We start from the raw sequence: 144,179 nt of genomic DNA, 5'->3' as shown, positions 1-144,179 counted from the left end.
GCAGCTGAAGGAACAGGACATTAAAACACGAGCTACAGAGGGGAATGCAAGTGAAGGGAGAAAGTCTAGACCCTTCTCCTTAGACAACAGTTCAAGAGAGGTGGGTTACTGTACCAACCCATGTTTAGAATCAGGAAAGTTGCTTCAACTCTGCATTTTTCCTTTTCCTTTCTAGAAGTTGCCTGTTATAATTGCCCAGATGGCCAGTTCTTCACGGAAAGGACACATTCCCAACATGTTCTCAAATGAGCCCTCAAGGATGCTCAGGACTTTTCATACTATTGCAATACAACAGACCAATTTGCATGTTGTTTAAACACCTTCAGGCCCGAATACCTGTTACATGCAAACACACACAGACACGCACAGAGGACAAAATACTGGCTGGAAAAGTTTCTGCACCACTTCAGCAAGTAGTACCTCACATAAATGTCATCACACACACTATGCTGTGCAGAACAGGTATTTTCTTCTGGATGCCGACTTGTTCTTCTCTCCACTTAGACAGAGAAACCATCTGCAAGAGCCTGCTCACATTTTATATATAGCTGGATTTAAGTGTCCATTACTCCAAACTATAGATCACTTGCAAATGTGAGTCACAAATTTATATTACTGAAGTTTATAAATCTAACCAAAACATGTTATTATTTCAACATGCAAGAAGCTAATACACTTATTCATTACTCTGTTTGGATGTGAAAAGTAATTAACAAACTAATTCAAATTAACCAAATACGAAATAGAGAACCTTGAACTTTCACACTGTCACTGCAAAAGGAATGTCAGACAAATAATATTCGCCAGCCACTTTTCCTATGACTCACTTGAGTGGTACTAGGGAATAAGGACAATTACACTCCTGTAAGCAAAAGCATTAAGTTATATCCATTGTCTCATAAGCTCAGACCATTTTGACCAGGGAAGGTGTCCTTGCCTAGACAATAGCACAGAAAAACATAAACTCACTGAGTAAACAAGAAAGGGAAAATACCTCCTCTTTAATCTAGAACAGCTGCAGACAGTAGAACAGTACCCAGATGCTTTCTGGAAAGATGCCTTTACATTAATGAAATCTCTATCCTTTCTACCCAAGATTTACCATTCACTTTTAGTAACTGGATACCAGTAATTCATTCTATGATATCAAGGTGTGACACTTCTCAGTTGTAAGCAACTACAGTAACAGCCTATATTTTATTTGCCTAGGAATACTTCTATTTCCTCAGAATATAACATGCTCTAAATTCTCATTTCTCTTCAACTAATGCTCTAGCTATTACATGTGCTGTAGGAAATGCTTTTATTTGTAAGTATGGTCTTTTGTGTTAAGAAAGATAAATGTCAGACTCATTAATTATGTATCTATAATTAGATACTGCTGAAAACGAGCTGAAACTTGTTTTGACATCTCCTTTGAAGAATGTATTTGTACATTGCATGTAACATTGCATATATGCATTTGCAAAACCTGAACTAGCTGAATGGCAGCTATGTACAAAAGCCAGCAAGCTTTGACAGGGTAAACAAAATCAAAGCACAGCTGAAGCACCGACTTACAGGAGGGAAATTCACATGAGACAGCTTGCTCAGAAAAAGCTAAATGGCCATCAAGACGAAAAGAAGTCTCTGACCAGGAACACATGATGAAAGCTGTACTTTGTTGATTGCAGAAAGTTTTCTTTTAAATACACCCTTCTAAGTGTTTAACTAATTTCCAAGAGGCTTGATTGTACTTCACTCAACTCCAGGGTTTTTTTCCTACTAATTTGGAGATAGATTGTACCTCAAGGCAGAGCCAGGAACATGGGGCGTGTGCTTAAGCGGCAGGAACCCAAGAGTAAGCGTGGGAGGCATTGTGCTTCAGCAACAAAACCTATCCCTTCCCCCACAGAGGCAAAGGAGACAATCAACCCTACTGTTAACTGTGAATTTAAGTATGAAAACCAGCAGTGTGCAGAACATAGAGCAGGATGGAAGCAAACTCTCTTCTGCCTTTTACACAATCCAGGAATTTAAAGAAGTAATGCCAGCAACCTTTCTATATGAGTGGTCCCATGTATGAGGAAACCACATGTGAACTAATAAGAGGAGTATTAATGAAGACTCAAAGAACTGTCTAGGTTATTGTAGGATAACGATAAATGGTTTGGCAATGCTGTTTCTGGGACTGAATTCAGCCTTACCACAGCTGTTGGACTTTAACATCCAGCATTTAAGTGCTGTTATAATCAGAAAAGCAACTCCGTAAAAATAGTACCTTCTTACTCAAAAGAGCTGCTTCTTCTATATTTTCTTAGTAATTTCTGATACCTTTACTGACAAAACAAGTCATTACCACTGATAATGGTAATGGCAGTGCTAATCCAGCTCTAGGAGGGAAGGCTGGATCCCAGTTTGTCTCACCATGATGCAGGGCTGACTGGCTCATAGCCCAGACCTCTGCTAGAGATGCACGCAGAAAAAAATTCCCAAATACCTGAGAGTAGGCATAGTCACTACATTTCTCTTGAGAACAAGCACATTAGCCACCAAACACCCTTGTTGAAACAGGGACAAGCAGAGGCATTTGCCCTGAAGGCACTTTCCATGCCACTGTATGTGTTCTGCAAGTCCATGGCACTGCAGCAGACAGTCACTGCAACTAACCTATCCCTGTGACACCCTTTCCAGACCAAGAGTTAAGACAAAGACAGTTTCTAAAGCAGAGGGGAGTACTAGTCATCGCCCTATTTTTGCACATTTCAGAAACAAAGTGACCTTCAGTTGGGATAAATCAGCACAGCCACACTGATTGCTTTGACTGATGTCAATAACTTTACTCATTACTTCACACCTGATAAAGTGTTTCAAAAAGGAGTAATTCCCTTGTTGTTGATCACAAAACTTACTAGGGAACAGCTTGGCAGCTCCTCGCAAGCACAGTGTTGCGGGTTCTTGCCAGTTTATCCCTATGCTGCCTCACATTCTCCATAGGTAAAAAGCCATTACATCATCGGCGTGCAAAGAAGGCAAATGGCTTGCAAATATAAAATGGCAGTGGGACTTCTCCCATAGCAGGTGTAGGTTAAAATGAAAAGTTATTATAAAACTGAGAAAGGTAAACACCTGGTTTTTGGTGTTCATTTTAGAGTCCCTTCAAAATAGAAAAGAAATGGGAGAGTTACACCCCTTATTTCTAAGGCTCTGGAAAATAAGAAATTTGAGTGAACATAAGAAAATATGAAATTAAAACACTTCTAACCTTAGACAATTTCAGTATCTCCACAATCTGCAAGACACCACTCTCTAACAGTTCTGTTTCATGCCAATAGTATTCACTTCAAAGGATATAATCACCAGAAAGGCAAGTTTGTCTTCTGTAAAGATTTCCCCACGTGCCATTAGCGCAGCAGTGCTTTCAAACCCTCTCACTGAATTCAAAACAACTTGAAACACCGTGGTGGACACTGCACTCTATCTTGTGCAAATCAGGGAAGGGAAGAAGCTTATTTACTGATTAGCAATTCCTCAGTGATAGTGGTGGGGAGGGAGAACCTGCCTACAAAAATGTTAGCTGTTTGGAAATATCAGCCTGTCTATAAACAGATGGCTACTCCTCACGGGATACTGTCCTCTCCAGGAATGCTGCACTAAATTCTGAACCTCTTCCAATGCATCCCTGAGCAGGCTGTGTTCCTAGCAAAGGTGAGGAAAGTTAGAAATGGAATGAAGCCAATCTGTACATATAAAAGCTCTAAATTCATTACTCTCAATTAAAATGAATGAGGATAAGGACCGCTTCCAAGTACATCAATCAAAGAAAGTATTTGCTGCAGGAAAACAGAAGACACTGGTGTATACACGAAGGAATTTATTCCCATATTAACAAAATGTGTGCAGGCAAATGTACACAAAACTGGCAGTTTATTTTTCACTCAAGAAGTTGCAACTATCTAGGAATGATGGGTTAAATATCCAGAGTTATCTATTTTTATCTTTTTTAAAGCCTGTTTCTTAAAGAATACTCGTATGCCTGCACACCTGATTTTGCAAAAAAATAAGAAGGTAACTCAAACCAGAATATTTCGTGCCATATAAATAGGTATATGATGCTTAGTAAACAAATATAGATTTGCCTCCAGATTAATTTGTTCTGTTAACTGTTCTATTAACTTCGGGGCATGGGAACTGCCATTAACTCTTTCTGAAATCAACAGCCTGAGAAACTGCTGAGCACTGCAGAATTAGCTCTTAAAAGGAAAAAAAAAAAACCATTAAACAAAAACTAATGCTTCTTATTGTTGACAAAAATACAGTCCTTTACCACAGTGGTGTGTTTCTCACTGTGGTTTTGCTTTGGGTTTTGGTGTTTGGTTTTTTTCTCCATTGGCTGCAGTATGAACAAAGCTGAGGTTTGCAGCAACAGAAATAGCTATAAACTGAGTAAGAGTAGGGTGGTTAATTTATTTTTTTTTGTGGCTGTTAGATGCTCGTTTTTGAAGACATACCATCAACATGTGGGTTCTGCATCTACTCTAAAGAATCTATTCAGTCTAAATCACTTACAAATGTACCTTTGCCTGCAACTTTTGCAAGTTTATCTCCGTGAGAGTCTGAGAATGCTGAGATAGCCCAGTACCTACCATACACTAAAAATGTTGCAACCTATTATCACAGCAGTAGAACTTCAGAAATTAGGAGATCAAGGAGAATTGAAGAGGGAATGCTAAAGATGGACTATGGACTTGAAGCACTTGTGTAGGAATTTGGAAAAGAAGGACATAAGCCACTTGGTTTCTGTCTCAGTTTAGCTTATGGTCCACTTCAAAAGCAGTATTGAGAATCCATGTTCATTATTTGTAAGCGAGTAACTGATGTTTCTTTACGCAAGAGGAATACAGAATCAAGACTTCCATTAATGCAGATATGTCAGGAGCTTCATTTTTAAGGCTATAATTTCATCAACCTATACCACAAAGCTCAGTTCATTTCATTAGGTGTGGCAAAAAGGGACAACCTACATGCCTGCAATTGGGCTTATAGAAAAAAATCTGAAGAAGTAGCTGTGATGCATCAAAATAAACCAAGAGCCTTTCTCAACCCTGAACAATGCATGTAATCCTACTCTGGATGAAAACCTCTTAGTGCTCGTAAGGGATGATTATCAGCTTTAGAGAAGTTAGAACTTGACCTGCATCTCAGCACAAGGATTTTAGATTCTCCCAGGATGACTTTCAGTATAGGCTCTATTTTTAGGGTCAAATAAGTAGCCACCTTTGGCAGGTCATAATGCTGTCAGAAACTAAGAATGCATGACATTTTCTCACACTAACATCCTCACAGGATAGCTCTTGTTGGACAGGGCTGGCACAAGATTTGTGGAACAGAATGAACAAAACTGAAAATAATCTATGGCCACGGTAGCGAAGGGCTGAGAAGGAAGTATGGGCGATAACAACATTGTACCTAAGCTAATTAGGGCCAGGGAAGCTGGAGCTAAAGGTGACGTGTCTCCCACCTTCACAAGTTTGTTGACTGTTTCAGGAAAACTGTACCTCCAGCTGCTGACATCCACACTGTATAAGCACAGCCCATTTGCAGACTGGAAGCCCCAGCTGCCCTTGTATTTGTACTTCCAAGCTTTTTTCACGAGGGCAGGCAGGATATGTCATGAGCATCCATCCCATTCACTCTGTAGAACGCTTACAGCTATGCTATGCAGGTCTCATTTTTCTGTCTGGCACTCCACTGGATTTGTGATGGGAAATTTATTGGTGGGAGCCATAAACATATACACAGACAACTGAAATGAGCAGTTGTACACTGACTGCACTGAGCATCAGAGCAGGAAGAGCTGCTTCTTCAAACTGTGGTGTAAGCCTTTCTTATCTACAGGAATTGACAGGACTCCAAAAGTCATCACACAACTATGACCAAAAATCTCACAAAAAGAGAGTTAACTCTCAGCGGTATCCCTGCTAGGATGGATACCAGTGTACCAAGAGAAACTGATTCTATCAGAAAAAAAAGGAAAATTAAAAATGAGGAGAGCAAAGGAAAAGAGAAGATGCAAAAGTATAAGAGAAGGCCATTACAGAAACGCTCCCTGTGATAGGAAACAATATTCCTTAAAAAACCTCAGGAATTTCAACAATATAAACTCATTTTATTATCTATATACCATCTAAGCTCTTCTCAAAATTCAGTCCTGTAATAAAATACAATAAAAACCTAGACAGAAGTCATAAAGAGATTTATAAGAAAAAGAGGCGGTACATGAGATCTTTAATGTAGCAACAGAAGCTATCTCCCCTATGGCCATTTTTAGCATAAATGTAACTATATATATTTCTTGTAGTACCACAGGTCTCATTAACAGCTGTTCAGGTAGAGCTGTGAATTGAGCCATACGGAGCATATACCAGAGGGTAGAGTTTAAAGATAAAGACTTCCAGAACTGTGAATAATTTAAGACATAATGCTATGCGCCAAACTCCCCAAATTCAATTTGTCAGGGAACATACAACTCACTAAAACATCTTTGAGGCAGTACTGAGATTTGTATGATAGTTTGGGTCTGACACAGTAATTAAAACTAAAAAGGGTCTGCACCGGCTTTTGCATTTGATTTAAGGCTTGGATCCAGGAGATTAATTTCAGTTCCTAAACACAAGCTTCTTTTGTCATAGGAATAAGCTACTGCATCACTTTCTATCCAGGTCTACATCAGTAATAGGAAACTATATTTATATCCTTCCTCCTCCCACATTAGAAGCAACTGGTGACAGCTCAAACAAGCACCAAGATTCATTAGCAATACCCTCAGTCTCCTGCACTCCTACCTCACACCTCACACTACAGAGCTCAAGTCTTCACTGGGACTGTTAAGTGCTACAGAGATATAAATAGCATCTTACAATAGCACCATAATTAAAACACATATGTTTATGAACAAGCATACTTCCTGAAACTGGGGACTGAAAGAGTCCTTCATTAACTCATTTACAGTTTTTTCCTATCCACCAAAAAAATTCACCAGTTAGTCCCGGTGGACTTTTCAAAGTTGATTTAATGGCAGAGCCCTCTTGGGAACTCTTAAGAGAATTCACTTATTCACTCATGGAATATTTACTTTGATAAGTACCAGTACTTCATACATACATCCTCCATAATATATTTTCTCATAAAACTCTCAAACATATAACCCATTCATGTCCTTGGCCACATTATCTTGAATTAGGATATGCACATATACACTGCTCTGTATGAAATTACTGTTTCACCATGACTGGACATACCTAGTAATACCGACATTAAATGAACTTTTCTGTTCCAAATAAACATAAGCATCTTGGCAACATTGCTTAAGCAAAATAAAGAGGGGATGGAAGCTGCAAGACAATTCCCACAATGTGACTGTATTTGATGCCATAAAGGTACAGGAACACTAGATGGCAATAACTACTGCGCATGTATCTTTAAATAGAAATTTACTTTTATTCCTGTTACAATATCATCTATTGTGCACCTTCTAAGACAATATTACTTAGAGGACATCACTAAAAAACCCACAAACAAACAAACAAACAAAAAACCCCTCCCACTCCCCCCCAAAAATACAGCTGTGGGTTAGGGTTTTGGTTTCTTTTTTTTTTTTTTAAACCAAGCCAGACTTCCTCAAAGAATTAGTCTTCAATTCATGTTTCTACATTATTTTACAGTAAACTCTACTTCAGTTTGGATCAAGTTGGTGTCTTTGTTATAAGATGCAAAAGTTACCATACTACAACTGACAAAAAGTGAAATATTTCTAAAGAATTCTCATTCCTAATTGAATATTTATTTTAGCTTTTGCCACATCAAGTAAATGCATAGAATACACAAACATCACAAAATAATCATACTTGATCATTAGGACAATACCCTGTAAAGGCATTAATAATAATAAAAAACAAACAAACAAAAAACAACACAAACCTTTGCGATCTTTTTATTCATCATCAGGATATCCAATAGACTTCCTGAGTATCAGGTAATTAAGTTGATTTAGGAATCTGTACTAAAAGTTTGGATAATTCAAAATCCCATGGCAAACTACTCAAAGAACTATGATTAAACTACCACTGTCACGAAAACCAGAAAACTCTCCAAGTTGGCTTGTAACATAGAAACAGTAAAATGCAGAAACTCTTATCACTGTAGTGAGAAATGTCTCCCCAAGTCAGATAACTGCTATTTGCACACTGACAGTATTTAGGAAGCCTGGCCATGGATTAGGGTCATGCAGGAAGCTCTGTCCAGCCACCAAAGGAGAAGCCTCTGCCCAACAGACCTTACAACCTACCACTAAGGTTAATGTTTATCTTGCTTGGCTTCAGCTGTTTCAAGTGATCAGTTAGAGCTGTTCACTTGTCTAGTCCAAGTTGTTCCAGCTCTTTCTGAAGAGGACTAGAGCATTTCCAGAGAGTGATTTCACTCAGTGCCTGGAAGAGCCAGGTCAAGGTTACCTATTTTCCCCACAAAGGAAATTCAGATAAAGTTAAGGGTCTAAAGACTGCATACCTAGGCATGCATCTCACTCTATAGTTTTTCCTGGAATATCCTCCAAGACCACAGTGACCAACTTTATAGTAAAACAGAGCTGGAAGGGCCAGTGTAAGGCACTGGCGCTGGTTCTCCAGGGACACCGGCCATGGCACAACCAGACCCCTTACAAACCACTCGGTCCGCGAGACAGTGCTCTCCATAACCGGGAAAGAACGGGACTCCGGAACCTAAAGGAATAAAGAACTGAGTAGCAAAGCAATCTGCGATACCATAGCCAAGGGTGCAGCGCCGGTGCCCGCCCGCCTCCAGCCATCGCAGTTCCAGGATTTCAGCAGGATCAGGATGGCTCCGCTCCCAACTGCTGCCTTACGGCGGCACCTGCCGGGCACAGCGGGCAGTGCACCGGGAGCGGCGGGCACGGACGCCCCACACACACACACATGCTGCGGAAGATGTTACCACGGCTTTCAGAACAGAATGTGTCAGCCCAGAAATCACTCCTGAAGTTTTCGGCTTCTGAAAAATTAGATTAATTTGAAACTTGCAGAATTTCCTGAGAAAATACAGATGATACTCTACTTTCTACGCTGGTCTACCTCAAATCAGGTAGTTTTCTTGCCTGCCTTAACAATGAAGAACATGTTAAAGACTGCAGCCATTCCCTAGCCCCTACAAAGCAAAGGCTAGGATAATCATGGAACTTATGATTAAGGAAAACTCTGTCAGATACAGTGATTAAACATGTATGTAACACCCCTATTGAAAAAAATGATCAGTTTAAATATAAGGCTATGTGTTTTCTAGCCACCTATAGCTGTGTGCATTAATGTTTATAGCCAGTTACCTCAGAATTTAATAAACTCAGGAGCTCAGCTCAACAAGGCCTGATGAACTTTCTGAGCTCAGAATCTCCAAGCAGACATTTCCACTGTCACCTGATTTCTGCAGGAACTCTCCTGTCTCCCTGATGCACCACAACATACTTTCTCACGTACAACCCTGAGCACAAACCTTCCCATGTGATGTGACAGGGAAGGGAAGTTCAAGCTAACCTTACCCTTTCAGGAAAACATTAAGCTCATAAGGTGTGATTTTGTTTTTCCAGACAGTAAATTATAAGAACCCATTAAAACTCATCACTTTCAGTTGATGCTCTTCTCTTCTAAGAGAGCCGGCAAAAACAAACATAGAAGAAAACAAACAAACAAACAAACAAGAGAGAGGAAAAAAAACTTCACTGGTCTGTTTGTCAAACCATTTTTTCAATCATGGAAAAATTCTGTTCATTTCCTCACACAACTCAAAAGCACCCCAACCAGGTCTATATTAGACAAAAAACAGACATCTAGATTGCAGTCTATAAAACAAAGTTTCACAGTTGGTCAATAACTCAAAAAGAGGAGATTAGCACAAATATTATATTACTGTTTTGACAAAATTTTTGTCTGCCTGCCAGTAATACAGACCTAGAAAAAGATTACAAGAAAATAAATAAGCACTACAGAAATAAAGATATACTTGAGTAAACACATGCAAAAATGTATTGTACATTTGTTACATATGTTGCGTGCAGATGTTAGAACCCCAACAAGTCTAATTTGAGAAGTCTGTTGCTGAGTTCACACACAGGACAGAGACCTCATCAGACATAAGATCCTTCACAATGGGATGAGGGTTTGGGGCTTTCCTGGTGCCTCAGTGCCTGGCTGGCAGAGAATGAACTGTTCAGATCAATTAAGGACTGTGGCAATGGCACTGACAGTTTGCTCCTTTCTGTGTCTTTGTATTCAGATCCAAACCTACCTTTTACAAGGAAAATATTTTTCTGCTAACTCAGTCTAGGTCTGAAAGTCTGCTGGGATTGCCACCACCACAGTGAAAGTGAGGTTAACAATCCTTATATTATCAGTAGGGGAAACTAGCTCTCCTTCAGTACCTATAGATTTTGCAGTCTGAAAGAAATTATAAAGCAATATATTTAAGTACATGGACAGAGGAAAATAGGTGGTTATCAGAATACAAGTGTGGAACTTTCTTGACCTAAATTTGCTATCTCACAAGGATTACAGAAACAAACAACAGGGAAAATATTTTTTATCTCTGTATTTCCTTATATGTGACATCAGTAACAGTGATCTGTTAAACAGATCACAACAAACAAACAGATAAAATAAGAAATGTGACAGCAAGAATAACTGTAAATTCCAGAGCTCCAATATTGCTCACATCTGCAGAAGGAACTCTAATGAAGCATTTGCCATTGACTTTGCTCACAAAAGAACTTTACATCACTATTCTTACTTTCAAAATTTTCTCTCCAGAAAATGATGTTGCTCAGAGAAAGCAAACAATTTTTCTAATGATCAGAGACAGAAATTCTCCCACTAAATCACCATGAAAGGCATCTCTCCTCAGAACTTCATCTTGTAAATTGTCAAATCAGGTGAGACAAGATGGTGGAGGAAAGGTATGAAATGAATCTGGAAACACAGAATGATACTGCCATTCACAGACAAACCAAATCCTTTTCAGCTGAGGGGAGAGAATCTTAAAATAAAGATATTCCAGAAGGGGAAGGTTGGCTTTATATCTCTCTCTCCTAGGTCTTCACTGTGTTGTCAGAAGGGGCAAAGACACCTCTGGGAAAAACTGCTAGGACAAAGCTTGACAGTTTAACCTTTTCCCTGTATTTTTGATTTCTTGGTTTACCTATAGCATGTCTGTATTTACAGTAATAGCGCCACTTTACAGGCACTGGCTTAGGTAGCATGTCTCAGTATTTCCTAAGCACAGAAAATGTCTCCAAATTAAAGCCTCTCTCAATCAGGAAGCAGTTAAAATCCTCTGCAAGTAAAGCATCGCTGAGCAGCAGGCAGTGCTGGCGAGCACAATGGAACCGAGACCAGAGCATGCACCTCACTATCTGTCAACTACCCTTTCTAGCATCAGACTAAAGAGACCCACTGAAGTCAATGAAAAGGTTTCCATGGAAATCAATGAGGTCTCAGTAAGGCTGTAAAGATGCATCATTAATTTTTTCAGCCTCGCTTTCACACACATCCATTCCCTCTCTAATATCAGTTCTTATACTATTTATATAACTCAGGATCTAATCAAGACGTGTACTCCTACTTGCTGGGAGCTGAAAAGATCATGCTGATTTGTTACTTCTCTTTTAATATTTAGGAGGTACCCAGTTACACGGGGGACATAGGCTCCATGAAAGCCTGTACAGCGATGTTGAGAAGTACCTCGGACATCAGTACACAAGAACTTTTACATCTAAAGACCTATTACATAGTTGTGAAAGCAAAAATTACTTAAAACCTAGCTGAGAAGTATTTAAATATTGCAAGCACTGTATTATTAATGCCCAGAGTGAGACCTAATTTTTTGTTGGCTAACATAAATCTCATTGACAAACAAAAAAGAATTATCTGTCTTTAGATATCCATCTAAGCATTATATAATTTAAAATCTATTTAAAATCTCTTCTCTTTTCAACTTACAATACTGTTTTGATAAAAAAAAGTTTCTCAGACAAATGTCCTTAAAGCTGTTGGTTTATTGCTTCAGCTTCTTTTTTTAATTCACAGTTGCTAGTCTATATAAAATAGAGTTGAAAAGCATGGAAATTAGTAACTGCAGAAGCTGTGAGATACTAATGACATTGTATTTCATAAGACTAAAATGTGGGCAACAGAGACTATATTAGTATTGCAAAGCACAGCACAAAGTACAAGAAAAGATTTTAAATTATTTACCTTTCTACTTCAGCACAAATGTCCTATAGCCAATTATCATGAGATATTGCCTAGAAATTAACCAGTCATCTTGTGTTTCTATCTCCAGATTTACAATTAGTAATGCTATTAATGTGGATCCTGTACTTAGCATCACTAATTACATTGCTATGAACTAATGGTGTTAAAAATAGCAATAGCCATCAACTACCAATTAATGCTTAATGAGAGCGTATAAACCCTGGCATTGTAATGAATTTCCAAATTATTGTTTCTTGTGTGTCTCTTGAAATCATACCAAAATGTGTGCAACCTATGGAGGCAGGCAGTGACTGAAACCACATTTATCACGACATTTTGAACAGGAACAATAGGAAAATATATAAGGATTAGTCTACACCTTTCAGGCAAGTAAATAGTTAAATACAGATACACTTTTAAAGGTAACCTTTCACCTTCACAAAGGTGAAAAATATGGTGGCCATTGAGTTGTTTGACTGTTGGCACAGCAGGGCAAGAACCTAAAATGCTGCTAGGTTGTGAATACTGTAAATAGCATTAATAAACTGTGTGCGTGTTGAGCTGTTGTAGTACAGAGTAACACCCACTTTTTCCACATCCAAACAAGTTTCATTCTTTGAAAGATTATGGTAGGCAAGACAGAAAAGAATTCCCACCGCCTGCATCACAAAATATAGCAGGTGCTGTTTACTTCAGCAACTTTCAGAAGCACAAGGTAGGATCCACTTTGAGTCATAAAACCTGGATCTGTTGTGCCTTGGTGGAAGGAAACAAAGGTCCACCACATATCTGGTCTTTGGGACTCAATATAAGACCTGGATGCATAGAGGGTTGAAAGGTAAAGGCAGAGAAAACAAAGGAAAACAGTAGGCAGGAACAAGAAGAAAGAATATTGAAAACAAATGAGAAATTCTGATTAGCTGGGAGAGTCAAAAGAGATCCTTGTTTAGCAGTGCAAACTAAACCAGATAACACTGAGACAGTGTTTGACATAACCTTAAAATTGTGGATTTACTGCTGTTCCCTAAAAACAGACCCTCAGTGTAACTGGCATACTAACTGCAGTTAAAATGAAGCATTGCAAGCAACAACAGCTAAGAAAACACATACTGCTAAAACAGGAAAGGTTTTCTTTCTGGGAAGGAGCCAGCTGGATAAAACCACTAGAATGAAAGACAACCCTGGGGACCAAATACCTGCAACAAGGGGATCACCTTTAATGCAAACTTAATCCTTAATATCATCCCTAATGGAAACTTTAAGAGCCTGGAGAGATGAAATGAGTGCCAGAGCAGTGACTGCAGTGAAGGGCAGAGGGAGCACAAAATTAAACTGCTTTCCTGACCCAAAAATGTAAGAACAAGCATAGGATAAAGGAGGGAAAGAACAAATGCACTGCAGTCATCGCCAACCTGACCAGCCCTAGACTGTCACCAAGGAGCACAACAGATCCCTCCCTGCTAAGATACGAGGGCAAAGGAACCTGGGGAGCACATGGCTTGAGTTTTCCTGTGCTCTGCGCAGCAAATGCAGCCTGGGGACACCAAAAGCAGTTCTTCCCTTCATGAAGCAGTGTAGTGGGGAGATCCCATCTCACAGCTCCACGTGGTGAGTGCACCCAGTGAGGAGAGCAGTCCAGGCAGCATTCTCCATCAGCACGAGCTTTCCCGGAGGATACTCTTCCAAGCATTTTATTGTTCACCAGACAGTGTAATTTTTCTCATCTTTGCTCAGTAAGCTCTGTGCACAGCTTTGATCAGAAATAAATCCCAGAAATTCCAGATATCTCCCAAGCTGTGCTATATCACGAACACATGCTGGGACAACTGTAAAAAGACGGCAGTTACCACTGGGAAGAAGCCCCATGTTTCCAGTTTTGTTTTGCATGTCTCTACAAGGAAGAGGAGATACACAATTCCATACAAGGAATGCCTTACCTGTTGCTTACATTCCTGGTTTACTTATGTCATAAAATTAAGTAGTGGAAAACATTCTAAGCAGAGGTGCATGGGAAGAATATTTTTGTCCACTAGATTTCACTTTTTTTCTCAAAATATTTTCTTCCTCCATACTGGGTCTTCACAGTGCTTTTCCCCCGAAGAAACAGATTTACCACCAGAGCAAAGCAGGGTGGGAGACAAGAAGACAAAATTAGAGGAGGCATTCCCCAGGGAGGCTGCGGGTCAGCACACTCAATGCTCCCTCCTCCTGTGAACAGAAAATGAATCCCCATCTCCTACATGGAACAGAAATGCTGTAGCCACCTTGCTACACTCCCATTCAGACTCTGACCATCTTAGATCTGCGAAACATTTTAAAAAGGAAACTTGAGATAGGTTTAGCGAATGAAATTTTTTTTTTGTCCTTCAGTGAATATCTATATGCTCTAGTTGGAAAAGTTCATCTTCCATTTGCACTATTCACATTTCTCATACTGGAAAGAACTGCTGCTGCTGAATGTCAGGAAACATAAAACAGCATTATAATTTATTTGTTTCTTGGGAGAAAAAATCTTTATTTCAATGCATATACACATAAATATATGTATAAATATATGTATAAATATAGGGGTTTATGGTTTGGATTTTCTTTTACTTTTAAGTCTGAGGCAGTAGAGCTTTGTTCAATCTTTTTTACTAGACACACTTATACAGTGGCCTCTTGTAGTATTCAAAGCTAATCAGCTTTTAACTACATCTCTTCTAGTTTCCCTACTAACAGAATACTGTCTCAGTATCCTTACAAACATCTGAACATTACATAATTATGGTCAGATTTTTCTGTCACTCAGCATTTAGCTGTAAGCAGGTCTTAAGAATAAGAGAGATCCTCTATACCAAGATTATTCTTGTAATTTCTCATCTTTCTCTGTCAACAATATCAAACTCCAAAGCACTAGAGGTACTCTAGCACTGAAACAAACAATAAAAGTTTGGGGTTTTTTAATGGAAACCAACTACTTTTGATCTAAAATTATTATAAAATATTGGAATTTAAATGTTTTCTTTTACCATGATCCTTCACAAGTTTTTGACCTAAACCAATCTTACTAATTCAATTCCACTCACTTCAATTACTTCTCTGAAAATAGACATCTATGGACGTTCAAATGCACTTTTCTGAAGTGATGTTTTGTATAAGACACTTAAATTTACTGCACTTTTAAAGATGCAGCCCTGATATCTTCAAGTCAGGCCCCAGAACTAAGAACTCTCATTCAAACCTGCAGCATCTCCATCTCTTTTCGCCAAAAGCATCAATCTACTGTGCCTCCATGGTGGGAAAACACGCTCTATCTGATGTATTACAAAGGATTCAGAGCAGAACTGATAGTATACAGCTGGGATATTCTGGGAACACATGCTGGGATTCTGGGAACAGCAGGGAACACACATGTAGACTGACAACCACTGTGGTTAGTTTATATGGTTCAGGGCAAATACTCAAAGCAAGAGTTGCGTAACTATACACAGATCCAGACCCTGTATGCACACAGTACTCACTGCTGGGCACCATGTTATAGATCATGCCTCCACTTCTGAGATCAAATAGTTAATTTTGAAGCTTTGTAGCTCTTTTCAAGTATTTGAAAAGTATGTTAGAGCTTAAATATCTACATCCCTAGCATAGTTCTTGAAAATAGAAGATTTGTGTGTTTTTCATTCACATTATATATATTTGTTTTCCTGATAGTGGAATATTTTTAATGCAAATGCATTAAAATGCTCTTTGCTTTTTTCAGTTCTTTTCTTCAGTCTTATTTTCCATGTTTTCTGTTTTCCAACTTACAATCTAATTTCAGTTCAGAGTCAGATATATGTGTTCAAACCTAGAAATGCAGAGATTTATTTTTTTGTTTTCCACTGGCTCCATCATAGGGTGACCCTTTTCTTCAGACTCATTTCCTTGTTGGAAGAGCTAAGTTCCTTAGAAAGAAGTTCCTAATCAGAAGACGGGTCCATTTGTAAAAGGGCTTCACAAAAAGTGAAGATTATCCATACAAAATGAGAATGTTGTGGTAAAGGTCACATAGTAAATTGTAAAAGAAGTTGCTGAAATGTTCATCATCACACACGCAGACACCCCCTAAAAAAACCCCTGGTCCTGATAGTTTGGCTGTGAGAATATTCTGCTTAACAAAAAAAATTAAATATAATCAATTTATCTCTGTATAAAAGAAAATAAACGAGATCTCGAACTCTTCCCTGTCTTGTTCACAACAAGTATAAAGGAAATGAAGCCTAAATAACAATGCAAAAGCATCAACTGCATTCAGATTGATTAACTGAAGATTGGTAAATAAGATGAAATGTTTCCATGGTCAAGCAACTAGGTCAAGAAACTCCTAAGTTTACATTCTCATGCATATCACCTTTATTCAATGCCTCAACAAAATATTTCTGAGAACACTTCCCTAGCTTGTTCAAAAAAAATCAGGTAATATGCAATATATCTGCATTATTCCTGTGTCAGTAGAGATAAACTTTTTTTCTTGTTTGATTAGCTGGGGTTTTTTTTTGGTAATAAAGAATAAATTAGAACTATGAAAGCCAGGTTGTTTGTTTAGAGGTTTTTTTCTTCAATCAAGTTAAACACATCAGAAATCTCCATTTTAAAAGATTATTTAGAAGATTCTGAAATGCAATTCCTAGCTGCTTAGCTTTTGACTTCAATGCCACAAAATTGCCTCCTATTTATTTTTCTCAACATCACTGAAAATGACTGCAGAAGAACTCAACATAGAACCTATATTTACTGATACATTTAAAACTTTTCTTTGATGCAAAACAACCTTGTCTGCTTACATTATCATTCAGAGTTACACAACCAGAAACTTATTTATACACTAAGTAAAGGAATATGTCAAATTATCCCACCCTTATGAGAATATATATAATCAAATATTTAGAAGTTTTACTTTTCAGAAACAAAAAAATCATAATATACGTTAACTGCAAACAGTTAATCTACAAAATAGGTTCTCCCAGCATATACTACCTGAACCATAAATCAACAAAAGATAAAAAAAGAAAGTTTCAGTAGAAATTTATGGTAAAATAATCTCAAACAAGTATTTGTGGCTATGAAGAGATAATGGTCCTAATTACTAAGGATAGATTCAAGACAAGTTCTGCATATCTAGTTTGATGAAGACATTGGCAAAGCACTTAGACCCTGGGGGATATTACTCTGTGTGTATATGCAGCAAACAGTCTCACAGCAAAATAGCCCTCCTCATTACTGCTTACGAGAGACATACATGCATTTTGTTACCTCTCAAAACAGGTACTGCAGGTACTCTAATTTTATTTAGTCAAAAAGCTTTTCTGAAGAGCATCGGATGTCATGAACTCGAATTTTGTATAAGAGTCTGAATTTTGTATAAGAATCTCCACACAGAGCAAACCCTGTCATGAACTCTGTCGTCTGCTGACACGTCCATTCTGACCATCACGCCATCTATCCAGCTCTTAACCGCTACACTTTCAACTTTTTTCTTTCTTGGCTTTCTACAGCACAAGCACAAAAGCACTACATGAAGAAAAAGTAGTACATGTTTTTTCTTCAATTCATCTGTACGAGGCAACGTCCACATACGGCGATACAAGGTGTAGTGACTTATTAACACCAGGTGGTGCTCTCTTCTTAGTAAACAGCTTTAAGTCTGGTTTACAAGCTGAAAGTAAAAGCTGACAATTTTCAAGAGCTCCAACGATTTTTCAGAGGCTTTTTTTTGCTTAAAGATGTTTTGCTGAATGAAATGAAACTTCTTATTGTATTTATCAATTTATCAATTCTGTCATAGCTCGCTCTCATCCAGCTGGATGTCACCAGGACTAAGGCTTTAAGCTTGAAAGGAGATACACAAGCTCTTTTCTCAGAGACTGTTGAAAAAACAAATATATCTATTTCTTAGCTTTGTATCAAGCGGTAACAGAGGATCCCACAGAGGCAGTTTATGAACAAGATTTCCTCAGCACACTCAGTTTCCACCAATGAGAATCTAAACATTAGATTAACTCCAACCCAGATACCATATTAAGTATCCAAATGTGGTTTGTTTCATTTTGGTGTTGCTACAATTGTGTCAGCATTGCAGTTTTTCCATTTCCCTCCTATGAAAACACTGGTAGGTCCTCATTGCCAGAACTTCCAAATCAACTCCAAAAATATCAATTATACCACTGTCCATCAAAACCAATTCATGTGCAGCGCTTCCAAATATAAGACAGAACAAAACAAAGTAATCCCATTTACTGGTTAAAGAAGGTTTTCTTTCAGATGAAAAGAAATATTCAGAGCTATTTCAACTTCTCTCAAGTTTTGAATTTTCTAAAGGTTATATATTTGTACAGCAGGAACAAAATCACCACACCAGTGGCAGAGGTCAGTCACATATAGCACTCTGACAGATCTTTGGGTTTCAGTGTTGTTCAGATACATGGAAATCTTGGCACTGCCTTGGAGCACTCGCATTCCTTTAGCTCAGTACACACAAAATCATGGGTGAAAAACTTGTCCCCACTCTCTCACAGGTCATTCTAACTTTCTTGTAAATACTGGCAACCTATGGGAACCCTCTCAGAACTGCATGCTACAGACCACAGAGGTACACCTTGTTAACTGTATGAGAATCAGTGCATTTAATCCCTTGAGCAGACACCAGTGGTGGAAATTTCCTACTAAAAATTGGATCCTTGCCTTGAGCAGAAGTATATGCTATGAAGTGGCTGACTAACTTTTCAGTCACCTCCATAAATTCCATGACAAACTAGAGACAGTGCAAATCCCAAAGCATATAACGAGCAAGATAAACGCTTTCTCATCTCTTCTTTAGAAGTAAAGTGCACCACAAGAATAGTAAGCATATGGGAAATTAGTTAGTTTATAAAGACCTGTGTTACATAAACATCTTTTAAATCAGATTACTCTGGTGCCACGGGATTGTGCTATGCTTTATTTCCTCAAAGGACACGCTGTTCGGTTACTATAGCATTTCTATATCTGGATTAATTAGAAACGGAAATGTGGATACAATTTAGTTTGAAATTAAACATTCTGTGTAGGAGGGAAGATAATCAATGTTTTAGAATGATCTGGCTGCTCCAATCTGTGAAGTATCAAGCTATTCTCTCAATTAATTGGAACAGTACTGTGTGTTCTTGGAGCCAGCTAACTGTGGCATTGTGTACAGATTACCTGTGGACATATCGCCTCTCTGACCTACTATTTGACCTGCATTATTCGATGATGATAATAACAATACTTAATGTCCTTACACAATTCTTGATGTCAAGCATAGTACCTGCACTTATAAATTACTTTGGTCTATTCCACCCCTTCTTCTGGCTGTCCCCAATTCACACATCCCACTGTGTTGTTCATCAGCACATCCTGAACAAGGAAACTGAAGTATCACCGAATTCAAGCAAAGTTCTCCTCTGTGAGACACAGCAGATTTTATTATCAATTTTGATTTCCATGAGATGTTATCTCAAAATAGGAAAAAGACAAGTCCTCTTGCCCAATCCTGCCCCATGTTGAAAAAGAATTAATGTGCAAAAAGTGACCGAAGTTCAAGAACACAGGGAGTAGTAGGTTGGTAATGATGTAATTCTGTGTGCACTCATATCAATTCATTTCTCAACAGAAAGACAGCAGTGTAAACTTTATGCTTTGTCTTAAAAGGAAGATGCACAGTGTTTTTAGGGCTGCAGTACTCAGAATTCATTACAACTCAGGAGGTCCCTCAACAATACACACAGATCTCATGATCCCTTTCCTGTGATCCAATAAGTAGGCCAGGAAGGCATAGAACTTCCGACTCTGTGGAAGGTCTTAAAATTCATTATCTAAATGCTTGCTCCCCTTTACCTTCTGGCCAGCAATGACGGTAGGGAACTTATATTCTCCCTGTCTCCAAGTACAGTGGAAAAGAACAGATACATAGGGTTGAGAGAGCACACTAAGACATGGACTAGGTACAGACCACATAGTCTTCAGATTTATGGCAGTATGACAAAGCCTTTCCTTCCTGATAATACTGGTGGAGATACTCAGACTAAAGCACACAAGGAAAGTAGGGGTTCTCCACATGAACTGTGCAAGTAACAGATCATTGGGAAATTCAGAACCATCAGAGCAAAGAGCATTTCTTCCTGTGCATAGATGGAGATCAGCTCTGTTCCAAAGGCTGAGAACCTGTATGTGCGTTATAATTGAAATACCAAAGCAGGGGAGGGCAAAAAAAGGGAGAATGAAGAACACAAACAAAATTTACATAAGCTCTCCATAGAGAGGTTTCATGTAGAATTATACCTCAAAGTTTAAATCTGATTTTGACATTTGAGAGCATCTACTGTGAGTAAAACAAACAAATAATAAAAGACAATGGAAAATTATCCAAACTGCATAATTAGAACACCATGATCTTCTTATTGCCAAGCCCTTGGCTTTAACTACTGGACTACATGGCTCACACTCTAATTAATGGATAAATTCAATGTTATAAAAATTTCCAAATCTTCTTTTCTTTTTTTTAAACCTGAGCTGGAGATTTCCAGTGTCAAGCAATTAGAAGTGTCTTAATCCACTCGGATACCTTCTACAAAGCTTAGCGTGTGGCAAGTACATTTCCGAGTCTTCTTGTTTGGCTTATTGCTCTTATTTTCATTTATTTCTTACTTTGTAATATTAAGTTTTTCACATTTTGTAATCTTAGTCACATGTCAGCTTCACTGAGGATGAGAAAGGACTGTTGTCTCCTACAAAACTATGGTGTAAGTAAAGCAGAGATTCTATTACAAGCCTAAAACACCTATGTTTCAGTGGAGGGGTTTATTCGTCAAGTATGTAAACCATCTTGGAAACCTGCAGAATGAGAAATTCTGTGCCAGGAGACTGTAGCATGTTCCCCACAAGGTGTTTAATAGTTATTTGTAAACATAAGAATGGCAGGAATAATAATGATAGACAAAGAGGATTTAAGCGTCACCATGGAAATATTTAAAAAATACAACAGAAGGAGGAAAAAAAGCTTCAGTGTGTGTTTGTCAGAAAATTCTAAACTGATATTCTCATGTGCAAGTGTTTTTAGAACACAGAAGAGGAACAAAGTAGAACAAGCTCCTAAAAGTGTAAAGTCTATTATGAAATCTGTGGAACTGTGAAGAGTCTGTAAGTCATAGAACAGTTTTTCCTTTTTAATCCTGGCATCCGTTTGCAAGCCTCGGCTTTGTTACAAACTTTTCCAGCACATCAGAAGACTCCCACATGTGGCCATTAATCCCCACAGAGCATTTTTCTTTTAAAGTTTGAGGGTGATTAGGCAACCTGCATTTCTTTAAACAGAAAAAAACCTTAGCCCAATATGGCCTTACAGTTGCCAACTCTAAACAAGCACAGATTTTAAGACTAATTAAAAGTCTTTCTTAAACAAAACTTATCACGCCCCCAAAAATGCAAGGGCATAGTATTTCCTTATGCGATGAGTTCCTGGAGAAACTTGGTGGATATTATCAGAAAATTAAATGTGACTATGGGTCTTCTAAAAGAACTGAAACATACCCATGTGGTGACAAGACCAGTGCTGTTTATAGTAGGCCCACGTACTTCACACACAACACTTTTCCTATAAAGACCAAAAAACATTTACACCTAGTTTTCCCCAAGGGTTCACTATAATACTTGAGGAAAATCACTTTTCCAAATGGAAAAATGCAAATTTCCCAAATAAAAAATGTCCAAGGAATTAATAATCCTAACTCTCTATGATGTCTTTGACATTGCTGCTGCCTGTGTTTCTGCTTTCCTGCCTCTGAAATAATACCATAGTCAACACAGAAATACTGGCTGAAGGTGGTTATAGTTCTTCCAGAAAATCCATGCTTACCTTTTCCCAAGTTCACCAATGAATTATAGCAGATGCTCTAAGAACAGCTCCTACTTTGGACACCAAAACTCTGCAAACAGTTTTCAGGACAACAATGAGAAAAAAGCAGGAATCTTTAACCCAGAGATCTTTTAACCTGAAGTCCTATTTGAAGTTAAGCAGTTGCCTTCCTGAATATGGCACAATTGGTTCTGTAATCATTTTGATATCTAGCCTCTCCATTACTGTCATGATACATAAACCACATCACTAATCCATTCTGAAGATGTGGGACTTGGAGTGGCTCTACTGTTTGCTACTATCATCTTGGTTTTGGATAAAAACAGGAAATTTGTTCTATAACATGATTCTCATGATCAGAAGAGAGCAGACAAACAGATCCACTCACACAGGGCTGAGAAACAAAGGAACATTTCAGATCTAAAGCACAGCAGGCACTATTTTCCTTCTGACCTTTTCCTTGCAGCAAAGCAATGGCGCTGGTGAAATAAATGACCAATCTAGTCTTTTTTGTTAAACTGATTTTTGCCATTTGGGGGCTCCAGACCTGTCCCTTTCTCTCTGGGAAGGTCTGTCCCTGCTGTGAGTAGCTCTCTTGGTCAACAGCAGGAGGTAAGGCTGGGAGCAGCTGCCTGAAGAGAGAATACAGCAACCTATTACTGCTTCATACAAAAACAGCAGCCACCTCCGATTGTGTGAAGAAAGAGAAGGAACACTTGTTTCACCCTTAGCAATCTCTCCTATTTCATCCCTACCTATAAAAGGTATTCACACAGCTCCTACTGAGCTGTGCAATCTCCAGTGTCCTTACAACACTTCTGCATTACAGAAAAGCACACTGTATCTTCGTGCACATCAAAAACTGAGGCATAGAAAAATAAAGTTTCTCAAGATAACAAAAACATTGGAGTCCAGAAGAGACACTCTACATCTGGAGAAAAACCCTTAAAAAAAAAAAATCTTATTGTTTATATAAACTCCTCAGAAAATTGCCAGTAGCAGCAAAGTCGATCAGCCCATAAAATAACCCATTTGCTACACCTATCTTTCTCCAAACACTGTACTTAGAAGAACATCATCTATGCCTTCATCTTAAAACATTTGTAAAGCCAAACTGAGGAATCAGTCAGCCATCTTGCAATAGACCAGACAGGTAGCAAGGGTGAACTTTATGACTGAGCTTGCTATATGAAAATCCCTGGACAAGAGTCTTCTACAGCTGCAACCTGTTCCATGGTGGGAAATACCAGCCTGTAGAGTACTTTCTGCAGATACAAATCTGTGAATGCATCAGTATCTCAGTGTGGAGGAGGAAGACAGGATGGAGCGAGAAGTCAGACATGTTTGTGCCAAATAAACAAAAGTGAAGCTTTTTTTGGCTTTTTTGTTATCAGCTTCCTGGTAATAATCTTTAGAGAGATTATTTTGTTAAATGCAGAATCTCTTATTTAAAGTTATATTTAGTGCAAAAAAAGCTGAATCACACTTGTTCAACTACTGTATATACTGATATTACACACCCTAATTTCATGCTTTTGGTCATGCTAGCATAAGTAGTTGTAATTACACATTTAAGGCATGTAATCATGTAATAAGATGCACAATTAATTATATAATTAAGGTATGCAAATACATGTGACATTGATTTTAAGTAGACTACCCCGCTAATGTTGAGCAGAGTTCCACTTAAAACTCATTACACAATATAGCTTGCAAAGAACTATACTGACAGAAAAATCATAGACCCATTGACACACTTCTTTGGATATCTGCATAAAATGTAAAATAAAAATAAATATTGGTTCTGCGTTCCAACAACAACAAAAACCAAAGCATACTCAAGCCATACACACACAAATATGATGAATTCTCAAAACTGACTAGAATATTTGCACGCTTATTTTGCAGGCCAGAATTGGATACACTGCACAGCATGGTCTGTGTGCTTCTCAGTCACTGGAAGATGGTGTCAGCTACTTTAAAACAGTCCACCGTGATTTGGTAAGAGGAAGACAGACTTGTACCTGCTTTAAAATCTGACGTCAAGATGTATTCAATTAAGATGTCATGTCTCATGTCAAGTGTAAAAGGAGAAACGAAGTAGTACAATAGAATTTAACAGCTCATAAGAGTGTTTCTGCCTGATTTGCTCTAATTACACAGATTGTACAGGCTCAGTGCTATAGGCAACCATTAATTACCTGTTCTATAACCCAAAAGCATATTTTTCCAGAGTTTGAAAGCTAAGGCCCAGATTCTTATCAGGAAAGAATTGCACATAGAAGTTCAAGTAATCTAGTAACTTTCTTTCCATACCCAAAAACTTTACTTTTCATTTAGTGCAGAGATTTAATTTCACTGCCAGCATACTTCAAGGTAACTGAATTACTCCTGAGAGAAATACCAAGTGCAATTCCAAATTCATATCAGAGCATTTGCCAAGCATATATTTTCAACCATATAGTAAGTTGTTTCATGGCATGACTGATGTTTTCCACATTGATTAGTAGATATTCTTGCTTATATTAAATCATTCAAGGGTAGAAAGCATCATGATAAGAATTTGATTTCACAAAGTTTGACTCACTACTTTTTGTAGTCTTTGTGAAAATCATATGTAATATAGTTAACATTATTCATCCTTTTTCTCTATTTCCCTCCACATCTCTAAATTTTGAAAAGGAATTGAAATGAATGTAAATGAACTGTTTCTTATTACCTATTTGTGACAACCATTTCATCGCTAGAGCACATAACTACTTTTCACTGAAAGTGATTTTGGCAGAAGTAGCGGGCTTGTGGATTGGTCCTAAGAAAATGTGAATTCCCATTATGTTTATTGGGCTCTGATGAATACAATGCTACTTAAAACAAGACTATGCAAAGTCCTTTAAAGGGAAGGAACATTTTAGACATCTTTTACTCAACAGAGTACTTGTGCTAGAGAACCATGAATAATTATTGTTAGACAGCAGGAATAATGCCACATAAAACAGTTTTGAAAGTGTTCTTACAAAAATGTACACATTCTTTTGCTAAGAGCAAAGAGCCAACTGTAAAAGCAAATAAACAACATCCCTGTTAATGGAGAATTTGGCTTTGAAATAATTTCATTATTTAGCTTAAAGTCTTCTCCTACTTATATAGGAAATTAAATCCCTGAAGAAGGCAGGCTACATACAGTCCCTTAAAGTAAATGGCTGAGGTCACTTCACAAGGCTGGATTTGAGTCTAAGGAATTGTCTTTCAAAACATTGTGACGTGCCAAGACTAAAAGTATTCACAATCTATCAACATTGTAGCCTGAAGTTAAAAAACCATAGGTGAACACAAAAATAAAAAACAAAACAAAAAAAACCCCACACCGAAACCAAAAAACAAAACCACCTCCAAGACCAGCACATACAGCACACAGTATGATGTTACTAAAGTGATAACTAAATGTAAAATGAGCCTACCAATAACACCAGCGCAAAGCTACTGAGACAAGGAGTCTACACTGAGAATTACAATTGAACATATTTTATTTACAGAAATTATGTGCTTGCTTGCAATTCTGATGTAGGCATATTCCAGTTACAACAGCTCAGGAGCTCTCCTGAAGCTATTTGTTTTTAAAATCCCCAGTGTGAGCCTTATATTTTTTGTCTCCTCTTGTTGTTCTAGTTATTACATGCTGAAGCCATTTCATGTTGTGGGAGATGGGAAAAAGTGAAATGAGAGAAACAGTGAGTCAAGCAACAGGAACTCCTAACCACTTATCTCAGGGCAAGTACACCTTTTTCAGCCTCTCAAATCAAGGGTTTAAGGTAGGTTACAAGGCTTTTATCATATAACAGATAATTCAGATACAGTTTGATAATCTGTATCTTTAGCTATCATCATCATCAAAACAACTGCACACCAAGAGAAGTAACATGTGGAAAATGAAAAAGAGATTATTTTAACCAAACCTTCTTTCCTCCTGTGAAAGTAAAAAAACCCTTGATGGCTTCTCATCTTTCCCCATTTGTCCTCATAGGAGATGAAAGCACCTTTGAGGTTTTTATCCTCCTACAGCACTTGATTTTGCTGTGGAAATTAATAGTTTTCCCTCCTTAACACAAAACAGACATTAGACTTGGCAGCTTCTGCAGAAGGATTTTGTTTCTACTCTGACAATTCACTGCAAACATGATGTTGTGCATTGCTGCCACAGGTTCCATTACTACTTATATCTGTCCCTCTCCCAAATCTGGCCTCTTCAGCTGAAGTCTGAGCTCCTCAGCATTTCTTAACTACACTATGGTTTTAACACACTGCATATTCTTGTAGATTAAGTGAAATAATTGAAAAGGGAAGGAAATAGTTTACTCAAAGTTCTCTTCAAAAATATAAACCATACTTACGTTTATATAAAGTCCAATTCTCTAGTTCTTAAGCACTTCCAATGTTTGCTCTTTCATTTTTCCCCTTATCTCACTAGCATCGTTCATCTTTAAAAACTAATGATTGTCCTCTTGTAAGTTTTTCCTTAGTAACCTTCAACAAGTACAAAGTCACTCCATTTCCACATAAAATCACTTAGGATTGGAGTTTCTTTTTAAAAAGGAGTGAAACAGCATCTCCCTGCTTCTTTCTCAGTAATGTCACCTGACAGAAAAAAAACATTCCCAAACTCACATCTTAATTTCTTCATACAGGCTTACCTTTCTTTTGCAATGAAAGAGCCATGCCACTACACACTTGGACAAAAACTTAAATGCCTTTTTGAAGTCCCTCTTGGGTTTGGGGTAACCTTACAGATAGAGGTTTTCCATCTAAGACTGAAAACACAATGTTCCCTTCCAAATAGCCTACTCTCTTCTACCTAATTGCCAGGGTACATCTGTACCTCTTACAAGGACATCTACTCTATAAATACAGAGGTAAAAGCTGTGATCCACAGGTGATGGAAGCTATCTGCTCCCTAGGGAGATACTTCCTACAAGTCACTAACTGCTTATTCTTAGTAACATACAGTAACAAATTCTCATCAATCTTCTCAGGCAATGAGGCCCCCAAAGGCTCTCTGTGACACTGTGCATCTTATCCTGTTTTCCTGCTCCAGATCTTTATGTTGCTGGTGCTCTAGGCAATATACACTGTCTGAAGACACAGAGCAAGAGGCACCATTCTCACTGCTTGCTGGTTTCTACAAAAACTGCTGTGTTCTCTTGTTTGTTTCAGATAGGAACCTCTTCCTTTATTCTCAGTTGAATGTTTCAGAATCCATCTTCCAAACATTTCTCTGAATTTCTTGTGTGATTTAGAGAGTCTTTTAATGTTGCTTTTATCTTTCTATGAAAAATTCATTGCTTTTCACCATTGTCCTTTAAAAAATTTGGATTGACTCTGTAGCCCTCAACACAATAACATTTCTCCAGCCCACAAATCCTTTTAGCTTTTCTGCAGATATTGTCCAGTTCTTCATCTTTTGAAGGTGTTGACTCTAGAAACATTCAGTATCCTAGCATTTATTAACTCCTTGAATCCCACTTCTTGAAAATAATTTTCTATTTGTTCCAAAAAAGTATAAAGGCAACACAACCACTTGTACCCCACCTAACGCATCATCTTCCACAAAGTTTACTTAAAAATCACAAGGCTTAATGCTTATTCTGTCAGCCTCTTGTACAAAAGTATCAATTCACAATGCACTCTGCCTTCTAACCCAATTTATACATGGGATGTTTATTCTTCCCTTTCATCACATGAAAACTTCAGTTAAGCTGGATATAATTGTCTATGGCATTGCAGAACCTGGTTCTATTGTATAAAGCTACAGGCTATAGCAATCATCTATTATCACAGTGCAATTAAATAACTACTTCATCTACATCCAAATAACACAGTGCATTCCATTTTTCTAGCACAGCAGAGTCCAGTAATCCCTGACATGTTTGAGTGTACTTCATTAAAAAAAAAAACAACCAAACAAAAAGACATGAACTTCAATGACATTAATAATTACAAATAAAAAGATATTTCCATTGTTCCACTTGCTTACAGAGGCAAAATATTACATTGGAAGAGCTAAATAAAGAAAAACATTGAAATATGCTTCCACATGTCAAGCACTCAAAGATTCAATCTTGTTAATATTAAACACAGAATTTTTCAAAACCACTGTTCTTGAAATTCAGATTGAAACATGATAGCTAATTTTTCCTGTTTTACTCTTTCTACTTGTCTTGCCTAATTCATGTAAGTATTGGATAAATCTGAATTACAGTCTTGGCAGAGAGATGCTGTCTTCCCAGAACATCAGTGATGACCACATAAATTTTGAAACAAGGACTATTTAACGTCAGTAGGACCAACAAGGGCTATTTAAATACCAAACAGGCTCAACTTATGTAGTCAGTCCTGTCCAAATTTCTGCCTGACTTTCCTAATAATAATGATAATGAATAAAAATGCAGCTTCTTCATTAATGCTTATATCTGATTACATACAGTCATTATTTAGTCAGGCCTTTTGTTAACATTTTTCTTCGATGGAAATCACCTGAAATTATGCCACTCTGTTAATAATGGCAAATTTTTAAGTGGTACCCTGTCTTAGCTGCACATTGTGAGGCAACAGTTTCATTGCTTGGTTTGATAATGAACCCTCTAAACCAGATAGACAGAAGTTGGCAGTCACCATACACCAGCCACGCTCTTACTTTTTTTGACAAAGCCTCCTCTCCTGACCACAGAAGCAGCACATCAGAACTAGACTGACAGTGATACTATATGGTCACTTTTATGCACTTAAAAAAATTAAGTGGTTCAAATAATGTCATAAATTGATCACATTTTACACAAACTACTTTTAATACTGGACTGCTACACTGACATTTGGAAATGTGAGATAGATAGGCATAGGAAATTTATTATTTTGTTTTTCAAGTCACAAATATTATTTCAAAAGAAGGCAAGTTATAAGATTAATGACAGCCAGTCATAGTGACTTGTATAACTTCAGGATGACAACACTGAGAGATGTGTCTCCTGAGCATTTGTGGAGGAGCACATGTGGGTGAGTCATTTAACTCATGGATATCCTTGTTTCAAGAAGGCAGATTTTCTAACAATTCATGTTCATTTTCACCTAATCCAATTAAGAGAATGCAATACAATCTCTCTTACCCGACAATCTATCTTTCCTGTATCAAGTACCCATTTGAAAAATGCTCAGTTATGGCTGCTACACAACAAACTTCAGGAGGAACACTTCGGTGTTATGTATCATTAACAGGAAAAGGGTAAGTCTAGACTCTACAAAATGTGTGTCCAAAGTTCATCCAAGAGGGTCCTGTTTGCAGTGTAGTACTAAGAAACTACGATACTTTGTTAGCATTAAATCAGAGAGTGTCACCCTAACAGAAACCACGGCTATAGTACAGAGAGAAAACATTTACCCCAGCAGATGTGATTACTTTCAGTCTTTGGTAATATCTGTTTTTTTAATACAAAGTTATTAAAATAAAATAAAATTTATTAAAATAAATTATGCTATCAATCAGTTAGATAAAAGTGTTACAGTATGTGATGAACTCAGCTCCAGACCTAAAGGAAACAATGAAAATAAAATGGTAACCTAATTATTTCATCTGAATTATAACAGTGCTATAAGATATAATACATGCTTTCAACAAAAAAAGACTTGTTCAAGACCAAAGTTCTTCTTTGTGTTATAAATTACTTTTCAGAAGACTATGGGTACATCACACTAGAGAATAAAAATCTGGTAAGTGCAGACATGCAATCTCAAAATGGTCCTCTAGACCAGAACAAGACATTCACACAAAGACAAAAGTCCCATAAATTTACCAGCCATTGCCTGGGACCCTGGAGGCATAACAGATTCCACAACTCAAAGGATAAGAGACAACTTCAGGCAACATTCAACTATAGTAATGATCAGAGGCTAAGAATAACAAAGAACATTGCATCTCTCAACAGCAATAAAATCTGCCCATCCCAGTGTCTGTGACTGGGGCCAGCACTGCTCCCACTGAAGTCATCGAGACTTCCATCGGTGAAGTTGGCACTCATATGTTCTCATTTACATGATCAGTAAGAATCACAACATAGAAATCATTAATAAGAACAAACTGCTCAACTAATAATCAGCATCAGACAGAGGAAAAAAGTATCAGGAACTGTTTTGAGAAGAACTCGTTTAAGCAATCTACATGTCATGAAGTTACCAAAATAGTTTCTCTGTCAAAATAACAGAACTTTGTCTTCAGACCACAATCTAAATTTTATTCACTGAAAAAAAAGAAAAAAAAAATATCAAAACCGATGACCTTTCCTTCATGGCCTATTTTCCCCAATACCTTTAAATCCTTGCAGTTTGGGCCCAGTGTGAAAATATTAGCATTATTTTACTCTGCCAAGTCATAGTACACAACTTCATGCACAAAACATGGCTAAAGACTTCTGAGCTAGTACAGATCCTTGTATAGCTCCCCTAACCCCCAGTCTTGGGGGTTTTTTTAAGTGCTGGATGCAGCTCAGCACACACCAACCCATCACAGATGGGCCATCTTCCAACTACAAGCATCTGTGTGAAGTTGTGGGGAGGCTGCACACTCCAGTTGTGCAGAGCCCTGGGTGTCTGATGTGCTCCATCATTTAGCCTTCGCAGCAGCAAATCAAATAAAGATGTAATTTTGCTTCTTTTCACAGCTGATTGGCATTTTAATTAGTCTACAGTTAGAAGTGTTAATCGAGCTACGAAGTGAGGCGATAATTCACAGCTAGTAAAATTTCCCACAATGGTTTTACAAGCACCAATACACAGTTTATCTCATTAGCTGGTTTTTGTTTTTCATTTTTCTTTTAATAAAAAAATAAATGCACTCACAGTGGTATAAACTCTCTTTTCAAAGAAGACCAGCTTCCAGGAATGCATTCCTAACAGAGGATCCTATTTTCCTTTTATAAGATAGTCTAAATCCCTAATGAGTTATTTCAAAGGACTCAGATATAGTCCTTTCATTTTGATATATTTATAAGTATATACTTTCATTTTGATATATTTATAAGTATATATGTATAATATTCATAATAAAGATATATCCATAATACCCCTCCTTCCCCTAAGCTTCCTTCCTTCACCTCACAGAAGAAAAAAGTTTTGTCCTTTTATTTTTCAAGTATTTTACAGATTAAAAGATTTTCACTGCAGCACATTTTCAGAAAGGAAAGATGTGCTTGCTATTAAAAACATAGAGCAAAAACATGTTGAATGATACATATAAGCATCTGAAATGAAGTAGTGGTAAATATACGGTCACCATGTATTTGTTTAAAAACTTAAGCCCTTCACAACAAATATTTTTCAATTAATAATTCATTTGCTCATTTATTTAGGGAGTGCATGTCCGCAAGATGATTTATCTCCTACAAAGCTAAGCCATCTGACTGTTGTGAAAGCCTAAAAAAAAATAACAAAAACAAATGGCAAAGAAATTTCTTTATTTTTCTAAGGAATATTATGGGTGTGGTGGGGCTATTCTGGCAGTGAGTATGTGCATGGGTCCAACAAAGGATGGCTATAACATAGCATCATGTACTGGATAAACAAAGCTTTTCACTTCAGTTATTGGATGCAATAATCCTAAGATATACTCAACACTTACTCCAATGTTTTCAGAGAACAGAGACAGGAAAAGGTAATATTTGAGAAGCTGAAAGTGCCTCTGTACACAAATACATCTCCAATTCTGATAAGTACATTTAATAAAAATGCACAGATGCAGAGATTAAGATGAACTTCATTCTGTCATAATAAAAGGTGTACAAAAAGCTCTTTAAGCTACATTATATTCACCCAAAACTATGAATGTTCGCATGGTGTTTCTTTGAAAATTTTTTGATTTTTAAGTCTAAAGGAAGAGAAGGAATGCCAAATTTTTTCCTTTCTTTTTACTTCTATAAAAGGCTCAACAGGTTCCTACATCAATCAGCTATGCCTGTGAATCAGCTTAGCACAAGGTTAACATGCCATCATCTGCAACACTGCCAAATTTTCTGTTGTCATGCTTAATTCCTGACTCTGCAGATGAACCAAACCACAGTAAAATAAAGACATGCTTACTCATGCAGTAGTGTGGATTTAGAGGGGAAATTGGCCATATCATTTCAAAGTCAAACTAGATATAGAAAATTTCTCTTTTTTTGGTTTCCTGTTGAATGCTGACCCTCAAGTCAGCAAGAACACTTAAGCAATTTGTCAGCAATTTGTGCATGCAATGATATCTTAAGATCTTACCACACTCCTTGCGATTCTTATACATCTTTATCTTTCACTGAATATACATATCACTATGAAATGCACAAAAACACAAGTAAGTTGATGTTCAAACCACACATTGTAGAACAGACAATTACATAGTAAAGCTAACTTCACATAAACAAGGGCAAGCAGGAAATCAGTTTCAAAACATCACTTTCACACACATCATTAAAACTTATAAGTAAGAAATGGGGCAAAGGTAGCTACAGATCAGGTCCATATGATATTCCGTTTTCCATGTGAAATATGTAACTTGGCTCCATAAGGATGCCTTGGAGCCAGAACTGAGGGAGGGAGGAGGAAAAGGGGATTATTTTCAGGCCAGAAAGAACTGGGTGTTATCATGGGTATGTGACCGGACAGAGACTCCCCTCCTCGCCCCTTTTTGTATACATTTTATTTATTTAAAAACAACAGAAAAACACCAAATAACAAGAACAAAAACAAATCACCAAAAGAAAAACCCAACCAAGATGGCACTTTGGACTACCAAATTCCTATATTAATTCTTCCTCAATCAAGGGTGTAAATTCCATGCACACACCTTTGACTTGCAGCTGGCGCAAAACTGTGGGATGGAATACACGTAATGTTCATAGCATTTAGTTTCTATTTCATACCAGGAACAACTAGAAATCTCATGTCCTTTCAGATTAATTGAGACTTTTTTTTTTTTTTTACTCAGTGAGGTTCGTAAATTATCTAAAAAAAAAAAACCCACACAAAACTACCTGAGCAAAATCTTGTCCTGTTTTAGTAGTGCTAAAAGTAGTTTCCTTTTACTGAGACATCTTCTCAGTGTTTTTAGAACAGGACTAGTCAATCAAGTAGCAAAATAAAAATACATGTAAGTCATTTATGTATTTTGGCAAACACATCATACATGAACATTCGGTTCAAATTCTCTCAGAATCAATTACCAATGTATTATAGTAATGTACCCAGGAAGGATACAGATCTAGCCTTTGGCATTGTAATAGCAGAGACTGCAGGTCTCACACTTGTATATATCACACAGACTATAGCCAAACATGAAAAGCAATAAGTTATGAAAAAATTGAATATTTCATTTATTTGGCTTTATTTGAACAAGATCATTAATATTCAGTGTGAAAGGGCTTGCTGGTGTTACCAAAAATACTCAAAGAAGAAAAAGAATCCATATCTGAGAATCAATCTTGCAACCACAGTGAAGATTGATCTTCAAATCAAGTAAAAATTTTCAAGCAGATTGTATATTTCATATATTTTTTTTAAATCTGGTTTAAAAATCAAGTCTAGGTTTAGATGCAGTAGAACAAAAACAGCTCAATACATAAATAATAATTTTTCAGTTAAATACATAGCATGTTCTCAAAACTAGGACCTCCATTAGCATTTACAAACGAACATAGTTGGCCGTTTTGCCATTTTCCAAACATCATAACTCCTAGTAATACGTAGAGATGTCATGTTCAGAGTTTTTACTAGATCATAAAGCTTCCCTTGTATACCCAAAGGTTACTGAACTTTTCACAGTTGACTGAGATTTACAAGCCAAATGAGAAAGCTGCTTATACGAGTCAGGCTTTGTAACTAAGCAAGTAGAGGTTAGTTCTAACCATGGAAATAAAGTACATTATTCAAATAACTCCAGTAAATAAGGCATGATGGGACAGCAACAGTACAAAGGCAAAATACCATGGAAAAAACAAGTCATAGGACCTACAGACTAATAAACTAATAAATAACACGTCTGCATCTGAAACAGACTGTCCTTGATTTAAAATTATTTTTATTTTAAAATAACATACATGAATGTAACACACAGTTTATGCTACTCCACAGTCATTGTTTATTTAAAATTCACCTAATTAATGAGACAAAAAAAAGCACTGCAGTTAGTTTCTGTAAGGTGACTCTGTAGGAGGAAATTACTATTATGAGTAAATCTGAATGTATACTTTAAAATTCTTTTCCCTAAAGGCATTTTTTTTTTCGTTATTCAAAACAGCCCATAAGCATATAGTGGAATTCTAATAACTAAGTTGAAAAATTCCAGCAATAATTCAAATAATCAATCGTAACAATGCAAATAATTCATTTCATATATATAGAAACTGGAACATGCATTACTTTATCTGATTGGCAAAGCCAATGTATTTATCTTCTCTAGTTGAATACTTCTGTAAGTAAAACAAGGAAAATTCTGAATTCTGAGTTTTACAGTAAAGCACACACACACACAGAAAAAAACCTCTGATAATTAAATAATTTATAGATAGAAAATTCACTCAAGTGCTTTTAAATTAGTGTTAAGGATAAGCTGACAAAACCAACTGAGCTTCCATGGCCCTGCCAAGCTTTTAATATATCTTTCCCATTTTTCCCAGAGTTACATTTTCTATCTGGATCAGACAGAATCAGTTCCCTGATCAGCCCTGTCCTTACCATTGAGAACTGACTTAACTAACAATCACCTCCACAGCCTATCACACACAGATCCATCTCACACAACACAGAGAAACACCAGAGCTGGAAGAGAACACAGACTGTGTGGGAACAACTGCTCTTACAATATTACAAAGCCAATTACCCAACTTCTAGTAAAGAAAAGAGACTGAAATGGGGGTATGCTGTTAATATGATCATTCTAAAGTCAAGCAAGTCAATGACAACAAGAAAGAGGGATGCATGTAATTCCATGCAGCAAGCAGTACAGGACCCATCCTCTGCTCCAGCTTGCTTTTCCCAAGAGGAATTGCAAGACCTAGATTTTATCTCAGTGTAAGTGGTCATACATTGATCACTTTTGTTTTCTTTCATGTCTGTTACAATCCTCAAAATTTGTATTAAGCTCTACCACATGCAACTCCTAAAACTGCTATTCGAGAACACAAAGGTTCAGTTTTCTTCATACCTCAACCATTTAACATTCAGCCTAAGAGCAATTACAGTTATTTCAAACCCTGAAAATCAGTCAGAGCTAATATCCAAAATAACTGTGCCAAGTACAGTTTACATTTCTTCAACCAACACTGGAGTTCTTTAAGCAAGCAGACAAGGACTGAGTTCAGTGCCTGTAATGTTAGGGAGCTCACGCTGTGCTGTTCTCAGCACAGGATGAAAAAGATGGATCAAGTTGATTTTTCTTGTTCTCCTGCCACAAGAGAGAGCCCATTCCATGGGACTCTTCAACAGCATTAGAGTACACAACTGAGGTACAAACTATCCCAATTTTAAATCAGCTGAAAAAGTTAAAGGAAAAAAAACCAACTTAAATCACTTCTCTAATCTTCAACAACTAATGTAAAATATTATTTTTATGACAGAGTGTAACAATCCTGATTTAATCCAGGTGATGATCCAACACAGAGTCACTTTTGTTTTTGCAAAACAAAAATCTCAGTGAAAAAGGCAGCTGTCATCCAGCATCATCCTCCCAGCTATCTGCTCTCCAGAGGGTTCCCACCATTCCACAAATTACTCTGGTTGGACTCTGCAGAAAACAACTTTGCTTCCATGGAGGTTCACATGATTCATGACAGCACTTATGAATCTATTATGGGATGTACTTTTACCACAAAAAAAAAAAAGGCAACAAAACTTGTCTGATAGTACAGATCTTTTTATTCACAGAATTATTAACATTGTACATTCTATGAAGAATATTTGCCTTCTAAGTCTAAAAACATGTGCTTTTTTCCTTTATCCTCAAATCTGAACGCTTGTTCCATTTGGGAAAGCTTACAACTCAAACAGCTTTTTCTGACAAAGAGGTTTACAGAAGTGGTCTTGAACTACTTTTGAAAACTATTATCCTATTTTTCCATTAATTTCTCCCTTGAGTGTAACTAAATGAGCGTGTTTTGTTTGCATTCATACATTTTTTCTCTTTGGTTGTGTTTCCTCTATTCAACTTCTTAAATAGAAAACTTTCCTTCCCCTCCAGTTTTTATTTACAAGTCCTATAGAACTGTGTTCAGGAGTGCACAGAAGGCAGCAGCACATTTCTCAGCACGTGGGGTTCCATATGCAAGATATTTACACATGTCCATATATTGGATGTACTAAAAGTGCTCCAACTGCAAAAAACTGAACTGCTGCCAGTCACTACAGCAGTAGTGAATAAAAGAAGTGTGAACCTTCTTCCAACAACCACATTAAAGCCTATTTGGTGGTTCTTCAAGTACTGCAAATAGAGAAGTAAAAACCGGCTCAGAAAAATATTATACTGTCTAAATACAAAAAATAACTGAAAGATCCAGATACATCTTAAAGTTATTTCTCCACGGAGTCTATTTGATTCACAGTTAATGCCATGAAAAATAATGTCTCAGTAGTTTAAAAAAAAAAAAAGAGGAGGACTGTATGAAAACTGTAAGTACAGCACTGGTTGTAAATATGGCAATCAGAGCTACACTACATGACTTTGCTGATGGAATTACTGCTCCAGGTTTGCTCATTGAATTGTGAAGAGTTGTCTGTTCATGGTCTTCTGTCAGGTGCTACCTGATGACAGGAAGATCATCCCAGCACATTACAGCAACTGAGTGTCTTGAAAAACGTCCTGCAAAACTGGGATATTGTATCTCAGCAGTATGCAATGGAGTTTTGCCAAATGTCTAACAGCCCTATTATTTCTCCCTGACAGGCTGTTTTACAGAGGTTATTATTTTCTGATTACACTAAATTAAAGTATGGGTTGCTGGACAGAACAGAAGGGTATTTACATTGGACCTCTGGCATCATTATAATGAGATGAATGGCAAATACAAGCCAGAAATGCTTCTCTTAGACTGACATGGCAACTTAAACTTTATATTTACAAAAGAAGAAGATAAAGTAATTTAATCCTTATTTTCAAGTCTTAGCAAAAAATGTCTATTATGCTCACAGTGATTAACCCTCAAGAGTCAATAACATATATACTTCTAAATTGTGAGACAAATGTATGCCTTAACAAGCACAAAAAGTACTTTGATACCAAGAACCTCCTTGATTTTAAATAAACTTCAGATTGAGCTTTTCCTACAACTGTTTTACTTTGAGGAGATTTGCCTTCTGTTGTCATTTATCTCACTTCTTAGCCACATAGCACTAATTTGGCAGTATTGAAGTCCTATGAAAAATAACACCCACGGAGATACAAGCTATCAAATTTTGTCTAACAATTTCTTTTCCTCTCTGTACCATTCAAATGTGCATGGAATATGGTATGAAATGGGCAGAGTCAGCTCTGTGGTCCCATTAGTGTATCATCCAACAAAGATGAGGATGCATCTAAGAGGAAATAATAGTACAGCAAAGAGAACTATTTCTTTTCAACACCAAAATAGCAGGATATTGTTTTTCTGCTTTGCATGTCTTCTGTAGGAGACACAAGTTACCTGTGTTCAGTACACAGCACACTCTATTCAAATGTTGATATGCACAGCAAATAACTATATATTGTTTTCTAATTTCAAAAAGATCAACCTAATTGTAAATGGTAATTAGGGCATAATTTTTCTAGTCCCACATGCATTACCATAAATATTAAATCTTCATGATATTTGTAGTTTCCAACAATACAGTAAAATAATACTGCATAGAAAAGAAACGGGGATTACATCTGTTATATTAACCATGGGAAAAGAAGAATGGCACATATGTTAAAGATTAATCCTGATCAAATTACATAGAAATCTGGGCTCATAGTAATGGCAAAGAAGAGGAAACTGAAAAACCTATCAAGGGTCATATCTGAAATCTAAGAATCAGAATATAAGAACATTTCCATGTCAGTGTGCAATGCATTACTGCTGGTAGGGATCAGCACTGTGGTACGAGAAACAGAACACAATATTTTTGGTTCTTCCTGTTTAGGTTCTAATGGTTATAAAATTTATTTTATACTGGCAAAGATATTTCTGATCTGCACTAGAATAACACCTTGACAGCTGTAGTTATGTCAGTTGCTAGCATTGCCCTTTCTGATGGTCAGGTGCTACTACCCAAAGCACAGACAATAAAACTGATCATTACAATACAAGTTGTATTGATCTGGGACTTTCCCTATATGGTTTCACAAACAGAAAGTGATCTTAACATGTCAAGGAAAAATTAAAAAACCTTCAAAATGTTTTCTGCATGCTGATGATTAGTTTTGTGATTAAAATCTCATTTTAAAATTCTACATGTACATTCCATGTCACATTCTTTTGTTAAAGAAAAGATTTCTATAAAGAAGGTTGCACAAAGACCCTGCTAATGATACATGTAATGTGATGCATAGGGCACTGTGCATTTACCCCTCTCAATTTTGAAAGTGTTTTGAATTTCACAAGCTAGTGAAGGTTGCTCAGCAGCAAATTGATGGAAAGCAAAAGGCAGAAAATACCCTCTTTTCAAGTCTGAATTAACATTTTGTTTCCCTTTTTCTCCTAGACCCTAGTCCTAGTAGTCATGCAAACCTGGATGGTAATGTGCCAAAAATATTAGGAAGGTTGACCACAACTGGCATGTTCTGAAAAGGGGAACTGTTTTTGTCAAATTGTACTGAATTAAGTCATTCGTTTCTCCACATATACTACTTAAGCCTAAAAATAAAATCTTAACTACAGCAATACAGGGTTTCAAAATAGCAACTGAGTCCATAGAGGCAGCTGGATCAGAGAATCTGCAATTGGTCTGGCGTTCACATAAAAGGAGTGATACAGCTGAGGTGAGGAACTCCTCAGAAATCAAAAGCTGCAATTATATCTATCAGGATGACATATTTGCTTGAATACTTTTAAATATTTATTTCAGCATGGCTGAGCAAGTTACTTTTCCCTTCCCAAAACATTTTGTACAGCACTGTTAAGGATCAGGTAAATGAATTGTCTTGGGCCATCAATCTGGAGCCAAAGCCTCAACCTACAAAAGGTGTTCAAGCAACTGCCACTTCAAAAGCACTGACACACTGTCTACCAACTACTGGGAATTTGGGAATAGACCTAGAAAATCATTACTCTCTTGTTGTCTCAAAAGTACAACTTTCCATCTGAAGGGAAAAGGATTACACTTAAAATTGACAACCACATTTCAATTTCTCCTTCTGATTTAAAAAAAAAAAAATTTAAAAAAATTAACTAAGTAGGCAATTCCAAAACTTTCATGTTGTCATAACTGAAAATTTTTTTAAAATATAACTAGTTGTAAGTTTATGCAATGCTATTTAGTACCATTTGTAGGTTAAGTACAAAAAACCTCTTCTTCCTGATTATAAGCAGCCACAACATCCTCTTCAGCTTTTTTTTCGTGACATTGAACGAGTCGTGTGTTTCCACCTCCTCTTGTACAGGGAGTGCTCTGTTTCTCTGATGAATCCTGGCTGGACTTTCCAGTTTGGATCCACATCTTTTGATCAAGAGTGACAAGAATTGCTCACAACATACTCAGAGAGGTCCCTCAAGTGTCTGAACATGACTATCAGTACTCACCCTTTGGGACACCTTGTTGGATGTACATTTCATTTTTTCCATGGCCATGTCACACTGATGGCTCAATACTCTTCCAATATAGGAAGAAGACGCAATCAATGCACCCAGATCCTCTTACTCTGTGACCACTTCCAGCTGTTAGCCCCTGGAAGAGATGCTTTAATTCCCAAGTGCTCAGCCCAAGGGTTTGTGTTATTGATTTTTTACTACTTCCATCTCCAAGCTTGTCCAGTTCTTTCTTTTAAAATGTAAAATAACCATCTTTATAGTTCCTCCTAAATTTTTGTTATCAATAGATTTCATCAGCATAATCCCATTGTTTATGCCATTAATAAAAAACACTGAAAAAAGTTATTATCTCCAAGTCAATCCTTGAGGAAATAAGAAGTAACCTCCATCCAATGTTTTCCATAATGATTCACTGTTGACATATTTTAAACAGTTCCTTATGTGCTGTGTACATTTTCTAGCACTTATCATCATAACTAATAATTTTTCATTATTTCCCCCAGCCCCTAACTAATAGTTTCCCAGCATTAGATTTAAATTGCATAGACTCAGGAGAAAAGAATAAAGTATTTAAAATTACTCTGTAAATTCCTGTATTGAAACTATTCACTCTCTTGTTCAGCCCATGGGAGATGAATTTTGTCTTTTCCCTCATGCACAAATAGATGTGGATCCCAGTTGCAGTGAGACTTTGGAGGTAAAGAGCAGACATAACCACAGAAATAGAAGTCGCAAGAATATTCAAAATATCCACCAAGTTAAACAGAAACCCAAAGAGCTCCTACAACATGGAGGTAAAGATTTCTCAAGGAGAATTACCTTCTCTAAATCAAAAACGATTTTGTATTTCAAATTTCTTAAAAGTAACTCCTTTAGATGCCAGTGTGTCTGAAAAGGGTTCTCAATGAATCCTTACTATGGCCAGTTCTGTTCATAAATTGTCAGTTGTATTTTTGAACTTTTATCAACATATATGCAGTCTGCACATATTTATCCCAGGCTTCTTTCAAAGAACATGATCTCCTTCCCTAAGGGAAAAAACCCTTCCTTATAGCTTTTCCTTGGGAATCCAATCCTGTTCAGGAATGACTGGGCTTCATTGTTTGCTTTCTCACATCTTTCTTCCAAAACTACCTTAGCTCTCCCATCACCAGGAAACACATTCTGTTACACTTCCAAAGCCTATGACTCCCATCTTCTCTTTCAATGACCTTCTAAAATTACTTTTTATAATTTCTCTTGCTATTAATAAGACTTCCCACAACTCCAAACATCACTGTTTCACTATTTAAAAAAATAGTGGCAATCTGTTGCTTGAGCTTCTGTTATCCAGCTTTCTAGAACAAAGTCTACACATGGCAGGCTTTCACTAAAAATAAAATTTCATTAAAATTTAACACACTCATTAAATAACAAAATCTAATCAACTCATGATGAAAATATAACAGACATTCTTTGGTCATTTGTGTATTCTTACACTCATGACTAATTCTATGTTTCCTTTCCTCATCTGTAGCACTGGAGCAGGACCTTATTTCTCCTGTTCTCTGCAGGCCCAAATCCTGCAATATGGTGTTTTTCCTGAGGAGCTCTACAGTATCTTTTTCCAAATATATATTTACAGTATCTTGCAGAAAAGGATTTCAATGTTGGATAAATTATTTCAGTACTATTTTAATATAAATACTGGTGCAAAAATGTAACCAAAAGAAAGTTTAAGCACTTAATAAATAAAGTACTGTAAGTTAAATGATTTCTTGTATATCCCCTGGGAACCCAGCCACAAATACCAGAAAAACAGTTCAAAAAATTACATCAGAAATAGAAAGCTGGATATTAGATTAAAAATAACTCAGGGAAAATGAAGAGCAATCTTATTTAAACTTAGGTTTAAGAATAAGATGGGTTTATTCTGTAGTATTAAGCAGATTAGTCAGATCTCACCATGATAAGAAAAAGCATCAGTAGCACCCAAAGCTATTAGGATAAACACCAGTGATCAGTTTTCCATGGAAACTGAAAAAAGAAAATAAAAGGTGCAGAAGCAAAAGTTTCTGTAGGGAAAGAAATTTATGACAGTGTATTAAAATGGATGTTACTTGTTGATATTTGTCATTATAATATTGTGGGAATTTGCCACTATAAGCTTTCTATTAATCAAGGAACAGGTGCTTAACAGGGCCATTAGCTAAATTGAAAGTTGGCACTTTGATGAAAACAAAGATATGTAAAGGTGAACAGCAGGGCAAGGAATCAATTAATCATAAATTTTAGCCACAGAATTACAGCACAGTAACCTAAATCATAGATTGGCAAGGATGAGTATATCTACCAGAAAGGTAACATTATTACATAAAATTGGACCTGCCATATTGGACCAAAGCTGTAACAGAACAACACAAACATACTCCCTCTGACAGTGATTTCAAATAGTTCTCCAGAGTCAACCGTATTCCTCAGAATTTACAAGTACAGATTACTCTGCCCATAGGCATTTTTACTTAGATCCCAATGGTTATATTTTCACCACCACCTAAGATGTGCCTCAAGAACATTTTCAGCACTGGACTGAAATATGAACTCCATCCATATTGTTAACACAAAAGGTAAGAGAGCCATGAGAGGAGGCTTTGGCCCCTACTTCATTATGTGATGTAGGAAGGGGTCTGAGTGGGCTCAGTAGTTTGCTCTGGCGACTCATAGTTTGTGTATCATAGGTGCAGCAAAGAAGAAAATAGTTCCTGAGTAGGTACCAACTGAGCAGAAGGACACCACCTTAGCAGGATCTCAAAGACAGCTTCTACTCATATCTGGACCACCCAAGCACCAATACTGCTTGCCCAGTCACCAGCTGACCCTTTAATACAATGACGAAGATTTAAGCACATCATATGCAACCCATGTGAAGTATCTTCACCTCTTGTCAGTGTCCCTGTTAAAGTGACCTGGGTAAATAATATCAACCATTCCATTGCACTGTCAGGCTCAGATTCAACTTTTTATTTTCTTTCCTTGAGAGCAGACAGCTTCCCAGGAGGTGGGAATTGGCCTGATTAAGACCAATCCCAGTAAAACTGAACTCCAGAATACTCCTACTCATCACCAAAAGCCTGTACACATTTAAAAAATCCTTCCCTGTAACCAGAGGTGTGGGTGTCTTGTGGAAAAGCCCTTAATCCCATTCTAAACAAATAGGGCAGCAGACCAGGGCAACCAACAGAAAAGTGAGAAAGCCGAAGACATTAGGATGCATCCAAAGTCAGCATGGACTGAGCCAGATCTTCAGCTAATACAAACCAGCACTAACGTCATCAACTTCTTTGGCTCAGAACCATCTTCCAGACTTACAGCACACTGGCTGCACGTGACTTCCTCCATCAAATTTTTCACAAGCCAAATCTCAGCCTCACCCACCCCCTTCTCCCACAGCCCCTCGGTTGTATCCCTTTCCAACACAGCTGGGCTTCATTACTGCACCCTCTGCAGCCCTGCGAAAGCACGTCCTGCACAAAGCTCCTTTGCTTCCCTCTTCGTGCTGCAGAAGCGTGAAAGCACCACCTCATGGCACAAGTAACATTCCAAATATTAACTTCTTACACCATTTCTACAGGATCATTAGGAGATACGGGTTCATATAAGTAATTTTAGTGGCTGCTTTCCATAGAATGCAAGGTACAAAAGTGGAAAATATTTTTTCCCACATAAATGAAAAGGCATTGCCTTTTACCAAGCCATATTTATACAAAGGCATATCTTTCTATATTTAATGTCAGAGTTCACAGATATCCTCAATTTGTAAAGTGGCTTAAATATGGAGTTCATTAGTGCAGTGACCACAATTCTGCGTCTGGATTTAAAAGCGAACTGAGTGAACTGTACTGGAGAGAAATAAACAAGAACATTTCTACTGTTAACTGCACGTGAAAGAAAAAAAAATGTGCTGCACAAGATATTCAGGATATTTTAAGAGCTCAGCTGTAGGCTGCCTAATATCATTAGTACTTACTAAAGAGAAATTGGAACAATGGGAAGCTGTGTGATTGCTTACTTTATACAGAGTTTACCACTTGGCTACTGTGATGTTCTCAGCTACTTTCAAGAGTACAAATTGTAGCAAGTCAAATGAAACGAAAAACTGTGATTTCATTCACAATACTTTGGAGTGGATTTTGGCAGGACACTACAGATTGCTGTGGTCAACCCTTGACTCTGAAGTAATCTGCCTGTTACTTTATTCAGTCCTGAGCAGAACACATAAACACCCCTCTTGCCTCCATTCACTCCATAAGCAGCCAGAACAGGAGTTACTGGTCTGTGTATGTCTATTTGCATCCTTTATATTTTAGTCTCCAAATATGCAGGCAAGTGGCACATTATGACTAATAGAACTTGTATTGCTCCAGCACCATCTGGTATTTTTATCTTTATAAAGAGAATTTACACAAGATGAACAGATAATATTCTATTGCTAACTAATAAGAATTCTATCTTCTGATCTATAGATTGTTCCTTTTATGCAAAAATCATCATATTACTATTTCTGCAGGTAGAGAAATCAAGAAATGAAAATATTAAAATATATAACCACATTTCACAGCAGGTCAGTAGCAGATCTAGCAACAAAGTACAGTATCCCAACCCCTTTCCAAAACTCTATTCACTCGACTGTATCTAAAGCATGTCATGTAACTACTTTAAGCAAAGCAATAGGATAGCTAGACATCATCTTCCCCACTTCCAAATCTCTTTCAGATGAAAATCTAGAAATATTGGCAATGCCATTCTTCTAATACCATTCTTCAATCTGACTTTATTAAAAGAAAAAAAAAAATTCAATTTCCTCTCTGAAAGTGAATACATTTAATGCAGGTTTCCAGCACTCTGCAGGAACATGAGTTGCCTACATGCATTAGAGGTTGGAAATATCACATGTAAGTAAAAATGTCAAGAGAATAAAAGCCACAAAAGAGAATGTTTTCTTTTTCTTCAAAAGTATCAACATTAAAAATGAGGATGTTGGAACAATTTTATTATTTACAAGAACTTTCTTCAGAGCACCCAGTAGGCTATGGACTTTAAATACCAAATGCATGACAACCAAGTATTCAGATGTCACATAGCCTCCCCAGACACAAAGGAACAACAGTGGTTATTCTCCCTTAAAAAGTATTCAAAAGTGAATCAAAACATGAACATACCTGTACAATATTTAATGTCATTTATTCTTAACCATTGAGATACTACTATTGTCTCTAGATAGGATTTTTTTTTTCACTTAATTCTTACAAATCTCTTATTCTGATCCCTGTTTTAATTTCCATTTGATTCTGCTGAAATATTTGTCTTTGACAAGTGGCTACCAAATAAAGTTTTATTTACCCACTTTGAAATAAGCTGGTACTGAAGCTGTTTCCATACGAGCTTACAACAGACTGCATCTGTAAATCCTTATTGCTTAGTACCTACATTGGAGCTTCTCTGTACAGCTTTATTGTCATACTTTTCCCATGTGAAGATCTGTTTTGTACAAGATCCACTTCTCTTTGGAACCTCAGGGATTTCACTAAGACCAGATCCAATGCAGTCTGAAGTTTAAGTAGGGCTTTGGAGTTTACAATGACATATGTTTCTATTTGACTCCTCCATACTATGTGTTAGTTTCATGTTTGTTTTTGTTATAATTTTTATCCTGATTACACAGAAGAAATACTAACTAAATGAATAGAGAACCAATTTGAGCCTGGGATCATTCATGAACAATCAACAATGAAGGAAAAGAGAGAAATCCCTTTCTTACAGATTATATTTTTACAACATATTTTGACTTTCCTAAAAGATTGCCTGTTGCCTGTTATGCTGAGTATATACACTAAACCACAACAGTATTTAGCATACTGAGAACTACTTATTTATCTTGTATTTAAAATGCTTGATGTGTTTATGTTTAAATCAGATAACACAGATGGCTTCCACAACCGTATAATAAATCTAAATGGTAACTCCCCATTTATTTTTACTGTTTTGACAAGACTCCTTTGAAATTGCTATGTATTTTACTTAAAGGATTTTTTCAATTTTCCCACATTAAAAGAGATCCCCTGGGAGGGGGAAAAAAGGCACTTTCAAAACCAAGGAGTTATATTAATAGAAAAATATTTTAAAATAGCAAGAAGGGAGCAGATTAAGAACTTACTGATTTTTGTCTACAAATTGAGCCTAAAGGTTTGGGTTTGGTTTGGGGTATTTTTTTCTGGATTTTTATCCTTTTATTTAATAGAAATTGAGTTTGTCAGAGAAAATTTTTGCTTGGGTTTTATAGAATGCATTGTAACTGAAGAATGAGGTGCCATTGAATATTCCAGCCTGTTTTGATTTCAGCTCTACCACTTCAACTGATGGTATGAGTATAAAGAGGCTTAGAAGGTAGAGGACTGGAAATTGGAAAATCCGTGTTCTACTTTTGTTTCTGGCACTGTCTTTGCTCCATCCCAGTTTCTCTAAAATTCATTGGCATTATAGAAGGAACAACATACTAGATTTTGTCTGTTCAAGTTTCACAATAAAACACAAATATACAAATTATTCAAAGCAGAACAAGCCAAATTAGTAAGACAAAGCCCTCAGTTCCATTCATGGAGTATATCAGATCTCCATACAACACATAAGGGTGCTAAAAAATACAGCATAATTAGTAGATGATCAAGAATTCTATATAAATAAAACTAGGATAAACAATACAATATGCAAATGTAAAATTGTGAGGAAAGTGTAAAAATACATAGGTATAGAGTTGAAAATACAAAACCCCCAAAACTATGTTCAATTCATAATAAACGTGTTTTGTCACTCTGCAATTGCTCTCACTAGGAGGGTGACCAGATATCCTTTTACACTTCTATTTCTTGCTTTCAGAGCTCAAAGAAGTTTTCAAATCCAGTCAAGTTATAACTAGGTTCTGTTTACAGATATGGCAGTCAAAGAGCAAAAAATGAATGTTCATGTAACAAGCCACTAGAAGAACCAGGTATTAGACATTAGACATTAGTTATCATGCCACTAAAAGTCTCAGTTAAACTGTTCTCAAAACATCTGTGCACTGCAGCATCAAAGAGCACTTGGTCATTTTGCTTGACCCTCCATGTACCTGACAGCACTAACACCATAAGTGTATTTCTCCACGGCAGTTTCACTTAAAGCAAACACAAGTTGAAAACCAGAAAGTGAGAAGGATGCTATAATGAAGACAGGCAGACCAGAAAGAGTGTCAAGGCCTCCATGAAGAAGAGTTTGGCAGACAAAGATGGAAAAAACTCTTCTGAGCAGTCTTCCATTAAGCAATTCTTACAGGATCATGTTAGTACATTACACTAACTTTAGAACACACCGCCCAACTTCAACCAAATTTGACAGAGGATTATAAGCCTCAGACAAGAATGTTCTAGAGCAATGCCCAGAGGCATTGTGCAGCCCCATGCTGCCTGTAAAGCCACTTATTTCATGTGCAGCAGCCAAGTCAGGGCTTCCCACAGACTTTGTAAGCCATAAAGAGAAGTAGCAAGCTTGAGAGAAATTGGCAGGTCAGTCTTCACAAGCACAGCTATTGTGTGTCCTCCTGTCTGTAGGCAGGAGAAATGTAGTACCACACAGGATAACATCAGCAAGCCAAGCTTCATCACTCAGAAAGTGCTTATATTCAGAAGAGAATCCACAAAGGAGACAGACATTGTAGAATTTTTTTATTGTTTGTATTGCTGAAGGGCAGGATGACTGATGGTAAACAATTTCTTTTCCTTTAAAGTATTTACTCAATTCTTACAACATTGAAAATGGGCATTGCATTAGAAAGTGTCCCAGTGTCTACATAGGCACATGCACCTGCCACCCTTCATATTTCCATGTTGCCAGGAACCAAGAAGACTGGCAATGCTGATATTTTTTCCATATTAAACTTTCTCCCTTGTGAATTGATGCTTACAATTTCATTTTAGCCAACCTTGAGGTGGGGGGTAAGAGAAGAGAAGCAGCACCTGATCTGTAAAAAGTCTGAATTATTCTAAACATAGAATAATTTTAGTTTAAAAGAAATCTGGATTTTAGTTTAAAAGAAATCTGCATGTTTGCTAAATGACCAAAGTTTAGAGCATCGGCATAGATATCACAGTCTTCTAATGTTCTTACTCCTAAAGTAACCAGCACACACTCGCCCTTATTAGTGAGGATGGTGAAGCTTTCCAGCATAAGAACCAAGGTTTACTTAACTTCACTAAAGATCTTTAAAAAAAAAAAAAAAAGCAGTTCTGGAACACTAAAGCATTCTGACTGAATTCAAGTAAGGAACAAAGTTATTAACTCTTTAGGTGTCTCCAGTTTTTTGAAGTATCAAGGGAACCTTTCTATTATTTCAAAGGAAGCCAGACTTAACTCTCACATAGAGAGTTTGGGTAAAGGCTGGGCACTAAAATCTCCAAATACACATAGAAGAGAGTGTCTTGTGTTTATAGTAAATTCACTCTATAGAAACCACTCAGTGATGGCAAATTACAACATTAGACACTGGACACACGCATACGGAAAAACAAATAAAGAAAAAAAACCCCAAACAAACAAAACAAAAACAAACAAAGAAAACCAACAAAACCTTTTCATAGGAAGTGAAACTAAATCATTATTTTGATTCTAGTTTGGTAAATTTCATCCAACAGTAATTTTTTAAAATATCATATGTCAAAACAGTTCATGGACCAACATTTCAATACATTAACAAATTTGGGTTTACAAATGATGTCTTAGAAGACAACAATGCCTTTGCAAGTATTATATCATCTGTAACCATGCAGCCAAAAAAGGATTTGTATCTCGTTCTTGTTTTGAACTCAAGCTTCAAGCTCAAGTCTCTCATCTTGTGATTCAAGACTGTCCTAATTACTGCCCTGGGATATTCCTGGGTGGGCATGACCTCTTCCATGAAAACAGATCATCTAAATGACAAAACCTGTAGAAACTGCCCAGAGAGGAAAAAAAAAAATGTTTATCTGAGAAAAATACCAGCGATAACACAAAGCCACCATTAACTCCATATAAAAAGAGAAATACTGGCTATACTTATTCAGAGAATGTAGCTCACCAAGAATGCCTTCTCTAAATAACTAAAAGTAAGATACTTCTTGGCCAAGAAGAAAAACACATTATTTCAAAGTTGTCCAGGTCAAGAAATACAGGTTTGGAAAAATATCAACTGTGTAGGAATAATGAAATCTTTGCATCCCCTTTTTATACTTTATTATATTTAACTATGTTAAGCCAAGTTTACCATACAAAAAAAAACCCTGTTCAGGTATTTTCTGGGCCATTTCTATTGGCTGCCTTTCTACCTTTTTTTTTTATTCTTAAAAAGTTTACGTCCCTTCCTCCCTTCAAGTGTTCCAAAAGTTAGATGGTTCTTCACATTTAAAGGTTCCTGTTCCAAATAACTTGACATACTTCTGGAAGAAGCACTTGAAGAGGCCCAAGCAATTCAGTACCAAACCTCCTCCTGCTGCCATGCTCAGTGGAGGAGCTGGCTGGACACATCAAGATTACAACCACAAAACATGACTTCATAAGAGCTCCATCTTGAACACCCTTTTAGGATTACTGTGCATTACTCCATCAGTCTGCAAAGCAGGCTGTTCTTAAATGAAAGACTGGGATGGTTATGACATTCTCTTCATGAATATCATAAACTCTTTATGACACTTCCATGGATACCTCTTAGGTTATTTTATAGTTCTGTCACTAAAAGCAAAACTTACACAAATAGATTTAGGTTGGTAATACAAGACAGTAAAGCACAAAGCCTAAGAGAACCAGATGCAATTTCATTTTTATAACGTTTCAGTTGACTTTATGGATTTTAGAATTTACTACCTGATTTTACTGCACAGCAACAAGGACAACATGAGAAGAAAAACCATTTCATAAAAGGCCAAATATACCCTGTGATACCATTTCTACATTACCTTTAATCTAGAACAGTTTAGTAAAAAAGGCAGATCACTATATGAAGACATATCATGGCAAGTAGCTCTAATGATTCAGTACTGATAAAATCAGATATCTATGTTCAAAGGCCTCTCCACACTTATGATCTGTTTAAAACTTTGTAGAAACTACTTTAGCTCATGCAAACACCCTTTAAAAAGTCTCCTTGTCAGGAAATTATGTTGGCTGTACGCTATTGAGTACAGAACTGCAGAACAGAGCTGTTTATGGGTCTCATCTTTCCAGGGCTGGTATATAATTTTCACATATGTAAACCACTTCACCTTCCAAATAAGAGTACAATTAGGGCTCTCCTTTAGTTACATGGATTTTGGCCAATGTAATGTTTACAGAACCAGGCATCTGAGAAGTTTTATTTCTGCATATATTTCCAGAAAGGGTAGAAACTTCAAACCATGCCTTATGCTAGAGCAGAAGTGAAGCTAAAACACCTAACTGTTCCAGACATTTATTAGTCTGGTTTTACAAAACCAGGCCAAAGAACAGATAAAAGTGGTTGGACCCACTTTTTTAACAACATTTTTGTTAGCAACAGCTTTTCACAATGATTTTTTCACAGACAATCCATCAACTAACAAAATTATTTTATCAGCAGCAGCAGCTTTCAGACATATGCATAAGTAGGAGAAAAATCATTTCATGCATCACAGACCAGGGAACACAAAATTTGCAGATCTACACAGAAACTTGCAGATCCACACAGAAATCCCTACCACTCACACTGCTGACTGATGGCTGCAACACCCCCAGCCTCCCTGCTCTCCTCACAAAGCATCAGACTACATGGTCCCTGCCTTCAGGCCTGCCACAAATGCAAGGTGTCAGGCACGAGGAGTTAGGAAAGTAGAAGTGGCTTTTTCTTTTTTCTGCAAAACAGCATATTTAAAAAGTGACTATGTTTCATGCAGAAAGTTCCTGCTCCAAAGCATAGGGCCTCTAATATAAAAGTCCACTGAAATATGTCTTGCTTTTAAAAAAAAATAAAAATATGAAAACACATTCTTTCAAAATTCAATACAAATTTCTGACTGAAATGTTCCAAGATATTTTCAATTTCAGACAGGTAAACAGAATGGAGAACAGCAGTACACCAAAATATGACAATGTTGCAACCACCATAAAAGAGTCACAGGAAACAAACATCCAGGTCCTGATCGGTACTGCAGAACACTCAAGAACAGCCCACAGCTCCAGCCCTCTAATAATTCATTTGGTAATTAGCATCAACTCAACCAAATTCTTAATCCTATTCAAGTCAGTGGCATAACCCCCAAGTTGCTGTTCTTCCATAGTTCTCTTTCCCCAGTTAAGCTTTGGGACATTTGTTTAAAAAAGGTTTGAATGTTTCAAATGTGCCTATTACTATTCACCAGTAGGATAAATTCATATTTTCCTAAATGCCACATCTGGTATTAATCACATAAAATAAGAACAATTTACCCCACATATCCATTCAGGAGTTAAATGGTTTTCCCTGGAAACACCAGCTTTATTGTGTTGTGGGGTAGAGAAGGCAGCCTTAAAACTTCAACTTCTGAATTGAATCTGGACACTTTCTGAAATAAAATCTCATCTCCCTTACTGAATTTAGTAATTGTTCCAAATGCTTTTCTTGAAAGCTATTTTTCTTCTGCCCCAGACAGACATGAGTCCTGAATCATCCATTCATTTCTTCATTTTTCACACATTTAAACTTAAATCTCATAATAGCTTAGCTCTGACGCCACAGGGAAATGACCACACAAGTCTGATTGATTGTCAAAGAAAAAAACATTACTTTAGCTTTACAGTGTTTACTGAGACCAAAATCTTTCCTTCAAAGGCTTTTAAAAAGGCTATAAGTTTCATTTAGAAATAAGATAAACATATTAAATTAAAACTCTTAATTAAATAATGACACCGTTTCCACTAATAATACAAGAAAAAAAATCCTATCAGGCTGTCTTCAGTGTACAAATCAACAGCTCCCTCTCAGTGAATCAAAGTACCCTGACAGCAACCAAGAAGAAAAGATCAGGAAATGCACTGGGGTTTTTGGGTGGGATGGGACACATACTGAAAAAATACTTTGCTTTACTATACAAGTACAAAAATAAATTAGTTTCTTACTCAAATTAAAATATTCAGCCACAGTGTAGCTCAAGTAAATAATACTACTGGAAACAAGAGTGTAGAGTTTGGAGAAGATTAACTATTGTGTGATTCTATCAACACATTATGTGCACAAGGCAGCCCTTGGTGCAGACACACCAGCTGCAGGGCATCGCCAGCCACAGCGGGGATTCCACCCCTTCGTATGGGACATCACGAGGTCTTTAAATTGATTAAATCTCTGTGACTTCCAAATAACAAGAAAATTGCGCTTCCAAAGGTTTTCTTTCACTCTTAAAATCTTGTGTCCCCTATGCCACTGTTCTGAGCAATTACACAACACAAATAGAACTCCACTAACTGGTGCCCATGCATGGGTAGAAGCTCTACCATGCTTATGGTACTATAGGTACAACAAGAAATTCAAAGAATTTTAATTGCCCTGTTACTAATAATAAATATGCTTTGTACCTCTTTTAAAAGCAGTCTCAGCAGACAATTTACACTATTCTTTTAGTGCCACTGGCCCCATGACTCAATCTTTATCTGCATCACTACTCTCAAACATATTACTGACATTTAATACTTTTGGGAGAGGGAGAAGCCACGACCTCTTCCATCAGGAAGTTGTTCATCACTGGATTTTGTCCAAGGGGAATGTTAATGATGATACAGAAAAGTGGTTAACCATTTTTCTTAAATATAAAAAGCAGCTCCAGTTAAGGATATGTTTCCGGTTTACTGTGGGAAATACACTAAGAGGCAACATATTAACCTTGGTTTGTTTGTGTGAACTTTATCTTCATATATGGACAAAACAGCTCCAAAAGTATTCTACCTGACAGCTGAGGGATTACTCTAATTTGTCTACTCAAGATTTAAACTGATTATGTGGAGAATGGGACCAGGCCCCTGTGCACACATTGCACTGTGCAAACAGACTCCACATGGCAGCACTGAGAGAAACTACTGGGAAGAGCACATAAGCACATTCCCTACAGTCCCCCTTTCCTGAGTTTAAACTGCCAGCTTCAAGTCCAAAAATCATGCAGGTCGTTCCCTCCATGATGCATTACCTGCACTGTTCATACTGAAGCTGATCTGCTGCCTTTTTGTTCACTCACACAGTCATGTAGAGTTCCCTCCCTATGTCCTCTAAGAGTCAGTCAAGGCACTGTTCTCCAACACAGATAGGTTAAGAAATATCTGGTAACTGAATGGTAAAAATGGATAAAAGGAAAATCCAAAAGGTTGTTCTGGATAAAACAGAGGATTTTTCAGAGTGATCATAGGCAATTTTGTTTTCTTATTGGATTGATAAATTAGCAATTTAGATTAAACAGTTATTCCCTTCACACAGTAAGTGACTGGGACTTGCAGCTGAAGGAATAAATTAGGTTTGCTATGTCTAGAAGACTTCAAAACCATAAAAATCACTTATTTCTTTCCTCCTATGAAATTTCAGGAATGACATGGTGGCACTAGTCTAGAAAGGGCAAGACAAGCCATCTATTACTATTATCATACTCTATTTGGCTAGTGTTGGAAAAAGTACAGGTCCCTTTTGCAAACCTCATGGGGTTCTGCTAATAAAAAGAACACTGCACCAGCTCTAGAGCAGCTGACACTGAGTACTGACTTTGGCTACACTTGGGCTGCACCAGTAAACTCAGGCAGCAGTTCATACATGCCACAATACAGCCCAAGCAGGGTCACATACAGGTCCCATGATATAGCTCCCCAGAAACAATAAACAAAGCACAAAGAAGGTGACCCACAGTGTATGAGATCTGGCAGCCTTTTATAGCTCCAACTCTGCAGCAGCTGGGCAGTAGGAAATGCAGAGCCACACTGCCAGTGGGAACAGCCAGCAGAGCTGCAGGGGGGGTTTACTCATGAAGGAAGGATTCCTCTCATCTGCTGCTCTCAAGACAGTGAACCTGCTCTCTCACACCCACCATGCTGAAAAACAGCAGAGCCACAAAGGACACTCAATAGAATTTTACAAGAAAGTTAGTTGGATGCATTTTGGAGCTCTCTTGGTCTCTCCAGCGCTTTCCTTTTGCTATCCAACTCTGTGTTTTGGTTCATTTTTTTATTAAAAATGATTCAAAGAGCAACTTCCTAATAATTAATCTCCTCCTTTACCATACTGGAAATGAATTAATTTTGCTCAGCTTCAAAGCAATAAGCAACTTTATGGGTGCTAAATGAAGTTAAGTCCTTGTTTACCAATAGAGCTGTTTACACAAATGAAGGCAGATTACACAATAAAAATGTCCAGTTATATCCCTAAATAATGTCCAATAAAGTTTTGCTGTTTGGGACCTATTTTGCAGAATGTTTAATACTGTTGTATTACAATATATTTAACATCTTTCACTTTCAATATATTTCACATCTCTCACTTTCTGAAGCATTACTGGTACAGTGTCTCCTGTATTTCAGAATTGAATTATTCAGCAATTCATTAAATAAATCAGACAAATCAGATTCTAGCACAGCATGTAGTAGAATGGACTACACTCACTGGTATTTATGATGCTTTGCAATTGAAAGTAAACGGGATTTTCACAATTACGTTTATGATCTTTTATCATTTTTAATTTCATTTATATATCTAGCAGCTGTTTATACAAATAGTAGCTGTCAGGTCACATTAGAAGTCAATGTGTCAAAGGTGGATATAACAAGAATATTTTTTTATATAGGTCTGCATAAAAATATACACAATGCACCTAAACATTTGCATTAGCAGCTTTTTTCAGCAGATTGTCATGAAGTACAAATCCTTATTAATTTATTATTAAGTCGTTAGTGTAGCATAAAGCCAGTTTTATCAGCCTTCTCAAATATACCAGATTATTGTATTACTAATGTAAATCATTCACACTGTGAGTCGCTCTGCAAATCTCCTTTCCCTGCAAATGAAAATATGATTAGACACAGCACCACGTAATACTTTGGAGGCGAGAACAAATGTGTGAAGTGTGAAATAAATGTAACAGAACACGAATCTCACATTCCTAACAGCTGTTTGGCCGTACAATGTGTGTATGTGACAGCAATGACAACACTCTGTCCTCAGAGGTAATGAGACTCATTTCTAGAGGAGCACAAGAGATGCGTCATAGTTCCAGTGAGCCCCAGGACAGATATCTTGCTGCACAAGATGCATCACTTTGGGTTACAGGAGACCAGGGAGCAGGCAATTCCTACAAGTGATTTCCCTACCCAGGTGGAGGAGTAGTATTGATTTATTGTATCACTACCAGAGTGACATGGTTAATTGTTTGAGCTGATGTAATAATAAATTATTCCTTGCTGGTTTTAGGTCCTGAAATGAAGGTCTAAGGCCCTTTCTTGTCTCCTTTAGAGCAACAGTATATTTGATTCTATTTCAGCAAGTAAAGAAAAAAAAATTAAAAATAGAGTGTTTTTCTTTTACCAGCTAGAAGCTGCTGTCATTGCTGACAAGGGAATAGAGCAATACAACAAAGCTGGGATGACTACAGCACAGAAACCACCAAGACTTCTAGTGGAGCATGAGAGAACAAGACATACACATAAAACCTACTGCCAGAAAGCCCAGAAGACACATCCCATATAGAAGGGAAGCAAATGTCAAGTTAACTTTTCATACTTTGTATTATCCCTTCTCTCTGATGAGCTTTTTCTGCAAACAATCCAAGTCACAAATTTATAGACAAATCCAAATCCAATCCAAATCCAAATTTATAGACACTGTACAGAAATACTTATCCACAGAAGTAACCAAGCTCCTTTGGGAGGAACTATGCTTTCCTCCAGACAGACTTTGCATTCATTCCCTCTGTGTGGGAACCAAGACCTCAGGTGACAGGATAGGCACAGCTACCCAGTTCATCACACAAGGACACATCTTGGTACATAGCAGTGGATCTGCTGCCTTGCTCAGCTTCAGTATGAGCCTTCGCATGGACCTTCTCTCAGTGTGCAGCATCACTGGGACTGCTCAGTGAAGGGGCAGGGTCTTTTTCTGAAGGGCTCCTTACCTCAGGTACCACCCAGTCCTTTCTACTGTCAGAAGGGATACGATGCACAAGGTGCCAGAGATACAGCACAAGGTGCCAGAGATACAGCACAAGATGCAAGGCTCATCAAAATGCATCTGATTCACACTGCCTGGCAAAATCACTGGGGAGCTGTGTGACTCCTCAAGTAGAGAGCAGTTGGTTACAGCCCTGTATCATCACCTATTCTTTAATTTAAAGTATTACATAACTTGAAGGAAAGCATCAATAATAACAGGCTTTGGGTTTGAAACAGAAAATGGTGTTTGTCTGCATAACTCAAGGGAGGGTTTTTGTCAGCCCACAAGAGATTACTTTCTGTTGGAAGCACATACACACACACAAAAAAAAAAAAAAAGAATTATGCACACTTATCAACAGACAAACAACCTGGAAGTTTTTGAAGAGTCAACATTGCCAAAATGTTATTAGGCATATATATATTCTGAAATTCATGCAAAGGTAACATTTGATTACACACAGGCCAGTCCCATAGTCCTCACTCATATCAGCAGTCAATTAAACCCTTAAATTATTCTACTAGTATAAATGTCATGCAGTCTTCAATAGTAACACAAGTAAACTCTGCAGAAAAAACAACTGTGCCTTTACCCAGACAATGCTAAGTGGCAGACAGAAGTAATTTATATATTTCTTAAAGTTCTGCTCCCTTCTCTACTTTCCAAGAACAGTTTTCAGGACACAACATGATGATTTTTGACACCTAGGGATATCATAAGTCTTTATAGTATTCAGACACTTCTGACTTTTCATGAACATCAGAATAGTTGTTAAGAATCATGCTTTAAAATTTTGGACACACTACTCTTTAGCTAGGAATCTTCTGTTTTATTAAATAAAAATAATAATAAACTGCCAGTCACCCCTTTTATTTCAGAGGAACTATGGATTCTTACAAAAGAAACAGATATTAGTGACAAAGGAAGCAAGTTCTTTCCAGTACATGCTCTTGAGAGTGTGCATGGGAAGAAGGGAAGATCCAGAGACTGTTAAATGGGTAATTGTTTTATGAGGGGTTTTTTTAAAATATTTTTTAAAGGAGATATAATCTTATAAACAATTTTCCCAGAATACAGCCTGATTCACTTTGGAGTCAAAGTGCCATATTTTAAACATTATAAAGTTAATATCTACTAAACCTAGTATTTATCAACACTACTTACATATGCACTGTGTCATATTTGGATCATTTATTCTTCAGGGCAACTATCCTTCAGTCAATGCAGACAAATGAGCATTGGTTAATAAAAACCCAAAATATTACAGAGCACAGAGGATGTGGCAAGATTCAGTCAGGAAGGCACTTGTTATTTTTCTAGAAACTGACATAACACACTGATTTTCTGAGAGCTAATTACTAATAGCAAGTATGGCTAAAGGAAATCAAGTGGTTTTTTCAGGTCAGGATCCTCTCCATGTAGAACAGTAAACACTGCACAGTGCTAGCCTAGAGATACAACAGTATTTCACAATGCAAACAGAAACAGTAAGAAGCAGATTCAAAAAGCACCAAAGCACCACAGAGGAAAAATGAAATTTAGATAAAATCTCTTCAATGTATATTTCTGTGATTTCTGGATGTAAGAAAATCTAATGCACCAAGTAAAACTGACTAAAAGGTCAAAGTCAAAGAGATTTGAAGCGGGAACATCTGTGTTATGCAGCTCTGTCAGAAACCAAGCCTGAACATTTTCCTGCAGCCACCTTGATGCTAAACTGAATGGCAAATTCTGCCTTGAACTCCAAGGCATGCAAGGCTGCCTAGGCCATGCCAGCTCAGGCAAAGCCAGGACTCACAATGGTCAGGTTGTGCTTTGTTTGTCTATTTTTGAACCACGACGAGTTAAAGATCCACTGGCAGGAGGGTGTACAGGATGAGATTGCATCGCTACTGAAGGAGGAAGACCGTGGTCAGGTGTGAAGACACATGCTTATGAGACAAGGTAGGACAGAGAGAGAATTAACCAAAGGAGTCATGCAACACAGACTGCAGCTGGAGAGCAGGAAGGAGTCCAGAGAGAGGGAGAGAGCTTCAATGAAACATTGAAAGTAACTGCAAATTTCAGAAGAACTCAGGTGACCTGGAGTGAAGGCTTTACAGTTTACAAGGCAACACAGACGTTTGCTAACACAATGTACTGAGCCCTATATTTTAAAAACATTTTGTCTTTAATTCACAGAAAACATTATCAAAAACAATAACCCATCAGACAAGAATGATCATCACAGCAACTACAAAAGGGACAGGATTAAAAAAATACAGATGTATGTATCCAAAGTTAACACCCATGCATGGTAACTAACACAAAATAACATTCACAAATTGCAAGATGTTCTCTGTGCAAGGGGCTGCAGAATAACTGAATATTGAGAAATTCCATATGGAACAGATTTTTGGGAGAACACTGTAAAAGGTGCATCTTCCAAAAATTTGTTCCAGGAGGGTTACTATTGCCTAAAACTGATTTCATCATTCCATTAGGACTCAGGATCAGAAAATTTAGCAATAGGCTGTGACATGCTCCCTTACACAGAAGTGACTGAGTTTCACAGCACATCCAAATCCACATTCTGCACAGGAGACACATTCACTGAAAAGAATCACATTCATTTTCAGTTGCTGAGGTTGAGTGTTAATTTTCTGAGGCTGAAGAACAGAACACAGGAAATGCTGTTTGTGCATTTCTAATCTTTAGATTCTAATATTTAGTTATCATTTATCAGTATTACTCCCTCTGAATTTGGCAGTATTTCTAAAAGTGTATCCCACCCCACTGGATCTCTCATTTTGCCCTTGACTCTTGCTGGTGCTGCCAGTGACCACCTTGGCAAGCACATCTGATAGTGTGGCTATGACCACTGCACTATGTTAACACAGTAAAAGAACATGATAAGAGAATAATGCAACATATGTTTTGACAAAACAGTTGTGAATAAGAGGAATCTGCCACATATTGCCCAATAAACACCATAATTAAAACCATACATATGCGTGTCCTTTACCCATTTTAATTGGCAAACTAAGAAATACGCAGGAGATCAGAAACAAGAAAGACATTGACAGGGAGTTTTTTTATCACTTGCTGTAAAATAAGCAAATGTGCACATTTCCACATATAAAAATTTTTTTCACATACAAGACATAGCAAGGCTGTACTCCAACCTGTCTCAAAAGCATCTCTTCAAAGTCTTAAGTAAAACAGATTTTGTTGATACTGAGTTAGGATAGGAAGTTTACCTTGACCAAAACACCAACAACTGATCACTAGGCAACGTGGGACAAGATTTTAATTAAACATCCCACATTTGCAACACTTCAGAATTTACCAAAAGGATGAACTAGTTATGGGGTCTGTGCTTTCACCATTCAGTAAAATAACCTCTCCCTCTCCTGCATGATACCATACCTTGTTCACGTAATTTCAAAGTTATAACAAAAAGTGACATGAAGTACCAGACCTTGTGCTTCATTTTGTTCACAGGCCATTTACAAACATGCTTTGGAAGAGAGGGCCATATGGGCATCTGCAGGTCTGTTTTCAATTTTTACAGTCCTCACTGATGAGCAATATTAGACAAAAAGCTGCTCACCCAAAGTCAACTGTGTGCCAGCAACAGAGAAAGAACTTTAAGGTGTTAGACAAGTGACATTTCTATTAGAAATGTCACTTTCTATTAATGGAAGGTACCTTTTTGCATTATCTAATCTGAAACTTTAATTTTGGGAGGAACAGCTCAAGCCAGTAACTTCAATAACTGGCTGTTTATCTAAAGTCATTACAGGAATACAGACTTTTCACCAGGCAAAGAAAAAAACTCTCAAAACTTTAACTTACATTTCAATAGGATTTTTCTATTAATATGTAACACTGTTGAGAAAAAAGCATCATCTCTCTATTAGGCACATGAAGGCTTCAAGGGCTGGTGGTCCATCCATATATCTGACTCAGCACTGTTAACTACTTTGAATTTTCAGATTAAAACCTTCAAATTTTACTTTAGAATAGAAGAAAAGCAATTTCACTTTGTATCTTTTCATGGGTGCAAATAAGTGTGCAACAATAAGAAATTAATTGCTTTATTTCATGTCAAAGTTAGCTACTCTCTCTGTAAAATCAACAATGCCTACTCCAGGAGGCAGCAGTGAGGTGAGGTCCTCAAGCAGAACATTAGATATTCTACAGCTTGCTACCACATGGCTCCTAACCCCAAAGCACACAAAAGAGCCAAATCTCTCCAAAGAGCCAGAAGACTTACACAAATCCAACATCAAAGTTAGAAACAACCCCCTTCCCTTTAAAGTCTTACTTAGTTTTTGTAGCTTTTCCTCCTGAGAGGCTTTTAGTAATAATATGTATTTTTACACATCATTCATTTCACATGGATTTAGAATTTTGCTAGTCTAGGTAAAGGAAAGTAGGGCTTTCTAGTAACATTGCACACTCTAAGAATGCTTGGAAAGAAAATTAAAAGGACAATAAATAAAAACAAGGCTGAAATATCTATGATCTATACATGCTCAGCTATCCAGATCTTATATAGTCCAAGTTTCACAATCTATAAAGGTGTAAGAGAAAATACGTATTCTGAGAAAGAGTTCCCAAGTTCTCTAGCCACTTTCAGACAAAGAATAATTAAAAATGACATCTCATCTTCACAGATGAGCCAAATCAAATTATAAAAATACAAATTAAAAAACCACAATGTCTATTTCCTCACTAAAAAGCATACAAACAATACACAGTTCTCTGGTAGAAACTGCATTTAAGAAGAAGATTTATGTGCCCAACATGATCTCCTTCAAATCCATTTTTATAAATGGTTAAAACGCTACCTTTCATTTTATTTCTGCTCTCTTATTTTCCTACTCTTCCTGCCAGTGGTAGACAATGTTTTATCTCTTATTTGCCAACATTGAGCTAAGTGTGAGCTCCCTAAAGCAAGGCTAATTCCAGGAGCCCACTTCACCTTACCAAGGAAGGGCAGAGCCCCTCCTCTGCAGTTTTAAAGGTCGTGAACAACAGGTTGTCAGTGAGAGGCTTCTGGCCAGAGGTAGCAAGGACTGTGAAGCAATCTCAACAAAGACAAATCCATAGTAGTTGATCAATACCGACACTTCTGACAGCTGCTTTAATTTCAGTGTTCCCAGTACTACGTAATCCAGCTCCACCTGCAATACCCAGACAGCCCAGCTGCGAGGTGCTCAACACCAGACCTGCACCCAGTCCCATTTATGACCTCTTAGGTCACAGGGAGCCAAAAGACACTAAATCCAAATGAAGCACTACACTAGGAAAGAGACCAACCTAACGGGGTTGTCTCACTTCTTCCCACTTAAACTTCCACCTCCAGTGCTTGGCATTTTCCACAGGCAGGGCAGCAGAAGCTCACAGCACTCATAGCACCTCATTAACTCCTGTGGGCTGTCATTACTTAAAAGCTGTTTCCAATATTCTAGTATTTTTAATCATCTGTTATCCCCATCAATCACAATCACTGTGAGTGCCTCAAAGCCCTTTTCAAACTGATAATTCCTTTTCAAGATCAATCTCTAACCTAAGTTAGAGCAAATGTGCAAAAGCTAGTCAAACATAGCACTAATAACCCAAATCTGGGGAAAGAAGATAGTTATGCTGTTGAAAATGCAAACATGGGCTAGCCAACTTGATGCAAAATTAATCCAGCTCTACATTCATATATGCTTTATGGGAACATATTAACCTTGAATAACACTGTATGCTATGATCTCTCTAAGGCAGATAAGGCTTGTAAAGCTATGAAAAGATTGATTAGAATAACAAAATATATTTAAGTACCAGTTTCCACCCTTGTGGGCTCTATAATAAGACAACTGGCGGAAGCAAGTTACACATCTTAAACTGAAGGCATAAAAATTAATTATTTTACACCAAAGCTTGCCTCAAAAGGGACCACTGTAATTAGGATAATAAGCATTAGTGTACATCATGAAATTTATGTGGATTGGGTTTTTTTAAGTTTATAAATCCCTTTTGTACATAATTGTTTTGTTATTGCTATTTGAAATAAAAACACAAACCAGAAATTTAAAGTCTTATTAAAATGTATGCAGTTAAACACTGACTAAAATGTATATAATCCTCCCACAATTTCACACTTTATGGACAATATCTATCATTCTAAGTCCTTAAGTATATTAATTGCATGAATTTTAAGTACCATTAACATTCAAACAATACCATTATTCCAGAAAGCTTCCAGCAAGGATTAGGGCCTTTTGGAAACAAAATGTAATTTGCAGGGAAGATAATCAGAACATTTTAATCTATCTCAATGTATTAAAAATGAAAGGGGAAAAAAATCAGCTAATATTGGTTTTGAACACTGGAGTCCTGGCCCACGGCTCACAGAAACTAAAACAAATGCCTCTATCAATGGCAGAGCACAGACCAGGCTATAAGTGAACTGGGGCCCCACTTGGGGTAGTTCAGTGTGTACTGCACATTTACTGCTGCATGGGAGGTGTGAGCTGCTGCACCTTTTCATACTCTCACCACCTCATCTGCAGCCCCAACGAGAACGAACAGATGCTGAGGTGAAAGCAGACGGTGCATTGATTGCTTCTTTTAGGATTAGCATTAAAGTGTGCCATGTATAACATTTAACCCTCACCAAACACCCTCTGCTCCCGCACTTCCCAATCAGTCACCAGCACACCGCACAATGAGAGAAAAGAAGGATTTTGCCTTAAGCAAACAGAGCATTTGACTTTGTAGGAACAGCACAGATTAATCTTGCTCCTGTTTTTGAATGTGGCAGTTGTTTGCTTTCAAAAGTGCTACAAGGCAGCATTAGATTGCTGTTGCCAGATACCGTATTTATAATTACATCTCAGACTCTATTTATAAAACAATTTGTTAACATATCAAAACTGTTGCTGGTAAGAGGAAAATTTTTGAAGGGCAGTTCTGCATATAATCATTACTAAATTCATGGTACTTTCTCTGAAATTTAGGTTTGTTAGCTCCAGGCTCCAAGCAATTCTTTCCGATTAATTACTGTTTTCCTTCCTAATTTTCTCAAAAATTTTGACCATCACAATATGTGTGATTTCCTCCTTCAGATTATTTCATAGCATCACAATTAACATTAAAACAGCTATTGTTTTTCCACTCAGAACTTCTCATGTTTTTGAAGCAAGCAAAATGATTTTTTCCTAATAAAGTACTCCAATATCTTAGATACAGAAAAAGTATATAGGAGGAAAAGAGTTGTTATCGGTTGTGAAGAATGGGAGGGGGGGTCTTTTACCAATTTCTTTCCACTATTCCCTTTTAATAGAAATATTATATGGCATAAAATTTGACAAAAAGAATCACAATTTTTTTGCTAAGAGCTGTGACATATGTTCATTGAAACAAACCCTTTAGAGAGGGGACAAATACTCTGCAAGTGCTGCCTGAAAGAAGAAAGGAAAATTCCACTGAGAATTTAATCTGCCACTTACCATTGCTGAAATAATGGCTGATAACACAGATCACACTAACTAATCACACTGTTAACATCTCTTTTCACGTTAGTTTACATGATTTCTGTGAGCTATTGCTGTATCCATCTTCATTGTTTATGCTACCTTTCAGGACACAAGGATTTATGTGATCAAAGCTAAAGGAACCTTTTTTGTTAATGTCAGTGGACTTTGGGTAAGACCTCACACAAAATAGTGTCTGGCTTAAGGCAAGCCTCATCATAAATGCTTCAGCTAAATGTCTGCTAACAGTCCTGGCTTATATTCAGGACTTTCCAGTAACCATTACAGAGCAAATTTGCTTAGAAGCAAAGTGTAATGTACTAGCTTCGGTTTACTTTAGAATCTGTTTGTACATAAGGGATCCAGACATACCAAAGACTAGTTGAATGCTGCAATCCATGCTCTCATACCTACTTGAATGGGGATGACTACCATTACCACAAAGGGAAAAGCAAATTCAAAAACATGTGAGAAGCTTAAAAAGAGGAGGCAACTCCTGGACCTGTCCAAATTGTTGTTAAATTTTAGGAGTCAGAAAGAGACAGCAGCTGAAGGAACAGTGACCCTGCTATAGAAGTAATGCTTACATTTTGTTCCAAACAGGCAGTGACCAACTTCAGTGCACAGAGAGTACAGTATTCATTGTAACTTTATACAGCTCCTTAATTCAGAGACTACAAGTCTACAAACACTGACCAAGGCCTCCCTTCTAAACTAAATACAAAACAGAGGTAGTATTGTTGTAGGGAAGAAGGATGCCTTATACCACTTTTTAAAGTACTAAAACAGGTTGCCTAGAGAAGCTGTGGCCACTCCAGCCCTGGCAGTGTTCAAGGCCAGGTTGGATGGAGGTCTGAGCAACCTGGTCCAGTTGAAGGTTTCTCTGCCCGTGGCAGGGGAGTTGAAACGATGATTTTTAAGGTCCTTTCCAAACCATTCTATGACTCTATGAAAGCATTTTACGACACAAATCATCAATACAACAACTCCTCCAGGCCTGTACAAATGAATACAATTGCTTTGTGTAAAAAAGTAAACAATCTAGATGCCTCCAGTAGCAGGGTCTGGACTTGATAGCAAGTTATACTTCCTATGCTTCCACATCCCAAGGCCTCAGTCACTTGGTTAACACAACACAGGTAAAGCACAAGATGCTTCAAGAGGCTGTTAGAAGTGCATTTTCCTACCACCTACCTACTGCATTCTCAGGGCTCCTGACAAGTTACCAGTCCTTTTCCTGACATCGCTATCTTTGAAATGCAGATTAGTTTGCTACCTATCCTAGAAAATTTGCTTTTTCCACTGTTTTTATGCTACCTTTAGGAAACACAACTGCAATTTATATTTTTAATCACTAGCCATATTTTAAGTTTCCAGGCACATAAAGGTTCTAAAACAATTACTTCCAAAAACACCACAGTAGTGACCACGCCACCTTTCATTAATTCTCACATTTCTTTTCTGGACCACCACACCCATTTTTTCTCCAACTGCTTGTGCACCATCTAAGTGCTTTTCTTCTATTGACTGGACTTAAGGAAAGAGTTTCATTACATTTCTGCAGGTCAGCCCCAAAACATAACAGCTCTATGCCTTACTGAGGGAGTGGTTTTTCACATGTCCTAGAGCAGTAGTGACTCTTTTTGAAGTCAGATACACATTTACATTGCCACCAGCCACCTACCTTTTTAATTTATTTATTCCCCCACTCTTGAACTGGCATTTTATATCCTTACCTCTTATAAAGGCTGTTTCTTTTCAGTTGCCTGACCCGTCATTCCTTCTCTCTATCACCCAAGTTCTGCAGATGTACCTCCTAATCAACCAGCTGGAGTTCAGCCCATTCAAGCCTCTCACGAGCTGGAGAATTTAACCCTGAAGTGGTCCTCCCATTTTTCCACAGCTGACAACAGTTACTCTCTCTAATAAATCCTAGTTATGACTGATTTCTACTTCCTCTTGCTTTCAGTATCAGAATAGGCCCACAGCAAGTTCCTCTCTTGTTTTCCTTTCCATCTAATTTCTCCTAAAGTGAGGCATGTGGTGCCTTGGCGAGCTTATTTCAATTTATCTCCTTCTCCCATCTTTCCACAGCTACATCAGCTACTTCACTGGGGTTCTATCATTTACATTCCTAATTCAACAAAATAACATGAACCAATTCACTCTGCTGTATTTTAAGCTTCCAGAACACACACTTTTTTATCCCTTTCAAAAGAAATTCATCCATCCAGACATTCCAGCTGAGACACCTCATGCAGAGTGACAGGGGTCACCAAACCTCACGTACACTCCAGTCTCTGCTAACTAATGACAGAACTTGTGCATTCAGCTCCCCCAATGAGACTTTCAGTAGCACATTCAAAAGCTGGAGAAGTCCTACCCATGACTCTTGAAAACTGTTGGCTTTTGTTCATCTACTTTCGTAGTCAAGGGGTTGTAAGAGCGAGCCTACTCTCTCCAGGGTGTTGATTCCCTCCAGGTAACACCTTGCAAACCCCTCCTGTAACCCTTCATGCCTTTCAAATACTTTTGTTTCCCAGTTGCCATCTCTGTGTTCCCTCATGATATTTGAGCAAAACTCTAGATTTGTAATGGTTTTTTTAGCTTGTGAACAGCTTCAAACAAAAGCTGCAACGTGAATTGCCTTTTGGATGTGGCAATAGAGCCACGCTCACACACTTGTTCACGCTTACCCCATGTTGCTCCAGCATGATTTATCTCTAATCCAAGTAGTTGTCAGCAAACTGGAAACTGAGAGAGGTTAAGAATACTACAGGAACCTCCCTCATTCTCCATAAAACAGTGTGAAAAATGAAGAAAAACAAACAAAAACATCAGTAAGCTCTGGTCAGTAAATACAGGCATCTCAGAGAAAATACAGAACAGCATGTAGTGGTTCACAGCTTTTTTCCATACAGTCATGCCATAAGAAAAAGGAACATGGGCCTTTCCATTTAAAGACATGAGAATTACACATTGATAGAATTTGGATGTCTGACCAGGCAGATATCCTTTCCAGAAATTTTCTGGTTTTATGATGACTTCTTTTTCCATTTATATTTTATTCTTGACCAATTTCAGCACTTTTTTAATAAAATAACATTTTAAATAAAATCCTGTTGCTATTTGTTTCTGTTAATTTTGTTCCAGTAAATTCAGTTTGGCTTGCAACAGCACTTCAATTCTGACTTATAGCTTTTGGTGGTAAGGCCAATTAACTCTCATACCACTTTCCCTTAACTAAACAGAATTAAGGGCTTCCCTCAAAGCAGATTGGTTTATTCCAAGCCATATTTTAGGTGATACAGGAGTTTAATAAAAAAACCAAAACCAAGACTGTTTCTCCAAGAAGGGACATTTCCACCAAACTAAAACAATCCAAGCCATTTTCTTTTCATTTATCCTAATTTAATAAATCTGGAGGCAATGCAAAGATACCCGACACTGGTATTTGGGTGCCAATTTTCAACCTGAACCACCCTATATTGGACTTTGGGATTCAGCTGTGTGCTTTACTCAGCAAGAATATAGAAGGAAATTATGAGCTCTTAGAAAAGTAAAGTAAAAGTCACAGACCTTAATGCTGCTTTAAGATAATGGGGTACTATAATAATAAAAGAAAAACAAGAGGCTTTTTAAATTGAGAATGCAAAGAATGAGGCAAAATATCTGCTTGTCAATTGCTGTTTTTCCTTCTCCTTCATTTCCTGATTATTGTAGGCTTTTCAGCAATGCTAATGCTCTTTCCAAATAGCTCCTAAAAACAAACTCTAAGCTTTTACTTTACATGGAGTACACAAACAGGAGATACCAAAACAATAGAAAAAAGTAGACAAATTCTGCAAGACTTCCCTCAGTGAAGAAGGGGTCAGAGGTGATAAAGCAGCAAAATCACGAGGAAGAAAAAGCAGACAAATGCAGTCAACAGAAGAGGAGAGGAAAAGGCAACAAAAGAGGTGGGATGTGATCCCTGCTAAAAGGTTGCAGAAAGCCTCCTAATCAAGATGCCTATTGATGAAAGTTTAAGGAATGCACAACCAGGTCGTGCTTTGCCCTGGAGCACCTGCCCAGGAACAACACTGTTCTGATGCCCAGAGGCTGACCATTATGAGACTCCAGCTTCTGCAGTAACCACAACCAGCACTGACCATTCCTGTTTCATCCCTGCTTCAGACACAGCATAATGAACAAAGGAGCAATGTGACAAGATTCTTTTCCCAGCTATGAAGTCTCTCCTGGGATGCTACTGGTAGGCTGGTATAGAGAAGCAGAACACATCTGGCCCAAGATTGTAATAGTTTGAAACCCATTGTACACACACTATCCAGTAAGGCAACAAATATTTCTCCTCCCATCCCTGTGACTTTCTTATATTCTACATTCTACAAAGCTTGCAGGGAAAGTGAGACCTTCCAGATGTGTCAGATAGCTCTTGACAGCTTCTCCACATGCAGTTCTGGAGAGCTCACTAAAGCTATAACTTCTAGGTAAGTAAAAGCTTAGGTTTTCTTCCTAGTGCCATTTCATTCCAATTAGGACTACATTTTTGCTTGAACAGGCCTATAGAAATAAATAGGAAAACCAGAAAACAAAGTAAGTTCTGTGAGAGAGAAAATGCTGTGGTATGGCTTTGAAAAAAATCAGAAGAAATTATAGTCTGCAAATCTCATGTTGCTCAGATACAAGGCAAATTACCAAGAATGTTTCTGATTCTGTGAATTGATAAAGGGTTATTATATCACATAGCTACACTTTCCTGTACGGATTCTCTTTTTTTTTTGGTTTAATGTAATTAAACCAAAACAGACATTGTTTCCAGTCAACTTGCCCTAATGTTGAAGTAAATCTCTTGTGGTTATAATCCTGTGCACAAAGGTAAACCCCAAATATTGCAAAAGAAATAACATTTCTTGAAAAGCATGCAGAATCTTGATGCCTATAAAGAGTTTATTGAAATACGAACAAAGACATGGCACTTTCAAACAGAGGTTTATAATTTACTAAGATTTGTGTGTTTATGTTTTAAAGTTAACATACCATAACAGGAAGGTAATAAGCATGTTCTTCAATTATTCAAAGCACTCTGCATTCCTTCATTGTTCCAGCTGGGCTATGTCAACTCTTCCTTCAGAAATCGTGTCCACATGCTTGCAGATTGGTCAGGAAAACATACTATGGAATGAATATAAACTGGTAATAGCAGCAACACATTCTGTTTTCCAGACTCTTCCAAAAATTTACTTTAATGATTACATGCATTCATAAGTACAGCCTCAGTCCCTGATTACCTGTAGGAAGCACATATATTTCATCCAGTATTTTTCTAAAAGGATTTATACGTCTCTGCTGGTATTTTGATTTTAGCAACATTTTGACACCCATTAGACGATTTCAATATCTAACAATTGCCAACTGCATAACAGGGTGATCATGACTCTTTCAGAGAAGAAAATTAGGAACATTAGTCCTTATGACCAGAGTTTTCCTCCTAAGCCTAGTGGTCCAAGCTCCTACTAATAAAGGACAACCACAAAAATGCATAACTGTACTTCAGAGAAAAAAGTTATTGAGTGGTAGTTATAACACACAGTATGTGTTATGTTCACGTAAGTGTACAGAGAATACAGGTAAGTTTAATACATTTATATGAAACATTTTTATGTTTCTTTGAGATGCATTAAGAAAGACTTCAGGAAACTGTCATTCACCTTATGTAATTCATATTTCCTAAAGAGCAAAGCATTCTAAAAGCTACTCTTAGGTGTTAAAAACTTCACAATATAAACCTATTACATAAAAACATTCTAAAGTTGAAAAAAGCCTTGTAATCATTCTGTGATCCTCTGGTGGTTTGTTGTTCTCATTCTCATACTTATATAGTTCACTGCTAATAAGGTAAGCCAGCCCCTCACAATAAACCAAACATCACAGTAAACAAGCTAGTCATCTAAATTATGAACAAACTAACATGTTCTTACCATTCATTAAGGTTGCCTAGAAACTACTTTTACTTTTTTGAAAAACAGCAACGTCTGGATAAACAATCCAGCCCCCAAAATGCGCGGTGAAAACAGATAACATCTGAAAGCCATGAAACCAGAGTGCCAAAGGCACACCCTGGCCTGGCCAGGCTGCCTGAGAACACTGAGATAATGGCCTACAAGTAGGGATGACAGCGTGGACTGGCCAAGATTTAAACAAAAAAAGCAGCCACCTAAATCAGGCTGTTAAATCATATGCAATCATACAGAGGTATATCCCAATTCTCTGCACCATTAAAAACAAAAATAGCACAAATAACCAGGTCTTCAAGACATTGACTGTGAAAGACAATGACACCAAGGAGTTAGTGAGCCCCTTTAAATTAGTCTCGTCTCCCCCCACCCTGAGAAGTGCCCCAGCAGCACTTCCCCATGTTTTTTATGCAGTCTCACAATGTTTCTCTCGGACTCCCACCCTCTGTGATGTGTATTGAGTAGAGGGGAGGAGGGAAAAAGCCCAGCAACAGTGTAATTTCCCCCTGTCACAGTCCTGCAATGCAGAGCTCTGGCAGGTAAACGAGGGGAGCTCCTGGATGGGCTGATAGAGGAGCTGGCAGCTCCTGCCACAGCCTCAGTTCCTCTGCCAGTTGCACAATGGAGGGACTTCCAAATGCACGTGGAATGTGTAAATCCGTGACTCTTGTGGATTTTATGCTGTGAAATTTGGATGAAAATCAAACTTCTGGTTCCAATGCAAACACTCCAAACTGGTGGAGTGTTTGAAAATTGCAAGCTGATATAGACTCATGTGTTTGGAAAAAATTAATTTGTAAACACCAATCAAACATACCGACAATTTGGCTGTTGTATTGCAGGTGGTGATACAGCAAGGATATTTGTTAAGCTATTGACAAGAGTTAGGAAAGTAAAAAACACCTTCAAAAAAAGATGTCATCAATCCAAGTGATTATTTAAAGTTCATATTTAAACGAATATTTCACATGCACTGAAAGACTGAAAAAAGAAATTCTCATTAGTGCTCTTCATGAAATGATAGAATCATTCTGATCAGTAAGTTGCTTCAATGGTGCAAAGATGTGTTTTTAATAATAGAAATATTCCTTAGTTTTCATATTGTCCTAATAACATAGCATACTACAATGTATTATATTTACCAAAACATGTATAACATTTAAACTACCACCATTTAAATCAATCCAGTCATTCTAGGCCTGTTGTTTCCAAACTATTCCCTTTACAAGAGAGGCCAGCTATTTGCTCCTGTTCAGGATAAACACACATGTTGAAATCTGGGGAATTCCTGAAAAAATAGTAGCTCCCATCTTCCAACCATTTATAAGTGTTTGCACTGGGTATTAATTGCCTCCAAATTTTGCTCTGCCAGGACTTTACACTTAGTCCATGTAGAGCTGTAAGTAGTGACATAAGGCAATGAAGAGTCAAGCTCTGTGGTGCTGTAGCTCATACACACCTTTTCAGCAGCTTACTGAGCACTTTGATTAGATTTTGATTGAAGTGACAGATTTTCAAGGAAGGGTTATGTCTCCAGTAGATCAGGTGCTACTCCATACTTGGAAACTCAGACCTCTTTCTAACATTGTTGACCTGGTGAGTATTGGAATTTAGCTGCTTTTTATCTTATTTTATAAAATGTCTACTCTTATTTATAATAACTTGACTAGAAAGTGCTGATTCTCAGGCCACAGTGCTTTGCAGATGGTACTGCTCTGGGGACGAGAGAATAAGGAGATCGAATTGTCACTTTGCTATAGCTTCCTGAGAATTTCCAACAAGTTACTGAATGATTAAATGGCCTAATTCCCCTGTAAGGTGATGATGATAATAGTACTTCTGCCCTGTCTGTTTTCATCTCACAGGAATTGGGCAGGGTTAGGTTGATGAGCAATATGTGCCTGGAACAACTGGGTATTCAGCCACAGATACAATAATTATTATCCCCACTCTTAACTGCTCTGAAGAGAAGGGGGGAAAATAATGGTTTTGTGTAGAGAAGCAAGACACTGATCAGTAACTCTGTGTTAAAAATACCATCTTTTACTCTCCTGTTGGTTACATTTCTTTTCGGAAACAGCAAAACTCCCTGCCAACTAGAAAACAGTGTTTTCTCCAAACAATTTGCTCAGAGAGGAAAACTCATCTATTTGTGCTTCTGTTTAGCTTGAAGAACATGGTAAATAATGTCAGGAGGGTCTTATAGCTGTAATTCTTGGTAAATTTACAAAATTCCAGAAGTAAAAACTGACTTCTCTGTCTTACCACAGCTAGGCTGGAGAAAAGAGTTTTTCACGTAGCAATTATTACTGATACTGCTGCACAGTCTCCATTAAATTTTAGTCACAATGATTAGGTTCAACAAGAAGTAGAGGTCAGCTCAAATTTATGAATTCATACTATATTTAAGTTTAGCACAATGGGAAGTCTTACGTGTTTTTTCGAGAAAAGTAATTTTAAAAATTACTAATTACACATTAGTTTGCACCCATTTTTCTGAGACAATTAAGCAATGCAAACAACATCTTCCTTTACCATAACCACAGCCTTTTCCAGAAACTGATAATTTTATGATCAGTTAAAAATTAAATGGGATATTTCTTATGACCTACAAGAGCATTACATCATTAATGTGTCAACAGAAAGTGCCTAAACCATCCTGTTCTACTGCACAATAAAAGAATCACATAAACAGTAGTCACAAAATTTATAACTTAGTTTTTTCTATTTCGGTATTTAAAATGCCCCTTTCAAATTTTAACTCAGTGCTACCCTGAACATAGTTTTTACATAAGGTTTGCGTCAAAGGAGATGAATTTACTGAAAGGAAGGGTAAATGTAGGGCTACAATGTGTTCCTCACTAACAGTACTCAATTCAGTTCTCACGTAGCATCACATATTGAGAACAAATCACACAGTCTGTCTAAACATACTTTACTGCCATCATCACCGCTTCCAGCTCTAAGGAATCTAAACATGATTCCTTTCACAGGAATAATCCATTGTTTCAAATTCTGCCTTTGTATCACCTAAACATAAATGATGACACTGGAGATCAGAGCTGAATCTTGAAGAGAAATGACAGTCAGTGATAAAACTGGCAGCCAAATTTCACAGACTTTTGGATCATGATCACATTCAGTGTTCACTGTCCTGTGCTGAATTTCGTAAAAATATTCTTTTGAATGGCATGATCTGTGTAATATTATATTTAATGGCAGGCATCTTTTAAGAAAACACATTTAAAATATAACACTTTGCTGCCAGTTCCCAGAAAGAACATGGCCACAATCATGCAGAATGGGCAAACATTCACAGGCCAGATTTATATGGCAAACCCAAGCTAATTGATATATGTGTCTAGAATAAAAAGACTATTAAAAAGTAAAGCCTATAAGTCTGAGGGAAAAGGGCTGATTTTCAAATGCATAGCAACATATTTCATAAATACAGGACCCCAAATACCTGCCTCCTTACAAGTTGCAGTCTTTTACTCCAGCCTGACATTTCTTGAAGGTACTTAAAAAATGGCTCTTCTTGACCCTCCCTGCCCAAGTCAGGTGAAGGGCAGCATGAGCAGAATAAAAGGTTCCTTATCAAGAAGGCTCTTCAGTCATTTAAACAAACAGCAGATTTTTGAAAGGAACATGACAGAGAAACGAGGAAGTTAAAGAAAAGGAAGGATACACAAGAAGGAAACACACCATGCAGTCAAAAAAACCCTTTTTCCCATCTGCTTTAATATTAAAATGAGCAATGAGTCCAGCAAACCAGTGTCTACTTTGCATCCAGTTTGAACACAGATTTTACCCACACAGGAAGACAGATACCTGCTTTTTGGGGCTACCAGTCATGCAGCAGCTTTTGTGACTATGCACACAGAGCAGCAAATCCAGCCTTTTCTTTTGAAAGCTTTCTTAAGAGTTTATGATATTAAGTTAATTTGCTTGAAAAAAACTAGAAAGTCTTCAGAAGACAAGGAAATATCTCCCAAATTATATTTCTTTACAGTTCTTTCCTGCAAGAGCAGATTATGGTTCCCTGATGATGTGGACTGCAGAGCAGTGTGAGCACAGCCCAGCCCCTGGGTACTGCCTTGCCAGTGCCTGGGCTAGTCTGGCTCAGGTCTTGCTTCCCAGCAGTGCTACACTCAGCATTTGCTGTGAAGATCCCTGCCTCAAAACCAGGCTGGTTTCTGTCATCCACTTCTTAGAACAGTGAGGAAATGACATGGTTCTGTCAGCTCTATTCCCTACAGGTCCTCTCAGTCCCCTAAGTGCTCCAATAACATCTACAGGGGGACACAAAGTTGGTGACAAGGCAGCTGGCCTCCTTCTGTCACAGAAAGAGCTCTGGGAGAAGGGCCAGGCTTTTGCATTAATCTGATGACCTGACAGTTTCATCAAGCATGGATTTACTCTACAAATAAAGGCGAGTCTGTCTTCATCCCTTCCCTGCCCATAGTGCCACCTGATTTTACTTCCCCGTTAGCAATGGCAGCTGCCCACGCAGGACTGGATGCAGTCCTGGACACAGGGCTGGAAGTAGGGCTGGAAGCAGGGCTGGACACAGGACACTCACCAGAGGGCAGCCAGCCTGGCCTTGCTGGCCACCTGCACAGCATCCCCTGTGCTCCCAGCCCATTACACACCTTATATCTGCCACTGAATTCAACAGTCCAAACCCCCAAAGCAGTTGCTGCTGTTGTTAAACTAATGATCTAGCATAATCAAATCTAGATATAAAAATAAGCACGTAATTGCCCTATTTTATAAACTTTAGAAATGAGGATGTCACACACTTCTCATTCAGTTCAGCTTAGAACACAGCACAATTCAAACAAAAAATCTACTACTTCTCTATCAAAATAAAAGCAGTTAAAGTGTTGTGGAAATGCTGAGATTTGAAACACTGGCTTTCTTAGAGTCTTCATATTTTTCAGCCTCCCCTTCTACTGTATGCTATGATGATTATAATGGATACAATTAAAGCATACAAGCTGAGGAAGACTAAAAGTTAAAGCATATAGCTTCCTGGAAAGAGATTAACTATCTTAATAGTTAAGACCTCATCAGAAAAAAAATAATAATGTAAATTTCCATAGCTCTGGAGAGGCAGAGCTTGTGGATATTAGCACCACTGCTGCTCAAAGTCTGCAAATGACCTCCCTTGCTTATCCCAAAAGACCTTTCTCCCTCTCTTGTTCTCTCCTCTCACATACACAAACATGTAGTGCTCTGCCAGCCTTAACAAAATGTTATGGTCTTACATAGAGAATGGATGACAACAGTAATATACATTCCTATTTCTACAGCACAAGCTAATATTTTTCCTACAGCTGAACAAGTTTGGGATCAAGAGGGAGACTGAGAATTACAATGTATCTTTTTCCAAAATTTCCTTTTCTTAATATTTTCCAGTAACTTTCATTTGTAGTAGACATGATAGAAGGGAACACACTCTGAAAACACAGTTCATCATTGACAAAACTGGGTAAAAAATTCTAAATAATAGATGCATTGACTTGGGATCAATTCTTGGTCCTTTTTCTCAGAAAATATTTAGTTATACATAAACAGGATAGGACTGAAATATTCCTTATGGCAGCAGGAGAGTCTTTTGACAAGAAGTGTTCCTAAAAAAAATACGGCATTTGTAAGTTTTCTTATCTTCAGGCAAATAATCATCTTTACTCACATCAGATTGCTACCAGGACATGTCCAAGTTTGCAGTATGGGCAGAGACCTACCTCTGAATTACTCATTTTCTTCTAAGCAAATGCATGGTATATTCTATTTGCAAAAGTCCAATCTATTTCCTGAAAGAATCAACAGTGGGAAAATGCATCGGAAATACATACAAAAGAATACAATGAATAGAAACAGCATGCTACAAATCTCACAAGCTGTGGTGCTTTCCTCAAGCCTGGCTCTTAATGTCCAGAGGCATGGGAATCTGTGTAAGGAACATCAGCTTTCAACAAAAAAAAAATTTTGTACTTCTTGTTCTTGCAGAAAGAAAAAGAAAAATCTTGAAAATGTAAAAAGAAACACTGCCAAAAGGTTCAGATGTGATTCATTCCAAATGTATTACTAAAAAGAAATAAGAGGGTGTTAAAGGCAATGTGATTTTGAGTTCCCAATGAAGATTTGTTTTAAACTATTTATTCTCCCAATGAAGATTTGTTTTAAACTATTTATTCTCACCATAGTACTAGTGATTTTAATAAATATTGCTATTAGAAGAGCTATTTCTTTGATTTCATGGCAATCAAATTGCCCAGTGTAGTCACCTTCTTAATGACAGCTCTTTGCTCTAACACAAGCTGTAGAATGAAACCTGCTCCCTGAAACCCTTTCCACATTATAGACACCTCAATCAATTCTGGTGGGAAGAAGCCTCTTTATTTACAGCAGTTCAATGAAAACAGAATTCTAGTCATCAAGTCTATTATTCACTGGATGTTCCTGTAAATCACATTTCTACAGTGAGTGCATGTTGCACTGCTCATCATGTTACAATTCTGTTATTGGGATTCCAGACACAAAACTGCTGGTAGTGAAGAGATTTTTCCAAAATTACATTAAATTACATCTCTCCTGTGCACATCCACCAGAGATGGACTGAACTCAGCAGAGAGATGCAGACCCAAATTCAATTTTACATGCATCTTTTAAAAAAGAATCCAATTGAAAGAGAAGTTGTTGTGGGTTTTTTTTATTTTATTCTGGTTAAAAATACAGTTATCATCTACTTTCCCCTTCCCTTTTCTGAAGAGAAGGGATGATAGAATGTAATAAGGGGAACAACTGATCCCAGGCAGTGATTCACACATACGGGGTATTTTGTGACTCTAAATAGCCAGTGTTTGATGCTGGCATTGGGATTTGGTTTCAGTTCCTTCAGCTCTATAAGAACTGAAAGACCTCCAAGTGTCACCTTATGGAGGTCTCCTCCCCATCAGCTCCATCCAGCAGGTTTTACCATAGAACAGCCTGGGCAGAATTGGGCAATAACTGCCAAATTCATTGTTACTTAGTGGAGTTTGGTAATCAGTCACACATGTACAAAGAATTGTTTGGATAGAATAAATGTGTCCCATATGTCAAGAGCTCCATGTAATATAACCAACAACATATATGGGAATAAGAGAGCACGCTGCTGTAGCCAGCTTCAGGCATTGCAGAGGCCTGAACAGTACTTACTAGCAAGTGGCTTCTAGTTCTTGTCATGATAAATCTGTGAACATATATACAGTTCATCATTAGAAGATCTCTCAGCATGACCTCTGCAGAGAGGAAGCCAATTACAAACTCCCCAAGTGGCAGGAGGGCAGCGTGCTGCCAATAGAGACTGCTTCACTCCTGACTGCTGTTCTGATGAAAATGCAGATGATTTTTCTTGTCACGACATAAATAAGATCAGGGCAAAAGATTATGTCACACGTGAATTAGTGCCTCCACGTAACACACTCATGGCCCATCAGACACAGCCTGGAACAAATGAGTTTACGTAATGTGCCACAGTTCTGGATTTCTGTCTGAACCTCTGGTTTAGCTAACAGACTTTCAACAACAAATTATAGCCAGACAAGACCTTACTGATTATACATGTGCAGACGCTGAAAAACAAGTTGTTATTACCGCAGAATCCAAATGTTTCCTCTTGATTTTCCTCTCCTACCACTATCACTAAGTATATCCTAATTACTCACAGCCAAAGTAAAGTTATATTGCCAACCCTTGAAGGATATTGCCATCCTAGGTCATGTCTTTCCTAAGCAAGCCTTGAAAAAGACACTAGGTGTATAAAAAGGTTAGGAACCAATCTGCAGTTGTGCAGTTTCCATTGGAAGCTTTAGCTCTGTCCATAACTAAGGTGTGATGACATTACAATGAAATGTAACTTCTGAAATCCTGTTCTTGATGAGCACGACAATCGAAGAAATCCTGAGAAGTTGCTCCCTGTTTTGTTTACCAGATCAAGAGAGAAACAAACAAAATCCCTCATACACAAAATCAGTTTTTCAAATGACAGCACTGATCTGAAGAGCCCTCTTAGGACACATATTCCAAGGGGGTTTAACATACCTGTTTTCTCTCCCGCCTACTCCCAAAGAACAAAGTCTGCCAGATTTATTATGTCAATTATATAGTTATTGCAACTTCATTAGTGGTGATCAGAACATTTCAGTTGTGCTCACAGGCGGCCCGGGGGATTCCTGGAGAAACTGGGAATGTTTGTAACCACTCGGACCCCTCCTTCAGAAAGTTGGAGGCAAAGGGAAGGAGGGGCACCCCACGCACACCCCTCGCCCCATCCCCGCAGCACTCCCAGGTCCCCGGCGCTGGCTCTGCCCTGTCCAGCGCCAGGAGCCAGGGCCAGCACACCCCCGTCCTGCCCGTCACCCCCGGGCACCCCATCCCTGCCCGCCACCTCCGCACCCGCGCCGGGCGGGGGGTCTGGCTGCGGGCGTGCCAGCGAGCGGGGAAGGGCAGTAGGAAGCGGGGGAAGTGGGAGGGAGACGGGTCAGAAGGGTCCGTCCCGGGAGATGGGTGGGGAGAGGCAGCGGGCGAGCTGGGCTGTGCCGCAACGCCCCTCGCTATAAAACGGAGGGGCCGCGCTCGGAGCGGGAGGAGCGGTGCGGCCGGGAGGGAGAGCGGCCGGAGTCCGGCCCCGCTGAGTCCGGCCCCGCTGAGTCCGGCCCCGCTGAGCCCGGCCCCGCTGAGCCCGGCCCAGCAGAGCCCAGCCCAGCCCAGCCAAGCCCAGCCCAGCCGATCCGAGCCCGGCGCGGTGCGAGCGCTGCCGGGGCTGAGCCGCCCCTCTGCGAGCGCTGCGCGGAGCCAGGTAAGCGCGAACCTCCCGCGGGCGCGGAGCGGCCCCTGCGCGCCCCCTGCGCGCCCCCGCGGGCTGTGCCCCGCACCTTCGCCCCGGGGGAGGGAGATTGTGGCACAGCCTCCTGCTGAATTTATACTTGGTTTACATGGCGTTGACAGAGAAAGGCTCAGCCCCAGACAAGACGCAGGTAACTTAAGCCCCGTGCCCCGGTTTGCCCTTCGAGGCACGCTTGCTTAACGCGCACAACATAGTTTTGGAGATGACTGAGCGTCCCACAGACTCACAGCCATGCCGTGTGTGAGCGCTCGTGTCCTGTCAACACTTTGAGGAGAAAGCAGAGGCACCCTTTGGCAGAAGGCACAGTGCAGTAACAGCACCTCACCATCACGAGTCATCCCATCAGCCTACAAAAACCAGCCCTCTGGTCTCTGGTCAAGATCAGATTCAGATGAGCAATTAAATTTTTATCACTGTGCTAAGCTCATCATAGAAATTAATCAAAAGTCGCCAAAAGTGATACTCACGATTTTTGAGACTTGTGCAGACAGTTCATTTTCTCAGTCTAACAGGCAATGCAACTTCCACCAGTTAGCAGCAAGTACTGGTTTCATCAAAACTGTGTAGCATACACTTTCCATAACTAGATTTATCCTTTTTCTACAGAAAAAAAAAAATATTGAGCAATCTACAACCAGAGATCAAATTTTAGTTAGTAAAAGTTAAATTGCTCCCCCTCACTTTTTTCTCTTTTTTTTTCCCCTTTTTTTTTCTTCCTGGCATTAGTCAGTTTCTAAACTTCTTGGATTCACACTGGACTAGAGTTCTTCAGCAAGTTCAGATGAGATCCTGTAACATATTTACTGTCCTTCCACTCTCCATGCTTTAAAACACAATGTTACCAGTTATTTATAGGCACAAAACCTGTATTCTTCCAAGTCAAGTAGTGTATCAGTAACTAAGTCAGTCAATCAGATCACAATGTGTACAAGCAGTAAAATTGCAGCATTCAGTTACACCTCTTTCTATATTTCTGCGAACACCCTAGACTTAATGAGATGTATGGCAATAAGCGACAGCAGGATTCTGCCCAGAGCATGCTACAGTTAACTGTAAATTTCCATGACTTCCAAAAGTAGCAGTACTTGTTTGGATTGTGTTGTGTTGCATAGCATGGGACAAGCTAATAAATGGGCTCAGTAAAATCACAAGGTGAGGGTCAAGAGAGATTTTTTGTTTAGGGGAGGCATCTTCTCTTTTCACTTGTGTGAACACACAGTGCTAACATGATTAGATTTTTGTCTGAATAGGAGGATTAAGTATGGCCTGAAGCAGGTAATTACCATGATGATGTAGAAACGCTCTTTTAGGTCTGTTTTAGTGTCAGACAAATGTTTCATACTCCTGACTATGGCAGTCCATTTTGCTTGTTGCCACCATAATCTTTTGAATTACAGCATCTTTCGAAAACATGAAGTGCCTACAAATTAAGCTTTTGCTCATGTTCTAAGAAGTTCAAATATGTGCCTTTCCATGTGTATTTCTGTACACTTTTCTTCTCTACAACTTGAACTAGGTAGCAGAGAAAAATCAGTTATGATTATTGAGTGCTTCCTAGCTTATGTTGCTAAACTGAGAAAGAGTGGTCCTGTACAGTTATGAGAAGTCACGTTTATCATTGAAGTTGAATATAGCTGGATTCATTTTCCCCTTTTGTCATAGTAATAGATGGAAACAGAGTTAATTTTCACACTGGAGGAGAGCAGAAGTCCACCCATTTCCGATGGTGTAAGGTGTTCCTGCCTTCCTGCTTCGACACAGTACCTTGCTTGGGCTGGACCACATGTGCAAACTGCAGCTAGAAGTTACTGGTTTAAAAGGCAGCAAATACCAGCCTGGAATGCCAGTAACAGCACTGCAGAAGTGAGGAGAGTGCTGCCTTTTAGTTTCAAACATCACAACTCAACAACCTGCTTTTTACAGTCTTAGAACAAGAAGATGCATGATTGTATTTGTGTTACCTGCTGAAGGAGTAATATTATCCTTAATTGTATTAAACATTGGAAAATGTATCTCATTTCTGTTTGTAATTTTTGTACTATAAAAACAGAGGCAGATGCAGAATGTAAACGTGGTGATTTATTTACACTTTCTAGAAATGTATGGACTGACATGGAAATAAATGTCAGAGCTAATGCCCATTAAAAAATTTTACTTCAGATAATGGGCACTGACTGCATTTTTCTACTTCTAAGTTTTCTGCACTGTGGTAGTTTTATCCTCCATGTTTGTTAAAGGAGTGTATTTAAATAGTCCTTTTCTCTGGCACTGCCTATTGCTCCTTACCACAGTCACAGTAATTAATATGGTAACTTAAAGTTGCATAAATTACAAACTCTCATTACACTGTCCTAGTTAAAATCCTACATAAGCAAAGGTATAATATTAGTTGAAAATATTTTAAGCAGTCATAAATTACTCTTACTTTCGTACTACCTCTCCTTTCCCTCTGAACTGTCTTGTGTTCCAGAAGCTACTGGTCTCACCAGTAGTATTCATAATCTCTCCTGTGGCTATTACTGCCCAAATTTTAGAGCTCCTAATCGCACTATGAGAGGCATCTAACTGTTTGAGTGGTTGGCACATATCTGTCCCCTGCATGTCAAGTCTCCTACCTGGTGAGTTCGTAAAAGGTCGTGTTTGGTCTTGACGTGGATAGGGAACATGGATTTTTATGCATTACTTTAATCCAATACTATGTCCGAGTTGCATTACAGGGTTAATCTGTTTGGGTTTTTTTTAGCTGAATTTAATCGTTATCTTCCAGGAGACCACCTCAATAAGAGGAGAAATCAACTAAAATTTAATTTGTATATGTTAAATCTAATGCTGAGTTGGGGAAATGGGTTATCAAGATTCATCAGCCTACAAGTAGATTTGCTTGGGCTCTATATTAGATACACAAAGAAAAGCAGCCAAATGGCCAAGTCAGAGCAAGGGTGATGGACAGCAAAGCAAAATATACCCATCCTCTATTTCTGATAGTAATACTGGCAACACAGCAACCATCATCTCTCTCCAGAAAGAGAAGTGTAAGCTCAGAATCTTTTCAGAATTGCAAGCACGGTAAGGTTGAGAGCTTACAGCTGGAAGGACTGGGTCAGGGTATAGCCTGGCCACTACAGGCCCACAACAGTCTGCTTGTATTGTAGGCTCTATTGCATGTTTAGCTAAATCTCTAGCCCTTGGTTAATCCTGGTTCAGTTTTAAGCCTTCTCTAGCTTATTGTCAATGTTTGTGCCTCATGGTCTCAGTTGTGCAACAGTTCCATCAGAAACACAGTGACACAGATACGTGTTTTACCATGTGTTTCTCTCAAATTTTAATTAAGAATTTTGAGGTATTCTTGGATAGCAGTTCAGATTTTTGGACTGTTAGTCCTAAGGATGACTATGGTGTTCTTAAGAAGTCAGCCTCTGCATTGATAGGATCAGATCTGAGAACCTAGGTAAGGTAAAACGGCAGAACATCACAAAGAAAAATTTGTAGAAATCTCATGGAATTCTGAAAACAAAATGAAAAATGTGGTTCACTTATGAAGAGAGGGAGAAGTGGAGGGATGACTTACATTGTTCTTTTCGCTATTGTCGGATTAGTTTCCACAACACCAACAGGAATAAAGAGGTTGCCGTTGCTGAGAACTGAACCTCAGCTACTTACCTGGAATTAACTTTTATGCATAGTTGAAATTCTTGCATGTAAACACAAGGTGAGTTCAAATACGTTGGAGAGTTTGAGTAGGTGGCAACCTCATGTATGCTTAGAGTTCAGAGATGTACAGACCTCATGAGACCAAGTAACTGCAGCCTGAAAAACAGAAAGCCTCCAGCGAAACTATTTCCAGTGCAGTTGCAGCTGTATATAAGAAAGTTACTAATCACAGTATCATTTTCTGTCTCCTTTTTCTGATCCTAAACACCCTGCAGTGAAAAGCAAGCCAGTTAGCTTTTGCTAATGACAGTATATCTTTTAGTTCCATTTCTATCAATAATTTTTTCTTTTAAGAACACTTTCACCAATAAGACAGTGTACTTCTACTCATAACAGTCATACCATGTTCTGTACCATCTCCTAAAACTTATCCTTTGCCAACAAAAAAAAAAAATTGCCCAATGTACCATAGAAGAATCTTTGCCAGTTTTGAACATTTTGGGGAATTTAGCAAATTTGGCAAACAAGGGGAGTTATGATACTTGTACTTATTTTTTTTTACCTCAGCTGTAACAAACAAATGAAAAAAGGTTATCTTGACTGTAAGTCCTAGCAGCTGTGATTGTTTGAGACAAAGCACAAATGAAATAGAATTGCTGGTCTAATCATTTATGGTCTTATCTTCAGATAAATGATGGATTATACTAAAATTACTCTCAGCTTTCAACTGAATTGCAACTAAGGATGGAAAAATATCATGCTCCAAATGACATGGTGTTAGTATTCTCTGTTGCACCATTATGTGAAAGAACTACAGATTTTGGCCTGTCAGGTGTCTTTTGCAATTTTCGTTCCATTTGGGTTTTGTTTGATAGCAAACTGTCCAGATATTTACTATATAACAACACTAGCTAGAATGCTTGGTTACTATTTGTGGTGTTTATCACTTTTTATTGTAGTTGAGTAGCATTTCTCTTATAGGCACAGAAAACGGGTAATAACTGAAGACGACCTCACAGCAGGAAAGTGAAATCAGATTGGCAAAGCATCCGTGAGTGGCATGATTGAAGACAAGACAAAAAGCACGCTGCAGCAAAAGGTAACTGGCAATATCTAAGGAAACTAGTACTGAATTTGGGCAAGGTCAATATTTAGACAATATTTCACTGCTTGAGGTGAAAGCTATAATTGGAGCTACGGCCATAACAAAGAATGAATTAACAAAACTCCTAATTTCAGCTAATTCACCTCTTCCTTTCTTTACTTCTAGGTCATTCAGGTTTGTCAGCTACTGATAGATCCTTGGCTAGTGGAAACTAATAATCAGTAGATGAATTACAGCAACAGAAATGGAAAATAAAACAGTATTCCTGACTCCACTCTGTTTTCTGAAAACAGAGGATATACTGAACAAGAGTACCTCAGCTTTTTTAGCCCAGAAGAACCCATGCAAATAGTAAAACATTCCAGAAAACCACTGAACAGCTGTACTTTCATGTTTTGGGGGCTTACGCAGGGAGAAAAATGCACTAGTTAACTTCTCTAAAAAATGTTCTGTTGGCAGTTATCCTCCATTTAACCCTCCTTTAGCATCAGCACAGCCTGGCCAGAGCCTGCACTAGAGGCAGGCAGCACATGATGTACAAAGATGTAGCCTGAGCTTGTTTACTGAGAAATCATGCATGCCCCTCCCAATCTAAATGTATAGGATGTATGTTGTCTTTTCATCTTTTTCTTTATAAACTCCTATTAGTTTTCCTATTTTCTCCTTTCTTCTCTCATTCTTGTTGCCCAAGCCTAAAAATTCATACAATTTTACTTTCTCCCCCTGCAGAGGGGAGTTAGTCTGCTACCACTGGAGTTGCTCAGGGTTTTCTCCCTCCTCAGGCTCTTTACTTGATGTACAACAGTCAGAAATTGAAAGCATGGGGCAAGAATCAATATGTGTTTTCAAAGTGGGACTCAAGCCCTGCTGTTAGATTTCTGTCTTAGTTGTTTTCCTCCTGGTTTTGTTATTAGCAGCTTGCCATGATTAGATGATACAGTTTTTCTCAAATCAGGTAAAAAATATTTCTTCACCTATGGGCTTCCTAAAAAGTACTTCAGAGAAAAAGAGTTTAAAAAAATATAGCCTTCAAAACCGTTTTATGATGCTGCTCCATGTTCTTAAACGTACCATCAAAAAAAGTCATGTCAGTACAGGACAGCCACGCATCCAAGGACTTGCACAGGAATTTTCCTAGCACTAAAGTAAAGCTCATGTAGCACCTTTGGGAGAGCACACTACTACCCTTTCTGGGCTTCTGTGCAGTTACTTTTGCTTGAGAACCAAGACTGCACTTCCTTGAGGCTGTGATATGTGTGATGTACTGATTCACAGTATCATAGCTTAGCTCGCTCCAGCTGTAGCAGCTGCCTTTGTTTTGCTACCTCTGTAGCTGGTCCTCACTACCCACAGGGACCATCTCGGGACAGCAAAGAGAGTTCACCAATTAATTTTACTTCCAAAATAGAGCAATAAATTTTACTTGGGAAGAAAACAGGAAACAAGCTGTACAAATTTGGCAGAACATCTGTTTTGGTATCATTCTATCAAGTATGCCACCTTCCAGACAAAGCACTAAGGACCATAGTAACCTGCTTTTCCATGGGTGATAATACTTTCACACTGACATGGATTAAGGTGTGTGTTTGACCTTTCCTTCTCTTTGATTAACCCCTTAGCAACTCACTAATCCAGTTGACTTATACAAAAATCACAGATACTTTGCTTGTCTTTATATCTGTTTTCTCAAATTTTCTTCTAGTTCTCATAATGATCTGCCCTTAACAGGAGTTTTGTGCAAGTGAAAGCACAATTGGGCCTCTTTGTTTTCTGTGTTATACTTACTAACAGTTACAATGATACTAACTTCTCTTGGGCTTAGCTGCATTAACATTTTAAAAGATTTTTTTGGTCTGAATAAACTCTTGTACTTTGCCGGTTACTCAGACTGGGTTTTTTTCTTTTCTGCCTTTGGTTCCCTTTTTCTGACCCTAATGAGCGATTCATTAAGAAGCCTCCATGCTGATCCTTTGCTTTTAATCTTTTAACTTTTCCCTCCAGGCTGTTCCTAACATTCTCATTTAAGGAAGAAAAGTCTTTTCTGAGGGGTACTGCTGTTGTGTGATATTTTCCCACTGTAAGGATGTCTAAATTAATTATATAATAAGAAAAGTAATCAAGTGTCTCAGTCAGACACAGTGAACCAAATCCTATTACAGATTGATGAATTTTGACAAGTGGAGGACAAAGCTTCCTCTGAACTAAGGTGTTGAAATCAAACATCCATTTCCTTGCACAGAAATCCACAATACATTTGCCTTTGCTTCTTCAGTAAGACAAACACTGTTTTTCAGCATTAAGTCAAAAGAAAAAAGATGTTCAATGCAAGGTTTGCTTTCCTCAGAGCCATAACACTGACTAGTGGGAAATTATATGGAAATCAAGAGCCCTGGTATTGGAAACGTAGTGATAAATATTCCATATTAGTTGATTCAGGTAATGTGACAGACTCTTTAGTGATACTGGTGTGTCTGTGTCCACATAGAGGTGCATCTGCTCATGTGCTTATACTTCAATTTATGTTTTCGTTACTCAAAGCAAAAGATTCTGTTACTCACTTTAACCATATTGGTGAAAAGTAACAGGAATGGAATTCATTAGAGAGTTTTAGAGAGGAGAAGTAACAATATGCAACATGAGCTACTCTCAGCCAACTCATCTAACTTCCATTAGATTAGGAAGTGAAACACTACTGTTTGACAGAAGTATCTCCATTTCTGGAGTAGAAGAGGAGAATTTTAAGTGTTTGTCTCCCACTTTCTCACAGATTAGCCATTATTGCAGATGAAGATGCACAATGCATTTCTAGAGCTTGTTATGAATTTGCATGTGCCTTCTCTATTTGGGGGGGGGGGGTTAAGGTGGAGAATACTAAGTAAAAATAAAAAGTACATCCTGTAGAAGGGACTGCACATTAAGCCTGTAAAGCTCTTGGGTGCATCATGGCCCCAGCCATGGTGATTTAGCTTAATGGCAGGAAAATGTTATTTTGACGATTAGCATATAGGTGAGGCTTCACACACATCAGAATGTTGCCATGTATGTCAAAATGTTACTGATTTGCTTTACAACTTTGAGCAAATCTATGTATGTAAGCTCTCATGTGGCAGCTTTCTCACTGTTTTTACAAGAAAGTACAGAAAGGCAGTATCTTGTACCAGAAAAGTAGGAGTAATGTTATTTTGCTGAGTTTGTTGCTTATCAGGTTATTATCTCACCTTTAACTAAGGAAAGTTGTTGAGGAGTGTAAACTGAATACATAACATTAACTTTTGCCTCTGCATCTTCTGGCTTACCAGAAGAGTTACATGACTCTAGGAGAGTGGCAAATGACACTGTGGTCTCTAAATAAAGTAAACTACCAGGAGAAAGCAAGGAAGCCTCTATTTGGACTAACTGGAAGTTCCACAAAGAGGTCCTATCACGTCCCAGCTTCGCCTATGATATTATTAGCTGTGTCCTCTACCCGTCTTCCTAGAAACATCTTTGCCTAGAGGAAGCAACAAAAACCTAATTAAAACATCACTTTTGGTAGATTTATACTAGTAACACCAGTGATTGAGTCTTTCACAGTAAAGCTGTAAAACAGAAAAAGGCCAAAGATGCAGAAAAATTCTTTTCTCCCAGAAGTAGGTGATTTGGTTCATGAGGAAACAATTGCAGCTTTGGCCTTTCCATTCCATTTTCTGTTGTGATCTCTGCCAGCAACAGAGAAGGTGCTGACAGTGACTGCATATTGCTGTGGGCATGTCACTCATGCATTAACCATTTTAGAACATTATCATTTCTAATTTAGATGCATGAAATCCCTTTTTCTGCTAAATTATTAACAACCGCTATTATAACCAAGAGTTTAAACTTGTATAAATTTTACCTGTTTTTGCCCAGAGGCTGGTAAGCATATACTTACTGACCTCACCCAGTATCTTTTCTCAGCCTGGATTGTAACACCCTTTTTACAGCCAGTCCTTATCTGGCTATACTGATTTGAATTTTTTTTCTACCTCCCTATTATTATACTTATTTTCCATCCATTAATGATATATGACCATTTTATTATTTTTACATTCTTAGCAGAATTAAGGAGATGTTTTATCCTTAACCACGTTTTTTTTCTTCCTGGACCAAAAAGCAGAAGCAGCCCAGGTTTCATGACCAATATGTTTCATTTCACACACATTACATGGCAGTACAGCTATCCATTATAAACCAAAGGATATAACCATTTACCCTTGTCATGGACTAGTCAGTTAATAAAAGCTGAGAGTGTGGAGAGTCTTCCTGGTGGGAGTCAGGGAAGTGTAAAGAAGTGAACAGTCTACCCATTGCTTCTCACAGGCTCTTGTGAGAGTAGCACCACATCCCTGTAGAAGAAGAATCTGTGTTGCAGAAATTGCTCTGGCCAAAAACCATGTTGTGATCCACATTTCTAATATATTAGTTTTCAAATTAAAATACAACAACATATTAGAATTTTATATGCTGCAAAAACTGTGAGAAGGAACTCATACATACACATAGTCTGACATGTCCTGGAGTCAGTAACAGGATAACAGTTTGCAAGCAAGGAATCCCCATGAGACACATTGGGACCTTCAGGTTACATCTAGAGCTGCAGCTATTGTCTTTATAAATTCAGATACTGTTAAAAACCAGCAAAACATCAAGCTAATTGCCTAGACATCTCTCTGTGCTGCTCAGAACATCCTCTTTTCCTTAAACAGCAATAGCAGAATTGCTACGAATGCTTTGTCTTGCATTCGTAGCAATTTATGGAAGTAGCCTTTATTCCTCCCAGAAGTCCACTCTCTAGGTGATAACTGCCTTCCACTGGATCAGGGCAACCATTGGCTAAGAAGATCTGGACAGTGAAACCTAAAAATTCTTTCAGTGTTGATGCACAAACATTCATTTCAGCAAGAAATAAGAATGACCAGAGTCCAGTGATACTCAAAGAGCAGAGATAATATCTTGGAACCCCTTATTAAGCTTTGCACGCTTGAAATCACAGTAATATAATAGTAGTTCTCCTACAAGTTGGGAAGGAAGAGCAGTTGTTGTTACTGCTGTTTTTTGCATGCTGAAGGAAGCACCCACAACCTTCAGTGAAGAGGACAGGTTAACAGATACATGAAATGTCCAGGAAATCAAATTGTGATTTTACATATGATCTGAAAGGAAGTGAGATACCTCACTCATTGCATCTGATCTCTGTTGTTAGAAGCAGGCATGACAAGGTTTGCTTTCAGCAGTGCTTTTTATTGCAGTAAGGTTTTTTTTCTCCCTTGCCTCTCCACAATGTTTTTAATATAAGGCTGAAATATAATCTGGATCACACCCAGAATTAATGTACATTCCCTTACTTCTCACATTCAAGGATTTCAAAGTAGAAGCTTATGGTTCATTCCATATGGAAACAATGGTGCCAATCAAAATTTTAGGTGCGTGGTTAGGTGTCCAGAAACTACATTTGTGTAGGATGTGCAATGCTGTGTAATTAAAAAAAAAACAACCAAACAAACAAAAAACCAAACAAACCAACCGAACAACCCCCCCCCAACTTTAAAACTTCTTATTCAATGGAATTAAGCTATTAGAATAGAAACTTAAAAATTCATCGAATTATTTCACTTGCACTTAACCAATCTGAATTTGATTTCTTTCTTTTATTAAAAATGATCACATGGGGCACACTATATTTTATATAGGCAATTCCAACTGCAATAAAGGAAATGTGTTAATCCATTTGTTTAGTATCACTCAGAGAAGTAACCGTGCAGCCCATAACCTTTCACAGCTCAAACTAATCTCATTTTTATTCGTTCTGGGACTTGATGGCTTAATTCTCGTTAACTATTGACTCTTTCAGGTACTTTCAAATACCCTAAAGATACTTCATAACCAGGCATCAAATCTGAAGTTATGAACATGCAGTAAGATGTATATTCATACTAAAATAGTAGCTTATGTTATGCTGTCATTCAAAAATCTTTTCATGTTAATGCTGAAAACCCTAGAAATGCTGAAAAACCTAGAAGTTCTAGTCCTACCTTGATCTGAAATAGGTTTATTCTTTCTTTCCCAGCATCTGATGTGCAGTAAATGATATTGTTAGCAATATGAGGAGATGACACGTCCCTGAGAAGCAGACATTAGGTTAGCCTCCTGATTATTGATCATTTTTGTCTTCCAGAATGGTGTCAATCTTCCTTTTTGGTAAAGTTAATGGCTAGAACAGAGATGCAAAGATCCATACTGGATTGATGATGGTAGTTAATGCTCTTGTTTCAAAGTCTTAATATGTCTAAGTGGCTTCAAGCCTCTTTTAGAAAAAAGGGCAGTTCTTTACCCTGTGGTATAAACAAGAGCAGGGACTGCCTCCTGCTATAACAACTAATTTTCTGAAAGAAAGAGACCAGAAAATTAGATAGAAAAGTCTAAGAGATCAGAGCCAGCAATGTCTAAACCCACCACATCACTGATCTTCCATAAGAGATTAAACATGTTGACAGTGTTCTAAGTACAGTTCTACATGTGCTGAACCCAAGAATGTTTTCCCTGTCCTTAACAGCAGAGAAAACAAAATTATGTGTGTACAGAGGAGATCAGTGTTTACTTTGAAACCTAAAGCTAGTGAATTCTAAAAATGAAATCTATAAACTAAAAGAATTAGACTTAATCTAAACTGAAAGAGTTTTGGCTAACTATAGTGAGTGCCCTGTCGATCTGCCAGTCAATAAATTTTGTACAAAAGAACCCCTTAATCATTGCTATACTAGCATTTTCTAACCCACTAAGTTCTAGTGAGATTGAGAAACACTAGGGAAGTTGAGCAATCCTTTCTTGGCATTAATATCTGCGAGTAAAATTTTATAGAAGTATGTAGATCAGGATTTCCCAACTTCTTGGAAAAAAAACCCCATACATGAGGAGGGAATTGGTATAGTTAGTTTTGTTCAAAGAGCTAAGTAGTAGGAAGAAATATTTCCAATGTTTCTGGACTCTCTTAGTACTATGAGAGGATATGCAAACAATAATCCAAACTTTCCCTGCTGCTGCAACTGCTGACATTATAACAGTGTGTTATCACACTGCAGACCGTTAAAAAAAAAAAAACAAACAAGAAAAATTGTCACATATTACACTGTAGTATATTAGGATTTAATGCTGCAAAAACGTACTTGGAAGATTTTATTCAATACTCCACAGCCCCATAAATTAGCGATTTAGAAGTGGCCTTTCACTTACGCCAATTTTTGCCTCATCAATTTGTAACGCAGAGTGCATAAGTGTGCAAGATTAGATTTCTTTATTCTCTGTTTTAAATCTAACCAACTGCTTGCTGGTTTTCTACCTCTATATATCCCTTCTATTCTTTCTAAGTGCTCCTATTTTTAGCAGCTTCAAGATATAAACATTGTATACTTGTACCCAAACATCTCTTAAGTGCGTAGAGATACACTGACACTGTATAACCCCTTGGACATAAATATCAGTCTTACTTATCTGGCACAGAACAATATAGCACATTTTTTGGTTTTAATTTGCTTATCTACTATTTTCAATAAAATAAATGTCATCATAACAATGACAAGCTTTCTTCTCTATCTGAATTAAAAGCTTTTTGCCCTTACTAGCATTAGGGAAATATTTACATAAATAAATAGTTTGAAACAGAATAGCACCATCATGCACTGACACTGTCCAAAGGGGTAATGGCAAACCCAAGTGTAATAGTGAAAGCAGGGGTGAGGGGTGGTGTAAGAAGTGTTAAATATGCTTTCATTTTCAAATTATTCAATTATTTGCAATTTGTGAAATATACACACCATTTGGATAACAGAATCTGTATGCTTACGTTACCTCTCAATTTCCAAAAATCCCTTAAATTGCTTTAAAAAAAAGTGATTCTGAAGTGTCAGTTTCAACAATAAAATATCTTCCTTCAAAACTGGCTGATATTTGGAAAAACAGCTGTATGATTAACAACATGCCTAGTTAGTTTTAGAATAATCGTTTAGTTGAATGAGTAGGTGTCACTACTTTTCCATCTGCATTGTTAAAGTAAACTATACTTTTAGTCTCTCTGAAAATATTCTTCTTAATTTGTCTCAAAAACTTTAGGTAATTTAAGATGCATATGTCTTTGAAAAAATAAGATACCAGGATCTTACTCTGTGACTTACCAGTGCAAGAATTGGACTGAAGGTTAGCAAAAGCAGGAATGTGCTAGAACAGAGAAAATTAGATATAAGCTAGTAGATAGTAAAATGAACTGAAAGTAGTTCACTCTGGTACATTATATTTACATAAATGCAGTAGTTCAATTATAGGTATTTTTCATTGTGTTTTGCATCTTAAACAGTCTTGAAAGAAGGGGATATTTTGAAAAGTGATGGCACTTGAGTATAAAATATAGCAATTCTCTTATTTTAAGATAGGAAATACAGACCTCTAGTGGTCGAAACCTGTATGATATGAGTTAAACTTCAAAGCAATTTAAATGCCACTGTGCTTCACTCTGTTACTTTCCTTTGCATTTTCGTCCCCCACAATCATTCAAAATCACTCTTACACCCAATTCCACTGTTCAGACATTCCACAAGGACTGATTTTTCCCAGAGAAAAAAGCCCCGTTATCTGTCCTTTTTTTCACGTAAATTTTATGACTGAAATTGAGTAGTTGAAAGATACTTGGGAAGTCAAGGGAAAATTTATGACAGTAGTCTATGAGAACAAACAGAAGAGAGATGTTGATTCTTTTCAGAATAAACTCTGAAGCCATCATGCAGAAGGACAGACTCCTTTGAAGTGTGCTGGAGGAAATAAATAAATAAATACAGAGAGGTTCTTACAGAGAAGGTCAGAGTACATAAACAATTCACATTTACAAGGTAACAGTAACTGGTCCTCTGCTAGCACAAAATAAGTAATAAGCAATTTAGGTTTTGATGTTACAGAAGAACCAGATCCTGGAAGGATCACAGGGAGTTTATTTTCCAGCCATATAGAGCTAGCATAAGTGAAGCAGGCCAGCTTCAGCTCTTGCAAGGGGAAGACACAAAGAATCCACATATAGGTTAGAGAATTAAAAAGATAAATACTTCTAAATAAATTAAAAAAGTAAACACCACAAAATTAACAGCAATTTCAACAGACTGGCAGCTGCCTTGTGGGGAACTGACCAGGAGAACAGCTGTTAAATGGAAATGCATAGGCCAGTACAAGGTCCTGCACATTCTGTTTGTTCTCATGTCAGAACACCTCCTGATCCAAAACTGCAAAAGCAACAGCCAGCTTGGCAGCCACTACCACAGGTCTTCTGAGGTTTACTTTCTATTCTTGGTGCTGATGAACTGATGTACAGTGTCTGGTGCTGTACTACCCGTTGCAGTTCCTTTTCAGTAATCTTTTGATTTATTGTCATTTACCATGAAGTCAGATGCTGACCCCTGTGGAAGATGGTGGCAGTGATGACAAGAGCACACTGTAATGCCACCATGGTTTGAATTACATACCTTTGTTTGCATTTCTCTTTCCCTTCACAGTTCACCTGTCAACTCTGGATTAAAGATACTTAGGAAAGCCATGAGTGGGGAATGCAGACTGTTAGTACTAGCAAAAGAAATAAGAGCTAGGAGAAAGGTAAATGCATGACTTTGCAATGGTAGTGCTCAGAAAAGTGCTCTGTCCAGGAAAGCAGAGAAGATGCTGAATATGTGTGTGAATTAGAAATAGCTATATTCACCAAGGCCATGAGCATAAAGGGTTTTTTTCTGCTGGGTAGGGAAAAAACTCCAAAAGACTGTGCAATAAAGGATGTGTAAGTGTCATTACTTTCTCAGCAATTAGAAAAATGAGATAGAATAAATTAGAAAAGGGGGGGGACTAAACACTCAAGATAAAGGAAAAAGTTTATGCCACCAGAAAGAAATAAACATAGCTAATATACTGAACATATTATTCCAAACATTTTTCATTCTCTCTTTTCCCTGTGCAATAATTTTATATAAAAATAAAATACAGCATCCTATTAAACATGGAAATATCTTCTCATTTGTAAGAAAAGCAAATAACCTACCTACCTTCAGAAATAAAAAAGCTCACATTACCTAATGATAAGGTGGCTAAACTGTGGCAGGGTTGCTCAGCCTGAGTTTATTTAGTCTTTGTCAAAGCAAACATCAATAACACATTTTTGTTTAAAATCTGACTTGGGGCACCTGCTTACCTATTTATAGCTGATGAAGTTCTCATAGAAAGCCGCCGTCAGTACTGTCTTATCTTTCAGTGGGCAAAGAGCTGTTTACCTTGCATAAACCCAGCATTCCTTGCTTCCACAGGCAGTTTAATTAGGATACATGTTCAGAACAGAAGCAATGAATGGAGTGGTAAATAATAGTTGGTAGAGCAGTCTTAAGCATTTCATTATCAGTGACTTATAATCATTGTAATTAGAAAAGATAAAAGGTCAAACAGGACAGTAACATACAACAGGGGTTTGCTGCTCACCAGATAATTTGTTTGAGATTGATGTCACCACACCACTCACAGTTGCATCAATTCAATCCTCTTAGAAAAAGGTCCTTGTGTATCAGCCTTAAAATGATCCAATTATCATTATGTTAACACAGGTCATTTGAGATGCTTTACGTGGATTTATCAATGTGCACAATTTCAATACTTGCATTTAACTGGCCAGTGGTTTAACCTGCTCTGGTGAATTCTGGCAGCATAAAGCTTTACCAGCCATCTATTTCAGTAATGATTTTAAAGAATCTGCAGTTCCTTCCATGTAGAAGTATCTGCTTTGCATAAAATATATACAACTGTAATCCTGGGACAAGGAGGTGAACTGTGGCGAGAACAACAGCAAAAGTGATGGTGGTATGGAAAAGAAATCATTGTCTATAAGGAATTCCCATTACCACTGCAGCCCTCTCTCACCACTCAGCACTGCCATGGGGATACTGCTTCCAAAACAAACTACCTTCTCCTATATTTAAGCTTTTCCTAATGCTCTGAAGTTACAGTTGTGCTCAAGGACTCAGATCTACTTGAGGATAGCTCTGAAACTTTAGAATTTCCAAAAAAATTAAAATTCAGCTTGGGATTAGCAGTGCCTTCCTTACTGTGCACCAGATATAAGGCTCCTATGAGGTTCATTCTCACAGCAACATTCAAACTGTTTTCAGATGTACATATGGCTATCCATATGTGTTTACCCAAAACCAACCACATTATGCCTTTCTGCTTCCCTTTCATTCTCTGAAAATAGTGATGGATTTATTTCATTTATTGACTGTTATTCCTTAGTATAATTTAAAACTGATAACATATCAAACACATCATTTGCACAATTCACTAACTTCAGTGTTATACCTTTAATTCCAGAAGGGTTATACAGTCTTATGCAGGTAGATTGAGGTATCATACTATTTCTTGACAAATTCCTGATTCTTCATAGGGATTTTTCTGCCTTTTTTACTTTCCAAGAATTACAGAATAAGCTCAGGGAATTCAGTACCTCAGAGTGCCAGACACAAATTTCCCAACTCAGTCATTTTTTTGTTTATTTTAACACATTTCTCAAAATGTAATATAATCACTGTTCCACTTTCCTGAAAGAACATATGCTATTAATTAGCATCAACTAAAGCTACTACTGACATGGAACAGTACAGGTCACCATGTGGGTAGAAAAGGGAATTTGGAAGCAAAACCATACAACACTAAAGGGGTGTCTGAAGCAACCATGAGAAAATTGCCTTGGCATCTACCACTGCACAGAACCAACCCCATCAAAAACAGGGAATATTCACAATCAGCTACTTTTGTCTTAGACACTGAATCTGTCACTTAGTACACACAGAGCAGGATATTATTGCCAAATAGTATCAGTGACTTGTTAATCCAGTCACAGACAAAGGTCTTGCTCAGCCTTAATCGGGCCCTGATCTACTTTATTGCAAGTTGAACTTGCAGTGGTGATTTCTGCACTACAGTTTCATACTGCAAAGTTCTGGGCTGCAATTTTAGTGGGTATATAAGTGAGCAAAGACTGTGAGTGACCACAGAGCACCAGCATGTAGCTGGGGCAGGTCAAATATTGCCAGACCTTGATGTTGCATAACATATCAGTTATTGACAAATAGTTTTTTTTCTTCTTGGACTCTTTCACAGCCAAGGGATGAGATAAGAGGATTTATCTTGAAATCTTTTTATTGTGGTTTCCCTGTCCTAGGGTAGCCTGACCTTCCACAGAGCCAAACACAATGTATTCAAGATTTGGCACAGTTTGAAAGCCAAGTTTTGCTCAGGCTGTACTACAGTGCCACATGTGATGAGAATGATCCCTCTTTTATGTGTTTTCTCTGTTTGCTTGACTTTTTAATTTCTTAAACAGTGCAAAAATACTTGACGTAATTTTGAGGCACTTACACCAACTGAGGAAACAAGACTCACAGATTCACAGAATGGACTGGAGAGACTGGGAAGTGTTGCATGGCACATCCTGACAAAGGCTTTATTAGCTGCATTTTACTAGATATTCCAAACCTGACAGAATTAATCAAGAACCTAAATATTGAAATTACTCTGCTAGCTTATTAATGCAAACATATAATAGAACATGAGCTAAGACAAAGAAATAACAAGTCTTTTAAAAGCTAACAGAGCCAAAGGGTGACCTCACTCACAAGATGCTGTCTGCAACCTGTATTCTGGGTTCAATTCCCGGCTCCACCTTAGACTTCCTCTGTGGGCTTTGCTGAAACATACCTATGCCTCACTTCTCTATTAAAAACACAGTCCATTTGGAGTAAGGTTTGTCTTCCAACAAGAGCAAGTCAAACACTAAACACAGTAGCATTCTGGACTTAACAGGAATGTCAGTGCTGAACCACTCAAATGATGAGCAGCCCCTGTAACAACATAGCTGGTGTATATGTAACGATGGGCATCTCTTCTTTCTGAAAGCATCTGTACTTCCAGGGGTCTTAGGGTGTGTCTATTTAGTTATGTAAAAGTAACTTACACTCATAAGGGTTTTGTTTGCTGTTTGGGATTTGTTTTGTTTTGTTTTTAAAGCCAAAGTATTTCAGTTGATCTTTGCTTGAAGCAGCACAAGTTGGGTTTGGCTGACAGCTGTCAGAAATTTGCAAACAACAATAAACTCTGTAATAATAACTATCATTTTTTATTTTTTTTTAAATATCCACTATTTTTGAGGGAAGACTATCTGTAGACTCTGGAAAATATTTAGTATCAGAGTCAGTTAATCTGCATGACCTGCTCTCTAAAGTCATAAGTCATTAATAAGGAAATTGTTCTTGCAGAACACACAAGTCCTGGCAAACCCAAAAGGTGCCTTGTAAAGGAGATTTCATACGATTGCTGTACCCTTAATATGGTCCAGAAATACAGCTTCAATTCTTGGATACATAAATATGCCAGTAACTGAAGAAGTGATATGAATTGTTGTTCCCTCTTGCACCCTTCTTAAACTCTTTGTACAGTTATTAATGTGCAATGGATCAGCACGTCTGGATTTTTGCAGATTTTTTTTTCCCCTCACTAGTAGTTAAATACCATAGTTCCAAGCCAGATGGGGAGCTAGGTAACCTCTGAATATTTAAGATTTCTATGGTACAACAGAGTACTAGGCTATGTGTGTTTTCATATTTCTCTGTGATGTAAAAATTGTCTCAAAGAATTAAGCTTAATGTATAGAAAAAATTTCTAATTATTAATCTCAGAGATACAAATGAGTAATCTAAATTCACTTATTTTCTTAATGCATTACACTTTCTATTTACATAATTAATTAGTATTCAGAGTGCTTAAGTTTAGTTTCTGAGATATCTGAATAACTTTGCTCATTAGATATGTCACCTATTTATGGAAAGAAAATAACCTAAAGACTCCTCTGAATTTATAGTTATCTGCTATTTTCAGTCTCCCATTATTTTTGATATGTGTTCACTAACCAGTATTATTTTAAACTGGAACTTTGTTAATTGAAAGAAGTGTGTTAGATTTCTTTTATATTAAAAAGAATCTAACATTTTTCATCTAACTCCCAACATTCTTACCGCTGTTTTATTATGCAAAGTCTGTATTAAATTAAGAATTGGTTGAGAAAACACTTGAAGATGGCTTATTTTTCAATTCCAAGACACTGATACATTGTGTTAGACACAAAAACTTGATATTTAATTGAAACTTTTTAAAAATTTAATCCCTATCATAGATACTACTTTCTTCCTCTTTTCCTCTCCTAGGTGTGAGCTTCATACTTTATCCCTGAAACTAGGTTACAGCTGAAGGGATCAAGATGATTCCAAATTACCCCGCTGAAGAAAATGTTAAAAGAATCCACGTCGACTGTCCCGTTTCAGGGAGGCACAGTTACATCTACATTATGGTTCCGACCGTTTACAGCATCATCTTCATCATAGGCATATTTGGGAACAGCCTGGTCGTTATTGTCATCTACTGCTACATGAAATTAAAAACAGTGGCCAGCATCTTTCTCCTAAACCTGGCGCTGGCTGACTTGTGCTTTTTGATAACTCTGCCCCTCTGGGCAGCCTACACGGCCATGGAGTACCAGTGGCCTTTCGGCAACTGTTTGTGTAAGTTGGCGTCAGCCGGGATAAGTTTCAACCTCTATGCCAGCGTGTTCCTGCTCACCTGCCTCAGCATCGACCGCTACCTGGCCATCGTGCACCCGGTGAAGTCCCGAATCCGCCGAACCATGTTTGTCGCCAGGATAACCTGCATTGCCATCTGGCTCCTGGCCGGCGTGGCCAGCCTGCCCGTCATCATCCACCGCAACATCTTCTTTGCCGAGAACTTGAACATGACGGTCTGTGGTTTTCGGTATGACAACAATAACACGACACTCCGGGTCGGATTAGGTTTGTCCAAAAATTTGCTGGGTTTTTTAATTCCTTTTCTGATCATATTAACGAGCTACACCTTAATTTGGAAGACCTTGAAGAAGGCGTATCAAATTCAAAAAAATAAGACTAGAAATGATGATATTTTTAAGATGATTGTGGCAATAGTGTTTTTCTTCTTCTTTTCCTGGGTTCCTCATCAAGTGTTCACTTTTCTGGATGTGTTAATTCAGTTACATGTAATAACAGACTGCAAAATCACCGACATTGTGGACACGGCTATGCCCTTCACCATTTGTATCGCCTACTTTAACAACTGTCTGAATCCCTTTTTTTATGTTTTTTTTGGAAAAAACTTTAAAAAATACTTCCTTCAGCTAATTAAATACATTCCACCGAATGTCAGCGCACATCCAAGCCTAACAACAAAAATGAGCTCCCTCTCATATCGGCCACCAGAGAATATACATTTGCACACTAAAAAAACTGCTGGGCCTTTCGACACCAATTGATGTGTTTTGCAGTACACTAATTTTGAACAACCTTGAGTATGAAGCAGCAAGAATGACAAGAGTCATCTGCAGTCCTGAACATCACAGCTTACTGCTCATTGCAGAGACATTAGATCATCTCAGAGAAATCATACCGTAAAGATTTAGCAGTGGCCTTCCATCTTACACTGTGAAGAGGACTGCTTGGTTTTCATTTTGTTTTTCTTTACTAAAAGCAACATAAATGGTGGACAGGCATGTCAGAGTTCCTGCCAGTGTCCTGCTGTTTTTACTCAGAACTACAAAAGAAGGGTACAGAAAACTCCTATCTTAAGTTCAGAGGTGTTTTAAAAGGAAAAGCTTGTATAAATTATATGAAATACAAAGAAGCTGTTTTGCATATATGTGAGCAATTTTGTTCAGGGAGTTAGTAGAACTATGTTGCTTCTTGGTGTTTTTTTAATGACATAAATGTCCTATCATCATATTTATAATATATTTTCAAATATATTCTATATATAGAGGCCCAATTTTAAACTCAAATGGAAATTGAAGGTCTTTGAAATTGGTCTCATTCTGATTTATGCTACTGTTTTTCTTTTTTTTTTAATGGTAATTTTTTCATAATAATATATGCAATAAAATGCAGATTTATTTATTAAATATAGAGGAAATATATTTTTAGATTTATATTCCTACTCATACATTTCAAACATTGCTTCAGAAATGTACATTTATATCCCAGTGTGTATTTTTATGGTAGTTTAAAAAATAACTATATGTGTGTGCGCACAAAAATGGGGTTCACTCAACCTTCCCTTCTGATAAGCCACACTGTCTTTGAAGAACTTTACATACAGAGGGAGTTGACTGCATAGTCTGTATGACCAAAAGTAAAATTCTCTATTTGAAAACATGAGTTCTGGGAAAGAGCTGATCAGAAAATTTCAAACTGTTTTTGTATAAGAACCAGGGCATTCAGTGAGAGAAATGACCAACTAATCAAATCTACTTAGTTTTGAAAATTCCTGCACATTTAGTAACTCACATTCTGATAAGCAAAAACATGACAGTGCTCATATATCAGTTTAACTAATAACACTTTTAGTCCCATCACAAAACATCCAAGATCAAACTTTACTTTTGCTTTTATGGAGTTTCTCTCCATTTATACAAAACTATGCCTAGAGTATTTGCTCCCTGTAGAAACTTTTTTATGTGTATGGAACAAATTCAAATTTATACTAGCATAAATCAGAACTAAAGTCTGGCTCAAGCTCTCAATACAAATAAGGGGGGAAGGTGATAATCACTGTAGGAAGTTTCAACTAATGATATCATAATTTGTCCTTTTTACCTCAAATAATGAGTTCCAGATAATATTTATTCTTGATTGACACCCACTTACTGTCTTCAGAGATAAAGTTCATAAATACTTTTTGACATTACAAAACTTAAGAAAAATTCCAAAACTTTCCATATATCATGTAGACAATTACATGACCCTTGAGAATTTGCAGTATTTATAATTTTCAGAAATTTACATCTAATGTGGCTCTGTCTCAAGTAGCAAGTGCTTGGAGTATCAATGTTTTCTGATGAGGAAAATCAAAACACAGCAACAAAAAAAAAAAAGATATTTCTGTAGTTTAAAACTTTTCACAGAAAAATGGGACTACAACCAGGTCTAGGAATCTTAGTGCTCTTTCATTCACTTACTTTAAAGAAAATTTTTTTCAGTTTTGCCTTTTTTCTTCTAGCTGCAAAATGGGAATAATGTATGTGTCTACTGATATATGCCACAAGACATGGTGAGGAGTCACTGAAACTTCTAAAGCTGTATGTTAAAAAAATGCTCTTTCATTAAAGGTTTAAGTTAAGTTAATTGCAAGCTAGTATCTCAAAATTTGAAACCTGAACATGTCATTTAGAGACATAGTTAAATTATTATACAGAATACTTTATAGTTAGCTTATGTCTGTCCTTACATGCAAGCCAGCTATTAGTTTAAAATGAATATGGCAATAACCTGTGCATTATCAACAGCATCCAGAGCAGTACCAGTGCCCCAACTCTCTGTAAGCTGACAAAGGACTGACAGAGCTTGCCATTTATCGTATGACACTTTTTTCATGTACACACATACATGTGCTAAGCAGCATCAGGAGCTTACCCTGGCGGAAGCATCTCTGTTCAGCTGTAATTCAGTGTGCTGTGCTTGCCACCTGCTGGATGCAGCCACAAATATGTTTTTCATCTCAAAAGTTGTTATAGGAAGAGACAGCAACATTTCCCTGCCACCTTGCCCATCTGGGAGACAGTTAACTTCCTTGGCAGGGTCTAAGCAAGCATTTCCTCATCACCTGCTCATCTCTTTGGTCACTGAAACCCAATGTCCCCAGTGACTCCAATAGGCAGCTCATTTGCAAAATGTTGACTGCATTAGAGTCATAAGATGCATAAGAGCCATCTCAAAGAAGAAATAAAGATCAAAGCCATTGGTTACTGATTTTGCTCATTTCATGCCAGATGCTGTATTTTTAAAAGACTGTGTATCCTAGGCCGCTGGTGCCACCTGTGCCTACTTGGGTCATGGGAAGAAGCACAAGGCTGGGTTGCTGCAGGAAAGGTAGGAAGGGATTGCAGCTGGTGTGCTTTGAGGGCAAGACTGACCTTGAATCAATAGGCAAAGAAAGCAGAGGGCAAAGCTGCTGTTAAATAATGCTGGGAAATTTTTGTTCTGCTAATGAGTAGGAAATTAGCTGCCAAGAATAGTGGATTCTAGTTTAGTGTTCCCTTAAAAGGAAAAAGGTAAATTAACAAATACTAAAAAGTATCCAGAGACAAAACTCTTCAGGAACTCTAACTGGGTAGTGGCAGGAAGCAGACTTTCGGAGCACAGAGTTACTGTGTACAGCCACCTCCTGCAGTTCCAGGCATCCCCACAATGCCCCAAACTGACAGCTAATAGAAGAGCTCCCATTTCCCTAAGGACACCCACACCACCTCCATCACGTATCCAGCTGCAGCACGTTGTTGCTGAGCCCAAAACTCCCCTGCCCACCTATGAGCTGAAAATGCTGTGCTGGACCCTGTGCACGGGGCATTGGAGAGCACACGGAGACAGAGGGAATGGTCTGGCCTTTGCTCTGGACATTTGGCTGTGTGGTCCCTACTGAGCACACGTAGGAGATGGCCAGAATATCCTTTGATTCAAGGAGCTACCTGGTACCAACAGAGGAGAAGGGAGTAAGATTTGGCTCTTGACAGTTGGGAAACTCTGGGTTGAGCCCGCTCAGAACAGAACTAGCTGTAGATGTTTGAGAACAAACTCCCACTATCTTAAAGAACACAAAGTTAATTAAGATGTAATAGTATGCTATTATTTTTAAAAGGAGTATCCACAGTGCTTTCACTCACGATGACTAAAGTAAAATAATTGACAAACTCTTAGTCTACCCCTGTGCTCTCCTGGTGTGAGGAGCTCAAGTCAGTACTAATGGGGACAGCATAGAGACCTAAATACAGGCTTCACAACTCCTGCCACAGTGATATTTTGTTGATTTATTTGAATAAACTTTGTTTTCTGCTGAATAATTACTAAATCACATTTGACATGCATGTGCATAATATTTATTTCTATTTATTGTGCAATAGTATTTTATATGACTCCTGTTTCATGCTTGGCTACCTGCTTGCCCACTATATGCCCATCCTAAATCAAACTATATAATCCACACTAGTTAGCCCAAATTCCAACAAAACCACTATAGATACAGTGGGAATTAATCTGGCTTCTTGATGTAACAATTTCCTCATGTTTACATTGTTAACCAACAGGTTGCAGAGTAAGCACAAGGCCAAAAGTCTTTTATCAGCATTACTATTTAGGTGATAGTTTCCATCATCTACTTGAAATTGTGACAGCAGCAGAGGATACAGTAGGATTCCCAGGTTTGGTTTAGTTTTGCTTGAATAGCTTCAGCAAAGGTTTCTCTTACTGACCTCATTTTTAGGTATACTAAAGTGCAAGTGTTCCCAGGGAGATATTTGCCACTGAAAGGAGAAACAAATACTTGGGAGAGGGTGGTAGGAAGCCTAAAGCAGGGACTTGCTGGTTTTGGAAATATAAAGTGTTAAATGTAAATATTTATTTTTATTTTTGCAACAGATTGGAGGCAGGGGGAGGGCACAAAAAAAAATAAAAATCTTTCAGCTTAGTTAAATCTTCCAGAAAGTTTTGAGAGGTTCTTTTTAAGTTTCCTAATAACATCCTGCTCAGTTTGGAACATGTCATAATACCATTCTTACACTGCTCACAAAGTCAGGGTCTCCAGCTCTGCTCTTGTGCATCACATTACAGGCTTGGCCAGACCATCATCCCACCAGCTTGTGCAAAGTGGAGGCTGCTCTATCAGTCACTGAGTCCACCTCAACAGCGACCTCACAACCAAGGCTGAACTAACAAATCCTCAGAGCTAACAGCAAAGCCATCAAGCTCATTGTCACCAGAGAGCTCTGCAGATGTGACTGCACTGCAGGGACAGGCACAGACCATGTCTGAGAACAGCATTGTGAGATCTTTTTAGTGGACCAGTGCCATGGCCTGCAGTTTTGTACTCCAGTAATTTAAGTAACAAAACTAGGGTTTATTTTCTTTTCAATATTTTTGTGCAGTTGTAACTTGTGAAGCGGTGGATGTTAACATTTTGTGTTTCAATAGAGATAGTTTTACATTGTAGAAGTTTACTACAACTATAAAACAACTTTTATTGTGTGAAGTATTACTAAAAACATACCTGTGATCAATAAATGTGTTTGTGAAAACCATCTCCACTGCTGTATTAGACCACTCAAAGCAAAGAGATATGGTTCTGTATCGTTGTTAAGTACTACACTATTATCAGTGTACCTTTAGGTCTCTCTCTCTCTCTTAGGTAATATCATCCTCACCAAAGGATTCCTATTTAATGCTGTAATATATTATACCATTATTCCTCATTCCTTTTAATCCGAATTCTAACCCAGCTCTCCCTAAAATCTTTGAGATTAACAGGTTGTGTTTGCAACTCATAGTGGAAAGGATACCCAGATAGCTTCCAAATCACAGGTAGAACAGCAGTTCAGTGATTCATTTCTGTTTCCCAGAACTGGCTAAGTTAATGAAGTTTCCTTGGAGTGGATACTTAACAAATTGCTATTTTTCTTATATACAGGTCAGAGTTTAAAGCCAAATTTAGGCTTAACCTTTTAGAAGCTAAATTGAATTTTAGAGATAGATTTAGCTAGAATATTGTATTAAATACAGGATCACATTACATTATAAATAATGGCCCTGAAAAGCCAGACTCAGCTTGCCTGTAGCTGAGTATTCAATGTAAATATATCCATTTACTTTGAATATAAGCAGTGCCACATTGTACAGTGGCTTCAGTGGAAACAGGATCAGGTTTCAGCGAGAGAACTGGTGCCCACCCCACTTCATACTCTGTCTTATAATGTCACACACTGGAAAAAAAAAACAGTTAAAAGCTGGGCATGTGAAATTCTTATAGCTTATCAACTGAATAACTTATTTTCCATGTATTTTAATTATTCCCCAGCTTTGTATATTGGCAGCTTTATGTACTGGCAGTGCTGTTAGTCTACAATCAAGCACAGGCCCTGGTGCAGGAGGAGAGACTGAGACATACAATGCCTTGGAGCTTTACAGCCTAATCAGAGGTGAGAAATTGTTAGAATAGGGTGAAAAGCAAAAACTGTTGCTGAACAAGTACCGAACTGTGAAGATATTTCACCCTGCCATTAAATGAAATAAAGAAGTGATTTTTTCCTAAACCACAGCCAAATAATTGAAAATAATAAATTTAAAAAAAAAAAAAAAAGAAAATGCTGAAAGGTTTTATGGGATGAGTGAGGAAAAATCCTGCACATACAAAATAAGAATTTCAAGTGTCTCCAACTAATATTTTCAAGCAAATGCAAACTTGGCCATTTCTATGAAAGTGAATGAATAACCAGAAATGTTTGTCAATAGATGTGTATAAGATATTAGCAAACCCTTTGCCGCTATTGACTTTTCTTTCAGAAAAAAACCCTTAAATTATGCATTAGAAATCCATCAGATAATTATATGCCTAGAAAAGGAAGACAAATTTGTATGGGGTTAGATGAGCTTTGCATAACTTGTCTGAATCCTCCTCATGCTTAGTTTATCACATGATACCCAACTACACCAAAAAAGAAACCTGAACAACTAAAACAGGTAATAAAACAAAAATAAAATAATTTCTCAAAAATGTGAATTACAGTAGTGCAATGTATATTTAATTTTGCAAACAACTATGGAATACTAAAATATCCTTGTTTTCACACATTTATGTTCATTTAAATAACTTTTATAAGCATTTGTAAGCATTATGTTTTGCACTGTAAAAACTCTCCAAGCATGATAAAAAATTGCAGACCCAAAGCCCTCTTTCTGTATAGGAGCACCTATAAAGTGAGGCAATTATGATTTTCAGGATACCTTTCAAAGACAGGTTATAAATAAATGCACATGAGATGTAATGTCACATACTAGACCATTATTATGTTGAACGTGAGTTTTGTGATGATTACTCTAGATAAAAATGTAAAGAAGTGTATAGAAAGGTGTACTCTGTGTACTAGACTGTACTATACAGTGCCATGTTTACATGTTAAATTCAGAAGAATTATATTTCTGGTATTTTTTAATTTCTCTGCTTATCTGTGATAGCTCTCTATACTGTCATCTGCAATTTTTACATAACAGTAGATAGTAGTTATGCACCACTCTGCTTCAGAAAAAAATAAAACATTTTAGACAGGTTTCTAATGACTGCAAACAGTGAGCATTTTTCACAGAGACATCAACATCAGACTGGCTGTATTTTGAAATACTGAAAATATTAAACGATCCAAAATAACTTTAAATAACTGTCAGTTTAACTTAATCTTCACACCATATGGTTAGATTGTTTCTCCCAAGTTTTGTTTCTCATCAAACCTACAAGTAACTGTGTTTTTAGCTTTAACTCCCATCACGGGCAGCAAAGCCATGTACAGAGTCTGCCAAGAGCACTTGATTGTAGAAAATGTATAATATCTGTACAGCTCATACCCCTGAAATTCTGAACTTGCACATAAATTTTATTTTGGTCAGCAAGGTTTGTGATTCAATCTCCTGTTAATTAACGAAGACTTTAAAAAATTTATTGGAAAAAAGACACTGTATTTACTGCTCAAGCCTAGATAATGTTCTGCCAAGGCATCCGCTCCTACAGTTCTTTTTGAGAGGGATTCACCACTAATGTGCATATCAAATATGTTTTAAGAGCTTGACAGATCAGTACCAAAATGACAACATTCATTACTGTGACCCAGAAGTATGCATTTGATTTAAAAGTGCAACTGAATCACAATACTGTCAAGACACTAGAAAAGCATATGGTACATTAAAAAAAAATAAAATCTAAACGCATATTCCAATTTTGACCTCAGCTCAAGCCCAAAATATGACTGCAAACTTTACATGCAGGGTAAAATTTTCCTTACACTTCACTGCTTATCTTGGAGCTGTTTAAAGGCTAAATTTTCTGCCAAGTTAGTTCAATTATTTTGACAAGGTTATTCCGTGACAGAACATGCCTTTATCTCTCCTGAGATAGCATTTGATTGATGATCTGCTGATGTCACAGGAGAAGCTGATCAATACTGCAAAGCCATAACTTCCACCTACAAGCAGATCATCACCCCCAGCACTTAAACTCGCACAGAATGTTGGTGTGCTCAGCACACAGGAATTAAATCCAGTTTCACTTACTGCAAATAGAAGTTACTCCTCTGGCCCAATACAGCCGTGGAGGCAATGACATCCTCAACAGAATTACTGTAGATGGAGAGAGCCCTAAATTTCACAGTGCAATGCCTACAGGATTGCATTTACTGGGAATATGTAATACTGACTGCCATCTAGCACATGCCATAACTATGCCACTGCTGCACTCCAGCATGCTGGAAGTATGGACTAGAATACACTATGGCTTGTTTTTGTTTGGCAAGGCCTTGTATTTAATTTATTAAGCCTACATTTTACTTTTTGGTTTTTCTACTCCATATTCCCCTCCTGGCAGCTATGCATGAAAAACTCTCAGGGGGTTAAGTTCACTGTAACAGTGAAGAAAAACACATGGGCAGTACAAACAATTTGCTCCAAAACACATTTTGGTAATCCCACATTGTTTTTAAATGTGTGTTTTCACTGAAAACAAAGGAATCTAAGACCTTCCCTATATGTTTTAAATTTGGGGAATGTTTGATTTCCCAAAAGCACAGTGCAACTCTCTCAGGAGGTCTCTAACAAATTTGAAAACAAACAAACATTCTTGTGCACAAGTTTTGAATAACGATTTAGACAGTATTTTAAATGTAAACTGCTGGCTGTGCATTTGACAGGATTTTGCTGGCAGTCATTCCAGTATTTATTTCTCCTTCAGAAGGCCTCTGAGTAACAGGAGATAAAATATTCTTTTAAACAGAGGGTAAAAATTAAAAAATACACAGAACAATAAATATTTGAAGACAGGTCAATGCAGCTGTGGTTCCTAGAGCTGCATTACACACTATTACTTTCATTACATTGAAAATAAGACAATTTCAAACTAAGAGCCTATCTAAAAGGCAGAAGTTGTCTGAAGGCTCAATATTACTTCAGGCTCATTGAAAGGTAAAAGTCTTAGGCATTACAGGAATCAAAGTTGCAAACATGCATTTAAATATCCTTAAAAGCCCTTGATATTCCACATTTTGAACTCCAAACTCCACCTTGTAAAACATTGACATTGATTTAGAGAAGTAAAGGCAAAGTAGGTCTGTAAACATTGGCCATAAACCTGTCACAGCTGTTCCTGAGAAAACACTGCAGTCTAAACATCCCTCTTAAGATTTCTGTTGTGCAGTGCTGAAATCTGTTTTATTTCCATCTAAAATGATATTGCTGTATGGACAAGATTATAATTGCGAGTCTGAGACTTTGCATTTTTAAGATTATGGAAAAAAGAAAAAATATGCAGTCTCCTGTAGTGCACAATATCGAACAGCTTGAAGAATATGGGGAGTGGCACTGTGGTGTGCAAAAGAAATTTGTCAAACAAGCACAAACCTTGGCTGAATCCTGCTCACAATGATGTCAGCTGGAATTTTACTCCTGGCTTCAAAGAAAAGATAACAGTTTCTAAAACATATCACATGCTACCACTCATTTTAGAAAAGGACCAAAAATAGCATCTGAAAAATCATTTTGCCTCCTCTTGGACAGAGATGGAACTATAGCATGCAACCACAAGAAATCAACTGGCATCATCATGGCACATGCACTGTGCCATCAGCCAGGTGGGTCACTACAGAACAGATCAAGGCAAAAGGATGGAACCACTCATTTGATACATCTGCTTGAAAAGACTGCTTTAAATACAGTCAAGACAATCTAGAAAATACTAAAAAATTAAACACTTTATTTCCTTATGCTACGAGGCAGCTTCCTAACTACCTTCTTTGGCTTGTGTAGTGTCCAGCACTTCTTGTAGCATATATTAATCAGGAAATTAACCTGATGTTACTCTGCCTCACTACCACAGTATTTAAAGTAATTTGCATTAAAACCATGTAGTGTTGCTTAGTAACAGAAACAGTGGAATAAAGTCATAAATTGAGAGGAGGAAGCTGAGGAAGAAGGAAATTATAGCAGCATAAAAACTTTTATTGGCACTTAAGAGTATTTTTCCCTGATTGAAGCAGAATTCATGAAACAACTACGACCCCACAATAAAGACCTGTAATTAGCCCTTAAGAACTGACAGTTTTTCTGACAGTTCAGAAGGTGACTTTTTTTTTAATTTCAGGAAAGGAAACATCAAATCTTCTTTGGACTATCCAAAACTGAACACATAGCACTAGCTATGTCCAGTGCCAGCATTTCACTGGAGCTCCCAGTATAGAATAGGAGACTGATGTAACAATTTATAATTGTAATTAATTCTTGTCACCCAAACAGAGTTTTTAAAGTAGTAATATGCACTTCAGTACCTAGTACTTACATTGCGCTGCTCAATAATTCAAATATAGTGAAGAAATTATTGGAGAAAAATTACTGTGAAAGAATTTTAATAAATTCAGTCAAAAATATTGACAGAGGGATGTATGTTATAAGAGAAAAATCAATATTGCAATAAAGTCAAGTCTGCACAAAGTCATCCAGGCACTTCAACAATATTTGTACCATGATACATCTTTCTCTTAGTAGCCAAAACTTACTTCTACCCAGTCATGGAATTTAAAATGCTTTTCGTTTTCAAGTTCATACAACAAGGCTTAGCTAGAACAGAGAGATTCTACAATTTTTCATAGCAGGGACCACATTTAGACCAATCATCATATGGATCACATCCTTTTCCAATCAAAAAATCAGAAAACATTTCTGCAGCAACTAGATTACAGTGCTGCCTTAACTGCTTAATGCAGAACAGCAACATTGAGAAACTGCCAGTGAAATGGTGGGATGGGTGTGTGTTTGTGCGTGTTCTGTTGATTTTTGCATGTTTGTTTGGTTTGGGGGCAGGGATTTTGTATGTAGGGGGTGCATTTATTACAGTTGTTTTCTCATTTAGAAAAACCACAGATCTCATGGTCTGTTTTTCTTCTCCACTTCAAATACTCTTTATTTAGGTATAACCCTTTTTGTTTTGTTTCCTAAACATGGCCCCCTGTCTTCATATTCTCTAAAGTTATTAGAGTCTTGTCTTTGACTTAATCACATTATTTCAGTAAACCTGGAAAGGTCCTATCCTAAACCTATTATTTCAAAAAATTGCTTAAAACTTAAGACACACAACAGCTCGCTCCAAACACCACTGCAGAGGTCACCATCAGCATGCAACCCTAAACCAAGGTAAAAATCCAGCAGTCCTCATTCCAACCAAACAAGCAGACACTTCTGTCAAACAGGTAAGTATTGCAGGCCACTTTCTCTGTCCAGGAGAAGAGGTGACCACCTTCCTGTGCTTATGCTACACACTTCCAGACGAAGCAGGGTTTTCCTGTTCTGCTTTTCCAAGTGAGAGCACAGAGTTGTATAGAGTTGATAGGGAGAGAGCCCCACCAGAGCAGAAAGCTCAAACTTCTGTTCTATTCCATTTCACACATGTACCCTGTTTCCCCTGCTTTGTTGTCGACCTCCTCATTGTGTCTAATCTCCAAATTAATTGTTATGCACACAAGGGAGACAACTAAGTATTAGAGAAGTACTGAAACTAGACTTCAGTCTAGCCCTGCTTCTGTTTATACATGTAGTCTTCCATTTGCTAGAACACATTTCCTCTCAGAAAGCTATTTAAGAATGAAGAAATAGAATCTTTTGACCAAATCCCCTTAAAATAGCTACTTAGTTTACTACATCACACTCATCAACCCAGTATCATGTGTATCCACAAAGTCTCAACAAATTTCATTTAAAGTTTCATTGATAATTTATTGAACACTCCCCAGTTTGCCAAATTTTCCAAGAAATACAAATCTCCATGACAAAATGCCGCTGTGAAAGACAATTCTGTGCAAAGTTAGACATACAAATAAATCAAACTAAGACATCGCCCCATGTGATTTCCTGAGGGAGAATACCCCATAGGATTTACTAAGCTAGGAACAACATAATAAGAGACAATCTGTGAATTAATGCTCAAATCCAAACATAAGGACTTTATACACTAGAAGAATTACTTTTATCCTCACTAAAACTTTTCAAAAAATGTAAACACTGTTATTTATCAGCTCCCCAGTGAAAAATATTTGTGGCTTTCTTTTAAAAAATGATGAAGCAAAACAGATGCTTCAGTGCAGAGCGAAACAGGGAACAGTTGTTCTCTCGCTCTCCAGCGTGCCCATGCACATTATTTGCAATCATGCAAGGCCTCCTGAGGCCAAGTGCTGAGCTGGGGTGCAGCCCTGCTGCCCTGGGAGCTGTGCACGTGCAACTGAGATCAGGATTTGGCCACGTACTTGCTTTCCTGGCCCAACAAGCGTAATCCCTGAGACATAAATTCTTACAGATGCATGGACAAGCCCAGCCACAGCATAACTTCCCTGCTGGCAGGGCTCACATTCCCCGTGTAGAGTGCAGCTCACAGGGATGAGCTGCAAAAGGTGTTTGTCTTTCACCAGGACATGAAGTAAGATTGTCTGCTCATTTCATTTATCAGCTGCCACAAAGGGTAGGGAGCTGCTTGTAATTCTATCATGTTAAAGCTCACTAAACCATCAGCTTACCCCAGAAAACAGCACCATCCTCTTGCTGTCAGGCACCCAGTGGCCAGCGAGGCTGTGACATTGGTCCTGCAGGCTGGCATGAACTCACAGCTGAAGGGGAAGCCATTTCACCAGTCTCTCACTCCCCCAGCATGAAGAGATTGTTTTCCATCCAGTACAGGGTTCACAAAGACTGCAGCCCAAAAAGTGATGCCCTGGATCAGAAGAGGGGCTCTGGATGCTGCCCTTCCCACCCAGCTCCTGACAGGGCACTGCACCAGAGCACACATGGTCTGCAATCAAGCTCCTTGGGGAGCCACCGCAAGCTCCTGAGGGCACTTCTGTGCCTGAACAAGGCTGATGAGCACCACCTGGAGCCTCCCTGCCCTGCCTTGGCCCAGCACCCCATTGCAGCCCAGTCTGGGTTGTCCATCCCAGCCCCAGGGGCACTGATGGACACTGTCCTCCAGTCCCAGCCCAGCCTGTCTCCATCTCCGCAGCCCTGCCTGACTGTCCTACGCTGTGTGCCACACTGGTGCCCCTCACCAAGCCCAAACCCAAAAGAAGGAGCACTGATAGGTGTTGAGATTACTCTGGCAGGGTCTCTGGGGCTGAAAGCCAGCTGTAGCAGAGACTGGGATGTTAGTTTTCCACACGAGCTTACCCAACACTAGCATTGCATCCTCCATAAATCCCACTTCAGAATTCATAGTGAGAGAGCGTTAGGCTAGGATTGCCAAGATCATTTCAGTCTTGTTTTAACATCTAGCTGCTTTTTGAGACTCAGTCTCACCTGGGAGCAAGACTGAGTTTTGTAAAAGATTTAAGGTGATGAAGATTTAAGGTGATAAAGACTTAAGATAAACCAAAGGTTTTTCCCAAACTATGGTAGTCCATCTGACAAGCACTAAAAAACAGGTAGGGAAGAAATGTGCAGCACAGACAGGTTTGGCCTAGTGATAAAACCCCTTAGAGGAGGAAGGTCAAATAATGTATTGGAAGCCTGAATTTGCAGTTACACTCCTTTACCATTTTCTTCTTGGTTCATTAGGCAAGAAACCAGACCTGACTTCCATGTTTCAAAGTTCAGCCAATTTTATCCATTCATAAACAGCTTTTTCCAAATGTCACCATTTCTTTTTTTTCAACACCTATGAGGAAAAAATTTTGGCATCTGTAGAACTGGAAAATTTTAAGAGCAGGTAGCTTGGACACCTATCAGGAATGACACAGACTATCCAGCTTTGGGACAAAGCAATGGACTAGCTAACTCGTCAGAAACTTTCTGTGGGTTTAGAGACTCCTTCTGAGGCAGAGGGTGAACTGATGGAATAATTCACTTTTTAGACATCAGCTTCCTCAGTTCTTGTTGCAGTTCAAAACAGCAGGCAAAACCCCTGCCGTTCACTACAAACAGTGTTGGCCTTGTGCTAAGGTTGCAGTTCATGATACTGACAACATTAATTTATAGCAGACAAATACAGCCTGTGATAAGCTTGAAAAAATTAGAAAAGGCCTTGGCAGAGCTTCAGTACAAATTCAGCACAATGTTTTTTACTTCTTGTCCCTTGGGATGGTATTCCTCTAATAGGTGTTGTTTCACATGAAATCATTTAAGATTGATGCTCTTGAACTATCTTTGACTCTTTCAGAACTTGCTGTCTCTCCCATCAAACAGCTTACAAATGCTGATATCAGGATATACAGTTCAAAGATGGCAGGAGAGCCTCTGCTTTATGCTGTTAATTTGTACAGTCATGTACAGGCATGAGTGACTTATATTTACGACGAACCATTTGTCTTGTGAACACATGTATTTTACAAGGTTCATCATTTTCCCTACAGAGCTTGTGAGACCTTTGGTAACCTTGATACTAAGGACCTGAAAAAAGCATAAAAATTCTTCAAACCTTGCAGATTTGCAAGGAAACATGGGTTTATATTAGAAAACCTATGAGTTATTTGACCCTACATGTAAAATACAACTCCCTTCTCTCCTCCAGCCTTAAAAAATTGGTCTAGCCGGCAAACAAATGAGAAATTACTCCCTTCAGGATCCATACAAGAGTTAAAAAAACCAATCTGAGAGAGTTTACATCTGAATGATATTAGAACGAAACTTCAGAGGAGCAAAGATTTAAAAAGTGAGTAAAAGGTATCAAGGTTTCACTTCTGTTATTTAAAGAACTTCAATTTTTCTTTTTAAACAAACAAAATTTTCTCTTTTGTGAGAAATGGGCTACTTTATAATCAAATGATTGCTTTTTTTCCCCAAAAGGTCATAACCCTTAAACAGCTACTTTTTTAATATGCAATTTCTTACAAATGGAAAAAAATTATTAAGTACCTGAAATAGTATTAATGCAACTTAAAAAAAAAAAAAATCAACTTGTAACATTACCTAGTCCCCAGTAATGATCTGCAAAGAGCCCCATGCACTTGCATCCTTGTGACTGTATTGGAGTGTGGCCTCAGTCAGCACTTCTCAAAAGGGGGTCCTTAGGAAGCAGACACTTTCCTTCCTTTAAAAGAAATAACATACATTTAAACCATTTTTCCATGCAAGTAATTGGAAAATTACCACTTCTGTAATGCTAGAAAATTATGAAGGGAATGAAGGTCAGCACAATTTCATAGTGGACATAAACATATATAAACAAGGCAATCCTTCTCTAGCCATGTGGCCCAGCCACAAGCTTAAGAACTCCTGGTACAAGCCTATTTAAATTGCAGATTTTTATGGGGGTTTTTAATACTTTGTGTTTGTCAGGTTGCTTATATATGCTCCCATATATAAGCTTCCATTCTTGCAGTCTCTTAGCCTTCTGCCTGACTGCAGTTCCTCAGGGCAGAGTGAATTATAAAAGAAAAATGGTATAAATCAAAATTCCTTGTAGATTACACTGTGGGGGAAAAAATAGAGAGAAACACAATGCTCTTACTGCGTAACTCTCAATTATAGAAAAATAACATCAGTGAGAAAATTACTGCTTTCATAATTACTCTTCTCAATAATTGCTTTTTGAAATCCCATGGAAAGATCTCAGAATGCATTTGAAACTTTGAAGCAGTGAAGTAGATCAAAGTACATCTGTGTTTATTCTCTCTTACTAAGGAAGCTGTACGACATTTGACAGAATACAATGTGAATTGTGTGGAACTTGTAGGATCAAAACAGCAATAAACTTTAAGCAGTACATGTCTTGATAGATTTAAATACAAAATATGAATGTTATGTTGCCAGTTCAATGGATTGTGGTTTTTTCCTCTCCTCAGGATAGGTGTGCCATGTTTTAGACAAGAAACAAAAAAATTAGAAAAATGGTATTTTTTTTAGTCATGAAAAGTGTAGCTTTCCTGTATTTTAACCAAACTGTATTTGGGGGGAGAGAAAAAAGTTAAAACAAAGTCTGAATTGAAGAGAGAGGAGAAAGACATAGGACATGACTAAATGGATTAGATCACCTCTGGAACACAGACTTCCATCAGGAGTGTGTGTATTGCTACAAACACTATCACCAAATCTTCAATACAGAAATACTTCTATGGGTAGGAATAAATCAGAGCCAGCATTAACAAATGACAGTACCTTCTTTAACAGAGAGAACAAATGCAGAGAGATTAAGAACACCTTTTCTCTGTCATTCAGTGCTTTGACCAATGGGTCCATCAGGATATATGTTTCTTATATGGCCTGGCTACATTTGCTAGAGCTGTAGCTGGAAAGAAAGGGACCTTTTAGTGTTACTGGCCCAGCCTTTGCAATGAAAAACTCATAGAGGAGCAAAATACCGAGGAAGATGTTTTGCCTGGAAGCACAAGTTCATCCTCCGAAGCAACAATTACCCTCGGCTTTGTCAATTTTCCAACAACAGCTGCTAGTTATCTGTCATATGAATATGCTTTCAATATACTGTGCAGCTGGACCAACTTGAAACCAATTTGAAAAACATGTTTATAGAGAAAGGCAAAGGAAATGACCTGTAACATTGTAGACACAATATGTTCCACATGAGAGCTCCATCAGCTGAGTTTTTACCAACTCAGTTATTTTATTATCATTCAAGGTCTTCAGTTTTCATTGTGCTGCTCTTTGTTAGTAGGTCTAGGAAGCCTCTGACTTTCAATCTGTTTCTAATATTTTCTGTGGTTCTTTGGTCCCAGAGGAAAAGCAGCAGTAAAACAGCCATTTAAGTGAATGGCTCTACCACACATTCCTGTGCAACTACAGAGGAGTGCAATGACTAAACCAGGATTTTCTTGCCTTGTAGGTGTGTGAGAAGAATGAGCAAGCAGGTATTTCCTTTCTTTTGTGGCCATGAAGAGACAAGAACGAGCTTCAAAGGAGAGGTGATATGAAATGGTTCCAAATAAATGGTTTTTCTTCCAAGCAAACTCCCCGTAAAATCTGATGAATCTGCCTTGAACAAAGTGATCCACCTTCCACCCATCCACCACTCATATCAGAATTTAATGAAATGTGACAGATAGACTACAATTCTAACTATTCTGGATGTTAAGGTCCCATCTTTGAATATAATGAAGGAGAAAGTTGGTGAAGAGAGCACTGTCTCATCTTTCTGCATAAATTCTTAATTCGATCCAGAATTATTTGCAGTAAGCCAAACTAATCACCTTTGTTTCATGACAAAATCTCTTATTTCAATTCTCAGAAGCTTGTTATTCAGTGAGGGGGAGGTATTGAACATCATGACCTATTCTTATTTCCCTGATTGAATAACCATTATCAGTTTCTTCAAACATGAGAGAAGTTCCAGCAATTAACTTAATTCAGAAAATACGAAGGTAGCATAAAGGAAGCAAAATATATAATTAAAAATTGTGTATGAATCAGAAACAAGCAAAATCCCAAACTTCTGTTGCAAGCCTTCCAGTGAGAAAACAAAGTCAAATGTTTGACATACAACATACTGCAACATCCTGAACATACCAAGCGTCAGCTTTGCTTAGGTAGGAAAATCTTTGGCAGCAAACCAAGAGGAAAAAATTCCCCAACCCTTCTACAAGCAGTCTGCTGCATAGTAGTAAAAACCAGCCAAGCACAACAGGGAAGGAACATCATCTTTCACTATGAAATTTCTCAAGGTAGTAGTATTATGGGGTTTTATAGGGGAAAAATAGCATATATATATTTTCCATATTTTTACATATTTGAATCCAGGCTCCTGGACCAGATCTCCTAATGTCATTTGCATCAAACGAGCAGCTGAGCTGCTCCATGGCTGGAGTGCTTAGTCACAGAACATCACGGGTGTGACATACTGGCTGCAGAATACAGCACTGGGCCTTGGGATGCCTTTTCCATGAGACACTACAGCAACATTTCCACATCAAAATATATACTTTAAAAAAAAAAAAAATTAAATAATTCACAGAAATTGAAAGGATTTCAGGTAGCTGTGATGTTTCAGGAGGCAGTGGATCAAAGTGTGGTCTCCCTCTCTACTCCTTCTTCATTCCTTCCTAGCAGATCTGATTTCAGAGCTGGAAGCTGAGGAGTGCAGAGAAATGTAAGTAAGAAGCAGACATAAATTAGTAGCAAAAAGCCTCTGTCTAAAACTGGACCTGCACATTCCCAGTGTTTTTGTATTACAACCCAGATTTACAAACTGTTTCAAATTAGCTGGTAAAAAGAATATTTTTTTTATTATGTTTTACCAAGCAAAAAAAAGCAAAGTGATTTAACTTAAATATCTAGACTTGCCTGGGTGTAATATGGAAGAATCTGGACACTGAATGTAAAGCAGTTATCTTATCTGTGATGCCTAAACATTTCCATGTGTACAGACAAAAATATTTCCCAAGAATGGTGTTGTTTATGTTCTGCAGCTTGCTTGTTTTTCCTTCACTGAACTCCTTTTCATACAAGTTTAACAGAGATTTTTCCAACTGAATTAATTTTCAGATAAATTCATGAAACTGAGATTTGACTATGGCTACAGGATGAAATTGTTTGTACTCTGTATCAGTTTTCCTTTGTTTCACGAAGCCTACTGTTTACTGGAGAATAGCAAATTAATAATTTCTAGAAAAGTCCAATTTTATCTTTTGTAGTTGAAATCCTATGCATAAAAGGAACTTTTCATCTGGGCGAAAATCCATACCTCAGTCAGATTTTGTTCCACACACCTCAGTAGCACGAATGTGATTTATTGTTAATGTTTTCCCTGTGATGTCTCACAAATACCTAATACACTTGCTTAAATCAGACAGGTTCCCTGCTCAGTCTGAGCTTTGTTTACTTACATGTTCATAGAGGAACAAAGAGTGCCAAGATTAATTCATTCAGCTTAATTTGCTATCTCATACTCTTGTAATGAGCAAGCTCTCACTACAGTTTTTGCAATTAGCATGTTTTAATAAGGCTGTCCAAGTATAGATTATTAGCCCAATTAATTGCTTTGGGAAGGGTTTTATGAATACTTCTAATCAATTAAGAACCATGAGTCTTTTGAAAACAAATATATTCTTACATGAACAAATTGATGTGCAGAATCTATTTGAATTTTTTTGTTTGGTTTTTTTTTTTACATGCTTCTTTGGGTTTGCTGTGTTGTTTGTTTGGTTTTTTTTTTTCTTTTTTGCAATATGACATAGGAAATCTAACTGCAAACTCCTTTAGAAAGTAAGAAAATAACTAATTTTAATGACCTTTTAATGTATATGTTTCGTTAGGGAAGAAGCCAGAGAAATAGCCAAAGTCTTATTTGATTAGAGTGGAGTTCTACTTTCTTCTGCAGCTTATGAATTTTGGTTACTTAGATAGATGCAAACTTTATTAGAGAAACTTTACTAGTTTCTAAATGGTCTTGTTTTTCTGAAATGGTAGAACTCCCTGACCTTTGCCCAGGTGTAACCACTGTTGATACAACCTGTCTCTCAGCAAAGGGAACTGGATTTCAAAATGGTTCAGAGTTGAAGGCAACTATCCAAGCCCTAAGCTCAGACTTTATCAAGTCTGCAGATGAAAAACAAGCCATACAGGAGAAGAACGTTCATGATTTATATCACCCATGAAGGCCATCACATACAAAAAGCAAAACAGAACAGTAAATTATCCAGCAATCTGTAAAAAGAAATTTCAGTTAGGCCTAGGGGTGGAATCAAGCTGCTCAATCCGCTCTCTTCCTTGAACCTTCCTTGTTGATGGGGTTTTTTTAAGCGTCTTGGACTCTCCCATTATCTGTCATCTGCCTTCACTCCCACTGGTGGTGATCCTGCTGTGCTCTGTTAACACCAGTATAGCACCATTATCTGCATCGTATTTAGTAGGATGAAATGGAGATTCATCTGCCAGTCTAAATCCTTCTGTTAAAACTGGAGGTGGATGAGAGCACACTGACAGCCTGATTTACCCTCAGCCCCTGCAGAGCCCAGAATGGGAACTAGGGGAATACTGAGAAAGACAACATGCTAACCATCCGAATTAGAAACCCTGGAGAGGCCTCTGCAGTGGGCAGATACTCTTGTATCTTGTTACAGAATAATTCCAGCACCACCTCACCAGCATCTGGTTCTGGCATTGTTGGAGACATTATATAGGTGTAAACGATGTGCTGAGGAACTCCTAGACCCATCAGATAGATACTGTACAAATATGGGAGTTGAAAGTTTCAACTGGCTTCTATTAATCAGAGCACTTAGGGTTCGGTTACTCATGTACTTTTTTAGGTTATGACTTTTTTGCTGTAGTCATAATCTCTCACTGTATACCACGTGCTGACCTCAGCACCTTAAAAACCGTAAGGGAAAGGACCTTATGCTTTTGTGTATCTTTGAGCTATGGCTGAGTCCTGCCATGACCCTGCCAACCTTACAGAGTCCAGGGAATAGGCCTGAGTAAGAGAACCAGCCAGTTTTTTATATGACAGAAAGCTTAGCCCAAGGACAAGCTAATTAAGCAGAAGATGTCCATTACCAATGAGTGTAAGGTCAGTCCTTCTCACTGCTTCATTAAATATCTTTTTTCTGTTTGGCACTAAACAGATTCTTGATTCTTAGTTTCTGGAATTCTGGAACTGCAAATACTTTTATTCATTTCTTCTATATTAGTATGTATCACACTTTTTTCAAACAAATAAGAATTTGAATGTATATTATATATTCAGCTTCTAGCTAGGGTAATAAAGTACTTTCTAAATCCTAAGCAAGCTGTGCATGGATCATATAATGAAGCTGCAATACTACAGTCTTTATCTGACTACTAGAGGTCAATGGTAAAAATACGGTCTCTATGTCACAGAAGACACATTGGCAAGAATCCACTGACTCTACAAAAGAAAAGTTATAGGTTTTGCTGTTTCTCACCTGATGAGTCAACAGCAGTTGTACAAACTCATCCCAAAGTCATGAGAGCTGCCTTTTTTTTGCTCCATACCCAAGATCTCATTACTTCCATTCTTTTCTCTCCTTATTCATTACTTGCTCAGATGTTAAGTAGCATCTGAAAATGTGAAAAAAATAAAAAAAAAAGAAGATACCTACACATAGCTATCAAACCAGTAGGATATGAGCATGTCCCAGGGCCCTACAGTTGAAAAAGCCTTTGATGAATTAAAAGATGCAATATTAATAATATATAAATCAAGAGAAAGTACCAAGAAAGCTTGGAGCACATGCTGGATAGCAGATTCTGCTCATCCTGGCCTCTTCAAAGTACTCTCAAAGGTCTTCAGAATATATTCAATAGTATTACTCTTCAAACCTATGGTTAGCATATATTACCTTAACAAATAAATGATCATAAGAGGGTCCCCATACATCAAACACATGTGCCTGGACTGGGACCCATGATAGGATTTAGGCATTGCTGATCTTTTGGAACATAATAAATATCAAACAATATTAAGAATATAAATTTGTTAATCAGGGATTATAAAACTGACAATATTTTGTGACTACAAGATTGTGGACTTTTTAAAATGTAGATCAACAAACTATATGATTCAGGAAATCTGTATTTACCGAAACTCCTAGAAAAATAGACATTATTTATCCTCAGATTTTTGGACTCAGTTTGATAACAAATGGGATGAAAGACTTCATAGGATAAAGGATGCTTCTGAAATGCTAACACTGATGTGTATTTTTTCCTTTTATCACTCTGTGGTTAGCCTTCATAAGCTTTTCAAAGTGGAGTACCAGAGTATTTCTATTCAAAAAACTGAAATAAGAAATTACTACAAAGATGAATTTCAGCTGGAATATAGCCAATTATTAACAGGGAATGCTCTTTGTGAGTGACAACATCATAGGAGGCTGTATTTTTAATCATCTAAAAAGCAAACAACTGCAAGAAAATTGCAATAGCTGACACTGGTTTTCAGTTTTGCTTACCCTAAGACAAAATACGTGTCCTAAAGGAAAATACTACATATTCTCATTTTGGGACTCAGCTGGTTTTGTTACTTTCTTGATTAGACAAAAATTGATTTTTCCCTCTGAATCTTTTCAAAGACATAGGTAATGCAAGCTCTGCTCTCTGTGATAAGGCCAAGATTTACTCAGCCATGGCCAACTGATGTGCTGTTGGCTTGTAATCAGATGCTAAAAAGAACAGATGGCTTACACAACTTTAATTTGCTATTTTATTTATCCTTATGCTGCCCCTTTATCATGTAAGTATTAAACATTTATATTATACAGTTAGAAAGACAAGACAAGACAATTTAGAGCTAGTTTATGAACTAATCTGACAAACCACCATCAATCCTGAGATGCAAAATAAATCACTTAAGTAGGATTCCAGATAATTGTTTTTTTCTGACCTAGTTCGGGGTGGAAACAGCAAAGACTACCATTACAAATTCTAGTATTCAGTAATGCTTGCCAGCTCAGTAGTTGATGCTACATCAGTGATTGTGGAGAAAAATAAACAAACATAAAACAAAAAAAACCAAACATCATCTCCAACTTCATGAAAAGCAAATCATTTCTTAAAAGTAAACTCAAGCACTGAAATCTGGCAATCTTCTATTTCCAAAATGTTTCTCAACAGAGAATGATGACATCTCCAATTTGTTCGATTACTTCTTGTGATCTTTTATTCATTGCAAGATCCGGGCTTGATCATCTCCACATAATGGTCTTAGCACTTGTCTTCACGGGATCAGACCATTTCATCTGATAATGTAGATCTTCTCATCCTAAAATTGAAACTTCTGAAGACTTTGCAGTATTGTTTTGGCACTTGGTCAGAATAGCTCCCGATGTCATCCTTCTTAGGAGACTTGACTATAAGGAAGATTATTGCTGGGCAAGAGTTTGCAATGCTACAAATTAGGTCATTAATTGCAAACTAAGTTCAAACCCCTATGAATTGACAAAGACAGTTCTCTGTAAGTAGGCTCAGTACAGTTTTTGAATCTCCTCATAGGAAGATATTCATCACAGGTCATATTGTTCAGCATGAACTGCTGCATTTTTGGTAGACTGATTTAAAAAATATATTTCTAGCCATTCTGTATCTAAGGCTGCTTCACTGAGTTGACCCTAGAGAATCTCATAAAATACTAGGTGTACTAGGTCTCATGCCACATTCATTCTTAGAATACTCATTGACAATTCAAATTTCTGCACTTTGAAACTGTAACTACATCTTTTAATCTGAGAATAATATATATCAAATTTCTAATAAATTTCCACATATTATATGATAAGCATACATGTAGAAATTATCTCTGTGTGAATCACTTTAATTTGTCTGGTCACTTAGGCATAACAGAAGACAGAACTGAGCTCATCAATTCCATTCTTTATTTATTTATACACTGATTCATTTAGAGGCTCCCTGTTGAAAACATCACTCACATCAGGACACAGCATCAGCAGACAATTAACGTTACATTTAATGCCAAGTACTCGTTAAGGAAAACTAAACAGATGCAAGTGCAGTGATGCAAACACTCTATTGTTTCTCAGTGTAGGCAAAACATGAAAGGTAAAGCTAAAAATGCTTTTGTATGACTACCTTTCATTTGATCTTCTTAGCCCACATGTAATGCCCACAGTATTGCTTAACTTATAAGATATTTACCTCTGATCCATACATGATTAAATTAGAGAATGTGCAAGAATCAGTGACTGTATTATATGGAGAATATGTACAACTCTACTATTAGAAATTTCTCTAGCTGTTACAAATTTCTACACTTTCAGTTCTGCAGACATCTGACCTAAGTTTCAGTGAAATCACTGGGCAAAGAACCAGTTCAGTACTTTCCTTCTCTGTTAGGGGAAAAAAAATGATAATTGGCATATCCCAACTGTGTTTCCTCTTCCTTTGTCAAAGTCAGTCCCATATTATTCAGGAAGAGGGACATCGTGTTAAGACCAGACATGCTCCAACAGCACCTGATGGACATCTACCATTACATAAAGTAACAAAAAAAATTATAAAGTTTTTAACTCAGCAACAAAATTATTTTAAAAAATTTAAAAAATTTCACATAAACCAGAAAATAACAAAGTAAATTAAATTCACTTTCTCATATCAAGAGTATATCCAGTTCAAATAGCAAGATTCTTTAGCCAGGCCCCCATGAGACTGTAAGCTGTTTTCACAGGTGTAGAGTAAAACACACATTATAAATAGTATGCAAATAAAACAAGGCCAAGGGAATAATTTATCAGTTGATCAGTGCGTTGTTCTGGTGTATAATTGATAAAAGGCAGGACAAAACAGGATATAAAAGCAGCATGAAAGAACTGAAAACCCATTCACATTTTCTTTAAAAAAATGTGGGCGCTCTTGGTTCTCATAGGTGCTGCATCTGTTTCTGCTCATCTGCAGGATCTTTCCTTTGATGGGTAAGAATGGACATCAAGTTTTATATTTGCATGGGGGTTTTTGCACAAGCAAAAGTCTTTCAATTGGCTTACCTGTTTCAAATCCAATCTTTTTCTCCCTTTCCAGGCAGAAGGTGTTTCGTGTGATTCCTCAGAATGATGAGCAGGTGGAAATCCTCAATTCCCTCGCCAGCATCATGCAGGTGAAGAACCTGGGGAAGTGGTTATATGGTAGTTGAAAAAAACATTTCTTCTTTTGCTCAACTAACATTTAGCTTTTTTCAAAAAATCATATTACTGAATTAAAGACCTAATCTTGATTCAGTTCAAATCAGCTGAGTGTTTCTTCAGAAGGAATAGGACAAGGTGATATATCTAAAGCTATACAAATACATTTCAATACCTTCCTAGAAAGTCTGATTGACCCAGTCTGAATATCAAATAATAAATAAATAAATAAATAAATCTTATTCTTATTCAGTGTGGGGTGGTTTCAAGAATGTATGAGATAAATCATGGAAATTCCAACTTCCAGAACTTTTACCATTACAGGCAAAACATTTTGCTCATGTAAAGAGTATAGAAATTCATACTCCCAACAAATTGAACTTTTCTTTGGCCTCTAGTCTCTCAAGTCATTTTTCCTCTTCTGGCTTTCCTTTAAAGCTTCCTTTCTCTCCAAGCTGCATGTTTCTCACTGACCTTGATGTAGATATATGATGACACGGTGACATGATGAAAAACAATAAAGACAGAAAATGTGTTTTCAATATTTCTCTTCAGCTTTGATGTTGTAAAATAGCTGTTGGTGAAAAAGACACCATTATCTGTAGGATGAAAGGATGGTATTTTTAATGAAGTACAGATGTGGAGAACTATCAGCAACAGGCTAGTATAGCATGCTGGAACAGTATTCTGAAGAAGAACAAACTATTGGAATGGTGCTGCCAATATTAAGAAAATTAATACATACCATGTTTGCTTTTAAGTGTGTAGAATAAAGGGATTGTTTGTTTTCTTTTCATTTTAAGCAAAGATCCCTGAAATACCATTGTTATACAAAGCAATCAGTCAGGAATGATGTAATCCTGAATTCTGGAACAATCACCTTACTTGATGACACATAATTCATGAATAACTAGCGCAAATTCTTTTACACTTCCAGTTAAAATTTAGGTTGATACTTCTGGCAAGCAAGGTCTGATCAGTGTAACAGGATAGGAATGAAATTTAGTATATTAATCACAATCAACATCACCATTACACATAAACCAACTTAAAAATCACAGCCAGATGTATATATTTATTTGCTTATGTATTCATTTGCCCTTCTTTCAGGTTGACTTTTGGCAGCCAGACTCTGTCACTCTGGTAAAGCCAAAAATGCAAGTTGATTTCCGAGTTGGAGCTGAGAATGCTTTTGAGGTTGAAGAACTTTTGAAGGAAAGTGGAGTGGAGTATCGGTAAGTTTGTTCTCACTACTGTACTTTGAATGGAAGAGGACTAAATCTGGGCAGAATGTGTTTGAGCTTTTCATATTAGTCAGCTGATTTTCCTGTCATGAACTCTGTCCCTCCTGTGGGTGCCTCTACTGGGTTCAGCTTTCCTATGACAGTTCAAACGGACTGTAACTACTCTCTGTTGAAGGAATGAGGTGAAATGTTGACAGAGGCAAGATACAGGAAGCAAAGATGCACTACCATAAATTTCCCTGAGGTGAAATCTCATTGCAGTACAGCGTGGAGGGGACAAGAAAGATTTCCCACTAAAGACAAAATTCACCAGAGGTCTAGAAAGAGCCAGAAAGCACATCAGATGAGTTTGCATGACACTAACAGGGAACTGAAGCCAGAAAATGGTGAGTCCCAAGGATCACCATGAGCAGCTCCCCACTGAGTTCTCTAAGTTCGAGAACAACAGCCAGAGGGCCAGAAAACCCCAACAGGTGACAAACAGAAGACAGTTGCCAGGTGAAAGGCCAAGAGAGCAGAGAGAACAAATTCCCGGGACAGTCTTGGGCTTTCTCAAGTCACACAGAAGATCCACAGCAAGGATTTCTCCAAAGAGAGAGCTTTTAGTTGTATATTTACTTAGAAGTAAAAAAGCTCTGAGCTGACCGAATACAACTGCAGCGTAAGTGGAGGGAACAGAGCAAATGGCACATTACACATCACTGAGAACAGAAACATTGTAGTGAGCAGCACTAAGGGAAGAATAAGGAGAATAAGCAGTTGCCTGGTCCTGCTCTTTAGTTCATATCTCTCAGTCACTACATAAGCATTAACTGAGGAAGAGAAATTGACTTTCAGCTGGAGTGGAGCGGGGTTGTTCTGTCTTCGTTTCTCCTTTCGCTCCACCTGAGCATTGCAAATTGGCTCTGCCCAGACTCATTATCAGGCTTTTTTGACGTCTAAAGGATAATCTGTCAACATTATGTACTCGAACAGTGAAAGTCAGTATTATTTGATCAAATTTTTATTATCTCATTTAGCTGAGTGTAGAATTTTTGTCTCTCAGCCCCATTGTTGTTGCTACTAGACCAAACTCCTTCATAGGACACCACTCAGTTCTCATGAAACATAACCATTATGATCTGCTAAATCCAAAGGTAACCCATCCTAAATTTACTGGCCTCATGTTAATCATGGCTAATTTGGATGCTACTATGGGAACAGAATCTAAAACCACTTTGGAATAAAACATTTTCAATAGTGCCACAGTGCACATACAGCACAGGAATCCAATTTTAGTGGAATTTCCTCTTTAGCAATGGAGGAGTAACTCTACATGTATTAGGTTTGCTATAATATTAATGAACTTCCTCAGGTCCATGCACAAATCTTTTGATTGCAACAAAGGCCATAAGGTCTGGAAGCTGTCCCTGGCAAACTTGAGTGGGTTGTCCTTGTGACAACCCAAGATGTTATAATTCTTTTGAAGTGCAGCTGCAGTGCCATGACATGTCAATGTAGTCGTTTGCACTGTTTGTTCTGAAGGCTGGTGATGCCCCACAAACTGGCCTCCTGTTCTTCTATCCAAGTCACAAATGATCAAAGACGTATCCTGAATGAGTGAGATTTGTAAATGTGTTAAAACAGGCACTGGGAAAACAAGAGGACTTCATTTTTTGATGGTCAAGGTTGAAATATAAGCAAAAGGTTCTCAAGAGTATGCACAGTGATGATCTGTGCCTTTGTGTCAGCCCTAGGGAAAGGTGAACAGGAGAGATCCAGCCAATCCTGTTGTGATGCTGTGGTTTTCTTGCTATTGTGTGTTCTATTTAATAGCCCACCTCACATGCAATAAAGTAGCTTAGAGGATGGACAATGCCACCTGCAACAGAGCTGTCAAACCACAGCTAAACTTAGGAAGCTTGATTTGACAGAGAATTTCATCACGCAAAACATGGGTTTCTGCATGGGATTGAAACATTGCTGAAGTCTAACTCTCCTCCAATGCCAAAAGTTCAAGAGAGGGCCCTTTTCCTATTGAGGCAGAGGCATCTGGCAACATGAGATCAGCCCAGATCTCATTTTATAGACAAACTCTATCTTAGCATTGCCATTTTTCTTAAGCCAAACTTGCCACCCTGGAGTTTTGTTAGTATGGGAGTAAGCAGGCAGGTGTTAACTGGGAGAAGCCCATTGCTCCCTGATCATTCTGGTGGCAAGGTTGAGGCGGGAAGTAGGTTGAAACTTGAACCTGATATATCTTATTTTCTCCCTGCCCACCTTTCACTTCACAATCCATGCGGCCTTCATTCCAAGAACATCTTAAAATGTCTTACTTTCCTGCTAGATTGTTGTATGTTTCTCTTTACACTTTCCATGGTGCCTTATTGCAGAGTTATGATTGACAACCTGCAGGCTGCGCTGGACGCCCAGTTTGACAGCAAATCTCGTGCCACCGGCCACAGCTATGAAAAGTACAACAACTGGGACACGGTACAGTCTAGAATTTTAACTCATTGTCAGCTTGGTACCTTGGCCTCTGTAGTCAAAGTGGCTTTCGTGTGCTTCCTGCCTTCTTCCCTTTTCCTCTTCTGCTCCATCAGTTGATAATGCCTCCAAACCCTCCTTCCTCTTCTCCTTTATTGCTCATTACTGAGCTAGTTTGTGCAACCCATCCTCCTACACTTATTTCCTCTGCTTCTGCTCCTAGTGTTGCAAAGAACCTCTGGCAGAAATCCAATGACCAGGCTGAGATGCTTCACGACTAATTTCCTCTTTCCTTTTCACTACTTCTCCCATCTCCTCTGCCAAACAATTTGATTCCATTCCCTGCCCCAGTTCTAGGCCTTCATCTCACAGCATAAGTTCTCCTCTGCTTCCTCCTTTTTTCACAGTCATGCTCATTTTTCCTGACCTGTAATCTTGGCCATGTCACTTTTCACATCTGTGCAGTGGCTCCTTGGAAATCTACAAATTCTGTTAAGTATCAGGCCACATTAGATGCTCAAAAGGACTGTCCTGGCTTGAAGTCTGTAAATTAATTAGTCTGGACCTGAGGAACAGAGACTCAATAAATTTAACCTCTTTATTACACAGATAGCTACTTGGACTGCTGATATTGCTGCTCAGAACCCAGACCTCGTCTCTCGTAGTGTAATTGGGAACACATATGAAGGACGGCCAATGTACCTTCTCAAAGTAAGTGCTTTGATTTCTTCATGCCAGACTTTTCCCTTATTAACCTCTGCGAGTTTATGATGTCTATTAAAACACCAGTGGTGCTAACATAATACTAGATATTTTGCAGAAAATCTAATATATTTTGTTTATTACTACTATGATTTTTTCTTTTTTTTTTTTAAGGCATATAATGAATTATTAGAAGTTCAGACTTATAAATTCAATCACACTCCTGAGAGCTATTTGAATGATTATCTACCTTTATGTTCTCTCCATCTGTTGTTTGTAAACCCACTTAGGCTAAAAGGATTTAGAAATGTCAGTCTCTAGCAACTGGAAACATATTTGTTTGTATCTTTGTCATACATAATTTTGAGCTGGTTTTGACTGGGGTAGAGTTATCTTTCTTCTCAGTAGCTGGTATGGGGCTGTTTTGGATTTGTGCTGATTTGGAAACAGTGTTGATAGTTCAGAGGTGTTTTAGTTATGATTGAGCAGTGATCACACAGAGCCAAAGCCTTTTCTGCTTCTCACATCACCCCACTAGTGAAGGGGCTGGGGGTGCACAAAATCTGGGAGGGGACACAGCCAGGACAGGTGACTCCAAATGACCCAAGAGACATCCCATGGATGGGATCATATGGCATCATGCTCAGCAATTAACTAGGGAGAGAGTGGATCAGGGCCACTGCATGAGGACTGACTGGCCAATTGTTTTCATTTACATCACTTTTCTTTCTTGGGGTTTATTTGTCTTTGTTATTTTCCTCCTTCCAATATTATTATTATTATTATTATTATTATTATTACTATTATTACTATTATTACTATTATTATTATTTCAATTATTAAACTGTTCTTATCTCAGCCCACAAGTTTTCTGTGAGTGAGTTGCTGAGTGGTACTTAGTTGTCAGCTGGGGTTAAACCTCAACAATTTTTTTCATAACATTTACAAATTAGTAAGACAATTACTTAAATAAAGGTGAAAGGATAAAGAGTGCTTGCCCAAAAATTCATAAGCAATTACAATAACATATCATTCAAACAGACAAGATCAACTTTTAGAAACACCAAGGAAATAAATCAACAGTGCAGAATAATCAAATAATCTGAGGGAAGGTTATCTACATTAATAAGAATGAAATTATTAAGAGTATTGTTCTAGCTTGAATATCACAGTCAGCTACAGCTGGGAGAACCTCACAGATTTCCATTTAAACAAGGAATTCTGTATTTGTATAAAGTTTGACTTTTTAGGTCAGCAAGCTGACTGACTTGTTCTGCATACAATTTATTTTGGTCAAGACTCATGGGGGTTATTTGTTGTTTTTTTTCCTAGGTGGGAAAAAGTGGTACAAATAAGAAAGCCATCTTTATAGATTGTGGTTTCCATGCAAGAGAGTGGATCAGCCCTGCTTTCTGCCAGTGGTTTGTGAAAGAGGTCAGTAAGCATAATGATGAAAAAATATTTTACAAAATGCAACTATGTTTAAGAAAATCTTAAGTGAGCAGCAAGAGCGGAGGCCACTGCAGATTGCCTTTTTACCTCCAAATACCTGCGTGCATATCCCTTCTCTCACCTCAGATGGTTAAGGTGTAACTACTTAAACCAGATCTTAGTGTTTGATCCTGTAATCTTTCAACGGTGTAAGACAACCTGAAACGTGTAAGAGGTACTAACAACTACAAGGGTTACTCACACAGTTTGTAAATTCTTTTTTGCATCTGTAGCCAGAGAAAGGTGAGAGAAAAGCAACAAGTCTGCTAACACTGTAAAAATATGTTCTGTACACAGTCATAAAAGAAATAAGGAAATTCAAGGGCACATCAGAGGGCATCTGAATGCACTTCAGAACAGCTGACTTCCTACAGTGTCTGGTGCTGTATTCCTCACAACCAGCTTTACTCAGTAAGGAGAGAGGGTGGAAACCTACCCTCAGGTCAGCACAGGGGGCACTGATGAAATGTACCCAAGAGAGGAGGAAGAGTATATATGAAGCTCCCTAAACTCCAAGAAGAGGGAATTGCATATACATCCCTTTGAGCTGCCACTTCAAATTATGCAGAATGTTTTCTAAAATATGAAACCATATTCAGGAAAGTGGTGCACAGGTAAAATTATCTTCACTTCAGTCTGGAATACTTGATACTTCAGGCCTTGAATTAAACAATTTTATCTCCTTTATCTTTTCATTCTCCTCACCACCAAATAAAGCAGGTGGGAGTTATATGCTACACACTTGTCTTCACAGAGAAGAGTTATATTATACCTCAGCTGGGGGAGATCAAACTATTTAGCAGAACGACTTACTGATTGAATCTCAAATTTTGTAAGAATTTCTGCTTGAAGATTAAAACAAGCAAACATACAAACACAAACCAGAAGCAGCAGCTGGAATTTAAAACCCAAGTGAAGGAAAGCCAAACTACATGAGCAAGCCATGCTGGCAGAGGCATTGGTGGCCAGTATAATCTCAGTGTTATCAGACAGGCATGCGGTTTGTGTAGGGACCAGTGGAAATTGGAAGTGACATTTCAGTGGAGTCAATGGGAATGTGATTTCATTAGAGCCTAATAAGGCTGCAGACAGTATGTGCTATCATTTCTCTCTCAGCAATTCACGTCACTGCAGCTGTCATTTTCACTGTCTGGTCACTTAATTCATGGGGGTACCTGACACCAGCAGCAGCTGTGCTCAGTGGGCCCAAGTGTGGATAGGCAGAAGTGCTTCAAAAGCCCTGAGCATCATCAGTGGTTCACCTGGGATTGCTTCTAGACATAAAAGTGAAAAAAGCCATAGAGAAAAACATGAGCAAGGTGGATTGTTATATGTATCTCGAAAAACCCCCACCCAAACAACAAAACAAAACAAAACAAGCATAAAATAAAACACAGGAAAAGCAATTTCAAGTGATCTGAAACTGCTTTTCTAGATTCTACATCCCACTCTCCCACTTGCTAGTTACAGGACAAAAAATGCCTTTCTCCATTGCATAGCTCCCTGTGTTGTCCTTCATGTTTGTGTAAACGGAACACGGGTGCAACACACTTAGAGCAAATTTCTGTGATCACTGTATGCACCACCAACGAATCTGTGAACAAGAATACAGAGTCCCAGGCCATGAACAATCAGGATATACAGGTTTTAGGGCAGGAATTCTTGTGTTTGCTATTCAATGTATGTGTCTGGAAAAGTCCAGGGAAAAATCTGCCTCCCTGGGAGTATATGCATCCACAGTATTACGACTGGAAATGTCTTAGGATGTTATTTGGAAATATTCTCTATAGTTCTGATAGTTGATGAAATTTCTCTGCACAACAGATATAAAAAATGGTAATAATGATTTTTCCTTCTCACATAAATTCAACTCAAACATTTAAGGTGACAGGATGTAGGGATAACATATGGACAGGAACTTTGCTCTGTCTGTAATCAAGAAACTAGTAGATGGAAATCTCTTTCCAGTGATTTATTATCCTGTTCAAATTCAAAATTGCTTCACCATATAATTTATCTACCAGTATGAGATGAGTTTCTAACAGCAGTGTGGTTTGAGTCGGTGTAAATCCTCTAAGTACATGTAGTAACATAGAGGTGCCATCTCACATGCTGGAGTGACCTGGATAACTTTGCCTACCACATTCATTAATTCCTGATGCAGACCCAGGCCTTTATATATAAACAGGAGATACAGATTTATGAAGACATCATCAGCTTTTTCTACTTTTCTCCAAATAGGGTGTTGAGACCTATGGTAAAGACACTGTTATGACTACACTTCTGGACAACTTGGACTTCTATGTTTTGCCTGTTGTTAACATTGATGGTTATGTTTACACTTGGACAAATGTAAGTATGTTCTTTTTTTTTCAGTGTTGTTGGAAAATCAACTGTTAGAACTCAGTTTTCATCTTTTATTCTATTTCAGAACCGCATGTGGAGAAAGACTCGCTCTAAAAATGCCAATAGCTTTTGCTATGGTACAGATCCCAACAGGAATTTTAATGCTGGCTGGTGCAGTAAGTATCTCCTAACAAGAGCTGCAAGAGATTATACAGAAGTACAACAACCAATATACTTAATTATGGGTTTCCCCTACCTGATGGTTGGTCCAGCTCTAGCTTGGGTGAAGACCTCCAGTGTAGCATTGTGCAGTAGCTTGTGTTCAATTTTTGGAGTAGTTTTGGGCAGAAAAAAAACAGACTTTGGCTACTAGCATCATCAGTATGGCTACTTCTGTGAACATACTTACGCATATGCACACACATATATACTTACACACATGTATACACATACATACATGTACACATACATTGCTATGAGTTCAGAACAGAAACCAAAAGAGCTTTCTTTCATGGAGAGGGGTCTCTTCTGAATTGTTTCCACTTGTCCGTTTCTTTAAAGTACCTTAGAAATGGAGGAGATATGCAAGGAGAGGACTGCTAAGTACTGAAGCAAATCAGTATCCCAAATCACTTCCATAATATAGGGCTTTACATCAATACTAATGCTCTTCCAACTATGCACACTCTACAGGGCATATTTATGCAATGCTATGACACGTTTCCCAGTGTCTTAACTAGGCCATGAAATATTCCCTCCTCTGATACAACACGTGTGTCAGGTGGATTTCCAAGGCTTATCTACTAAAGTGGTGTTACATGACTCTCCTAACAAGCAACTTGTTCATTAAATGCTCACTAAAATCACCTTTCTTCTCAGCTACTGGGGCCTCAAAAAGTCCTTGTGCTGAAACTTACTGTGGCTCTGCACCTGAGTCTGAAAAGGAGACCAAGGCTTTGGCTGATTTTATTCGTGGACATCTTTCTACAATCAAGGCATACTTGACGATTCACTCCTATTCCCAGCTGCTACTGTTTCCTTATTCATATACTTACTCACTGCCATCGGATTACCAGGAACTGGTAAGTCTCTTTGTCATTTTGACTTAAGGAAAAGAATAAGTAAAAATCATCACTCGCTATTTGAGGTCCATTTAACTTCAAGCAGTTTCTCTAACATCTGGAAAGAATCTGCACTGGCAGTTTTTGAAAATGTTTTAGTCTTTCTCAGCAAGAACAAGGGAAACCATGATGGCAGAGGATAAACTTAAGGGCCTTATTTAATTCCCACATACACAATGAATTTTCCACAAGGTCAGTTTTGTCTTCCAGTCGCGCTGTACAGAAATCCACTCTGCTGTGCAGCTCTGCATCTTCCTGACTCCAGGGGTTGCTGTGTATGTAGCTTTAATATACAACATAGAAATATTATGCCCTGTAAGCCAAGGTAGTAGATCGATAGATTGTAATAACTATGAAATGGTTCAATTGGTACCATCAACAGCAGGCAAGGATCTCTGTCTTCCTACTGAACCTTAGTTCTCACTGAAGTAAAATGGTAAACTACTGGTACAGGTTCAGGACAATGAGGCAGCTCTTGCCAAAAATATAATTGAAAACAGTTAGATACAAAACAGGTAAAATGTTTCAGTTGTGAGGCCTTTTTCAAGAGGCCTGGATTCAAACACACATTTTATTTGAAAGAGGAGAGGATGAATGTGGGTTTTTTAAAGGGCAACGCCTCTTTTATTGATCCTAGAGAAAGGCCACACCCCAATTCCATTTAAGTAAGATAACAAAAGTCTGGAATATATATTTTCTTTATCCTTAAAAACAGATAGAGGGCTTAGAACTATTAAATGTGTATGAAAGCTGTAAACATTTTATCATGGCTAGGCATAAACAACCATGAATAATAAAATGACTTCACTTCTCTGGCATATTAGCAATTAGAAGCTGTTGGCAGGGAAAACAACACAGCAAGACAAAACAAACACATTTTGATTCCCCCTCTTTCCAGGATGATGATGCCAAAAGTCCAAGGCAACAACACTGTGTGTTGCTTTGCTGTGCAGGTTTGACAGATTTATGACTACTCCTAAATAGATGTCTTGATTCTGAAGCACAAATACAAACTGGGGCCAAGAGTGAAGTTTCTTGTTAGATTTTTTACAGCCTAAAAGAAAAGATAAAGATTTTGTTTTCTTAATTTATATTCCAGGAATTTTTTAATCGGAATTATTCCAGGGAACTATACTAATTTCTTGTCTTCAGTTTTTACAAAAGCTTCGTATTTCACACATTGCAGTTTGGTCTAAAGTAATAAAACAGCACTAAACCCTTGAAGCTGCTTTGTTGTCAAGATCACAAAGTTCCCATTTATTAAAAATCTGCATGGCATTCTGCCCCCATTTGTTGAATCAAGAGCAAATGTGATGAAACATAACTAAAAGTACAGTGTGTTTCTCACAGTATTAAATGGAAAAGGCTTACACTGACAGCTCATTACTAAAACAATCCTTACCAATGAGAAAGAACCTGTGTGTTTTGCTAGGTTTTAACATTCTTTTATTAAATTAAAGTTTTAGATTGCCAGTGTTCTAGTCTAATACACAGTAAAATTTAATGAATCATCTATACTGAAGTGCTACAATTTTCATCATTTAAAACTCCCCTTTCCTGCCATAGAAGACAATTCTGCTATTACCATAGAGCACAAAATATAAATAGCTCAGGAATGCAGGCCATATATCCCTCTTCAACCATTTGATTTCGCTTTGTATATTAGTCTTTCCAACAGCCCTTTATCCTATATTTTAAATTGGTCACATTGATCCCAGAGGGAGTTCCATTATTTTCCACTACAAAGCAACCACAAATCTCACCACCATGACAAGGTGACCTTATGAGTGTTTTTCACATCTTAATTAAGGGAAATTATTTCCCCTACTGGTGATCCCAACAGAAAGACAGCAGGATCCTAGAGGTGTTTAACTTGTGCAGTATCCGATTTTAACAAGGGAAGACTTCTTGCCAAAAGTCATTTTGGAGAACGAGATCAGAGTATCACCCAATCAGCATGGCCTGTAGTTGGGATAATTAAACAGAAAGGGCCTTATGCACTCCAACGTCAGTGAATTAAACAGAAAAACTGACTTTCACAGGCTCTGGGTCAGGTTCAAAAGTGCAGCTTTTCAGGTTAGTTCAAATAACTAAGATACATTCATTGAAGCTGTGACTAAAGAAATTTAAAATTTTCAGTCAAGAATTGTACTTGCTTGAGATGAGACAGCTCCAAAAAGAGGTATCATTTTATATGTAAATTGCTGTGTTCCATGTCTAAAAGTCCTGTTTAGATTTAGAATTTAGAGAAATGCTGAAGAATGAGAATCTTAACTTTTAATAGATATTGTTTGGGCAAATAAAATAATCATAAATCATTTTGTAAATGAAGAAGCAAAATTTATAGTGCCATTATCTTATCTCAGATGTTATTTTTACTCTGACAGATCTAATAAATTAAAGGAAATATCATTGCAATTTCTTATCTCTTTCAGTGAGCAACTGGACATGTGTTTAAACAAAACCTCGCATGTCTGCTTATCGTTAACAACATTTTGTTCCATTGTATTTAATTAAAGGTAGCATAATACCATGGGGCTTATGTTGCATTCCAGTGGCTGAGATATAGAAGGGTGCAAAAATTGAGTAATTTGAGATTGAATACACTAAGTCTGCAGAAGAGAAAGGCCCAGAGAATGCCTGTGCCTTCCTTTCCTGTAGGGGTACTGAACAGCATGTCCTTGGGGCTCAAAGGACTTTTTCTGTTCACAGCCTCAGGAAATCACTAGAAGGCTTAAAACTGTTTTGGTTTCTCAGGTAGAACAGGGCACTTGGAGAACCCCTTTGTGCTCCTCTGCATTGCTACAGCAAATCACAACACCTCAGAGTTACTGTGACTTACTGAGAGCTGGGCATTAGAACTATCCCTCAACCATGCCAGACCTTGGGGCATAAAACATGATGAAAGTCATGTATGCCCCTTCCTTCCCAAGACTTCCCACTCTTCCCCTTAGATGCAAGAGGATCTCTGAGGTTCTCAAGCTCACAAGGATTTTCCCAAAACTTTTCTCCTTTTATTCAGGGTTGGGTTTTTTTATCCCCCCAACCCCAGTGTTGCACAAAACTTTCACTGTTATCCAAACAGTACTTAAACAACAAAAATAAAAACACCCAAGACAGGAAAAATCTAGGTCAGGAATTTCTTAGAAGTTACACAATATTCTTGTGATGATACCCTGAAAGAAATATGTCCTCCTTTCGGTAAATCACATTTTGTCTGCTTCATAATCCTCTTGGCTCATTCTTTACTATACCCTGGAGTATTACCCTGAACACTTGAATCCCTCTCCTAGAGAGAAGAGAAGCATTAGCTTTTCACAATTAAAAAACAGGCTTGGCAAAAGCAGTATCTCTCCACACTCCAAAAAGATTATTTTCATCTTTATTTTGCTATTCACAGTTTTGTCCTCTTGCAATAAAGAACTCTGTATTTAATCACACTTTTCATAAACAGTTTAGCCCATATTTTTTAATCAGTTCCTATTCTGGCCTTAGCTTCCCATTAGGTCACCCTATGCTCTCCTCATTTTCAGACAAATCTAGCTTTATCAATTTGTTTGTATTTGAATTGGCTCTGAACTATGGTTTGAGAGAGCAGAGGAACGTGCATCGTGCTCTTCCTTCCTTTTCAGGTTCAATTCCATCTCTCAGTTTAACAAACTCACCAAACACATATCTGCAGGCAGCTCATACTCATTGTCAGATTAATGTATGTGTGTTGTTTCATGGGCAGCAGAGTATTACCTTCACTTACAACCCAAGATTTCAGTTTGTATTACCTGAATGCATACTGACCCCATTGGTTGCTCTTTCAACTCACCAAATTTCACCTTCCATATTGGGTTGGTCTACCATCTAATTTCCTCTTGAATGTTTAAATAAGATGTATTAGAAAGTGGAGATATGCCCAGTCTGTGCAGCCTGCAAGAGTGAATTTCAAATATACTGCATGACATTGCAAATATCAGTCAGACTATTTAACCAGACTATTGCCTGGTTGTGAAGTCCTGAATATGTTTAAGATATATGAATACATGTGGGTAAGGATTTTTGAACAGCAAAAATCCTACTACCTAAGAGACTCAGACATGCCAATGAGGAGTTGCAACCTCTGCTGCTGTTGCATCTGTGCTATTGCACAGATTGTATTATTGTGATTGTTACACCTAAATATTGTTAAAGTCAACTGAGAAGCAAATAAACAGGAAAATGGGCAGCAAAGCAATATTTGAAATTGGCTACACAGCTCCTCTATCGAGTTTGCCACAATAGAACTGTTCTGTACTGGCAGTCTTACAATTTTGAAAAGGATGTTTCTAGTAGCAGCCTTTTCCAGATGAAGTTCATGTGTGAGTCTGGCTGACAGGCAAGAGTCTCCAACATGTGTAGGGCATATACACCTTAACTCAGTCACATTGGAAACCCTCTCACCAGGGACTGATTTCTTAAACGCTCTGAGAAACTGTCACAGAGAAATAGGTTTGTAAGCTAAACAGAATAATCCTAATGAAGTCCTCACTGGCTGGATTCCCTGAGCTCTTGGAGCACATGCTTAACCAGGAGCAACAACAGAATAGTGAACTAAATTATACATCACTGTGGACTCTTGAGGAGGGAGTCTGTTTTTATTGGCAAAACAAGAAGCTTCAGAAGTTTAGATTCACTTGGCTAAAGCTCACTTTGCAAATACCACATTTTCAGACTTTCATTACAAAGGAAGTTGAGGGTCACTTTACCTAAAAAGTAAAGCACGCAAGACCAAGGTGAAGTGAAATACAATTTTCCACCTCAGGAAAATCAATTTGCAATCCAGCGAGAGAAGAGAGCAGGAGGCCCAGTCAAGCAGTGAAAAGGCTTCTCCAGACCATTATCAGATTGTGAGGCAAAAGGAGTTGTCCACACAGCAGCTGCATAATCAGCATCCCTGGAGTGTTTCTAAATGGCCACAGTTTGCTGGCAAATCCAGTCTGATGATACAAGAGTAAAATGAGGGAGATGCTCCCATAAAAATTACCTATTAACACACAGAAGATACTTAGCCTGATAATTTATCTTGTTAGTTCAAAACTCCAGATGTGGTGAGAAAGAGAGGCCAGCACCATACCTTTCATTAAAAGCTAATAACTGTAAAAATACGTTTAAAGGCTGTTAATTAGCTAAGATAATGGCAACTAAGAACACAACTCTGCTGTCTCGCCGGCCCACGCACTCTGTACACAAGATCAAGCAAAATATTAGTAATTGCTGTGTAAACACAGATGGGTGATGAGGGAATAAAACGCCTTCTGCTGAAATGACCAGCTCTGCAAGCTCAGCTGTGAGTCAGAAGCTGAAAAGCCATTTCTGCTCCCAGCTACAAGGTATTACTCTGGAGTTATATCTTGGACTTCAGGGCGCCACTTGTTTCTCTGCTACTATAATTCTCAGCAAAATGTTCCTTGCAAGAGAGGGATTCTTAATGGTATAAAACCCCAAGCAAACCACAACAATTCAGTTAAACCCATTGTGCCAAGAGATGTAGAAAATCACTGAACAGCAAAGAGTACCCTCAGAGGTAAAAAAAGAAAACAGTTTCTCCGTGCAGGTGTATTCTAAATAATTTACAGGCTTGAAAACCCAAACCACTTTTCAACCTTTTGGAAAATATTGGCTTTATTTATATACCCCTGCATAAATCTTCATACTATTTCCTTTTTATGGATTGCTTTGAGTAACTGAGCTATTTTGAAAAAAAACAAACACAGTTTCCTCATATTTTGTATTTATACTCACAAGTATTTACTTAATAGTTATTATTCCTGCTGTTGGTTTTTAAATTTTTTTTATTATTATTAAGAGATGGCATTCTTCCTACAAAGTTAAAATTTTTTTTCTACCTTTAGGTTTTGAACTGTAAGTCTATTAGCAAAGCAAATGGTAGAGAGTCACTTAAAGGAAAAAAAAAATACATCAAAACTTTGGATAAAGCTTCATTTCATGCTGAAGTCATAAATGCTCAGTCATGTTTTTCATTTAGAGAGGGTAACTAAAAATACCATCTCCATCTCCAACCTGAAGAGCTTGAGGAAGTTGTTTATAGGGATTGTAGGCTCTTAACAGCTGGAGATCTCAACTGCTCTTTTTACAAATCTCTCTTTTTACAACTTCCTGGCCAATAATAAAAAAATCCCTCAGGTAAAAAGATTTCCTGATATACTTTTTCAGGTATCTGTTCTGATATGATTTAAGGCCATCATTTGGCTGCTGAGTGAAAGGAATGCCCTGGGTGTAACAGCCCCAAAGAGTAGCTCTGCTGTTCTATTGTCCCTATCATGTGGTTTACTACAGAGAGAACAAATACTAATTACCAACAGGTCTGTAGGTACTATCAGACTGGCTTTCCAAATTTTATTTCCACTTTCCATATATTTGAAAAGAGAAAGAATCAGTTTATGTTTAAAAATTCATTTGCTTTTGAGAGAAGATTTGACTCAATCTCAGCTGCTGATTAAATGTGTATATTATAAACAACAGATGGCTGAAGAAAACATGGTATCACTAGCAGATAGTAGTCTCCAACCTCTACAATTCCCTGAACATGTGTTAAAAATTATTGTGGATTTTAGAAAATTCAACTTGTGGAGGGATTAAAAAAAAAAAAAAGAACAACCAACAACAAAAAAAACAACACTGGAGAGAGCTCAGCTACTCCAATTCCTCTGAATCCAAGATTATGAAATGCAAAGCACCAATATTTTTCCTACAATTGCTTGTGTTTGTGCAATTGAGAGGCCAGAAACCAAACATCACATTCAACTACAGCCAGTGTTATAGGTGGAAGGACAAGCTTCAAGTACACTTTGGTCTACCTTGTTTAAATATATTTCATGTGCTAAATAACCACAAATTCCTACAGCAAACTCCCATAATTCTAGAATTTTCAAAACCAAACATCTGGGAATGGGGAAACACTTGCAATTCTTCAAAAACACATTGTGATGCTGTTTTGTAGAAGCCTAGAAAGTTCTTTCAGTTAACTCAGATTTTCTAAACTCATTGTCCAATATGACTTTTTGAGTAATTCACAGGAACACTTGAAGCATAAGGATGAACAGAGAATATTTTACAATATATCTTCCACTGGGAAGTAAGCCAGAGTATAACCTACAGAGAAGGAAAGGGCTTGAGGAAATTCCTGGAATAGTAAGCCATTCAGCTGTAAGCTATAAAGAAAGATATGGCAACCCATTGCTTATTCTTATACTGAACATCTGCTTTCAAAAATCATTCATATTTATCATCTGTTAGTAATAGTTTTCATGTTTTATTACCAACATGCTGTATAATGAAGAATTGGAAAAGCCACACATTCCAAAGAAAAGTCTGTAATTTTCTTAACGCAAACATACAAAGCTTCATAGTACTATTGATGGGCCTGATCCAACCCTCACCGAAATCAGTGGGAGTTGAATGAGCCCCTCTGTGCACAGGAAATTAATTGAAATTAATGAGACTACATATGGTTCTAGGGTAATTTATGTCTTTTCTGGCTGCTAATATTTATAAGACTTTAATCTGCTTCCACTTGTGTCACTGTTCAACTTCCCTGACTGAGCCGACTCTACTCTGAATTTATTGTGGCATGAACAGAAGGAAAAGAAAGGCTATTGTATGTTCACAATTTACTGTATCAAGTTATGACTATTCTCTAAGATTCTCTTATTTCTAAATAAGATTCCTTATTTAGTTTTAACCTTGTAGAAGTTTCTTCTAAGTCTAGAAAATGCTGTTACCTATTGTCCCCTTACCTGTACAAACTCGACTGGACTGTACAGCAGCTGCACAGCACTAGAGCAATAAACATACAGCCTGGAATACACTCCATTAAAGCCTGGAGAACAATTTCTTTACTGATAAGCTCTTTCCACAACAACAGGACAAACTGTGCCTTGTCAACTACTGACACCTACTCACACTGAGAGGCTAACAACAGTTTTCAAATGAAAACTTCTTCACCATGGCTTTTCAGTTTATTTAACAATACACTCAGAAAGCTTCTGAAAATCTGCATTTATCATTTTTCTTTTCCTACAGAATTCCATTGCTAGTGCTGCATCCAAACAGCTGGCCAGTTTGTACAATACTAAATATACATACGGTCCAGGAGCTGCAACAATCTGTAAGTACTGGCCTAAATATGCTAACAATCTATATTAAGTGTTACTAAGACTATAAAATCCAGTTTTATAGTGATTCTTGTTTCTCTTCCTAAATAGTCTATTGTACCAAACTACAGGAAAGGGAGGGTATTGTTTGTCCAGAAGAAAAAGATGGAGCTGATATCCCAGATCTGCAGCTCTTTACTGCCTGTATGAACCTCAAAAAGCCACCCAGTGAGAGGCTTTTTGCTTCTGATACCAAACCTTTCTAAACACCCCCATGCAACCACGCCATTCTCCTGTTTCTTAGACATTGCTCCTGTGGTCTTCTCACAACAGTGACAAGGAGGGAACAGTTTAGCTTGTTTACATTTGCTTCCACACATCAGCTGGAATAAAGCTCATAAATGGCCTAAAATCACAGAAGCTTTTCCATGAGCAGGATAAATCACTCAATTCACCAAATATATCTTTTTATCTGTCCTTTCTGCATTTCTGGTTACATGACTTGACTCCAAAGGATTTCACATTCCAATGCATAGCCACTCTTTCACAGTTAACCCTTATTTCATTTCTTTACCAACAGACCCTGCTGCAGGGGGCTCTGACGACTGGGCTTACGATCAAGGTGTCAAGTACTCTTTCACTTTCGAGCTCCGAGACACCGGCAATTATGGTTTTCTTCTCCCTGAATCTCAGATAAAGCCAACCTGTGAAGAGACTTTACTTGCTGTTAAATATATTGCCAATTATGTCCTTGAGCACCTGTATTAGAATGGAGTTCTAAAAACTATTAAAGAAGGCTTTATGCAAAGATGCCTTCCTTTTTATTCTTCCCTAACAAAACATTTTTATTTCTCTTTACTTAATGTTCTTAGTCATATTCTTAGTCCATCATAGGTCACTAGAACTAGAAGTTTTTCAAGAGAAATTGTAGAAATTCAGGAGAAATAAACCTTCTATTAAGGCAACTGATATAGTCAGGGGGGTCGTAAAACAAAGAGCACAAGATTAATCAACGTAAGGTAAAGGTTACCTTATTAATTAAAATTATCTTTACATATAGGAGATGGGCCAAGCATTAGAGCTTACACAGCCTGAATGCTGACCAGAATGAAAACAGCCAGGTGATCCATACAAATGCACTTTGACCCAACCATTCATTGCCTTAACAGCAACAGCAGCAAGAAGTTCATATCACATACTTTCAAAATGATGTTAGCTGTGATGTGCTCTCGTGAATTTTCTCAAAACCCACCCTGGATCTGTCCGACTACTGAAAAATGGTTTGGATCTGAGGTCACTACTAGTTTGATCTGAACTCAGTGAAGATTATAATTATAGTTAAAGACCAAGACTTGCTATAAATCATTCAATAAACTACCCTGCATTTAAGGTTCTCACATTCACTACAGTAGCATCTCTCAAAATATTCCCAGAGTTCTGCTACTTCCTGGGGCCCCACATGTTCCTACTGTCATGAGCGGAAGAACCACAACCAGCCATAAAGACTAAGTCTGGTCATAAATTATTAACTGTTTCTTTCAAAAAAGAAAAGCTGTAAAGAATTATCCTCTCCCAATCAATTTTCTGTACAGGTAATGTGGGTCTGATTGGGTCAGTGAGTGAGAGTGATAAATAGCCACTTGACATCTTTCTCACACAGCTGCAGAAAATGTGTTTGGCATCTATTAATGCTGTTTAGAGCTTGGCTAATATGGGACACACTCTGCAGAATGACAGGGAAAAGCCTTATGTCAACATAGAACCTGGCTGATCTCCCTGCCACTGCTGGAAGCTCTGAGGAGAGATTTCCGCTGTCCATTGATGCTCCTGGGATTAACTCCATTTCTGGCAGGTCTCTACCTAATGCACTCCAAACGTGTCCTGAAATACATCCTACAGAGAAAATAGTTCTCCCAAGAAAACCACCAAATTCAAGACCTGGTAAGAACTATGTTCTCCCTATTTGCCCCTTCTCCGTGGAAGGAAACAGGAAGACAAGGTCCGATTTAAAATTACACTTTAATTTATATGTATAAGAAAAAGAAAGACACATATTCGCTAGTCCACTCCAATTAGCCCAGCAGCACTCGGACTAAACTAGTCCTCACACATGACTGATCCATCTGTTTTTGATCACTGGTGAAACTGAACCCATGTGTGAAAGTAGCACGTACCAGTAAAAAGACGTCATTCTGTGTTGCAATAGAAATGGGGGGAAGGATAATCAACATTACTAAAAATAGCACAGGACACATCAGAACATTCTGGCCAAAGCCAAACATGTCACAAAGGGCAGGAAAATAAATTTCTCAGAATATAAAATATTTTGGCTAATTTTAACTAAGTATTACCAACCACCCAGAGACTACGCTGACTATAACTATATTATTTGGGAAGACTTCACAGGCTTTACACCAATTGCAAGGTGAGTCATTGATAGTCAGCTCTTAGTGCTATGGTTTAGTTGACAAGGTGATGTTTGGTCAAAGGTTGGGCTTGATGATCCTGGAGGTCTTTTCCAACTTTAATGATTCTATGATTCTATGATTTAATACTAGGCAGGCTCTTTGTAAGACTGCAGGCAACCAAACACACAGCTACAAATACAGTTGACAGATAGGTCTTAGCACCCAGTAGCTCCAACAGGGTTACAGTTACCCCAGTTAATGTCAATGTGTGACTCCAAGGCAGAACGTGGCACACATTTGGTAGCCCTGACATTCCCAAAGGCAAGTCACAGCAGTGGAGTAATATGCAGCTTTTCCATGCCTTAGCCCAGAAGGCCCCCACTATCACTGCTGGTCAAATTGCACAGATGCAAAGAACAATCAAATGTGGTATTATCAGCCATGCAGCTTGGAACATAAACCAAAAAATATATGGGAGAAATTTAAGCCAGAAAGGACGTTCTGGTAGGTAAGCTGCTAGGGCAGAGACACTGAAAAAAAACATGGAGAGGAAGCAAAGGTTCATCAACATCAAAAGTCACAACACTTCAAATTTCAGCATCACTTTCAAAAAAACATGGAAACTTCACATGCAAAACTGATAGACAACATATTTTCACATTAAAGGCCATGAAACTCCATGTGAACACAAGAAAATACCTTTTTACTGCAGATCTTCAAACCCTGGAACAGGTTGCCCAGAAGTGTTGTGGAGTCTCCATCCTTGGAGACATTGTTCAAAACTTGACTAGACACAGCCCTGGGCAACCTGCTTTAAGCTTTAAGTGATCCTTCTTTGAGCAGGAGGTTGAACTGGATGGTCTTGAGTGGTCTAATCCACCCTGAACTGTTCTATCATCCTGTGAAGTTAATCTCTGCCTGATGCAGGTCAACCAAGGACTGAGATGAACAATTTCAGCTTTTCCTGTTTGATTTATACTGCTTCTTTAATTAGATAAATAGAAAAGGAACATTCTGTTTTCTTGATTAAGAATCACATCAAAAAGTTGCCATCTTTTTCACATTTAGCTATTGTTTAGTCAAGTACAATCTAACAGTCAGTTCATTTCAGTGCTCCAAAACTCAAAAGGAATTAAGACCTGATTAAGTGCTTTAAAGACAATGTACTG

At 37.8% G+C, this 144,179-nt stretch overlaps 3 protein-coding genes and 1 long non-coding RNA gene across 4 annotated transcripts; 3 read left to right on the top strand and 1 right to left on the bottom strand.

The window, feature by feature from the left end:
* Positions 1–57,956: 57,956 nt before the first annotated feature.
* Positions 57,957–80,593, top strand: LOC135419321 (SH3 domain-binding protein 1-like). Its single transcript, XM_064665595.1, has 3 exons — positions 57,957–58,073; positions 77,805–78,533; positions 80,244–80,593. The coding sequence occupies exons 1-3, from the start codon at positions 57,957–57,959 to the stop codon at positions 80,244–80,246; spliced, it is 849 nt and encodes a 282-aa protein (XP_064521665.1). The 3' UTR covers positions 80,247–80,593.
* A 117-nt stretch (positions 80,594–80,710) lies between these two features.
* Positions 80,711–103,561, top strand: AGTR1 (angiotensin II receptor type 1). The gene is made up of 2 exons (XM_064666342.1): positions 80,711–83,331; positions 97,620–103,561. The coding sequence occupies exon 2, from the start codon at positions 97,673–97,675 to the stop codon at positions 98,750–98,752; it is 1,080 nt and encodes a 359-aa protein (XP_064522412.1). The 5' UTR covers positions 80,711–83,331; positions 97,620–97,672; the 3' UTR covers positions 98,753–103,561.
* A 4,868-nt stretch (positions 103,562–108,429) lies between these two features.
* Positions 108,430–124,202, bottom strand: LOC135419669 (uncharacterized). Its single transcript, XR_010433079.1, has 3 exons — positions 122,954–124,202; positions 119,381–119,516; positions 108,430–116,564 (listed from the first exon to the last, which is right to left on the bottom strand). It is a non-coding gene; the product is annotated as an uncharacterized LOC135419669 (long non-coding RNA).
* CPB1 (carboxypeptidase B1) lies at positions 122,714–141,410 on the top strand. Its single transcript, XM_064666341.1, has 11 exons — positions 122,714–122,881; positions 122,988–123,063; positions 124,199–124,323; positions 126,705–126,804; positions 127,408–127,509; positions 128,833–128,934; positions 131,233–131,343; positions 131,423–131,513; positions 132,217–132,419; positions 140,532–140,616; positions 141,183–141,410. The coding sequence occupies exons 1-11, from the start codon at positions 122,811–122,813 to the stop codon at positions 141,368–141,370; spliced, it is 1,254 nt and encodes a 417-aa protein (XP_064522411.1). The 5' UTR covers positions 122,714–122,810; the 3' UTR covers positions 141,371–141,410.
* The last annotated feature ends 2,769 nt before the right edge of the window (positions 141,411–144,179 follow it).

Source organism: Pseudopipra pipra, chromosome 10 (genome assembly GCF_036250125.1).
Source record: "Pseudopipra pipra isolate bDixPip1 chromosome 10, bDixPip1.hap1, whole genome shotgun sequence".
NCBI lineage: Eukaryota > Metazoa > Chordata > Aves > Passeriformes > Pipridae > Pseudopipra > Pseudopipra pipra.
Note: the sequence above shows the minus strand (reverse complement) of the source record. Positions and strands in the feature narration are given on the sequence as shown.

Bases quoted from the DNA above. Each gene is read 5' to 3' on its own strand.
- LOC135419321 (XM_064665595.1), top strand. From the start codon at position 57,957: ATGGTCAGGTTGTGCTTTGTTTGTCTATTTTTGAACCACGACGAGTTA. The intron at 58,074-77,804 runs GTGTGAAGACAC...CTACTCCCAAAG, and splicing joins AGGAGGAAGACCGTGGTCAG to AACAAAGTCTGCCAGATTTA.
- AGTR1 (XM_064666342.1), top strand. From the start codon at position 97,673: ATGATTCCAAATTACCCCGCTGAAGAAAATGTTAAAAGAATCCACGTC.
- CPB1 (XM_064666341.1), top strand. From the start codon at position 122,811: ATGTGGGCGCTCTTGGTTCTCATAGGTGCTGCATCTGTTTCTGCTCAT. The intron at 131,344-131,422 runs GTAAGTATGTTC...ATTCTATTTCAG, and splicing joins ATGTTTACACTTGGACAAAT to AACCGCATGTGGAGAAAGAC. The intron at 131,514-132,216 runs GTAAGTATCTCC...CTTTCTTCTCAG, and splicing joins TTTTAATGCTGGCTGGTGCA to CTACTGGGGCCTCAAAAAGT.